We start from the raw sequence: 144,179 nt of genomic DNA on the forward strand, positions 1-144,179 counted from the left end.
TTGTTCACCACCATCTACAATAGAATTTGAGTTACTTGTTTCATTGCTCGAGGATGAGTCCTAGTGGATTCCAAGTATACCAGAAACAGTTCCTCCTTTCAAAACCTATGGGGATTGCCACCCAATTTTCTTTTGTTCTCTATGCTAGCTTCTCTGCACTCTTTGCTCATGAGAAACACATGCTAGCAGTAAAACCAACTCTGATACCACTGTAACATCCCCCCTTTTAAAATTTGTCCAATATTTTTATTCAACCTACTAGTTAATTCCAATCTACTAATTTTCTGATTGATATTTGTTTGTTTGCTTGTAAAGTTTAATGTCCAAGATGGTATTGATGCTTTTAAAATAGGAACGTGAAAAAATAGCATACCATTTAACAACTAATCTTCAAGAATGAAAAATTACAAATATGAAAATCCTTGACCTTATTGCAACAATAACATGGAAGGAGATTGCACAAAAAATATTTGAAAACTATTTAGAGCAAATGATTAATGCTTGCGTTGAACATGATGTTAGGGTTTAGGCAGATCCAGAGCAAATACAAATTAACAATTGTATGTAGATACAAACACAAAAGATGAAGAAAAATACATAACACAGATAACACAAAGATTTAATGTGGTTCACACAAGATGGGCTATATCCATAGAACACGGTCCTCCAATATTTTCTTATTATCTAGTAAATCAGTACAACACCATTACAATGCTCTTTTTCATTCCAGCTGCTTATAATAAGCAATTTTTAGGGCAACACTCAAAGTCAGTTATTTTTAGGGTTTTTTCAATGTCAGTTTTTTTTTTCAACAAAAACAGAAAAAAAAAAAATATTTGCCCGAACTTCGGCAATGATACATAACGAGTGTATAGTACTTGCATGATCAGTCGCCACATATCAACAATATCCCACTTGGAGACTGGTCCTGGATGACATTGTTGAACTTGCAACTCCCACTAGATAAAACTCCTGGACTCAGTTGTCCTTTAATTCCACGATTTTCAGTCAAGAAGGCCGAGAGAAACTAAGGAGGAAATAAGCTTCTCCCGTGGGACTACCTTTGTGAACATATCTACAAGATTGTCACTTGTGTGAATCTTCTCAAGTCGTAACTGGCCATCCTCCAAAACAGATCATATGAAGTGGTACCTGAGATGAATGTGTTTTGTCCTCGAATGCAGAGCAAAATTCTTTGCAAGATAAATGACACTCTAGCTATCAGTGTATAATGGTAGTGCTATCCTCTTGCATCTGGCCCAATTCCTCCAGAAAACGTTGAAACCAAATCATCTCCTTGCTAGCTTCAGTAGCAACTACATACTCAGATTCAGTAGTTAAAAGCGCAACAACCTTTTGCAGTCTAGAAATCCAACTAACTGCACTTCCCCTCATAGTAAAAACATACCTTGTAGTACTCCTGCTTGTATCAATATCACCTGCCAGATCAAAGTCAACAGATCCTCGTAGAGCAACATTTGATCCTTTGAAACATAATGTCTTGCTAGTAGTACCTTTCGAATACCTGAGAATCCATTTGACAACATTCCAATGTTCCATTCCTGGATTGCTAATATAACTGTTCACAACTCCCACTGCATGTGCAATATTTGGTCTTGTGCATACCATCGCATACATCAAACTACCAACAGCTGATGAATACGGGATGTTAAACATCTTATTTATCTCTTCCTGTGCCTTTGGACACATCTCCTTAGTCAATTTGAAATGACTAGCCAAAGGTGTAGCAACTGCTTTTGCATTCTGCACGTTAAATATTTTCAACACCTTTATATACTCACTTTGGGACAAAGTTAATGTTCTATTTTTCCCGTCCCATGAAATCCTCATACCAAGGATTTGCTTAGCTGCACCCAAATCCTTCATAGTAATGACTTTGCTAATTTCTATTTAAGTTCATTTATATGTTGCATGCTAGACCCAACAACAAACATGTCATCAAGATAAAGTAACGGGATAATATAACTGCCATTATCCAATTTCTTAAAATAAACACAATGATCAGAATGACATTTATGGTAACCTTGTTCAACCATGAAACTATAAAAAATACCATTGTCGGGGTGCTTGCTTTAGGCCATACAAATTCATCTTCAACCTGCACACTAACACCTCCTTACCTTGGACCTCATATCCCTGTGGTTGCTGCATATAGATTTCTTGCTCCAAATCCCCATGGAAAAAAAATTTTCTAACATCTAGCTGTTCAAGATGCAAGTCTTCTGTAGCCACAACACTTAGAACAATTCTAATTGAAGTCATTTTTACAACTGGAGAAAATATTTCATCAAAATATATACCCTTTTTTTGTGTAAAACCTTTAACCACGAATTTGGCCTTATATCTTTTTTGTTCCGCATCCTCCTTAAGCTTATAAATCCATTTATTTGGCAAGGCTCTTTTTCCTACAGGTAATGGGACTAAGTCCCAAGTCTGATTCTTCATCAAGGAATCCATTTCCTCTTTCATGCCTAGCTCCCACCGTTGTTTAACATCCACTGACATTTCTTCTTCATATCCTTCTGGTTCACCAAAATCAGTTAATAAAATAAAATGCAAAGAAAGATAAAATCTTTCAGGAGGTCTACTTAACCTCATAGAACGTCTAACACTTGCAGGAGTTTGTGAGATATTTTGTTGTTGTTGAGCATCAGGTACTGTACGCTAGAAAGAGTGGAACCTGCAAAACAAAAGTGAGCACATCAAGCATACCAATGAAACATTATGTTAGAGGATTCAATAAGAACAAAACATGTTAATCAATCAAAACTCCAAAAGCGTCTCATTGTTCTCTATCTCCAAGGATCCTTTTAATCAAGGTGGCTCTCAGTTTGGAAGAGTACTTGATCTCTAGGATGACTACTCAAAGAATGAGGAATAGTTTAATAAAAGATCTAAATCCAAGTGCAACTAAGATCTTAGTGAATGATTTTGATATGAAACTAGATAATGATATTTTGCAAGGATGATGATATTGATATGAAGCTAAATTAACATGAATATGAGATTAAGATGATATTAAGCTAGCATCAAAATGAAACTAACATGATATCTAAATCATGATAAATCTATGCTATGATGCTACTAAAATGATCTAATTATATTATCAAAGAGAGGCTAAAATGCCTGATGAAATGAGACTATAGCTTAGATGCATGAAGACTTGGATTTTGATAATGAAGGAAATGAAGTCTATTTATGGAAGAAATGGGCAATTGGAGGGTTAAGATTGAGTAATCTTAACAAGGGTTAGGATTGAATGATCTTCAATCCTTGTGATATTTTCAACCCAATCCTAGGTTGACAAGTGTCATTCTGAGGAGGCTTGAGAGGAGATGTAAGAAGTATTAAATACCCGAGAAGACATGGTGGTTACCTTAGGAGGTAAGGTTAGCGTTGGGTTATTCGATAATCCTTTTGTCCAAAGAATAATCTCTTGTGCAAGAGTTAAAGAGATAACCACGGTCAAAGCAATGAATGCTTGAAGAGATCCATGGGTTAAGATTGAGTAATCTTAACAAGGGTTAGGATTGAATGATCTTCAATCCTTGTGATATTTTCAACCCAATCCTAGGTTGACAAGTCTCATTCTGAGGAGGCTTGAGAGGAGATGTAAGAAGCATTAAATACCCGAGAAGACATGGTGGTTACCTTAGGAGGTAAGGTTAGGGTTGGGTTATTCGATAATCCTTTTGTCCAAAGAATAATCTCTTGTGCAAGAGTTAAAGAGATAACCACGGTCAAAGCAATGAATGCTTGAAGAGATCCATGGGTTAGATAAGGGTTAAGTTAGAGAGAAAGTCTCTAACCAAGGGTTGATGTTGAGTTAACCATTAATGGTTATTGAAGACTTTGGAGGTTAACTTGTTGGAGACACAAAACCTTTAATGGTTTATGAAGACTATGGGGGTTTTTGAGAAGTGACCATTTTCTTAAGGAATGTGCAAATGATTATGATGGGGATTGAGCTTAATTAGAATGGTTTAGAAGAATCTAGAAGGGGGATTAGACATGCAAGTGGATTTGTTAGGAGGATGCAAATGAAAATTTTTGCATTTAATTTGAAATAAAATGATTTATTTCAAAAAGGTGGATGCAACCTGCATTTGTGGAGAAACACAAGTGGGAGGATAATTTTTAAATAAATATTGATTTATTTATATCAGAAGATGAATGTAAATTCAATTAAATGTGGAAGGGGATTTATTCAATTAACGGAAGAAAGGTTAATTAATCAAATATTAAATTTGATTAATAGCCGAATAGAAGAAATGACACATTAATATGATTATTATACAAATAAAATTCATTTAATTAAGTGGACAGAATTAGGTGTCTACATTTTGCCCCTCTTTGAAGTGACGTGTGACCACATGTTGATTCAAAGAAAAATCGTTCAATATGTTGCCAAAATTCTCGATTTTAATGTTGTTGCCAATATTTTCGATATGGTGCCCTAGATATTGATTTGGATGTTGATATGATAATCATGCCCCCTCGGGAGATGAATAGAGGATTTATAAATTTTCGGGATATTGATAATCGATTCATTTCCTGATTAAAATACTTGATGTTGCTAATTAGCTTGATTTGATCTCCCAAGAAAATGTCAATTTCTTGATTGTGTTGATGTGTTAGCTCAAGTACATGATTGATTGAGTTTGATAGATTGGATAGATAAGATGGATTGGATTGAGATTAAGTCTGGCTTCAAGAAGGACACATCTTGTGTAAGACAAAGTTAGATGATTGTGTTTGGTTTCAGGAATGATACATCCTGTATAAGACAAAGATAGATGATCGTGTCTGGTTTCAGGAAGGATACATCTTGTATAAGACAAAATTATAGATAATCATGTCACTGATAGGATAGGTTTGATTGACCACCCAATTGATAAGAGTTTGTGATAGAAACCCCTGATTGATAGTGTGACTTCCGTTACTGATAGGATAGGTTAAGATGAACCCACCTGATTGAGAAGAGTTTGCGATAGAAACTCCTGATTGATAGCGTGACTTGCGTCACTAATAGGATAAGATGAACCCACCTGATTTGAGAAGAGTTTGTTATAGAAACTCCTAATTGATAGCATGACTTGTGTCATTGATAGGATAGGTTTAGATGAACCCACCTGATTTGAGAAGAGTTTGTTATAGAAACTCCTAATTGATAGCATGACTTGTGTCATTGATAGGATAGGTTATGATGAACCCACTTGATTTATATAAGAGTTTGTGATAGAAACTCCTGATTGATAGCGTGACTTGCATCACTAATAGGGGCTCAATGAGATTGATTAAGATCTCATATTGAATAGATAGGATATTGATTGATACATAATTGATATTTTGTTGATATCATGTTGCAAGAGGTACAGGTGGTGGTTTGGGTGCGAGGCCAGCAGAGCAGATTCGGGTGGCAGCCACTCCTAGATTGCCCCTCATTTGATGTATTTTGATCATTTTGATGTAGTCGTTGATGATATGTATACATTGAGATTTCTTTCGAGCATTTTAATATGATGCGATGTGCACATTGATGTATAGTGATGATTCAAATCTTTTTGTACATTTTATTTATGAGATGATATCTAGGGACTTTGGACATTTATTCTTTCCATTGATTCTTTCTAACATGACTCAGTGACTTTCCTTTGGATCCACATGGATTAATTTATGTATGATGATATTCTTATATGTGCTATGGATGCATTTACTTTGATGATCTAGATATTTATGTGCATGATTTTGTTTTTATGATGTAGATGATATCTATGTGATGTGTGATGATATGATTCTATGATGATGTGATCTATATGTTTTGAAGGTGATATATGCATATATGATGATTTATGTGTAGATGTATGCAAATGATGATTTATGCAATGCATATGGATATGTTATTTACATGTGATTAAATGAATGTTTTATCATGCTCATGTGATGTATGCATGTGTAGATGAGATGTATGCAGATGTGATTTTGATATGATGATGCTCTTTAACATGCTTTTGAATGTTTTGAATGATAAGAAATGATAAATGCTTTGATATTGTGCTAAAATGTACTAATGATGTGTAACTAAATGATATGATTTTAATGCCATTAATTGTTAATGACACTAAATTCAATGATATGGTTTTAAATGATACGAAATTTCAATGATATGCAAATGATAATGTCCTTATATGATATGAAAACTGCAACTTAATGCACTTTTACATGAGATGATAATGCGACTAAATGCACTTTTTAAATCATATGGTAATGCAACTAAATGCACGTTTAAATGATATGAAATGGCACCCTCTAAGATAGACATCCTTTCGATCAAATTTGCAGTGCTTCCCTTTTATCATCATTGAGCTTTTTAAATGTTGAAAGTTGATACAAGCAACATGGTATATTTGAACCATGATGACCTAAGTATAACTTACATGGATTTTAATATTGCAAAATGACACAAGCGTTGAGGTATAATTGAACCAAGACAACCTAAGTGTTGCTTGAGTAAAACAGACAAGACTTAATCTTTGTCCTATACAAATTCAAAATGTCCTCAGTGATATGTTTCATGATCACGTCTTAAGACAAATTTGCGTAGTAATAAGGTTTCACTCACAAATAGCAGACCAAAAAAATATCAAACTCCTACCTTGCATATCTAGTCTGAAAAACATCCTTGATTCGCTTAAGAGATGTGATCTCAAAAATAAAAAACTACCATAGGTAATCATGCATGATACCCTATGTCATTGTTAGATAAAACATCTTGCAAATATATCCTTGTTTTTGCTGCAAATATATCCTTGTGTCCAATTCTTGTTTGATGTTTATCATTGATAGTCATGATCTACATTTGTGTTTAGTAGATCTATTTTTGTGTGTTTGATTGTTTGTTTTCCTAGCCCAAAAGGTGAGTTGCCCCCAACCTTAAAAACTGCTTTCGCTAATGAATATGTGCACTGATCACCAAGCCATGGTTTGATATGATGCAGATAACGTTTTAGGATAATCAAAGAAAGGGACTAACGCTAAGTGTATCCAATATTGTGTTGCTTGTAAAACGTTTGGTGAATCTTTGTCGATGGCTTAGATTAGGTGGATGCAAAAGATATGATATGTGTCCTAATAGATAGAAGAATCGATCTATCACAAATAGCGCATATTGCCAGGTTTTCACTACTTGTTTTTATTGCACTTTTTTTACTTTTATAATTTTTGTTTCTTGATTTTTTGTATTTGTCCCTTATCCGTGCATTGGATAACTTATGTATAGAACCGCTTGATAAGAATGGTGCTGATAGGTTAACCAAACATGTCCTCCTTTGATGTAGACAACTGATATGCCCCTGATCCATAGGTTGATATGATAACAAAAGGACCTAACCAATTTGGTTCAAACTTGCCCTTCTTTTCCCAATCCTATTGATTGTAGGGATTTTCCTTTAGTACCAAGTCACTGATTTGAAATGCCCTTGGCTTTACTTTGTGGTTGCAACTCCTGCACATGTGTTGCTAATATGCTTTGAGGTGATAAAAATAACATTGTCGGCACTCATCTAGCAGCTCTAACTCTTGCAGTCTGTTTACTCGATATTCTTCATCCGAAATAAGTCCCTTCAGTGATACTCTTGAGTGATGGAATCTCGACTTCAATAGGTAGAATAGCCTTTGATCCATATACAAGTGAGTATGGTGTGGCTCCTGTAGGTGTGCGGATGCTAGTTTTGTAGGCCCATGATGCTGGGTTGAGCTGGACATGCCAATCACGACCAACCTTGTTTACTATTTTTCCTGAGGATTTTTAGGATGGTTTTGTTTGAGGCCTCTGCTTAGCCATTCCCTTGTGGATAATAAGGTGTGTAAAAATGATAATGGATATGGAATCGTTCACACAGTTCTTTCACATCTTGATTTTTGAATAGTCTTTCATTATCAATGATAATGGAACTAGGAATGTCATACCGACAAATGAGATAATTTAGGATAAAAGAGGATATTTGCTTGCCGGTAATAGTAGTCAATGGGACGACCTCTATCCACTTTGTAAAATACTCAATGGTTCTGATGATAAACTTTTGTCCATTTGATGAGGAAGGATGAATCTTGCCCACTAGGTCGACTCCCCATTGATAGAATGGCCATGATGTAGTGAACGGTTGCAACTCCTATGCTAGTGCATGTATGAGATTGCCATGAATTTGGCATTTTGGACATATCCTGACAAACTCGTATGATTCATTTTCCGTGGTCAGCCAATAATATCCCATCCTTAGAAGTTTCTTGGCTAGAGTAGGACCACTTAAATGTGTGCCACAAATACCCTCGTGAAGTTCTTGCAAGGCGGTTTTAGATTGGTTACGATCAAGACATCGAAGAAGAGTACCATCAAGACTTCGTCAATAAAGTGTCAATGATTAGGGTGGAGTGGGCAGCTTGACGAATAAAGTTGTGCTTTTGGTTGCAACATAGATCTTGTGGAAGGATATTGTCTTTTAGGTATGCATGGATCTTTCCATAGAGTGGTGAGTTGGAACCGACTATGTGGCATATGACTTGGGATTCAGAATTGTCATAGGCAAGGGAAAACAATTGCTTCACCAGGAACTCATAACGACTTTGTTTGTCTGGTATTTGCACGAGTGAGGCAATGGTTGTCATGGTGTTTGCAGCTTTCTTGTCTAACCTTGGAATCTGCTCAAATTTGATGTCCACAAAGTACTTCTTGGAATCATCCACCATGCGCTTCTAGGGCATCAACTTATCATCCTTTGTTAAATAGTCATTATTAACCTTATTAATGACCAATTGAGAGTCACCAAAGACTTTCAACTCTGTGATCTTCCACTCTATGACCATTTTGATGCTTGTTACTAGAGCTTTGTACTCAACTATGTTATTTGTGCAAGGAAACATCAATTTGTAAGATCTTGGAATAGTGTGTCCTTTTGGAATGATGAATAAAATACCTACCCCCGATCCATGTTGTGTGTACGATCCATCAAAATATAAAACCCATGGTTTTGTCGTTACTGCGAGAATATCTATGTCTGGAAATTAAACGTGGATTGGATGATTGTCTTGTAATGGAGCTTCCGCTTGGTTATCACCGATAGCTTGACCTTTGATAGCCTTTTTGTTTGTGTATTGGATGTCAAACTTGCTTGGAATCATCACCCATTTAGCTATCCGCGATAGCTTGACCTTTGATAGCCTTTTTATCTGTGTATAGGATGTCAAACTTGCTTAGAATCATCACCCATTTAGCTAGCCTGCCTGTAAGAGTGGCTTTGCTGAGAAGATATTTTAATGGCTCAATTTTTGTGATTAGCTTGATAGTGTGAGCTAGCATATAGTGTCGAAAATTTTGAGAAGCAAACACCACAGCTTAACAAGTTGTTTCAATGAATGTGTAGTTGAGCTCGTATCCATTCAATGTCTTGCTAAGGTAGTATATTGCCCTTTCCTTGCCTGTTGAATCCTCTTGTGCTAACAGTGCTCCTAGTGATACCTTTGTAGCTGATATGTAGAGAATGAGAGTTTGTCGGCTATTGGTGGTACCAAGATAGGTGGATTCATCAGATATTGCTTGAGTTGGTGGAATGATTCCACACATCGATCTTCCCATCTAAAAGGAACATTCTTGTGAAGTAGATGAGTGAATGGAAGGCACTTGTCAGCTAGTTGAGCAATGAATCTTCTTATAGATTGTGGCCGTCCTTGTAGAGATCTTAATTGACTGATATTTCTAAGTGGCATCTCCATGATTGCTTGTGCCTTTCCGGGGTCCACCTCGATTCCTTTTTCTAATACTATATATCCCAACAGCTTGCTCGATGTTGCACCGAAGACACTTTTTTGGGTTTAGTCGCACATTGAATTGATCTATCCTTTAAAATATTTTGTCAAGAATTTCCAGATGTCCCTTTCTTGTAAATTATTTGACTAACAGGTCATCTACATAGTCTTCCATGAATGTGTGCATCATGTCATGAAAGATCGTGGTCATTGCTCGTTGATAGGTCGCTCCTACATTCTTTAAGCTAAAAGGCATGACATTCCAACAATAAGTACCCCATGAACATGTAAATGTTCTTTTATCTTAGTCTTCTGGCGTTATTTTGATTTGATTGTAGCCTGAGAAACCGTCCATGAGTGATAACATAGCATGTCTTGTTGTTAGATCTACAATTGTGTCAGTGCTAGGTAAAGGAAAGACATCATTTAGACAAGCCTTGTTGAGGTCCTTGAAATCTGTACAAATTCTGATGCTTTTATCTGGTTTGGATGCAGGTACAATGTTAGAGATCCATTCCACATAATCTATGGGTCAGATGAATCCTACATCTAGTAGCTTCTTCAATTCCGCTTTAGCCAAGAGTGCGACATGCAGATTCTTTTTTCTCAGTTTCTGTTTGATTAGCTTAGCTCTTGGAGCTATAGATAAATGGTGCATGATCAAATCTGGATCTACCCTTGGCATATCTACATAGGACCAAGCAAAATTGATTTGTTTTTCTTTGAAGAAATTGGTGAAGTCAGGCCGTTCTTGTTCTGTTAATGACTTTGCCAGGTGTATGGTCTTTGATGCTACTTTAGTGTCGATGTTGATTAATTGAATTGGTTCGATCAAAATTTGTCGATCTCTCCTAATAATATTCAGGAAGAGTGTGAAGTATCTCATCCTTTGGCACATCAAAGAGGTTTTCACCATTGGATACGTCCTTTGTTTGTTTTTACTTTTTTTATGATCTAATACTACCATTAAATGGTTTTCACCATTAGATCGATTTTTTATTTTATTCATTTTCCGACTAAGAGACTTGGCACTCTCCTGATTGAGAACTTCGTTATGAGATTCGCTGGTGGAACATGTTTCTGGGTTTACTGAACAAAAGTAATGAACAATGGCTTCATCATCTTGAAAGATAGGGATATTGAGTGGCTTTATTTGTTCCCAATCAATGAGTTTAGGATATATTAATGGTAAGGGATCGTTTGGCAGGTTAAGGTCTATAGCTGTGAGGGTCATGATGGATACGTTGTCAAAGTTTGTAGTAGTGAAGTCAATGTCTATGATGATACCCTCTTCAGAATCTATCCCACTCTGAACTTGATCGTCCTGACTAGAGTCATCGATATGTTGTGATCGAAATTCAAATGGTCTAGCTCCTAAGCTTCGTCACTCATACGGTATTGGCGTATATCTTTGGATGATAAGGATCTCTTTCTCATCATAAGATATTTCATCAGAGGAATCCCATTCCCACTCATGTGAGTCAGTCTTAGAACTAGCTTGTATCTTGTGGATCTGTTCATATAAATTCTGAGTGGCCTCCTCCCTTTTGATAACAAGCTCTTCTTGTTGGTGTTCATATTCTTCTTCTTCTTCTTTGCGGACTGCTTCTTCTGCTGCTCGTTGTTGTATCAATTCGTGTGATGATTGTTGTTGTCATGTTAATTTTTTGTTTGGTTGATGATGTTGTTGTTGATCCTGTGGTTGATTGTGTAGTCCATAGCCTAGGCCAGATTTGTCTTTGGCCTGCTGTGAATAAGGTTGAATCAGTTTTATGATCCTTCCTGACGCTTGCCAATAGGACTTTTTCCCTTGCATCCCATCTGTTGCATGATTCTGAATCTATTGCCCCATTGTTCTGTCAGAATTGTGATATCAACAACGACTATTCTGGTTTCTTCATCTTTGTATATCCAATTCAAGACATCCTTGTCCTCTGTTTCATCTGCTAGTGTGTCTGCTTAGATAAATGCGCCATCAAACATTTTGATGGGTTGAGAAATTTTTTGTTTTGATGTTGATGGTTGCCCATGAGACCTTGCTGATATGGGTAACTGTGATAGACATAGGGATTCAAAAGAGTATTCCCCCATGCCTTTGTCTTTTAGCTGTAGCTTCTTTCCAACATCTATGGATAAATACTTGAGTTTATCCGAATTGTTTGATGATGTGGAAGCAAGAGCTTCCCTGTTATGTGGTACTAGGACATTCTAAGCTGCTTTTAAATTGTTGCAATATTGAAAGGGATTTGTGTCTACTGACACTGATATTTATTGTCCATTGTATGGAAACTTGAAAGATTGGTGATATGTTGATGGTACTGCTTGCATCTCATGAATCCAAGGACGGCCCAAGAGTATGTTATAAGACAAGTCTATATCCAAGACTTGACAAATGGTATCCTTCTGAATTGGTCCCACTTGAATGGGCAACACCACTAATCCTTTTGTTGCTCTTTCTTCATCATCATATGCTTTTATAGTTATCTTCATTTTAGGATCAATAGCTTTTTCTAAGAAGCTCAATGCACGGATAAGTTTTAGAGTACATATATTTAGATCGGCTATTCCATCTATTAGTACACGTTTTATCCAATGTTTATGGACCAACACTTCAATATGGATCACGGTGTATTGCAGATGATTAAAAGAGACATCATCATGTTTTGAGAATGAAAGGTTATGAGGTGCAGGCAAATGTCCCACCATGGCTTGGAATCGATTAATGTCCAAGTCGTTTGGAACCGTCATGTCGACAAGAGCTCTCTCTAAGATATCCTTGTGTACTGGTGAAATTTTGAGCAGTTCTAGTATCGATATCTGAGCCGGTGTTTTATGTAGTTGATCTACCAAAGTGTATTGATTTCTAGGAGGTGTTATTGTTTTGGAGCTTCTCCCTTTCAATACATATTTAGACTGGGCTCTTGTAGTTACATTTACCGGGATATGTTCTTGTTTATCTTTGATCTTGACATTCACTTGATTATCACATACTGATATGTGATTGATGGTATTGTCATAAAGATGGTTTATGCAAGGCCCCCCTTTGTTGTTTGATGCTCCTCCCTTGTCATAATTGGGGAGGGGATTCTTGAATGCTTCATGATCATTGATGGTTTTGTGGTCGTCTATCGTTATGTCACCCTTGTCTAGTAAGTCTTGGACCAAGTTTTTCAACCTTAGGCAATCATTTGTGCAATGCCCCTTGTTTCTATGATACTCGCAGTAGTGCGTGTCATTCCACCATGAGGGTTTGACTTGTGGTTCAAAATCCCTTGTGTTTGACAATCTCATGAGTTTATTTGCCAATAACTCCTGAAATGTTGATTCAAGAGATTGTCCCAAAGGTATGAACTTCCTTCGATATGGTGCAGGTTTTGTGTTATTGTTGTTCCCTTGATAGTTGGTTCCTTGATTGTTGTTTGGTGGAGTAGTACCTGATAAATTTAACACTGGTTGTTTTGATTTAACATGATTAGTGTCAACTACACCATCATTGACGACATTTTTGTTCTGTCCAAAATTTGGATTTGTCTAAGTTGTTGTAGTAGTAGTTGTTATAGTTGTTGTTTGATGAACTAGCACCTTCCTTAGAAAATTTCAAAGTTCGTTTTTTTATTAGAGCCTCTTCCATCTAGATGTCATTGTCAATCAACTTTTGAAAAATAGGTAGACATTGTAGTTTAAGTTGATAACTCATCTCGTCATTTAGATTGTCTACAAAGATTTCCATTCTCTCCTTTTCACGTACGGTCCAGGGATATCTAGAGACGAATTGTCTCCATCTCTGTAAGAACATCATGAATGGTTGATTGTTCTTTTGTTTTGTGTTGCAAAGATCAAGTATGGTGACCTCATGTTGAATGTTATAAGAGTATTGTGAAACAAACTTGTTCACCAACTCTTCAAATGATCTAATGGGAGGTGTGAGTTTTACAATCCATTCCATCGTCTAGGCTTCTTGGAAATAACCTCACCATGTAGGTGTCATTGTGGTCAAACTCCAAGCTCATTGTGCAAAATTCCCTTACATGACCTCGGGGATCACTTTTACCATTGTATTTGTCATACTTTGGTATTTCGGAGTTTGGTGGGAATGGCACCATATTTAGACTTCTATCAAATGGATAGGGACAAATATCCTCTAAGGAGTATCTTGTTGTGGTCCCCTATTGCATGTCTTGCATTTGTTGTTGAAGTGCTTTTAGTTGTTGCGTAAGTGTAGCAAGGGGATTGTTTTCATTGTTGGTATCACGATTGTTGGTGTTATTTTGATCATTAGTGTTGTCTTGGACATTGCTATTGTCATGATCGTTTGTATTGTCATGGTTAGTGGTGTTGGTGTAGGTGTATGTTCTTGATTTTGTCCTTTTTAAATGCTTGGTTTGCTTCGGCTGATCCATGTCAAAATACTCAAGGATCTTAACACCTTTGCTAGATAGAAGGAGGAAGTATTTTTGTTTGTCTGTTTCGATGAGTTTCTCAAGGAGTTTTTGTAGGCCAGGGTCTTGTTGGGCCTCTTGGATAATGTCATGCATTATATTTTCCTCATCCATATTTAGGCACTTTTTCCAAGTGTTAGTTTCTCTATGTCCCATGCTTGATTTAGGTTCTGTGTCCCACTCATTTTTACGGGATCGTGTAAAAACTGGCATTTTATTGATTTGATTTCGATAAATGATTGGATATTCGGGTAGATAAGCTAGGTTGATCTTTCCTCCTTTGTTAAGACGTTGAGAGAATGCTGACTTTTGTTCGAACGCATGTGCTTGCAAGGTTTCATCGTCAAACTCAGTTCCTTTACTGCATAAATAGATATGAAAACGGTGCAAGAAAGTGCAATGTTTTAGGAAGAGTTCACTGTTTATGTAGAGAAACTTCCTTCTCTTTAAGATTTTCTCTTGGCTAGGTTTCTTTCTCTTCAAATCAATTTTCTGACGAAGATTCTTCCTCTTTAAGTGTTGAGTGGTCATACAATTGATCGAAGTTGATGTTGTTGATAGGTTGATTTGATAATAAATACCTAATGCAGGCGCATCCTCGGTTCATAGCAATCTTGTATCAACCAAAAACATTTTCTTTCTATTTTACTTTATGTTTGCAATTTCTGCATTTATTTCAGTGTGTCCCGATTCTGGCTCATCGGATCCTGTGGAGTTGGATTGTACTTGAAGACTTGATCATCTTTCTTATTTCCAAACCGCATCGCATTTGAATCATTTTCCGGCAAGTTATCGCTATCGGTTTCTGTGACAGTTTCCTGTTACCGGTTGACAGTTCTTGTTACCGGTTGCTTGTGATGAATAATGATGAACAATAAGTACCAAACCGGTACTGAGAGGGGGGGTGAATTAGTACAGACAAAAACTTTCCCTCAACCAGTTTGACTGCAAAGACTGCACTTAACTGGTAAACCGTAACACTGATCTAAATCAAGGCACTACCGGTTACACACAGTGAGAGTATGAATAGCATAAACTGGTATACACTTAGATCTCTACACAATCTAACATCTTATTTCCACTTCACCCTTATGCATAAACAGGTAATATATCATCAAAAATATAATGACTGTCGGTTCAACATGCTTTACCACTTAACAGAAAATATTAAAGCATCACATGAAAAACATCACCCATGACACAAATTTTTCACGTGGAAACCCAACTAGGAAAAACCACGGTGGGAATGAATACCCACAAGCTGTTCTTTGAACTCTTTTGAAGTTCGCTCTATTAGGAGCCTAGTTCGGTTAAAGACTTTTACAATAGGTTCTGCTAGGAACCGATCCTGCTAGAGATCATCCAGTTAAGAGATGGTTAAATACCCGGTTAAAGGTTAGAACCCTATTAAAGGTTACTTTGCAAGAGGATTTGAAGAACTCATTGAGTTGAGTCACCCTGTTAAAGGATTTACACAAAAGCTTGTTAAAGCTACCCGGTTAAAGGATTTTCAAACTACTGAAATGGTTAGAAGTCGACAGGTAATACATTGATCTGATAACAGCACACACTGCCAAGGCAGATCCACTTTAGCTACTTTTCTTCTGCAATCACACTCTGCGGGTATCAACACACTTCTCCAGTCTGGCAAGAATCAAGTATCTCTTCCCTTGGATACACACAACATTTGCCAACAACTTCAAAATGAAAAACATCATTGACCTTATAGGAAACAGATAGGTCGGTAGCATAAACCCTAAACCCTAAACATTTAGGTTTAACAATTCAATCGGTTCAATCCTGACCGTTAATCACACTGAATTGAATACAACAGTCTTGAACAGATCTCAAGATGTTCTCCAACGTTCATTCTTTCTCGCTTCAGGAAGCTGATAAACCATCACGCGCTCTCCACCGTTTACAGAGACTTCACACATTCCCGAGGTAGATAAGATCAATCTCCATGCAAGATCCTCAAGGAAATCCTTCACGCGCACAAGGCTGACGTGGCAACGCCATCTGGTCTTCATTACAATGCTAACTCATCACAAGATGTCATCGGTTGAATCACACAAGTTTGGAATGCATCAACCGGAAACCTTGAAGCTGAGACTACCAATTGGTAGTTATGCCAAATGAAACCCCAATACAAAACTTCCATATACCGGTTCACCTTGAACAAACATACCGCTTCACTTTTCACATATACCGGTTCACAATATAATACCAGTTCTCTTGTCAGTTTGCTTACTACAACATACCGGTTCATGCTTCAAGATATTAACATCAATGACAACATACAATATCATCATGTCACCAAGTTCTGCACATATGCCAACAATCTCCTCCTTTGGCATTGATGGCAATATACACAGATATCTTTTTGCTTCGCATCTTTTCCCCAATACTGCAGATATCTTCTCCACTTCACATCTTCTCCCCCTTTGACAACAATGCCAAAGTGGAGGCACAAACAACTATGTTCCACTATGTTGCTCCCCCTAAGGAGTAACATCCTTCAACACACCAATCCTAAAAAAGATGTATCAATGCAATACCTGACTGATGTGGAGCACACACCTTTAGTTCACCTCTTGAAGGGGCAGCACCCCTAATTCACCTCTCAAATAGGTAAAGGTAGCCTTCGGTAGAGGCTTTGTGAATATGTCTGCTAACTGCTCCTTACTGGAAACATGTTCTAGTACAACCTCTTTGTTCTAAACCTTCTCCCTCAAGAAATGATACTTGAGCTCAAAGTGCTTGGTTCTAGCATGTAAAACCGGATTCTTGGAAATCTTAATTGCACTTGTGTTGTCACAAAATATACTTACTGGTTCAGATACAAGAACTTTGAAGCCACTTAATACATGCTTCATCCAAATTGTCTGGGTGCAGTTCATAAATGTTGCAACATATTCCACTTCTGCAGTATACTGAGAGATACAACTCTGCTTCTTACTCATCCATGAGACCAGTCTACCACCAAGAAAGAATGCACCACCGGTTGTGCTTTTCCAGTCGTCCACATTACCAACCCAATCAACATCTGTAAACACTTTCAGATTGAAATCATTACTGTATGGATATCATAATCCATAGTCAATAGTTCCCTTCAGATATCTCAGAATCCGCTTGACTGCTACCAAGTGGGATTCTCTTGGACTTTTCTGGAACCGTGTAGTAATGTCTACTGCATGTGCAATGTCCGATCTGCTATGTACTACATAGTGCAACTTACCAATCATCGATCGGTATTCCTTCTCATTCACCAATGCTAAGTCATCATCTTTTGCTAAGTCATCATCAAGACGTTCTCCAACGTTCATTCTTTGCCGCTTCAAGAAGCTGATAACCCATCACATGCTATCCACCGTTTACAGAGACTTCGCACATTCCTGAGGTAGATAGGATCAATCTCCATGCAAGATCCTCAAGGAAATCCTTCACGCGCACAAGGCTGACGTGGCAACACCATCTGGTCTTCATTACAATGCTAACTCATCACAAGCTTGGAATGCATCAATCGGAAACCCTGAAACTGAGACTACCAACCGGTAGTTATACCAAATGAAACCCCAATATAAAACTTCCATACACCAGTTCTCATTCCAACATACTGGTTCACCTTGAACAAACATACCGCTTCACTATTTCACATATACCAGTTTACATCATCATACCGACTCTCACATATACCGGTTCACAATCTCACACCAGTTCTCTTGCCAGTTTGCTTACTACAACATACCGGTTCATATTTTCAGCATATTGACATAAATGACAACATACAATATCATCATGTCACCAAGTTCTGCACATATGCCAATAGCCTGGACTTATTTTGGTGATCTATCAGAACCCTTCTGAAGCTTGTGGAGCCTTGGGCGTTGATTCTGATGTTCCTTGGCGTGTAATCAATTTTTATGTTATAATACAAACTGTTCTACATTGCCTCCATCATATCTTTGTGTTTTGGTTGTGTTTACTCTTGCTGACCAGTTCTGATTGATCTCTTTGAGGTTCCTCCTAACCGTTGACAGTTTCAAGTGGTATCATAACGAAGTTTCATTCCAGAGGTTGCATGTCCTAAAAAATTTCTTCTAGGGTGGCGGACTGAGGATCCAATCTGCAGCTGCAGAGGACTAGCGTAAACGATGACGCGAAGAGGAGCTAGGAATGGAGCACGTGGGAATGCAGACCTTGTTGTGATGGAGATGTTGCGCGGTATAGCAGCCCGGTTGGAAACCGTGGAGACAGCCCAGAGAAGAGGCCGACATATTGAAGATGTAAGTGAAGATGAAAGAGAAGAAGCCCAGACAAAACAAGTAAACCCATCGGCGGTTGATACGGATGAGGAAAGGTTTTTGAGCGTTTTGAGTAGGGCAAATACTAAACCTCAATTTACCCCACCAAAATATGATAGGAAGTTGGATTTCGATGAATTGATGGATTGGATCCCGAAGATGGAGAAATATTTGATTTTGACAACATTGCAGAAGAAAGGAAGGTGAAATATACCTGTACCCGGTTGAAAGGTCATGCATCTCTTTTGTGGGCGCATTTGCAAGTTGATAGACAGAGAAGAGGTAAAGAGAAGATTAAGACATGGGATCAGATGATTGCTAAGTTAAAGTCAAAATTTATGATAATTGATTATCAAGTGAATCTGTTCCGGAAGTTGCAGAATTTCAGACAAAAAGAATCTAGTGTGAAGGAATACACTGAAGCATTTTACAAGTTGAACATCAAATCCGGACATGTTGATGATGAAGTTGAACAAATTGCAAGATATTTGAATGGATTGCGGATGTCTGTACAAGATGTACTCAGTTTAATCAAATTAAAGTGTTGAAGAGGCTTACCAATATGCCCTAAAGGCAGAAGAGAAACTAAACAAAAGACATGAGCAGAGGCAGAGAGGCAGAGGTGGAAGGTTTATCGGAGGAAGATTTGAAGGAGGAAGAGGATATAACGGAGGTAGAGGAACCGGTACAGATAAGAACAAGGAGAAGGAAGTGAACAAAGAAGGTAATTTGTACTGGAAAGATGATAGAAATTTCTACCAGAGGATAGAACCGAATAGCTACCGAAATGAAAATTTTGGAAGACAAGACAAGAAAACATTCAGAGGAATTTGCTATAAGTGTGGAGGAGAAAGGCATCGTGCTTTTGAGTGTAAGAAGACAGAGAATACCAGAAGAGAAGCAATGGTGAAAGACAACCCCACCGGATCAAACAATAAACCGAAAGATGGAGAATTGTTGATGATGAGGAGAGCTTTGTGTCATACCAGAGGAGATGAAGAGCCCTTGTAGAGGAATAATTTGTTCAAGACCAGATGTAAGGTATCTGGTAAGTGTTGTAAAGTTGTTATTGATAGTGGTAGTACAGATAATCTTGTTTCAGAAGAGATGGTGAATAAGTTGAATTTGGAGATATTGAAACACCCTAAGCTTTATTAGATAGCATGGATTCAAGATGAACATAAGTTGTTAGTAAGTGAGCAATGTTTGGTAAAATTAAAAATCGAGAATTACCATGATGAAGTCTTGTGTGATATTATGCCTATGGATATTTGTCATCTTTTGTTGGGTAGACCTTGGCAGTTTGATAGATAGGTAGTACATGAGGGGAGGAAGAATACATACTCTATTGTGGCCAATGGGATGAAGCAAACCTTGTTGCCCTTGGAGAAACCTTTGAAGAATGAAGTCTGTACGAATGCTAGAATCTTTTTGGTAGATGGAAGGAAATTCCTGGATCGATTGAGACATGAGAATGTGTGTTTTGCCTTAATTCCTAAAAAGACTGAGAGTTCGGAGCATGAAGAGGAACAACCAGAAGAGATAAGAGTATTGCTGACAGATTATGAAGACATCATTTCAGATAACGTACCCAATGGATTACCACCCGTGAGAAGTATCAGTCATTGCATGGACTTGTTTCTTGGAGCTAGTTTGCCTAACAAAACTACACACGGATGACACCGACAGAGAATGAAGAACTAAATAAACAAGTGCAGGAGCTGTTGAAGAAAGGTTTGATCGGGGAGAGTCTAAGCCCTTGTGCAGTACCAATAGTATTAGCACCTAAGAAGAATGAAGTGTGGAGAATGTGTACCGATTCCAGAGCAATAAACAAGATCATAGTGAAATGCCGATTTCCTTTTCCTAGGATGGATGACATAATAGATTGTTTGAGTGCAGCAAAATACTTTACAAAGATAGATTTGAAGAGTGGATATCATCAAATCAGGATCGGAGAAGGTGATGAGTGGAAGACAACATTTAAGAAAAATGGAGGACTGTATGAATGGTTGGTGATGCCCTTTGGATTGACTAATGCACCAAGTACTTTCATGAGGCTAATGAATGAGGTATTGAAGAAATTCTTGGGTAAGTTTATTATTGTGTATTTGGATGACATTCTGGTTTTCAGTAGGAAAAAAGAGGAGCATTTGTTGCAGTTAAGAAAAGTTTTGTAAAGGTTGAGAAGAGAAGTTGTTGATCAATTTCAAAAGGTGTACTTTCATGAAGGATGGGTTATTCTATTTGGGATTTGTGATATCGGAGGATGGTTTGAAGATGGACATTGAGAAAGTGAAAGCAATTGTTGAGTGGCCTACACCGAAAGCGTTGGAGAGGTAAGATCATTTCATGGATTGGCTAGTTTTTACCGAAAGTTTATCAGAAATTTCAATTCAGTTTGTAACCCTATGGCTAAGACCACAAGAGGAGATCGGAAGAAATTCAAGTGGACCACGAGAGCAAACAAATTTTTTGAACTATTGAAGCAGAAATTGATCGAGCAGCTATTGTTGGCTTTATCGGATTTCAACAAAGTATTTCAAGTGGATTGTGATGCAAGTGGAACAACAATATGAGCAGTCTTGTGTCAGGAAGGGAGAGCAGTAGCTTATTTCAGTGAGAAATTGAATGATGCTCGAAGGAGATATTCAGTGTATGATCAGGAGTTTTATGCCATAGTTCAAGCCTTGAAGAAGTGGAGACATTACTTGTTGCCTAAGGAGTTTGTGTTGTATACAGATCATCAAGCTTTCCAGTATTTGAACAGTCACAATAAGTTGAATCAAAGACATGAGATGGGTAGAATTCTTGCAGAGTTATACCTTTGTGTTGAAGCATAGAAGTGGGAAATCTAAGAAAGTTGTTCATGCATTGAGTAGGAGAAGGAATCTGCTAACAGAAATGAGTGACAGTATTAGGATTTGAAGATTTGAAGACCTTGTATGATGATGACTAGGATTTTGCAGAACCTTGGAAAGCATGTAAATAACCGGTTATGGTAGATAGAAGCAAGTGGTTGGATTACTTCATTCAGGATGGAATGTTATTCAAAGGAGTTCAGTTGTGCATACCTAAGTGTTCTATGATGGAGAATCTGATAAAGGAGAAACACAATGGAGAACTAGCTGGACATTTTGGCATTGACAAAACAGTAGCATTGGTGAGTGAACAATACTTTTGGCCCCAAATTCATAAGGTTGTTAAGAGATATGTGCAGAGTTGTAGAGTTTGTCAAGTTGCAAAGGGTAGTAGTCAGAATGTGGGATTGCATGAACCTTTGACAATACCATTAAGATCTTGGGAGGATATAACCATAGATTTTGTACTCGGATTTCCTAAGACACCGAGAGCGAATGATTCTATATTTGTGGTAGTGGATGGATTCTCGAAGATGGCTCATTTCATACTTTGTAAGAAGACATTAGATGCATTGCATGCAACAGACCTAATTTTCAAAGAAGTGGTGAGATTGCATGGATTACCTAAGAGCATAGTTTCAGACAGAGACACTAAGTTTGTTGGCTATTTTTTAAGAACACTTTAAAAGAAGATGAAGACAGATTTGAAGTTCAGTTCTATTTTTCATCCACAAACTGATAGATAGACAGAAGTTGTTAACTGGAGTTTGGGAAACTTGTTGAGATTTTTAGTGGGAGATAAAACCGGAAAGTGGGATTTGATCCTTGCACAAACTGAGTTTGCCTACAACAATTCAGTGAATAGAAGTATCGGAAAAACACCTTTGGAGATTGTTACCGGAGTGCATCCTAGAGGTATATCAGAATTGAAGGATATTAGCAATGTAGACCGAAATAGGTCAGAAGCATAAGACTTTGCAGATCAGATGGCAACTTTGCATATTCAGGTTAAGCAACATTTGGAGGACATGAACAACAAGTATAAGGAGAAGGCAGATGAGAAGAGGAGACATAAGGAATTTGAAGTTGGTGATGAAGTGATTGTACATATGAGAAAAGAGAGATTCCCCATTGGAACTTATAACAAAGTGCAGATGAAAAAGTTTGGACCTTGCAGGATTTTGAGGAAGTTCAGTTCCGGAAATGCATATGCAGTGGAGTTACCAGATAGTTTGAGTATTTCACATGTGTTTAACATTGCAAATCTTCATGAGTATCATGAACCAGAATTTAGTGAGGACAGTATTGCAAAGTTGGAGAAACAGTTATCCTGAAAGGAACCGGATCAAATTGAAGAAATTTTGGATAGTAGGATTGGGCGTAGTACCCGGAGCAGTCAGTACAAGGAGTATCTTGCGAAGTGGAATGACAAACCAGTTGAAGATTCATCTTGGATTTCTCAAGCAGAGGTAAACCGCCTTGGTTTTCCTCTGACCTCAGCAAAGTGAGAGGCTCACTTTTTCAATAACCCCAGATGTCTGATGCATGAGCATCCCTAGTTCATAGCAATCTTGCATCAACCAAAAACATCTTATTTCCATTTTACTTTCTGTTTGCAATTTCTGCATTTCTTTTTGTTTCTCCTAGTTTTGGCTCACCGAATCCTGTGGAGTTGGATTCTACTTGAAAACTTGATCATCTTTCTTCTTTCCAAACCGCATCTCATTTGGATCATTTTTCGGCAAGTTATCGCTATCGATTTTGAATGACAATTTCCTGTTACCAGTTGACAGTTCTTGTTATCGGTTGCCTGGACCTATTTTGGTGATCTATCGGAACCCTTCTGAAGCTTGTGGAGCCTTGGGCGTTGATTTCGATATTCCTTGGCGTGTGGCCGACCTTTTCCCACGATCTACACTTCATCCTTTGGATTTTTCGGAGGAATCTCTTGGCAGAGGTCGACCTTGTTAATTTTACACGTTTGGTCTTGTTCTTCGGGTTTTGATCCCTTTTTGGGCCGACCAGATCCTTTGGATCGTATGTATAATTGTAATTGCGCATTAGAATGTAATCAATCGAAAAATCAAGTAGCTAAACTGAGCGTAGAAGATAGATTTTAAGATTCAAGGTCCTGATTGTGACCTATTCTGTACTTTGAGCATGTTCTAGCAGGCCTGTGAGCTGGTTATGTTGTAACCCAGTTGTTACCAGTTGGTTGTAATCAATTTTTATGTTATAATACAATTTGTTCTACATTGCCTCCATCATATCTTTGTATTTCCGTTGTGTTTACTCTTGCTGACCGGTCCAGATTGATCTCTTTGAGGTCCCTCCTAACCGATGACTACTTCAATACCTTGTTTGGGTACTCAAGCTTACTAAGCCGAATAGAGGGTTTGATATGCCCCCTATTGAAGTGACTAAGTGCGTCAAATGATATAACAAAGTTCACCGATTTTGGAAACTAGATTGGTTTGACTAACTTGGATACCTAGACTAAGTATCTAATGTTGATATTGGTTGAAATTGTGAAACTTGAATCACTAAATGATATTCCTCTGATTTTGTTGGAAGAACCTGATTTCTGCAATTTGTAAAATGATTCTTCACTTCGTTGATATTTTTGCAAGATATTTGTTTAATATATGATAAGAACACAACAAACACTCATAAAAACAATAGTAGTTTTAACCTTAATGTAACATGAAGTGAATGTTCTTTTGAGGATCTTTTCAAATCCCTGATGTTGTCACTGGTTTGGTACAAGAAAAACAAACCAAGAAGACTCTTTATTCAAAGGTCATAAATAATATCATAGCCCATTACTTGATACTCCTTCAGCTCAAACAACCTTGTCAGACCTTAGGGTGCGCCCATTTTTTTGTCTTTTTCCAGAAGTTGAACCAAAGAGGATTGCTCCTCAATTGCATCGTTTTCTTGGGAGATGTACAGTGAGTGTCTTGGGGGTGGATTTTACTCCACCCTTGCACTACGATATTACAAATGTCTGGTTACTGCATCGACGAAGTTTCTAATTCTAAGGCGCTTTAGTAAAGGTTTCGTTCAAGGCAGCGAAAGATAAACTCCCTCAAAAGGCTTCCCAACCTTTAAAACAAAGACTTTTCGTATCTCAAGGATACTAGAGGAAGGCTATCAATGCACATTGCCGTTGGAGAGGATTTTTACCAACTTCCACATTTGATTATAGTGGGTTGGTAAACTTGGCTTTAAACTTGTTCCCCACTTAGGTCGTTCCCCTCTCACCGGCCTTAAGGGCTTTTCAGGAAGGCATACCTGCTAAAGGTTGTAACTTGCATAAATTGAAAGAAAGCTTGAAATAGTGAGTTTGGCTTTTTGGTCACCCAATTAAGGGGAGAGCATATACCTGTCACATTTGAGACAAAGCAATCAAAGGTTCATTTTAATCCTTCATAACAATGGTTTTTTAACCTCTATTTGGAGATGTTGCTTCAATAAGCATGGTGTTCAGTTTTAATCCCATATAGCAATTTGTTTTGAACTTGAAATTAAATCCTAGTCAACAAAAGAAATCGCGTGGTCAACAAAAGTAAAATTGCTTGCTAAAACAAAATGGTGGCTTGTTCTTTTTACTTGCAAGAATAGATTTGATTGTTCTTTTTAATCTTTGCAAGAATTGAAAGATTGTTGGTTTCTTTTTAAAGCTTCAATGAAGATGATCCTAACATGCAAAAACAATTCTGAAATTTGTTGTTCTTTTTATACTTTGGAAGAAAGACAAATGTGGTTCCTTTTAGAGCCCCCAAATGAAATGTGAGCTTCTTTTTATGCACCAAAATAAAGCTAAGTTCTTTTTAAGATTTGCTAACAAGAAGGGAAGTGAGTTCTTTTTAAACCAACTTTGAAAGAAAGCAAGTAAAAAAAAAATTAACTAACTCATTGAGAACCTGCAAAACCCCGTTAGCAAAAATCACAAATCAGGGTGGGCTATACAAGCCTAGATTTTTCATTTGTGTTACAAAATTGGGTTCTCTATCTGTGTGGATAAATCTGCAGAAAAAAACAGCGTAAAAAAAACCTGTGTAAAAACCAGCGTTAAAAACCTGCAGAAAAACCAATGTGAAAAAACAACATAAAAAAAATTGCGGCTAAACCTGCGGCAAAACTTGTGAAAAAACATGCAGCTTAACTTGCGGCAAAACCTATGGAAAAACCTGCGGCTAAACCTGTGGAAAATGTTAAAATTGTGGAAAGAGCCCCACGGTGTGCGCCAAAAATGTACGCTAGAAAGAGTGGAACCTGCAAAATGAAGGTAAGCACATCAAGTATACCAATGAAACATTATGTTAGAGGATTCAATAAGAACAAAACATGTTAATCAATTAAAACTCCAAAAGCATCTCATTGTTCTCTATCTCCAAGGATCCTTCAAATCAAGGTGGCCCTCAGTTTGGAAGAGCACTTGATCTCTAGGATGACTACTCAAAGAATGAGGGATAGTTTGATAAAAGATCTAAATGCAAGTGCAACTAAGATCTTAGTGAATGATTTTGATATGAAACTAGATAATGATATGTTGCAAGGATGATGATATTGATATGAAGCTAAATTAACATGAAGATGATATTAAGCTAGCATGGAAATGAAACTAACATGATATGCAAAACATGATAAATCTATGCTATGATGCTACTAAAATGATCTAATTACTACTATCAAAGACAGGCTAAAATACTTGATGAAATGAGACTATAGCTTAGATGCATGAAGACTTGGATTCTGATAATGAAGGAAATGAAGCCTATTTATAGAAGAAATGGGCAATTGGAGGGTTAAGATTGAGTAATCTTAACAAGGGTTAGGATTGAATGATCTTCAATCCTTGTGATATTTTCAACCCAATCCTAGGCTGACAAGTGTCACTCTAAGGAGGCTTGAAAGGAGATGTAAGAGGCATTCAATGTCTGAGAAGACATGGCGGTTACCTTAGGAGGTATGGTTAGGGTTGAGTTATTGGATAATCATTTTGTCCAAAGGATAATCTCTTGTGCAAGAGTTAAAGAGATAACCATGGTCAAAGCAATGAATGCTTGAAAAGACCTATGGATTAGATAAAGGTTAAGTTAGAGAGAAAGTCTTTAACCAAGGGTTGAGATTGAGTTAACCATTAATAGTTATTGAAGACTTTGGAAGTTAACTTGTTGGAGACACAAAGCCCTTAATGGTTTATGAAGACTTCGGGGGTTTTTGAGAAGTGACCATTTTCTTAAGGAATGTGCAAATGATTATGAGGGGGATTAAGCTTACTTAGAATGGATTAGAAGAATCTAGAAGGGGGATTAGATATGCAAGTGGATTTGTTAGGAGGATGCAAGTGGGATAATTTTTGGATTTAAATTGAAATAAAATGATTTATTTCAAAAAGGTGGATGCAAATTGCATTTGTGGGGAAACACAAGTGGGAGGATAATTTATAAATAAATATTGTTTTATTTATATCAAAAGATGAATGTAAATTCAATTAAATGTGGAAGAGGATTTAATCAAATAAATAGGATTCATTCAATTAACAGAAGAAAGGTTAATTAATCAAATGTTAAATTTGATTAATAGCTGAATAGAAGAAATGAGACATTAATTAAATCTTAATTTAATTAATGGCTGGATAAATGATAATTAAACAAATAAAATTCATCTAATTAAGTGGATAGAAATAGGTGTCTACAGTTACCAATGGCAGTTTATTTTCAGGAATCTCATCCAGCACCACATATTTCTTTTTGACTTGTTCATGCTTCTTTTCCTGCATTTGTTCTTTATACATGACCTTCTCATATAATATAACATCTCTACTTCTAATTATTTTTTTATTTTCAAAATCTCATAACCAATAACCAAAGTCGTTCATTCCACATCCAATGAAAGTACATTTTTTAGATTTAGCATCAAGCTTGGTTCTGTTTTCTTTATCAATATGAACAAAAGCTTCACAACCAAAGGTTTTCATAAAAGAATAATTTACCTTTTTACCAGTCCATGTCTCCTCTGGAATACCACCATCCAAAGGATTTGAAGGTCCTTTGTTTATCAAATAAACAACAATATGTACACTGTCTGCCCAGAAATGTAGGGGCAATCCAACATGCAATCTCATGCTCGTTGCGCGCTCCATGATGGTCCTATTCATTCTCTCACTCGCACCATTTTCTTGTGGGGTTCCTAGAACCGTTTTCTGCCTTCGGATTCCATTGAAAGAACAGTAATCTTCAAATTCTTTGCTGCAATACTCACCACCATTATCAAATCTGAGTCACCTCAACTTTTTTTCTGTCTCATTCTCAACCAAAGCTTTCTATTTCTTAAAAGTTTCAAAAACATTTTGTTTTAGGAAATATACCCATGTTTTCCTGGTTGCATCATCCATAAAAATAACATAATAACGAGAGTCACCAAGAGATGATACCTAAGTCGGTCCCCATACATCTAAATGCACAAGCTCTAATTTCTCTCTTATTCTCTTTCCCAACCTTGAGAAATCTAACTCTTTTTTGTTTACCATAAACACAATTTTCACAGAATTCTAAATCAATCTGATTCAATCCTGGCAACAAATTTTTATAGTGAAGGATTTTCATCCTTTTCTCACTCATGTGCCCAAGTCTATGGTGCCACAGTTTTGAATCTGTCCTTGCAACATCTATTGTAGTTGTCCCTGCAACAACTTTTTCTGTAGCAGCTAAGGTAGAATAAGTATTACCAGTACACAAATACAATGTGCTTACCTTTGCACCTTCAGCTACTACTAATGCACTTTTAGTGACCTTCCAGACATTGTCTGTAAAGGTAACTATGCAGCATTCACTTCCCAATTGTCCTATAGAAATTAAATTTCTTCTTAAATTAGGAACATCCCTTACCTCCTGCAACAACCAATCATTTACATTCCACAACTTGATTTTTATCTTGCCTTTTCCAACAATTTGACAGGGCTCATCATCACCCAAATATACCTGTCCAAAATCACGTTGAACATAATCTAAAAAATATTTTCTATGGGGTGTAGCATGAAATGAAGCCCCTGAATCTATTACTCAAGAATCATTAACATTATTTAAACACAGAATCAAGGCATCTTGTAAAGTATTACTTGCAACATTAGCCTCCTTGTTGTCATCTTCATTTTCGTCTCCTTATTTGTTTTTCCAAGACCGACAATCTTTCTTTAAATGTACTGGCTTTCCGCAGTACTAGCAATCATTTGTCCCTCTGGATTGAGAGCGTCTTTTCTTTGACTTCCCTCGTGACTTCTCATGCCCAAGGCCTTTTCCTCTTTCCTTTGATCTTCCCCTATTCTCTACATTCAAAATAGTACCCGATGATGTTGAAGTCTCACTTGTGCTTTTCCGTCGCATTTCCTCGTTTAGGATAACACCAACAACATCATCAAATTTCAAAGCGTTTGTACCAGAGATTGAGTTACTTAAGCCATAACCAAGCCCAACTTTCCGACAAAGAACATAAAATTAAGAGAGCCCTAACCTCTTCATCAAAGTTAACTTTAACAGAAGTCAATTGGCTGGTAACTATATTAAATTCATTCAAATCATTTGCTACAAATCCTCCCTCACTCATTTTCATATTAAACAAACGCTTCATAAGAAATACCTTATTCGAAGCTGAGGGTTCCTCATACACTTTAGTCAGTGTTGACATCGAATCTGAGGTCATTGTTGCTTTTGATGTATTGAATGCTACAAAAGGTGCAAGACACAACCAAATGGTTCCTAGTGCCTTTTTGTCCGAAATATCCCAATCTTCATCTGACATTGCAGTCGATTTCTTCGTCTTTCCTTCCGATGGCTGCCACGGATTCTTTTGATACAAGTAATCATCCATCTGCATTTTTCATAACTGATAATTCTGGTCGTTGAACTTCTCGACCTTAAACTTGGTTTCTTCCATTGTTCCGAGTCAAATCAGAAAAGTCCTTGCCAATTTACAGAAATACACAGCTTTGATACCAATTGTTAGGCTTTAGGCAGATTCAAAGCAAATACAAATTAACAATTATATGCATATACAAACACAAAAGATGAAGAAAAATACATAACATAGATAACACAGAGATTTAACGTGGTTCATCCAAGATGGGCTACATCCACAAAACACGGTCGTCCAATCTTTTCTTATTATCCAGTAAATCAATACAACACCGTTACAATGCCCTTTTTCATTCCAACTGCTTATAATAAGCAATTTTTAGGGCAACACTCAAAGTCGGTTATTTTTAGGGTTTTTTCAATGTCGGTTTTTCTTTCAACAAAAATGGCAAAAAAAAAATTTCTTGCCTGAACCCCGGCAAGGATACATAACAAGTGTACAGTACTTGCATGATCAGTCACAACATATCAACAATCTCCCACTTGGAGACTGATCAGGCTCCACACAAAACAAGTGGTAAGAATTAATATTACGCGAGAAGACTCCATGCCAAAGAAAAGATATTAACACGCCAAAGAAGGAGCGACTAATGCTCAACTAAATGACTTGCACCATACACAACAATTTCACGCCAAAATAAAGGGATCGCACAAATAAGGAAGGGCATCACACGATAAACCTACACTCCCATCTCAAAGAAGAATGTTCACGCCATGGCAAGATGGTATTGCACCAAGCAAAAGGAAACCACATCACCAATTAACGTCTCACACCATGAGAAATGTAGCCATGCCAAGGGTTAAGAGCTCCCACATGCATGTGAGAAGGTTCACACCAAGAGAATAGAGAAACACACCAATCATAGTCCACGCCAAGCTTATGAAGAGAAGCGGCTAGAATATTCAACCACCACATCCAAAAATATCTTCAAAAATATAATCTTCCAAACTCCAAAATGGTGCCTCAGGCAAGGCATCCATATTAAGATCTTTTGCGAATAAACAAAACTCCCTCCAAATTTGTTTCTAAAAGACTTTACAAATTTGAGAAAATCACCTTTGAATGCATCATGAAATACTTGAATAGCAATCCCTTCGGGTTTTCATCCAAGGGTTTCAATCTCCAAGAAGCTCTTTGAAACAATAAATGAAAATAACCAAGCATATCTCAAATGAGGCCCAAACTGCTCATTTATAACCACCGAAAAAGCTTCTAGAAACTTTTAGGTTTTCCCTCTCTTTTTAATTTAAACTTAAGCTTAGGAAAATAATAAAGTGACTTTATTAAAATCTTACTTAACCATTAGAATCACTTTATAAACTTTATTAAATTAATTAAATAATATTACCCTTAAAATAAACTATTGACGAATAATATTAATTAATTATTTTACCCTCTCTTGAACAAAATCACCTCAAATGCTAAATATCTGATTCACTAAGACGATTCCAAGGTTGCTACGGTTAATTCTTGACATGGGGGTAACTCAATGGCTTGACGTGAATTGTTGTTTTCACTTGGGGACTTACACAACTGTTCTAAATTATTCAAGGTTATCATGAATGGACATGGGTTTGCCAATGGTTTCGAATGACTTATGATTTTGCAATTGAGCTCTCCAACTATTCTAACAAAGATTTTAAATAATATGCAAAAGGATGAGGGTTCATAAGTTCGAATATAATCCCATCTAACCCAGAATGCAAGAGGTAATGAATGATTAACAATTCAACACAAGCTTAGTGCAATCATCTAAGGTAAGTTTATAGATGTTCAAATTACTACCATCAACATCAATAGCATCAAGGCAATGCATAACAATGGACGAGCAATAATTGAAGTTAGGTTCGATTCAAATTCCAATTGACCACACAAAGCAAACTTACAATCAACAAGAAACTAGTTGTATGGATTAAACGAATTTCATTCAAATGCATTCAACACTTCTTTCATCCAATCTAAAATACTTAAAACAAATTCTAATATAAACTTGGAGGAAATGAGAACCACAAATGCTTCAAATCTCGACAAAATCACCAAACTTCAATGATTATATTCAAACTTGCAACATGTAGATGACAATTCTAAAAAATCTCTCTTATAAATGAGAGGAATGAAGCTTATATAGTATCAAAATGAAATGGATGGCCAAAATTCAATCTAGAATCTAGAGCCAAGATTATGCCAACACTGCCCTACTATTGCCCCAATTAGGGTTTACATCAAAAGGTGGAATAAAAAAGGAGGTCCAATGGGATGACACCTAGTCATCAAGTAGGGAATTTTCTAAAAGATTCTAACCTGCATCCTTCTCTCTAGTTACATACTCAATGAATCTAGCTTAGATTGAGTTGAGTTCCTCGATTGTAATACTGGGTAGACCTTCTTTTTGCAAATCAATCACATCCAAGGCATCTGAGCAAGCATAAAAAAATGTTCTCCCAATCCAACGTAAACCTTTGCAAGTTTTTGATGTGATTCACAAGAGAAACCAAGTCATCTAGTTGATTCTTCCTCAAAGATTCCAACTGCTTGAAGTAAATAAACCTCATTTTCTCTTTCAATTCTTTCAAGTTCAAATTGTTCGAAGCATGGACATCTAGTCCCAATATCTCTTCAATGGATCCAAGGATCTTGGATTATATCTCTTGAATAGATCCTTCCATCTCCATGCATTCTTGCTTTGCATGATCATACGCTATCTTTCACGTAGCCAAGGAACAATACCAACCATGGAAATCATAAACATTGCCCTCCTAAACAACTTCCTCTCAGATCAATGTGCACATAGGAATATGCTTCATAGATGCTTGAGTGTGAGAACAGGAGACTCAAGGAGTACATTGAAGGGATGAATTCCCTAAGGCGTGAAGATCTTGCTTTTGTCTCACCTATTGCTATTGATCATGGATCCCCTTTCAACCATGAGGCAATGAAGAATACATATCAGGAGGTTGGGAAATGGATTGAAGATGTCTCGAAGCAAGCGGATGATTTCCTAGCTCAGCGATGCTTATATTCAAGATGCAGTACTTGGAGGGAGTTTGGGAAGAAATCCAACCAATGTAAGAGAAGACTATTCCTTGCCTCAGAGTGTTGAAGCGAATTCCTCTATCCACATTGATTCAAGAGGGAGTTGTCCAGGTAGGCAATGTTTATGATTTCCATGGTTGGTATTGTTCTTTGGCCATGTGAAAGATTGTGTATGATCATGCAAAACAAGAATACAAAAAGATGGAGTGATATGTTCAAGAGATACAATACAAGATCCTTACATTCATTGAAGAGATAGTGGGACTTGATGTCCATGCTTCTAGTAGTTTGAACTTGGAAGAATTGAAAGAGAAAATGAGGTTTATTTGCTTCAAGTAGTTGGAATCTTTGACGAAGAATCAACAAGATGATTTGGTTTCTCTCGTCAATCACATCAACAATTTGCAGAAGCTTATTCTAGATTGGTAAAGTATATTTGATGCTTGCTCATATGCCTTGGATGTGATCGATTTGCAACAGGAAGGCTACCCAATGTTACGATGGAAGAACTCAAACTTAGTCTTGGCTAGATTCGTTGAATATGCAGCTAGAGAGATATGCAAGCCGAAATCTTCTAGAAGATTCCCTACTTGATGACTAGGTGTCATCCCATTGGACCTTCTTTTTTTATTCCACCTATTGATGTAAACCCTAATTAGGGCAACATTAGGGCAGTGTTGGCATGATCTTGACCTTTCATTATAGATTGAATCTTGGCTATTCATTTCATTTTGAGACTCTATATAAACCCATTTGCCTCCCATTTGTAAGAGAGATTTCTGAGAATTCTCATCAAAATGCTGAATATTTTTATACAAATCATTGAAGTTTGGTGGTTTTGTTTAGATTTTGTATGCATTTGTAATTCTCATTGCCTCCAAATTTAGATTAGAACTTAGATTAGAATTTGTTTCTAGTATTTTAGATTGGATAGAAGAAGTGTTGAATACATTTGAATGAAATTCGTTTAATCCATACCACTAGCTTCTTGTTGATTGTAAGTTTGCCTTGTCTGGTCAGCTGGAATTTGAATAAAACTTAACTTCAATTATTGCACGTCCATTGGTATGCATTGTGATGCTCTGCAAAAAGGATTGTTAGGATATTATTAAGACAAACACTAACACTTGGTTGTTGCTTGTGTGTTTGTGTTTGTGTTTGTCTTAACATATTCCTAACAATCCTAACAATATCCTAACACTTGGTTCGTTGCTTGTGTGTTTGTGTTTGTCTTAACAATATCCTAGCAATTCAGTGTTAGATAGAAGATATGGAGGACCTAGGACCAAGCCCTATGGAAGAAGATGAGTAAAATAGAGTATGCATTGTTATGACTGTATGAATGATATGCAGCTATACGGATGTATGAATGGATGGAATGCAACGGAATGCAATATATACAGATGAGATGGAATGACGATCCATAGTGCTTTATTTTTCATCATTGAACATGGTAGTATCAATCTTGGACGAGGCAATAGGAACCAAGTTTGGAGTATTGTACCTGTAAGCAAGCAGTATAGATAAAGAATATGGACCCTCCATTTTGGTTCATGTGCAGATGGTCGAGGTATACGTTGTAGTCAGTAAGCCATAGTGATCCATGACTAGATTTGTGCATATGATCACGTAGCCTAGTGAACTTCCCACGTAGACACCATTAGTACATGCCCTAGACCTTCATTGGAACAAAACGCAGACAATAAAACAAACGATACTTAAGAACCATCCCAGCTACTCTAATCACTTGTGGATATCATGGAGTAGCATACGAACCAAATATAAATGAATAGATAACTTATTGAACCGACCAAGTACTTGATAGCTTTAAACAAATTTTCTTGTCAAGGAAAATGTTATCATGTCTTTGTTTTGAAAAGGAAGGATGCATCCTTGTTAAGACAGTTTGTGTGTCGATGTTGATTGTTTTGGTTGATTTGATAAGTGATCATGGTTTCAGTAGTTCAAAATGTTTGTTTGATGTTTGTTTGTGATGTGTATGTACAAAGGATTTTATGTGTTGCCATGTTTTTGATTGATTTTTGATGTTTTATCATGTTTTTTGGATTTTGTGCGAGTGTTTTTTAATGTTTTTTATATTTTTTGAGTTGTTTTTAAATGTTTTTGGTATTTTGTGAGTCTTTTTTGAATGTTTTTGAATTTTGTGAGTGAACTTTGAATGAAGAACTCAATGAATCACAAGTATGTAGAATCCACTTCCATCAATAGGTTAAGAGCATTGCCCCTAGCTTAGATATTACTATGAAAAGCAGGATGCAGGACGCATGAAGTACTAACCTTGATTGTAGATCAATAACAAGCCATGGTTTGAATGATGGGTGAATGGATGTGATCGCAACAAGTCTGAAAGACAATGGAGTCATAGTCTTTACGAGTGGCGCCTGTTTGTCAGGTTTTCACCATCGCACTTACCCAAGGTGCCACCAAAGTGGTTGCTCACCGTTTGGATGCATGATTTTTCTTTTACTATTTTGATGTTTTTGGTATTTTCTTCAGGACATTTTTCTGAATGATTTTTGTGTTTTTCTGATATGTATGGGAGCCTGATGCAATGTACAACTTATGTATGAAACTGTTTGGGGTGCATGTTGTTGATCGGATCTGCTAGCGGTTCTCCTTCTGAAGTAGCCAATTGATATGCCCCGGACCCAAATACAGCAGTGATAACATATGTACCCAACCAATTTGATTCAAATTTTCCTTGATGTTCTCTGTTTGGTTGGTTACGAGGATTCTCTCTGAGAACAAGATCACCTACCTCAACTGTACGAGGTCTAACTCGATGATTATAGCTTCTGCTCATGCGTTGTTGATAGGCCTTGAGGTGGTTGTATGCAGCTTGTCGCCTTTCATCAAGTAGTTCCAAGTCTTGAAGACGTGAGACTCGGTATGCTTCATCATCTATCAGATTGTGCAAAGAAACCCGTAGAGATGGTATCTCAACCTCAATAGGAAGGATGGCTTATGCGCCATAGACCAGTGAGTAGGGAGTTGCGCCTGTAGGGGTTCGAATGCTAGTTCGATACGCCCATAGTGCTGGATTTAATTGAACGTGCCAATCACGGCCAACATCATTGACTGTCTTCTTGAGGATTCTCAATATGTTCTTGTTCGATGCTTCAGCCTAACCATTGCCTTGTGGGTAATAAGGAGTGGAAAAGCGGTGTTGGATGTGAAACTTCTCACAGAGCTCACGGACATCTTGATTTTTGAAAGGATGTTCGTTATCTGTGATGATGGACATGGGTACACCATACCGACAGATGATGTAATTAAGGATGAATGAGGCGATCTACTTGCCGGTAACTTGGGTAAGTGGAACAGCTTCGATCCATTGTGCGAAGTATTCAGTGGCGGTGATGATGAATTTGTGGCCGTTGGATGAAGATGGATGAATTTTACCCACAAGGTCAAGTCCCCATTGACAAAAGGGCCATGGTGTCGTGATTGGTTGCAATTCCTGTGCTGGTGCATGTATCAGGTCTCCGTGAACTTGGCATTTCTTGCATTTTCTAACAAAATAGTAGGAATCTTTTTCCATGGATGGCCAATAGTATCCTGCTCGCATGACCTTCTTTGCTAAGGAAGGACCGCTTGAGTGAGTCCCACAAATTCCTTCATGTACCTCTTCCAAGCCCTTTGTTGTCTCATCTTGTTCCAAACATCGAAGGAGAGTACCATCAACATTGCGTCGGTATAGGGTTTCAGCAATGATGGTGTATCGAGCGATTTGGCGAATGAAGGTTTTGCGTTGGTTATTCGATTGGTTAGGAGGAAGTGTGTGATCGCGTAGGTAGGTGTAAAACTCATCGTACCATGGGGATTCGGAACCGACAAGGCGACATATCATCTCGGATTCAGGGATATCATAAGCGGGAATCCAAAGTTGTTCTACCAACAACTCGTAGCGTGTTGAATTTTGTGGAAGATCTAAGAGAGATGCAATTGTAGCCATGGCGTCAGCAGCTCGATCCTGATGTCTGGGTATCTGCTCAAAGGTGATAGTTGAAAATGATGTTTTTATACTATCCACCATTTGCTTGTATGACATGAGTTTATCATCCTTGGTCTGATATTCGTCTATGACTTGTCGGATGACTAGTTGGGAGTCGTCATATACTTGTAGCTCTTTCAGTTTCCATTGTATGGCTAGTTTGAGTCCTGTGATCAAGGCCTCATATTTTGCTATGTTGTTTGTACATGGAAAAGTTAGCCTGTAAGACTTCGGGATGCTGTCACCTTGAGGTGTGATAAACAGAATGCCTGCCCCCGAGCCATGCCTAATATATGACGCATCAAAGTAGAGCTTCCATGGTTGTGTTGTTGTGATCATGAAGATCTCTTCATCTAGAAAATTAGAAACAAGAGGATGATCGCCTATGAGGGGTGCATCGGCCAACAGATCTGCAATAACTTGCCCCTTGATAGCCTTACGGTCCACATACTCAATGTTAAATTCACTCATAATCATCACCCATTTGGCCAAGCGGCCTGTCAATGTTGCTTTGCTGAGTAAGTACTTTAGTGGATCGATCTTGACAATGAGTTGTACTTTATGTGTTAATAGGTAGTGCCTCAGTTTAGTGGCTGCCAAGATTACTGGTAGGAAAGCTCGCTCAATAGGTGTGTAATTGAGTTCATAGCCGACCAGTGTGCGAGAGATGTAGTAAACAACACACTCTTTCCCTTCTGCATTGTGTTGTGTCAACAGTACTCCCAATGCCATATTGGTCGCTGAAATATAGAGCAATAGAGATCTACTTGGATTTGGTGGATTAGCAACAGTGTATTCATGAGATAGTCCTTAAGCATCTGGAATGCTTGCTGGCATCTGGCATCCCATTCAAAGCGGATGTTTTTGTGTAACAGGTGTGTAAAGGGATGACACTTATCTACCAGTTGTGCAATGAATCTTCGAATTGATTGTAGTCGCCCTTGTAGTGTCCTTAACTAACTAATGTTCTTCGGAAGTGGCATGTCCATGATTGCTTTGACTTTCGTTGGATCTACTTCAATGCCTTTGCTTGAGACAATGTATCCTAGAAGCTTCCCTGAGGTTACTCCAAAGACACATTTCTTTGGATTGAGTCGAACATGATATTGTTATAGTCTGTCAAAGATTTTATCTAATATTTCCAGATGACCTTCTCTTGTTAATGATTTTGCCAATAAGTCATCGACATAATCTTCCATTATGGTATGCATCATATCATGAAAGATGGTGGTCATAGCTCTTTGATAGGTCGCCCCTTTATTCTTTAGACCAAAAGGAATCACGTTCCAACAGTATGTTCCCCATGGACATGTGAAGGCAATTTTATGTTGATCTTCTAGAGCGATCTTTATCTGGTTGTACCCTGAAAAGCCATCCATAAGAGAAAGCATGGCATGTCCTGTTGTTAGGTCCACGATCATGTTGATGTTTGGCAGGGGGAAGTCATCCTTAGGGCATGCTTTGTTCAAATCTTTGAAGTCAGTACAGATACGGATACCCCCATTTGGTTTGGCGACAAGTACAATGTTGGAGATCCAATCGGCATAATCGATTGATCGAATGAAACCAACATCTAAGAGCTTTTTGAGTTCTGCTTTGACAAGCACAGCAATCTGCAGGTGCATCTTTCTGAGCTTTTGTTTTACAGGTTTAGCTCCTTCTGCCACGGTGAGGTGATGCGTGACCAAATCAAGATCTAGGCCAGGCATGTCCGCATATGACCATGCGAAGTTGATCTGACGCTTCTGGAAGAATTCTACAAATTTAGGTTGTTCCTCTGAAGTTAAAAGAGATGCCAGATGTATTTGGTGAGGAGTCTCAAGGGTCCCCACATTGAATTATTTTGTTTCCTCGATGAGGATCGTTGATCGTCCCTGATTTGTACTGGAGGGGAGGATGTCAAACCTTTCATCCTTCGACGCCTCAGAGAGGTTTTCACCGTTGGATACACTCTTTCTTTTTACTTTTTTGGGATCAAATAGTGCCACAGTGTGGTTTTCACTGGAAGATCGATGTTTTATTGTGATATTTTTGCAGCTGAAAGGTTTGGCATCCGCCCCAAAGTATCTTGCGCTATTAAGTTCGATTGTGAATCCATCTTTGTGATCCCCACTTGGTATGTTATCACGTAGTTCCAAAAAGTCAATGATCGCCTCATCGTTTTGGAATTGGTCAAGGCATGGGGGATTTGGTTGGTTCCATTTGATGAGTTCAGGATGGATAATGGACATTACCTCATCGATCAGGTTAAGTTCATGGGATGTGTCCGTGAGGGTTAAGACATTGTGGTGAAGGTCGTTGATGGTACTCTCCCTGTCAGGATCAGGCGTAGGATGTGACGTAGGGTCTGTGGAAGGTGTTTCCAGCTCAGGAACCCAAGAGGTTTTAATGTGTGTTTATCCGTAAACAGGGATTTATTTGCGAGGTGGAGGTGGTGATGTGTCTTCCTCATCAGAAGTATTGAGATGTACAGAATCAAATTCCCACTCGTGTGAGTCAGTCTCTGAGTCGCTTTCTAGTATCTGATTACTATACCAAACCGGGATATCTTTTGAGTTGAGCACTGTAGTTGCAATCGACTGATGTACTACTGGTGATGGAATTGCTGGTACTGCGGGTGCCACTGATGTTGCTAATGGGTCTACCAGTTCTGTCGATGTTGTTGGGGGTACAGCTACTGCGGTTGTTGTTGTTGATGCGGTTGTTGTTGTTGATGGGGTTGTTGGTTTGATTGGTGGGATGATTGGTGTTGCAAATAGGATTATCGGTGTTGTAGGTGGTATTATCGGTGCTGCTAGTGCGATAATGGGTCTTGCAGGTATTTTTAGCGGTGTGAGGAGTGATGTGGATGGTATTGATGGGATTCTCAGCCTTGTTGGGGCAGTTGGTGCGGTTCTTGGTGTCGTTGATATAATAAAGGGTGGCCTCTTTAGAGTATTAGGCTGATATAGAGGTTTGTTGGGGCAGTTGGTGCGGTTCACGTCAAGTTCACCAAATGATGCTCTACAAAAAGGATTGTTAGGATATTGTTAAGACAAACACAAACACACAAGCAACAAATCAAGTGTTAGCGTTAGAAATCACAAACCAAATATTATCCTAAGCAAGCATATCAAGAGAGACACAAAACACAAAATAGAAAGCTTAACAAATCTAAGATATGCAATAAGACATCTCCAAATGCCCTCCACCATGTTTGTAACTACTCCTCCTTTGTTCGTCTCCTCTCCAAGTTCCCAAATGTGTGTAGCTCTCAGTAGCTTTTTGCACTATTCTGGATGTCTTATGGAGGTTCAAGATTGTAGAATGAAAGCTTATGAGAATGCAAATGTGAACAAACTAAAATGAGATGTTATTTAATTATCTAATGTTAATTTTAGCCAAAAAGACAAATGTAGATTATTATGTTAAATGCTCTCTAGAATTCACTATAAATTAGATACATATAAGATTTCAGGATCTGGATTATGAAGAAATGAGCTCTATTTATAGGTAAAATGGAGCAATGGAGGGTTGAGATTGAGTAATCTCAACAAGGGCCAGGATTGATGGGTTTATGATCCATGTGAGGGCTTTCAATCCAATCCCAGGATGACAAATGTCAACAAGAGATGGGTTGAAGGGAGAAGGAAGAAGCATTAAATGTTTGACATGACTTGAAGGTTAACTTGGGAGGTAAGGTTAATGTTGAGTTGAATGAATAAAGCCATTATCCAATAAATAATGTCTTTATCCAATGGATAAACTCTTGTGCAAAAGTTACTGAGGATAGTCATGGTCAAAGCAATAAGTGCTTGAAGAGACCCATGAGTCAAATGGAGGTTGAGTTAGAGGTAAAGTCTCTAACCATGGGGGCAAGTGGATTTAACCATAAATGGTTATTGAAGAGTCATTAGTGGTTTGGAAGACTTTAGGGGTTAGCTTGTTGAACATATAAAGCATTAAATAATTTTCAAAGACTTTGAAGGCTTTGAGAAGTGACTTCAAGTTGCTTAGAAATGTGACAATAATTAGGAAATGGGATTAGGCTAATTAGGAATGATTAGAAGAGTCTAGAAGGGGATTTAGGATTGCAAGTGGGTTTGGTGGGTGAGGGAAAATAGAATTTTAAAATAAAATTAATTTATTTCAATTGTCGTTGCAATTTACATTTGTAGGAGAATGCAAGTGGGGGGTAGTTTTAGAGATATAAATAAATGTTTTAATTATTTATTTAAAAGAGGAAAGGGGATTAAATTAAATAAATAAGATTTATTCATTTAATTGATTGTGAATTTGGTTTAATGAATTAATTTAAATAAATTCAATAATTTATTTCATTAATAGGAGAAGAGTTTGAGGATGAATTAATTAAATATTAATTTAATTAACTGGTGACTGGTGGTTTATTAATCAAATAAACAATAAATATTTATTTAATTAAATGGACAGATTTATGTGACTACACATTGCATTGATGGTATTGATGTTGATGGTAATAATTTGAACATCTATAAATCTAACTTAGATGATTGCACTAAGCTTGTGTTGAATTGTTCTTTGATGGTGAAACCTTGCCTAGTTGAATTTCATTGAATCATTCATAACCTCTTGCATTCTAGGTTAGATAGTCTTAGAATAGAATTTCTAAACCTTCATCCAATTTGCCTTTTATTTGAAAATCTTTGTTAGAATAGATCGAGCTCAAATTGCAAAATCATTCGAAACCATTGGCAAACCCATGTCCATTCATGATAACTTTGAATCATTTAGAACAATTGTGTAAGTCCCCAAGTGAAAAAAAATCACATAAGCCACTGAGTTACCCACATGTCAAGAATTGACCGTAGAAACTTTGGAATCGTCTTAGTTGATCAGATATTTAGCATCTAAGGTGATTTTGTTCAAAAGAGGGTAAAATACTTTGGTATTGTATTATGTGTTCGATTGTGCCTAAAAACACCATCAACACTTCCATTTAACATCTAAGATGCCAGAAAAATGGAGTAACTTGTAGAAGAGCGTTGTGATCGGGGGTCAACAACTTCAACACTCAAGTTGTGGGGTGTTTCCTCCAATGGCGCTAGAAGGTGTGCAATTCATCACAAATAATGCAATGAATTGTGTTACGATAGGCAAACTTTTGATAGAGAAGTACACTACATTGTTTTGGAGCTCAGGTTTGACACATTGTCTTGAGTTAACGCTAGGTGAAATGGACAAATTTCCAAGTTAAATCTACAATACAGAAGAGGATATTTTTCAATAAATATATATAATCACACTATGGTGTTGAACATAATGAAATCCTTAATTGAGGAAAAAGAGTTCACGTGACACGATTTTTCATTCACTTCCTTACATTGCAAAATTTATGCACCCAAAATATGAACTTGAAACATGTGTTTGTTTCATCTAACTGGACTAATTGTAGCTTTGACAAACACGTGGATGGTATCACCATTGTATGCCTTGTATTGCATTGCTTATTTTGGATAGATGCACGTGATATTGTGCAAATTTCAAAGCCTCTAATTAGGGTGTTGAGATTGGTTGATGGGGAGAATCCCAAAGGGGTTACTTTTATAAGTCCATGGATAGAGACATTAAGGTAATATGCTCAAAATGCAAAATGATGAGAGTAGAAGCATGTCAATTTGGGGGATTCTTTATGTTAGATGAGATTGCCAAATGCATTATCACTTTTGTGTTGTAGAATATTTACTTGAATCCATCATGCTTTTGTAGTGTATTATATAAGGAAAATGAGGAGTTGTCGGAAGAGCTATTCAAGTACATTACAACATTTTTTCTTGATGCACAAGATCAACAAGCAGCCAGCGTATGGAGCTGCCACCATAGTAACAAGCAAACAGCTTCATGTCCAACAGATGTTTCATAGAGTCAAGGAAGATGGTAAGACCAAGTATTATTTAATGATTTACAATCACTTGTCATCTATAGCTTTGTTGCTTATTGAAAATTAAAATTAGTAATGGATTTATTATTGAACTTTTCTTTTGTGACTAATGCAATGTCAATGCAATGTTGTGACTACTTTGGCAAAAAAAACAAATTGCTGTCATGGATGGCAATGCATATTCTAAGCCAACCATGTAGTTCTTCTACCTGTGAGCATTCGTGGAACGTATTTAAACATATACGTTCTAAGAAACACAATTGTTGAAGCCAACAACAAAAAAATGGTTTGGTTTTCCTCCACCACAGCATTTGTCTTTAACTTAACAAAATCAAGGTTAGAAACTCTAAATACTACTAGAACTCTATGAATTTACTGATTATCTTGTCATGTCCCCTTTTAAGGACAAAGGAATTAATCAAGAATCCATAGCCTATTCTTTATTTCCCATATAGGCTAAGGGATGAAATAAAGGAAATATAATAATATTTTAAGTGGGCCAATCTCTTCGTCTTCAAATGAGCTCTTCGTCTTCAAATGAGCAGCTTAAATATTATTATAAATCCTATGTAATATTTAAAAATTAAATGTAACTTAAAAAGTGCTTTTGTAATTTAAGATATATTTTTAAATACTTGTAGTTAATAAGTAAATTCAAACAGGGCCCCCAAAAGGTAACTATAAAAGAAAGGTATTGTTCAAAGCAGATCATCTGATTTTGTCATTTTGTTATTTCTTCCAATTAGGAGATTGAAGCATTCAAGGATGAAAACCCTTGATCTAGGAGATCCAGCGGACAAAAACTCTCTTTGTTCCATTGTTGGATTTGAGGATGAAAACCCTCTTATCCATTAAAGGGGGTCACAATTGTGCTGATTTATTGAAGATGGATTAAGGGTTATTTTTGGTTGCCACAATGCCACTACAGTGTGAAAGGGTTAAATTTGCTAATAGTGTGTTTCCAGTTGCAGTTCAATGTGAAACTTATCAGTTTTTTTACATTCAATATTGTATTTTAGTATAGGGGCGCAGCCACCTTTTATAAGAAATTTGATATTTCCATATAAACATATGTAGCACTACTGAAATTCCAGTATTTACCCATTCATTATGTGTCTAATATTAATATTGTTGTCCTTATAATTTGCTACAATACACACACACATGTACATATTTCTGTACCTATAAGTGGTATTTTCCATTATAGCTGCTGCACAGCATCTACATTTTTTTCCCACCGGCCATATTAAGGTTTTCCTGAGTGGCCATACTAAGGCCCTTGTACCCTCAACAGAAAGTTTTTGTACCTGTTGACAGCAACCAAATCATTATCAAGATAATCAACGCTGTGTAGAGTGGTTTCTTACCTTGCCACTGGTCATACACAGTCCTAGATATCAGACATATACGGAGTTGCTAGCAGAAGAGTACTGAGTATTTCCTGAATATTAGATTATTGATTACAGTTACCGGCCTAGTCATCTTTGTCGTTTACCAGATTGTACTATTTTTGTTTCATTGCTGTTTATCTTCATCATTATTCAATAAAGGTAGGGTTTGATATCAGTTCATTCAATTGCATGTTATATTCACAAGCAGTGATAGAGTTTGATAGCATATCTATTTCAGTAGTAATAGCAGCAGTGCAAGGGGCGAATCAGAGTAATTGATAGTGATGTTCCCATGCAATATTAAGGGTCTTGAATAACATTGTTTCAGTTTTGATAATTGGCTGTAAATAAGTGATAATGATGTTTGCATCAGACACATCTCTGCAGCAGCGTATTGAATAAGTCAGAATTGGCATTAGGGTTTCATACAAACCCTCTTGTTATAACAGCACTTGTATCTGATTGCATATATTTATTAATTGCCGATCTTATAAGTGATTTCAGTGATTTATTGTATCATCTTGTTCCATTTATTCTGAGCTGTCATAATAATCAGATCTATGATTGAATGATGAAGTTGTACAGGGGTTTTGACTTTCTAACAGCCCATGAAAAACTCAGATTCGCTGTTAAACTTGGTAGTTTTGCATTTGAGGGTTTTCAATATCATATCAGCTTGGGGGTCTTGGTTGTGCATTTTAATTGATAAGAGATTGCAAGATTATCATATTGTTGATCACCATTTATTTCAGGAGCATTTGACATCTGCATTTGGCACTTGCTCATCATTCCAGTTTGCACACTTTGTGAGATTTGCATATTTCCTAAGATTGTTTGATTGGAGACATTAAATAACTTGGCTATCTTGAATGAGACTTTTGATGATTGTAATCATAATCATAGAGAGGAGGATAAAAATGCATGGGGCATTGACTTCCACTTAAAATTCTGTAGTTTAGATGCCTTAAAGGCTGATTGTCTTTTCAACTTTTGTTTTGTACTCTAAGACTTCAGTTGTAATGGGTACACCATACTTTGAATGAGACTTTGATATTTGTCAAGAATTTGCGAGTAATTGTCATTATGTCTTACGTTTGAAATTTGAACTTTGTTTCTCTTTCTACAAACTATATTCGACATGAAATAACATTTCTGTTTTCTTTCCCTGTGTTTTCGAGTATTTTAGTGTTTTTGAGTTTTTCCTGTTTTGAACCCATGTAATTGAATTCCATTTACATTTTCTGTCTTATGTGTCAACGCTGTATAAATGGAATGCTACTATGTTCTGCACATCAAGAGAGCGATTAGACCAAACTCATAAACTCTCTTTCTGAGAGTCTTCCTCCACAGTAAACTCAAACTTAAAAAGAAAATAAAAACTCAAAATCTTGAAATAAGAGCCCGATTCTGATCAGGTAAATTTAGGTGATTATGCTCATATAAACCCAATAGACACTACCATGCCGATGATCTAGTAAAAAGCTACTGAATTCACTCTACAGGCCTTCTTGTAGAAGATGTTCGATGTAACAGCAGTTATTTCTGTTTCATATGTTATTCTTGCAGAATTAGAATGTGCTATTATATTCTATTGCATTCATTAGATTCAAGTTACAGCTTATACTTCAAGTAATATGCTCAAACCACTACTCAAACCCTTACTCTAATCCTAATTATCCATAGATTCAATGCAATTAAGCATGTCAATATAATGAAATAAGCTCAAGTGAAAACACACACAAAAACTTATAACACAATTGTTTACCCTAGGAACCCCAATGTGATACAACTAGGATGAACTGTGGTCTCAAAGGACTCCAAGTAGGAGGTCGATAAAGGGGATATGAACGTGAACTGCAATGTGCTGGTAGAGCTCATTTCTCTTTGAACAAATAGATATGTAAGGAATAGGAAGTTGTAGTACAAAAGCTCATGATGTCTCTCTCTTCCCATTCTACATGTTTTGATATGGAAACCTTCATTTCGTATCAATTATATAAATACAATTTCTAGCATATTTTTAATGAGAAACACCTTGAGTACTAAGGTCCAAAGATGCTCACGTAAGAAACAACCAAAATGTTCCCTAAAATTATTGATCATACTTCCTTGGTGACGAGTTTTGTCCATCCTACAAAGACATGATTTAGAAGGCACAAGATACATGGAGAATACAATTATATTGTTCTTTACAACTTCCTAATGAAAAACACGCCAGTTTCCTTGTGTGTGAAAAGTGAACATTCACTGTTAATGGTCCCAACAATGATGTCCACACGACCACAAATCAGCTGCCCTATCATCAGTTGCTGAAGTCCATAAAAAAAGGATGAAGTTGTTTCATGAAAGAAACTTACACGCTACTCCATTCCTAGAGTGGTGTTTTAACTTTTGTCCTTATTGATGATGTATCCTATCTCCAAAAAAAAGCCAAGACTTTGGGTTTCTGCTCCTGTGACTTCTAGACATTAATGAAGTCTTCTTTCTGCCCAAATGCTCAAATTTCATGTTATGATGAATGAATACATGCTACAGGTACTTCTTTATGATGCTCTTTACTCTCTTGGAGTTGCTTCTAGTTTAGTGTTTTACCATATTAAAGTGACCCTTATTCCACCTTCTTTCTTAACCATTCTTCAAGCAAGAGTGTTACATCCCACTTGTGCCCTAGTTGATTTTGTGCAGTAATTACGTCCTGATACATGTTAACCCTAGTGCATTTTGATATACTTGTATGATGTATAATGTGCCTAGTTTTATGCTTTAAATGATGGATTTGTTCAAATGATTATGCAAATGTGAATAATGATAATATGTTTTCTATGCTAATTTGATGTACTTTGATTTAGCAAATTGAGGAATAGCAATTAACAATATGATATCATGTTTCACTTTTATCAAGATTTATTATTTGTTAGAACTAGACAAGATTGGATCTAACCGATTTACGTGGGCCAAGTGTGTGCAGGAGATCGTCGTCCTCCACGGAAGGAGGGAAAGTATCATCAGGTCGAGAGGTGAAAGGAAGGAAAAACTCAATGTCGTTTGGAAACCCTAGCCTAAGCCAGGTAAACCTAGGTTGATTTTGTCAGACCTTGTTAGCCAGTGCGCTAGATAACCGGGTAGGTTAGTATAGAGAATTTAGGGTTGTCACTTCTCGCGGCAATTATTAATTATTAATATTAATTAATTGTTTTATTAATTATAAATCAAGTGGTTGGACCAATGTTCTTTTATCCTATAAATATATATATATTTATATATAGGTATATATATGTTACATATATATCCTATACGAGTACCTAGGTACAGGAGTACGTATCCATGGTCGTATACGCACTACCGCAGTCAGGTATTCGTAAGGAGTATAGGCCACATCTATATAAATATAAATAAATATATGTAAAGATTAAATTAATTTATGATTATATGGCAACGTTTCTTTTTAATTAAACAAATTATCTTGTGCCAACTTTACTTGGCATCTTTATTAAAGTAAAGATTATGCGAGGGGGAGACATAAATTTACCCCTCCTAAAGTTGCTAATTGATTTACTTGGATTATTTCCTTAATATTAAAAGGAAATAAGTTTTAAGTAAAAACATTTTATTTTATTCTACTCTAAGCCATGGCATGTTTACTCATTCCATGAGTAAATTATTATGTTATATCGAGCTATTAGGAGGATTACTTATTAAAAAAAAGGGTATTGCAAAAGTAAATCTCTTTTTTAATCGCTCATCTTGATATACTCTTTATTGAGCTTTTGGGAGGAAGATGGGCTTAATAATTATCGTAAAAGCTTCATATACTCTTAATGCGTGAGGGCTGCAGTCACGAATGAGGCAGGTTTTGAATTCCGCCTGGTATTAAGGCGTGGCAAGCAGTAAAATGTTTTAGGGTTAATACATAAACAAATGAGGAGGGAAAAAGGATCATTCTCTACTTACTATCTGGACGGCAGAGAAAGGGTTTGCTCGACATTTTTCTTGTCTGTTGGCTGCGTTTTTACTTACATTTCTGGAGAATCTCCACCATTGGCCTGCGTTTAAGGAAATAAAGGTTTCAGCAGAGACATTTTGGAGAAAGATTTCTTCTAAGAAATCAGGTTATGATACCTCGTCCTAACCCTGCGAATTGGTTTTTATTTCTGCTATTCATCTTAAATTTTGAGATTAATAAAAGAAAATGCAGTTAAATCTCTGTTATATATATGCAAATACTTATGGTTAAGTGTATTACTTGGATTTCATGTGGGGATTAAAACCCTTCTGCATTATTATTGTGATACCTACGTTGTTGTTTTCTACTAGAGTAGATAATCACCAGCAGGATGAAATACCCTAAAATTTGTGTAGGGTTTTGAGTAGTTGTGCATGAAATTTGGAAGAAGGTATGATTACATATATGTTTGCATATATATATATATATACAAACATGTATGTGAAGATGTCTGCAGGTCTGGAAATTCTATTAAATTACTTTCAACTTCTTGTAAGAAAGAAAATAGATTAAGTACATATACCTCTGTTGATGAGGGTTAAATTGGTGTAAAAAAAACAATGTTCCACGGAAACGCATTTCCCTCTCCCAGGCCAAAGTCCCCCTGTCCCCGAAACTTTTTCCCTTTGTCCCCCCGTCCCTGAAGCCCATCCCCGCATCCCCCCGTCCCCAACATCCATGGAACACTGAAAAAAAAAAGAGAGAAAATACATATCTATTAAACAGTTTATTATCTGTTTGGAATACTAAAGATGGTACGAGTGATTGACATACTCCAAATGTATAATGATGAAATGCACACTTAATTGTAGATGTATAACCTTATGAGGGCAACTTAATTGGAAAAGCCAAGACATCTTTGTATGTCAGTACTGCTGTTATCTTTTCAAACAAGGGGATTTATGCTCCAACAGATTTGTTAGTAAATCTGAAACCAATCAGCAAACTGCAAGTCTATTAAATAGATTCACTTGCTTACTGCAGTTAAACCTCAGTCTAAAATAAAACTTACCCATAGAATCTATATTCATCTTTAAATTCAAGACGGTATAACACAAAGGATAAGGCCATTGTTAATTTATAACTAAAGTAAACTAAGCCGTAAACCTTAGACACCAAGAATACTCCTTGTGTCTGCAAAGGTGCGGATATAGGTGCACGTATGTACCATACTTGGGCATATACGGCAAGAATGTACCAGTGTGTTAATAACTGGTAATACTTGCTATATACGCAAAGGTAATTGTACTCACGTGTCCGTGTATACGTATCTTGGCAAACATTGGTAAGTACATTCCAACATAGTGATACAGAATTGTATCATTCCAAGGAAGAGAGTTCTTATCTGAGTCAACCTTGAGAAGATTTGACCTCTCAACCAAGCTTCCTGAACTTCTTAAACTAAGATGATAAGACAGCACTTAGATAAACTTGTTTTATTAAGAAAAACCTCTCTAGTGTTAGGAAATTTATCCGTACCCTAGCCTAGGAAGGCAGTGGGTGGAAGAGCACGATTGTACATGATGCAGTAGCATCATCATCGGGAGGTTACTCTCAAGTGGCCGGACAGCAGAGACATGTTCGGCAGGTTAAAATCCATACTTAGGATTTGAACGTACAATTGGCGACTCCTATGCCCCTATTTCCTAAGCCAGGGGTTCAGTTGAAACATGTTGAAAAAATAGTAGTTGTGCGAGGAAGAAATGGTTGATAACACTTGAAATACTTATACTATAACTATTGAACGCTAACCCCAAGATGGTCCTTAGATTTCCTTTTGAGTTCAGCTGAACTCCTTAACCCAGACTTATTGCCGAGAAGGGTGAGATCATTGACAGCGCGAAAACTCGTGCTTACAGTGTAAAACCTTGGCCAAGGTGGTGCTACGCAATGCATGCACTAGTCTGATCTTTAGCACCAGATACACCCTTAGTCAGAGCGTCATACTAGTAGGGAGTTACCCTTAGTGTATGACCGACTAAGTGTGTAGGTCCTAACACCAAGTCTCAGATGGCATTGAGTTCTCGTATTCCTTTACCTCCCTGCGAAGGGTTGGGCCAGTCCAAAAAGACATGGCACGGGGGACTAGATAGTCCGTGGTTGGGCGGAAAAGTGCCCTAATGATACTTTCCCTCCTCACCAACATCATGACAGAGTTTGAAGTTCAGAATTTGGCATCAATTGAAAAGTACTCTCTAAACCCTATCCCTTTAATTTCATGCAAGTTATTTATTTCTTAAATCTTAAATGTATGCTTAATTTCTAGTTCAATATGCTTAACATTTCAATTACCGTTATTCATAATCCTGTTTTTTTTTTAAAAAGATTCTTCTTGCCATGTTTGTGTTTCTGTTAACGGCTATATTTGCAACGGTTAGTTTATTTGAATGTAAATTTCTTTTAAAATTTTTTTAGCATGTTACAAAGAGGTGAGAGCTCATTTGCATGACTGAAATGCTTAACAAATTTCTACTTTGATATCTATGCAAATAGTCAATTCAAGAATCTATTGATGGTGTTTTGATGCACTATACAACTTAGAATAAAATACCAAAGGCACTCTAGCCTCTCTTGATAAAAAAACTCTCAAATGCTGAAGATTTGCAAAGGATCACTTGAGATGACTCCAAGGTTCTCTAATGTTAGGTCTTAACGTGTTGGATAGCTTCAATGATATTGATGTGATTTGTTGTACCTACGAGGGGACTTACGTACCTTCTTGCTTCAATCTCAATGGTTATATGTTCTTAAAATGATATTGCAATATTGCTCCTTTTCCTATGTCTACTGATTGTTGATAAAAAAAAGTTAAAAAAGATCAGGGTTTAGGAATGCTATTCTAAACTAAGAGTGCAAGACAATGACTGATTTCAAGTTAGCTCAACTAAGTTTTTCTTTCACATTTTGTGAACATCTGCACAATGTTAGTGCAATCTTCTAAGGGGTAGCTCAATAATTTCAAATCACCAACTCAAACATAGACACCTTCAAAATGAAGCATATCAATGATGAAATAGTAATTGAAGTTATGCTTTGGCTAATTAATTCTAGTTGACCACGCAAGGCAAGTTTGCAATCAACAAACCGCTAGTAGTATGGATAATGGAGTTTCACTTTCAATCATGCACATGTATCTTCACTCATCTAAAACTTAAAAGCAAATTCTATTCTGATGTTGGGACCGATGTCGATGTCCTGGTTCTGAACCATTCCATCACAATGTCGCCACTCCCGCTCCAAACGTCGAATACCCCTAATCATGCACCCCAATCGAAAGGTAGGGTACCTGCTACTCAAGCATGGATCAAGGCATGCTCCGGTGGCTGGGGGCCCTACGTCTCTGCCCGGGTTGGAGGAGGAGAGTGAGAATCAAATGATGCTAGGTCTTTTTTGAATATAAGCTCTCACAAAAGGTATGAAGAAACAAGCAAATGCTTCAAAACTCAATAAGTCACCAACACTTCAATGATTTAATTAATTTCTGAAACATCAAACATCAGGCAAAAATTCTTCAAAGTCTTCTGATTGATCTCTTAATGCTAAATTTCTACTACAAATCTAATCTTCAATCTAACTAGATACAAAATGAAATGAGTTGAGCTTATATAGAGCTCCTTTTTACAATGGATGGCCAAGATTAAACTAATATCAAGGGCCCAAATTTTGCCACCTAAACCCTAATTAGGGTTTGTTATTACAAAATACCTAACTTATTGCAAAACATTAAATGCTAGCCAATGGGAATATGACATCCATTTGGCACAAAATACAAGGAAAAATCTTCCAATAGAAAAAAATGATGCCATGTAGGATCATAACAAACTTTCTTCTAGAATCTTGTTGCCCTTACCCTTTTCTCTTTTTGCAAATTCAATGAATCTAGACGTCATAGATTCTATCTCATTTATTGGAACTGCAAGTAGATTCTCCAATTGTGCTTCCAGGTAATTGATTTCATCCAAGCTGGTAGAGAAGGTCTTATCCCAATCCGGCCCAAAGTCTTTAGTCTTGTTGGCAAGTACGGTGAATGAATGGATAGCGTCCAGCTGTCTCTCGGAAGGCATTCCATTTGGTTCAAAGAAGAGAATCTTCACTTTATCTATCAAATCTTCCACAACAATGTCAACTCCTTCATCCTTGTTCTTCTCAAGAATAATTTCAGCTACCTCCAGAATCTTATCATGTATTGTTGTGATTGCTTGATCAACTTGAGTGCATCCAAGATTGATGTCTTCGAATATGAGTTTCCTCATGCGAAGCAAGTTATACCATGGCTGGAGATTAGGCAATTGCTCATCTTTCAATATCCCCTCACTTATCAATGTTTGTCTCAGTGTAGTCTTCATTACTTGCAATATCGGGACGATGAAGTCTCTTGTGTGGACAAAATCATCATATGCTACCTTGAGTCTTTGAGTCCTCTCAAGAATCATCATAGCCTTATCAAATATCCTTGCTAATTCCTTTGCGAATGCTTTTGCCTTTTTAAATGTCTTGGTGATCCAAGCATCCAATAATTGTGTTAAGGCCTTCATCTTTTCAAAATCGTTAATTGTATCTGGAGGAGGTAGCGATGAAGTTGACAAATCGCAATGCCTTAATGGAACCTTGAGTTGTTGGAGGTAGCCTCTAAACATGTTGATCTCTTTCTCTAACTTGCTATTCTTCTAAACTTCTAGCTTGAGCATGTCATTGACAGTTTTCTGTAATGTACCTACCAGTTAGAGATCATTAACCTGCAAAATAGATTGTTAGAATACAACAAACATATATATATATATATAGAAGTAATCTAAATTGCAATCTAACTTTAAAATACTTACTTAACATAATCACAACTTTTATCTAATAAAAAGGATACGATTGCCATACGAAAGTATGTCCTTAGGCGGTTGTGAAGCTCGCTTTCCTGGAACCCATCTTGGTTCCAAGCCCTCCAAGAAGTCGAAAGTTAATTCGACTCCTGTCTTGAATGTAATTTCTTACATCCAAGCCCTCCAGGAAATCGAAGGTTAATTCGACTCCTGTCTTGAATGTAATTTCTTACATCCAAGCCCTCCAGGAAATCAAAGGTTAATTCGACTCCTGTCTTGAATGTAATTTCTTACATCCAAGCCCTCCAGGAAATCGAAGGTTAATTCGACTCTTGTCTTGAATGTAATTTCTTACATCCAAGCCCTCCAGGAAATCCAAGGTTAATTCGATTCCTATCTCGAGTGTAACCTCTTACACCCAAGCCATCCAAGGAAGACCCTATGTCAATTCCTTGCCTTGGATGATGCATCCCATCATCCAAGTCCTCAAAGGGGACCGGCCAGATCTGTCTCTTCTTGGATGAACTTAGTCAACCAAGCCATATATATGCATATAGATATTCAGTATATACTGCCCTCCAGGGATTATCATAATCCCTCCATTAGGCTAAGGGAATTTCTTCCCTATAACCTTCATCATATAATCACATTAATATTACATTTTATAATTCATTACTGTTTTCCATTCCATAATTTACGTCTTCATTTACATATTCTTTAATCTTTCTAATGATCCTAAATATACATACATATTCTACATAGATTCCTATCTTTATTGCTACATTCATATTAGTAATCATTAGAGATATATGTATTCATAAAAATGCATATGTGTGTGTGTGGCACACACGTCCACACACATATATACCTTAAGACTTCTTAACCCCTCTTACCTGTACGCAGATTGTAGCCTGCGGTTGGAGTTTGCACTGTAGATGTCGCCTGCAGATTGGGAGGCATACCATAAAGAACACAAATGTTACTTCCTGTAACTTGATAACAATTCTGATCTGATCTTATCCATGGTGATGTCACTAGATGCTTTTGATTCCTTCCCTTTAGATCTCTCAATTTGAGGGAGAGGTCACACCTCTTCATCATGTATGGCCTTTGGCAAGATACATACCCTTTCACCATTAGCACCCTTTGAAAGAGTGTAACTCTTCATTATTTCTACCATTTGAAAGGGACGCAACCTTTCATAATCAGATCTGCACTTATTATTTAAATCAAATCTGCACTTCTCATCACCAAATTATCCCCCCTCTCAAATGAGGTTTTCTTCTCCCTTTTATATATCATTTTTGAGGGAGTCACAACTTTTCCTTTCATGTCTTTTGACTTTTCATTAACTTAATTAATTTTTTATTAATCATATTTAATTATATCATTTTATATTTTAATTTTATTATTATCATTTATTATTAAATTCTATTTCAAAGTGGGGATATTAATATCATTTATTATTAAATTCTATTTCAAAGTGGGGATATTACATTTTCATTGAATCATTCATATCCTCTAATGCTTGATCGATGGTGGGAGGACCTAGATTGATGGTCTCCAAATCAAAATCTTATGCTGTAATCTCTTCCTCTAGCTTGTCTACTCTAGGAATGGCAACCTCTATGGTCTTGGATCCATCTTCATCTCTTGTCACCTTGGACATCCTGGTGGCTGCCCTCTTCTCATGTTTGTGATTTGTATCTAGGTAGCTACCTAGATCGAATGGATCTTGTTCTTCTTCTACAACCACCTTCTTTGACAATCTTTCTTTTAGCCAAGCAGGTATAACTGATCTCTCCTCTTCAACATGTATCTCTTTCACTTGTTGCTCTCGTGGATGGGATGTGACTTCATGTTCATCATCTTCATTGACTGGCTCGGGTGAAGCTACCCTGTCATAGACCACTTGTTGATTATCTACTACTCGTTCCATGATCAATGCCTATTTCAACTACTTGATTTGCATCCTCTTGATGTATAGATGAAGTACTAGAAGAAAGATGAGGTGCCTGACTTGACTTGATCTTCTTCTTTGGTTGTTCTTCCTCATTAACTTCTTTTTGCTAGGATCCCTTGGAATGAGATGATTGAACTACACTCTCATTATGACTCTCATTTTCCATTTCTTCATTAGATGACTCCTGATTTTCCATCTTTTGGAATGTGTCGCCTGAATGCCTTGATCACTCAATATATGGAGTTGCGCCTCCGCCCATCGTTTTGTGTTTGCAATGATAGGCTCCATCAGCTCCTTCAAATCTATGATCTCAATATCATTCCAATTGACCTTCACTTGCTTATTCTTTTCCTTCTCATATATCGGTAGGAGACTCTTGCCATTGTCTTGTGTTTGATCAGGAACATTGAATATCTTAATTTCTCTAATAATATCAATAGGTAGCATGGAACACATCTTCTTCCTTATTCCCAAATCATCTGTACGTTCATGAAGTGATCCTCTAGGTGTAGCTTATGTCTGTGTTTCCTTCCACTGGTCTTTCTAATGATGCTATAAGGATCAAAGTTGTCTCTAGAAACGTATGGTTGGACGAGGAAAGACTTCAATTCTTCACCTATCTTCTCTGTTGCTTGAAGAGATGAGCATACCTCTAAAGACTTTCCCAATGAAATAGGAAAATAAATCTTCATCTTTGTTTTGTTCTTCTGGACTTTGTTGTATGTCATCAACTGTCTTACTATTTCAAGCAATATTAGCTTGTCGATTGGATACCATGGTAGCATAAGCGGTGGGCAAGAACATCCTTGAACTCTTATATAAGTGAACTTCGAAAACTGAATGAACCATGCACCATATTTCTCTATCAATTCTTTTGCTTTTGGAGATAGGCTCTTGTGAATGCCACCTTGTAATGTTCTCGTCATAGTTGGACTACTCGCAGGGTACTCCGCGAGTTGTAAAAACTCGCGAGTTTTTAACCTTGGCGAGTTTTTGCCACTTTAACTCATGAGAAAAACTCGCCGAGTTTTTTAGAAAAACTCGATCGCTACAGAGATGTGTTTAATACAACTTGTTATTGTGTATTTTGTGTTACTAATTTTATAATGATATTATAATTCATCAAATATAGTTCATAGTAACATCTTTCTATGTGTCTATTGTTTTGATTACTTTTACTATGTAGTGAATCCTAATGCAAAGATGGTCTTATCTGCATCAGTTTTTTGGTATACCATTTTAGTTTTTTCATTAAGAATAGTTTATTATTAAATATTAATAACCATATTAACTAAACACTTCTTTAACATTTTTTTTTTCCATATGTTTACTCAGCGAGTTTTTAAAAAAATTGCCCTCAGAGTCTTATGTCAGCCTTGTAGTTCATCCAATTGTGAGCGCAATTGGAGCTTGTTTGAAGCAATCCACACGAAGAAGAGGAGCAAGTTAGTGCAGAAACGCCTCAATGACCTTGTCTTCGTGCAATATAATCTTCGATTGCACGTAAGGAAGGTAGAGGAAGTAGAAGGTGGTCCAATTGACTTGGATGATATAGATCCTTATAGTGATTGGACATCACAGGAGCAGCCTCCATTGTTTTCCGAGGATGACATCATTGATTTCAAGAGGCAGGCTATGGAGGAGGGGGGTGGATTTGGTTTCACGTTGGATGACATTGAGGAGGAAGAGGATGAGGATGAGGATGAGGAGTCATTGCCAGTACCACAAGCAGGTGGAGACATAGCTTCAGCCCGGATGGAGGATGAACCAGCCACACTGAGCGAGGTGGCACAGTCACGCGCCTCATGCGAGTCACGCCCACTGCAGACTTCTAGGACTAGACCCTCTAGTTCTACCTCTCCCCCAGTTTTTGCTAGAGTGGGGAAGAGGAAGTTGTAATTGTAATGATGTATTTACTTTTGGATTTACAAAAACTATTTACTATTTTGCTTCCAGGCTTCCAGCCATCAGCATTCCTCATGAGGATGCGATTTTGTAGATACTTTGCATTTAAATATATCTAGAATCAGCTTGTTTCTTTTGTGTTCTCATTTATTGACTCATTGGATGCATCTTCTCATTAAATTTTGCAAAAAAAATGCATTTTTAATTAAATTTAAGCGTGTTTTTAAGTTGCCGAATTTTTCACCGAATTTTTCGCCGAGTTTTTCCTGAGTTTTTTTTTCCAGGCCTTGGCGAGTTTTGCCAAGTGGCGAGTAGTTCAACTTTGGTTCTCATGATGTGCATAGTGAAAGCATCATTTGCCCTTCTATAGTGAAGCTTATTAAGATAAAGCAACTGTGGATAAGCCTCGCATGCTCTCAATTGTCCCGATCTTGTACCAACTGGTCCCCTGTACATCAAACCTGTATACTCATATGCCCAAGCGAGAGAGTATATGATATCTGATCCCATGTAGAATGTTTTTGTCCTCTCCATTCTTCTGAATTGCACATCAATGTTGTTCCTAATGATCCTTGCTCAATGGAATCTTTCTTTTCCTAATGACACTATGTCCATGAACTAGAACATCCAATGTTCAAACTCAAATGCTTGCAGGATCCTAAAGACTCGGCCAAGAAGCGTGATCAAATCTCCAAACTCCTCTTTGAAGTCAATTATGTGAAGTCGGCTGAGAAGCTTGGATTGACGAGCTCTACTCTTCACCATCCAATACTTGTTAATTATGTCTTGGCATCGGTCGGGATCATCCCCATATATTGCCTTGGCAGCATCCTTGCTCTTTGTTATCATATGATCCATGTGATGGTTTTCAGCCCAATCCCATGATGACAAGTGTCAACATGAGATGGCTTGAAAGGAGAGGGAAGGAGCATTTAATGCCTGAGAAGACATGGTGGTTACCCTAGGGGGTTGGGTTAGGGTTGAGTTAGTGGGCATTTCTTTTCTTTGCAATTATTTTCATATAGCTTAATCTCATTTGCATTTGTTGGAGTGGGAGGAAAAGTATAACCATCTTTGACTAATTTCCAAATTCCAGATCCTAAGGAGGTCGAATATGCTTCCATTCTTAGTGTTGTGACCTTTTCACACATCAGCCCATTGAGAATGGGGACCCTCCCTTTTTCCTGCTTTCTAGGGTTTTTGTTAGAGCCCTGTGACCAGCCTGCATCGATATTGCCAAGTTTGTTAGTTTTAAATGGTCTGAATTCTGAAAGTCACGAGTCATAAGTGTGGAGAAGCCTGCCCTACATCAACATACACTTGGTGCACAACATCAACAAAGTCCACCCTTGGTCAAAAGACTATGGTTCTTGAAAATGTTGAACTTTGCCTTAACATGATACATGGTGCCCAAACATGATGAAGTTCGCCTAACTTGATGCGGTGCCTGAAGTTTATGAAGTCCGCCCTGCCTTTAGTTGACAAGTCAAATACTTGCTAAGTGTTGAGAAGAGAATATTCTTGGATGATGTCAGCAAGATCCTTCATGAAGTTCGAACTAAGAACCAAAATAGAAATTTCTTTGAAAGAGAATATTGCAGATTTAGTTTGAATTATGAATTGAAAATCAAATTAGAAACTTGCATTTGTAAAACAAGATGAGGATTTCGAACTTGATAGAGATGACAAGTCCACTGAAGACCAAATTAGAAACATTCCTAGCAGATTCAAAAGACTGAGGAAGGATTAGAAACATATTTTGAGGAAGATATTATGTTTCTAATTACAGATTCGAACTTCATTACAAATACTCCATTCTCACATATGAAGTTCGAAGTTCTGAGCATATTAAGAGCAAGTTTGAGAGTTCTTTTGCAGCTTGAAGGTTATTTTGAAGTGCTTTTTGCAGATTGAAGGTGTTTTTGAGGAAGTTTTAAGTATAAGCCTGAGTTTTCAACCTCTTGTTCGCCAAGTTATATTTTAAAATTTCTGACTGGTTGGAAGATAAAACCCACCGATTTTCTGAGTGTAGCATCTGAAAGTTGTGTTCTTGACAGCTTCTTTTCTCATTCCTCTTCATTCTTCGAAGGTGAAAGTTCATTTTGTGGGCAGAATATCAAGGTTCTAACGTGGTTTTGTTTTGAAAAGAAAGAGTAAATTTCAGAGATTAATCTTCTTCTCTTTCTTATTTTCTGCCCTTCAAAACAAGTTGAAGTAATGTTGAATGGAGTTTCTTGGACTTAATGTTTTCAAAATCTGATTTTGAAGTGAAAATCAGACCTTAAATTTCCTAAATACCATGATTTTCAAAGGTTTTCTTAAGATTCTCAAAATAATTAAGTGTGGAAAATCCCATTTTTGTGGCCAATTGTTGAAAAGAAAGTGAAAACCACACATTACTTAGCCACCAAACTCACAAACTACGCTTAAAAGTATAGATTTTAACTTAAGTTGGTTTGATTGTTTTGCAGATTTTGGAATATCTCGCAGCCAGGATGAAGTTTCACGTGGATAAAGATTCCCCTCCAGAATCTAAGATGAAGTCCAAGTGGAAGCTAGTCGGAGACACTAACTTGGGAAATATCAACTTGAGAGAATTCAAGAAGAAAATGTATGGCCTGGACAACTTGATGCCTACAGCAACTACCAGAAAGATGATGAGAAATGGAATCGTACAAGCTGCTGGTTTACTAGCGATGCAGTGTACTGGGTTGGTGGTGGAATGCTTTAAGCACTACAATCCTATAAACCGATAGATCATAGCACCTGACGGGAGAGTCTTGGCAAACATTAGTGAGGTTGCTGTCAGGGAAGCTTTCCGCATCCCTAAATATCATAACCCTGTTTACATGACCAAGAAGGAAGCAACACAGCTGTATCAAGATAATGTTGAAGAATATGAGGCCAATATCAACCATTCGTGGATGGATAAGCCAAGGAAGTGTGCTTCTAAGTTACCCAAGGATCTTGTGAGAGCCTACTTCAAGGAGGATATTGGAGACCTAATAGTTTTGTTGAACAGAGTCATGGGTAGTCCACGAGGCGCGCCATTTGAGCCTTGGATGTACTACTTCATCAATGAAATAAGTACCGGAGTGAAGATGATTGATTGGGCAAAAATTATAAGTAATAATCTTGATGACCAATTGAAGAACTTGGAAGAGAACAAGACATTTTATATGAGTTCTTATTTGGTGTCCTCTCTTGCTCGAACTTACAGATATAGAGGACTCGTCTGTAGAGGCGAAGTGGAGAATAGGGAGAATCAGTTTGTTGTTTATGATTGCTACCCACAGCTGCACTTGGAGGGAAAACTTCACTTTAATAGAGTCAACGATGCATTCTTGATGTACATTACTAGGACACTCCAAGGTGGTCTTCATCAAAGGCTCTCTCATGAGTCTAAAGATTTGGTCCACAAATTCGGGCATTGATACTGTTGATGTGTTTTTTATGCACATGCGAACACAAAATAAAATACCATAAGTATCTTATCCTCTCTTGAACAAAATCTCTCGGATGCTGAAGATTAGCTTAAGGATCATTCGAGACGACTCCAAGGTTCTTGTATGTAGGGTCTCTACGTGTGGATAAGCTCTATTGGTATGATGTGATTATGCTGGATTCACAAAGGGACTTACGTTTGATTGCCTGAACGCTTAATTTGCCGGAACTTGAGTCCTATCTACTAGCTGGGAGATAAAGAAATGGCAAAAGATACAAGGTTTAGAGAGTGAACGGCTAGGTGGAGTCCTACTGGGCTAGGTCTCACCATCAGACTGAACAATTCGACACCAGCTCAGTGCAATCTTCTAAGGGACGTTTTGGATATGTTCAAATCATTTCCATCAAACATTGATCACCATCCAAGTTAATGCATGAACAATGGACATACAACAATTCGAAATTAAGCTCTTTAATGCCAGTTGACCACACAGGGCACACTTACAATCAATAAGAGGCTAGTGGTATGGACTAAAGGATTCCCCACAAATGCATTCAACCAATTCCTCCATTCAATCTAATTATCTACCATCTAATATGAAGATCCAACAAGAAACCATGCATATTGCAAGAAACAACACATTTCACCATAACTTCAATGAAAAATGAAGTTTATTTACAATTTTGGGCAACAATCTCTTGCCTTATCCTCCTACTCTACTCTAATTGCTATTTTATTCACTATTCTTCTGCTACTGACTATTAACTATTGATTATTAACCTTTACAAATGAAGAGCCAGAGCTTTATATAGAGAGCTCTTTCCATTTCAATGGCTTTGATTAATTTACAATGAATGGCTAGGATTTCAGGATGAAAACACTAATTAGGGTTTGTTATAACAAACTCCTTTAGCCAATGAGAAAATTACATTTAGTTTATGTGGACCAATGAATGTCGAGGGTAGGTACATCGGAGTTTGTGCCTTTGTGCATAAGTGTGGTTCATCGAATCTGGTCATTCTGATGTGGAACATTCTGATTGGAAGAATAGTGACTGGGATGCCACCTTGTCCTATACTCGTGTTCTGGGATGACCTTGGTTGATCTTCCATCGTCCTTGATGTACTTGATGAACCTTTCCTTGACTCTCTTGTGTTTGATGAAGCTTCCTCTTTGATCTTGTATAGTGGTGGTAGGAAGTCATGGTCAAGTCACTCCTTCTCTGTTAGCTCATATCGCCTCGAAATGTTTGTATGATCTCTCTTCTGACATCTTGTGATTTCTCCATGTGATAGAATGAGAACCTTGAGAATAGCTTGCTCTATTGCTTGAACACTTGAAGTCTTTCAACTTAGAAGCACTTTTGAGTCTTCTTCCACGCATTTGAAGTGTCCTTGATGATGAAGAAGCTTGAAGAGATCCTCTATGTCCTTGCCTGATCTTCCTCCAACTTGATCTTGTTGATTTGTAAAACAAACAAAAGATAGTGTTAAGTACATGATATATTCATGGCATTTCTCACTCCAAACTATCAACAAGAAAACACTTAAATCAATTTTGCTTGTAGTTGGGAGGAAAAGGCACACTTTTTGAGCAATTTGCTCCTGTACCTTTGGAAGGGACGTGAGCAATTCTTAGAAATGCATCAAGTTTAGACAGAAATTGATCAAGGCTTGCTCAATTCATATGATTTTTAGGAGACTGATGATGTTGCAAGGTTTAAATTATCCTTAAAAAGGCTTCCAAGACATTTCTCTTATCTTTATGCAAGGTACCTTCTCTCAACACAATGCGCTCTTGTACCTTTGGAAGGTACATGCCTCTAGGAAATTCGCTCCTGTCCTTTGGCAAGGTACCTGAGTGAATTGGCCTTCTTAGCTCAATTCATGCTTGAACTTGATCCTCATTGCTTTGCTCCTTGATTTTCAACCCCTCTCCTAGCCAATTTGACCTTTAAAAGGGTTTAGCTTAGGTTGCATAGCAAGGTATAGGGCTTTTCAGGAAAATTCGCTCCTGTACCTTTGGAAGGTACATGAGCGAAATCCTCATTTGCACTCAAATTTCCATCACTTCCTCAAATTTGTTGTCTCAATCTTCATGTTTGTGCATGTTCAAAGGCATGGTCAAGATGATACCTTGTTAGACAAAGCCTTATATCAAGAATTTGATCCAACCAAAGGGCAAGGCACATGCTTTAGTAAAATTTGCTCTTGTACCTTTGGAAGGTACATGAGCGAACTAGGAGATGTTCTTAGTTTTTTTTACCTCTTTAATGAAAGCGCACTTAATCCTTAAGATTTGTATGAAGTTTAGAATGTAGCAAAGCTTAGGTCACCTTTAAGGAGGCTCTCAACACAATTTCATTAGCAAAACACTCTCTTCAAGAAAATTTTGCTCCTATACCCTTGGAAGGGACATGAGCAAATTTCTTCCTTTGCTCAATTCATACTTCTTTTCCTTTCAAATCAACTTAAACTTGACTTTCAAATCCTTCTGTCACCACAATCAAGTCAATTTTTCCATTATTGCTCAAAATGAGATTAGTTTGATGGCTTAGGTGAGGAATGAAGTCCTTTTAAGAATTTACCCTTGGAAGGGACATGAGCGAATTAGGAGCATTAGGCTTGGATTTGAATCAAACACTCACTTTTCACCCTTTCTCACGTTGCTATCACCTTGAATCATGCTTAGAAGTTACCTTAGGCTTTGCTTGCATAAAATTTGGGGTCAAACATCTAGTCTTGACAAATTCACTTGTGTACCTTTGGAAGGTACATGACCCCTAGTGAAATTCGCTCCTGCCCCTCTAAGAGGTACAAGAGCGAATTTGGCAAAATTGCACAAATTCTTTACATTTTCATCATCAACTTCATTTCAACTTACTTTCAAAGGCATACATGAATCAATTCCCTTTCAATCAAGGCCTAGGAACATAATTTTGAGCCAAGTAAGAAGCAAGAAGGCAAGTCCAGGAAAATTCGCTCCTGTCCTCCTAAGAGGTACAGGAGCGAATTTGGCTCTTGTGCTCAAATTCTTAATTTCTCCTTCAAATTTTAAGTCCAAATTTGCCCAAATTCATCCCCCAAGGTGAGTTCAAGTTAGTCCTTCTCCAATCAATGCCCTAGAGTGATATTTTCATCCAAAATATGAGCAAAACGGGAGTCTAAGAAGAATTCACTCCTGTATCCTTGAGAGGGACAGGAGCGAATTTGATGTTCTAGCTCAAATTCCCATCTCTTTGTCAAATTTCCAAGTCTGATTTTCATGGTCATACTCCTCCAAAGTGGGAATGAATGAATTTTGCATCAAACAAGGCCTAGCAATGAAGTATTCCATCCAAATTGGAGCAAAGATCTCTCACTCGAAAAATTCGCTCTTGTCCTCCTGAGAGGTACAAGAGCGAATTAGGTCTTTCTATCCAAATTCTTCGTTCTCCATGATCAAAATTCATTCAAATTCATCTCAAAGGGAACACCTAGCTCGATTTCACCTTAGATGAGAGTTTAAAGCAAGAGCTTGGCTTGATCTTAACGCAAAAGAGGCTCTTTATGGGATTCGCTCCTATCATCCTGAGAGGTACAGGAGCGAATTTGATGCTTTCAATCAAATTCCTCTTCAATTCGCCAAACATTCAAGTTTAGACCTGGTCATTAGGCGCCTACAAAGAATAAATATGTCCATTTCACATCAATCGAAGCCTACAATCAAAGAACCTCATCAAACTAAGGCAAGAATTCCCTCATGTGGAGAATTCGCTCTAGTCCTTCAAAGAGGTACAGAGGCGAATCTCTCTCTCTTCTTCAAATTACCTTTTGTTACCTTAATTATATTCCTCAAGCTTAGTGATTGCAGTCAATCTTTGCTTCATCATTCATCAACCATGACAAATTCAAATCCTAAAGGGGCTCATGATGACCTCTGCTCTAAAAGCTCATTCCTTGATTCATATCCTTGACTGACTCCAATTCAAATCTCTCAGGCAAGACCTTGCTAAGACTTATCCATCTAGACTCCTGACAAGATGCCATGACTCTCTCGTATTCTCAGTCAAAGCTTAAACCTGAAACAAGTCCTAGGGTGACCAAGAGGAGGCCTTCAGAAAGGAACCCTAATGTACCTAACCTGGGCCACTCACTAACTCATCCTATCCTAATGAGCCCTTTGGCAACTCTTCAATGCAAGGATTAATTGCAAAGACCTAAACGACCAAGCTAAGAAAACTAACCCTAGAAAAAAAGGGGGGGGTCCCCATTTGCAATGGGGCCATGTGTGAGAACGTCACAACAGGTACATCCAATACCCTAGATTTACTTATCTAAGAATTCAAGGATTCTCCGGACCTCCTTACAAGTTACCCATGTATCCCACCAACAGAGTAATGTTGCTTGAAGTTATCAGGCGGCTTGAAAGTTTTATGATTGTTCAGAGAGCGAAGCAAAAGACAAGAGCGTCTTTTCCCCTCCATATTGGAAATGGATTGGAGACATATTTATCAGCACAAGCTGCCACTAGTGTCGAAAGGGAGCTTTCTTGGTACCCATTCTTTCAGTATAAGGCTAGAAGGCATTTTGACCCTTTTCATCGGATGAAAAAGGTTGATGGAGAGATGTTCAAGCATAGACATGATCTTGAAGACTATTGGGCTAATGCAGCTGATAGCTTTGAAATCAGAAGGAGATTGTGGTCCAGACTTCCCCTGAATTTGATTAGAGTATCAAAAGTATTTCGAGTAGCAGATCAGCTTGAGGATGATCCTGAGTTTGAGCAGCCTCACTTTGATAAATTGAGAAATGAGCCCCTTGCCTTGGTTGATTGGTCAGATTTTGAGAGGTCTGATTTGAGCGACCTCATGAGACCTGTGATTGAGTATCCGAAATGGCGGGCAACGGAGAAGACAAAGGGTCTTAGATTAAAAGGTGTTGATCTCACATATGATCTCATGGGAACCAATGAATCAATGTCTTCATGGTGTTTCGTCAAGTGTTGGGTCCAGGAAAAGGAAAGAACCCACTGAAAATTCTATGAGGGGTAAAGGAAAGAAAATAGTTGGAGATAAAAGTAGAAGGTATAAATCAAATGAAGGTCATTCGACCTTAAGTGTTGCATCTGCTACTCTAGTTAGGACTATAGCTAATGAACGGGAGATGAATACTGATATGGGAGATAATGAGGTAAGAGTTCCTTCTCTTTTAGTTGAAGAGATAATGGAAGAACCAACTCAAGAGCCAAATTCTGCCAAGACTGTAGAAGTTGAAGAACCTGAGCCTTCGAGAGAATTCCTTGATGGCATTGTCACTGCGCCCAAGGAAACTGAAGATAAATTTGATGAGAGTGGCATGGAGCAATCAACAATTCCAGATTGGTTGAGAGAAAGAATAAAGGCTAAGGCTCCTGAGGAAGCTCATTCAAAAGAGAACACAACAGCATTCCTGGCTAATGGTGAATAAACCAATTGAGATAAGACCGCCCAAACCAACTAAGAAGTTCTCTTTAATTCAAAGAGATAGTGCAAGATTCAAATCAGTACAGATAGCTGTACCCAAAGAAGGTAAAACTCGGGATAATATTGCTCTAGAAGATTATGAGATCACCACTGTGAACCTTGGAAAGAGTACCAAACTCCAGGAAGTTCGGGAGTGTGATGATACTTGCAATGCATTGCAGGAAAGGCTGAACAAAGAAGTAGAGAAAAGGAAAAGATTGGAAGAAGAGAACGAGTAGTGGAAGAAGTATGTGATACACTTGACGAAGCCACTCAATCAGGAAATACCAGTTGCTCCTCCTACGCCTCTTCCACAGGAATTCATGAGGGACTATGATGATATGAAGGCTACCTTTAGAGAAGCCAAGGAATAGACTTCTGAGGCCTTAAAGAGTGCAGATACACTTGTTGAAAATCTGGTATTAGCATATGAGTCTACCTCTTCTTTGTTGGTCAGAATTTAGGATTTATCTAAGAATTGGGAAGAAGTCGAAGAAATTCAAAATATGGTTCTCCCACAGTTGAAGATCATCCGGGGGCTTTCTCGGCAAGATTAGTGGATGGAGGGGTCATTCAAGTAGGAAATAGATATGACCTTAGCACTTGGTATTTTACTTTGATAACAAGGGTTGAAACCTTGAAGAAATCTGAAGCCAAGTGTTTGGAAGTCGAGAAAATTGTTAAGGATATTCAAGATAGGGTATTTCATGTGGCAGCAGAAATCTGGCAGCGAGAGGTGGTGCGAGAAAAACATCTGCGCATCGAAAATCTAAGAGCTAGAATCCAATCAAACTTTTTTAAGGTTTCAAGAACGATTCTGATAGGATTAACCTAGCCTGCTCAACACTTCCTAAGTTGATGTTGCTTAATTCCACCAACTCACCAAGCCTAGTTGCTTTCTAGGCCTCCAAGTCCCTCTCACTCTCTTTTGGGGCTTGATTCTTGTCCCTACTAGGGTGTTTGCTTCAGGTGTTTTGGTTAGGAAACCTATCAATTCACTGTGCTTCTCAGGTGCCCAATTCTGGCCTAATAGATTTTTGTGGTTTTAGGCCCTGGTCTGACCGTACAAGGTATGAACCCCAAAATGAGGGTTTGTAGGGTTTTTAAGGGCTTTAACCGGCAATGAGTAGGCAATTTGGGGTTTTGCTATTAAATGGATTCTTCAAGACTCCTCCTTGTACATACAAGTCTGCCCCAACCCCATGAACTCCTCCAAATTCAGAAATGGTGTTCTTGCATTCGCCTCTGCACTCTTCACCACTTTTTCACCTCTTCTTCTCTAGCCGGGTTGCTCCTGGACTCGCCTAGAATGAGGTGACAGTCATATCCAAACACTTCTCCAACACTTGAACCTGCATATTTACAATGTACAGGAGGTTGCCAACCATGCCCCAACTAGCCGTGATGGCATCACATGTGGGACTCATGGGGCAACCATATTTACAAGAAAATGACTATTTACAAGCCAAAACTGGCTACTTGTGAATCAAATCACTTCAACAGTAGTAAATGCTAATTACAATGCTTGAAAATGAAAAGCCTATTCTGCAACACACTACTGAATCTCAATCCATCATTGGATTTGTGGATTCAATCCATTAAACCTTCAAAGAATGCAAAAATTGACCAAAAACAAAGAAAGTACACCAACCTTGGTAAGCGTGCAAGAGAGGGTTTATATAGCTTTCCCACGTGTGGAGTCCTTCCATGGCGTTGGGAAATTCCTAAATCCACCGCTAACCAATTTCAGGACAAAAGTTGTCATGACAACTTTTTGCAACTTCATGATTTTTGCACTTTCGATCTCTCCCACCTAAGAGACCTATATCCAGTCATCACATATGACATTTCAAACATGTCTAAGGCCTATTTAACTCTCTCTAATGCTTTTTCCAACTTTTAGCACTTTTGACCAACAAAAAGGCCAGACATTTACTCAAACTCACTATTTACACAAAAATGCAAACCTAGGTAAAATGAACTCCACATAGGCCTACATTGACCAATTACACACTCTTGGACCCTCCTGGAGTCCTTATTCCCTACTGACTTGGCTAGGGTCAGTACAAGCCAAAATTTGCAAAAACAAGAAAATTAGGATCTAGGTGCTCCTGCACCAGATTCTAAGGAGATTTCTCTAGAATTTCAAGTTTTCTCCTCATTGATGAGAATTTCCTTGCACAAGTAGTTGACTGGGAATGCATACTCGCCACCTGTACTGATGATATGGACATGGTCGACTTCCAAATTAGCAACTTGCCAAGTGTCACCATGGAGGAAGTGCGACTTCCTGTGTCCAGATACATCGAATCTACAAAAAAAGAAACTGGACACTCACCTCACTGAGAATAGAAGTTGCGCCACTTGTCTCCTTCCTATTCGTTTTAACTGTTAGAGTTTGGGGAAACCCTAATTAGGGTTTTGAACTTTTAATCTGAGCCCTTGATCACTGTTCGATCTTGGCCATTCAAAATTTCTAGACTACTATATAAGGTTGCTTCCTCTCATTTGGAGAGTGTGAGGTTTTTGAAATATTGTTGCATGAAGGTCATTTTTCAAATAATATATTACCTGTGTGCTTTCTCTTAAGGCTTTGTAATCCCCATTGTTTGAGTGATTTAGCAAGGTTTTCAATTTCTTCAACACATTAGTTAGAATTTATTTTATGTTGTTAGATGAATGAAAGATCTGATAAGTATTGGTTTATGGTGTATCTTTGCTCATACTTTTGGTGAATGGATGATTTTCATTCACTATGCAAAGTTAGTCCAAGCTTTCCATTTTGTGTATGCTTAAACTTCCGATCAAAACACATCCCTTGAAGATTGCATCCACTTTGTATAGTTGTCTTAAGTGAGGCAAATCAAAGTGTGGTTTATTGAGTTCACCGACCGTCTCTGGAATTCGTAGGATTAGAGTAGATTTCTAAACCCTTATCCCTGTTGTCCTTTTTTTTTTGAAAGTCTTAAAGCCCGAAAATCCCAAAAGAAAGAAAGAGAGAGAGCTTTAATTGACGAATCCATCTAAGTCCCAAAGTTGTTGACAACTCATTCAAGCATAAGTCCCTTTGTGTATTACCAGCAAATCACAACGCCCATTGAGCTTATCCACACGTCAAGACCTGACTAAAGAAACCTTGGAATCGCCATATGATCTTCTAGCACTCTTAGCATACGCAGTGATTTTGTTCAAGAGAGGGTAAATTATCTTTGGGTACTTTATTCTAATGTTTGGTAGACGATAAAACAGACACCAACAGGACTCCACAATTATGTTCTTGGAATCCTCCTTGATGAGAGACAGCCTCACTGCTGCCATCCTGCACCTGTAAGAGTTGGCTAAGTTAGTTCCAAGTAATGATAGTTGACTGCAAATAAGTGATCGGTTACTTAAGCTAAACTAAAACCCTTAATAGTAAATCTGATCATTTTTTAACAAAAACACCCAATAAAATAAAGTGAAGACAATGAAACCCTCATAATGAAAACTAAATCATTCCTAATCATGTGGTTCGATTCTTCAGAATACAAGAAACTTGTCTCAAATCAGTTATGCTATCGCAGAGAGAATGACTGATTCGCTGATCACATTCAAACCTTCAGTATGGAGACACTGATTTCTTTGAAGCTTCGCTGATCAACTGGGCTTATGATGATTTCAATCCCTATATGTCACTGTAAAAATCAGTTTAATCTATTACTATCAGCAATAGGTAATGTCACCTCTGATTGACATTCAAAACAAAATCATTGTATGTCGCTGATATTTACCAGTGACAACTTCACTTTCAGAAATGAACAAAATCGCTTCAGAAGGGAACACTTGATCACACCCTACAAATAATGTGACAATTCTGAGTCTCAAATCAGAACTTGGAATCGTGGCCACTTGAGGTCAAATTCGCTGTATGGTGATTGCCAATCCTTCCAAAATCACTATTGAAATATGAACCTTTGATCAAAACTCAGAATCGTGGCCTTTCAAAGTTGAATTCACTGTGTGACTTGTATACTTTGAAGCCTCCTCGAACATGTATCGCTCAGTATAGTTGGCTGTTGCCAATCAGAATCCGATCGCTGTGGGGACAAGGTGAGTGCAAATTACTTGATTGATGGTGATCATGTTGCAAAATGTCAACTCGTCTTGGAATGAAATTGCTCTCTTTCTGAGATAAACTCGCTGATGGGTTTGCTGATGTCAGATGGATTCGCTCCCACACTTAATCAGAGTCCAATTGCTGATGTCCAAAGGAAAACTCGCCTATATCAAAATCAAAATCGCTACCTTAAGGTGATCAAAATTTGAATCACTGATGTATATATTCGCTGTGGGTAATTCGACCATGGGCAGACAGAGGCAAGTCAATTTCAAATTGATCAAACGTAGTGATCAATTTGAAGCTTATATGAATCGATAGACCATCACATCTTGGGCGATTTCCATTAAATGAATTTCAATCGGGATAATAAGCAAGTCATCCACCTTCATTAAATATCCATTCACCAAATTTAAATGATATTTTAAATCGCTGTGTTCTTGTATTTAATGTCATTTGATTAAATTATGATACTTTTTTAAAAATCGATCAATTGAATTTGAATCGCCGAGCATCATATATTAAATGTGATCCAATCATTTAATGTTTTTTGGTCACTCATGAATTGCATCGAACTTTGCTCTTAACTGTCCACTTGCAATTATCTACAAAGGTCAGCGTTAAATGTATTGCAATCACTTGACTTAGAAATTAAAAACATTTCAAATGCTATTTGCACTCACATCGTGATCCTCTTCGAGTTTTTTAAATTTGTCATTGAATGCATTTTAAAGTTGCATCATGGAAATTCTAAGTCATGAGACAGCATCATTGATTGTCTAGTATTGCACGTGCTTTGTTCCTCATTTGCCACGTTCATTGAATGGCACTCATCATGTTGACCAAAGCACAACCACCTTCTACTCATCAATTTGAACTTGTACTTTCCTATGAAAATCGGTCAGTAATAGCATCAAAGTCAAAGGATGAGCCTCTTGGTCAAAGGACAGAGCTCTCGTTCAAAGGACGAAGCTCATGTTCAAGGGGCGAGGCTTTCGTTCAAAGGACGGGGGATCCATTCAAAGGACAAGGCTTCCGTTCGAAGGACGGGGTTCTTAGCTAGAATGCCTCAACTTTTCCCATGCCTTAGCTAATTTTTTTTTATTTTTCAATTTTTTTCAATTTTTTTTTGAACTTTTGAAATTTTTAATTTTTTTGGATTTTTGAAATTTTTAATTTATTTTTTGAAATTTTTTGGATTTTTTGACTTAAAATGACTCTTACTCTATACTATGCTACACTATGACACTTTATTCTACATCTACTAAAGCAAAAGAGAGGGGTCCCCATTTTAATGGGGCGATGTGTGATTTGGTCACAACAGAATCAAAGGATATGCCCTTATTATTACCACATATCAATGGTCGTAAGGATACATGCAACAGATGTCCCTTCCTTCTTTATCCTTGTGTCCTTGGATGCTATTCCTCTTTTTCTCTTAACTTAAGGCTATCCTCACTTGACCTGGCCAATCTTACGGTGAAGATGTGAATGAAGTTTCCAAAACTTGCTATCCCAATGTCCACTAAATTTGTATGGCAGCAATGGTTAACAGCCTGCTCAAATTAAGTGATTTCTCACCTTCTTGGAGTGTATTTAGTAGACCTTTCTGTTCTTGCTTGATAGAAGAATAATTCCTTCTTTATCCATCTTTCATAAAGATCTTGGGACCTTTAGCTATGGTTTTCTTCTGCTTGTAAATGCTCACACCATAATTAATCTTACTACAGAATATAGAAATGATAGAGGACTTGTGTTGCAGATCCCTCTCCTTCGTACCTTAATACTTGGGCCTTTCTTGGACTACCAATTGTGAAGTTGGAATGCTATCTCCCCACTTCCTCTTTGCTTGAGGACCATATGGTGAAGTCTGGCCTTTCTTTGAAAGTGATTTTTTGCCTTCTTCAAGTAAAGCCATATCCTCCTCTCCTTCTTGAGCTTGCTGTACACTCTTTGTTGAAACAATGCAATGAATTTAGTGCTTTACAAATATTGAGTGAGCAGTGATATTACCTTCTTTGGCCTAGATTTGATATGAAAGTGGTTTGGAGTCTTTATCTTTACAAATTTGCCTTTGCTCGACTATTTGGGAGCATTCTCTAACTTCATTCTTGCTATTATCAAACCCTAGGCCAGCAAATGATGGTATTTTCACAACTTGCAGGGTGTAAGGGTTCCCTGGACATCCTTGCCAAGTCCTTTGTTCTCATATCCTATGTTCATCACAAGTTTAGAGCCAATTCCTTTAGTGTGTTTCTCAAATTCCCCAAGGGACTTGTTGTGACGTTTTCACACATCGCCCCATTGCAAATGGAGACCCCCTACTTTTTAGGCCCTTCCGGTCTTTTGGCTTTGTTTTTTGGGTCTTTTCGCAGCAGTCTTGTTAGTCTCTCTACTTTGCAAGTGTTTGCGGGTCATATTGATTAAATCTGCTTTTCGTTTGAGCGAGTTTGGTGAAGTCTAGGGCTTGTTTTGTCTTTTTTTGGGTTTATGCCTTTTGTCCTAGATTTTAGGGGTTTTTGTTAGGGTTTTGAAGAAACTAAACATACGACTGGAATTAGGACCCTTCAAGGAACCACCTAGTAAAATTTGAGCCAAAACGGAGCAACTTTCTATTTTTTGAAAGTTCCTATTTTTTAGGGATTTTACTAAGTCTCGGATTGGTCTAATTTTGCCAAAAATTGAACTTACTATTTTTAGTAAGTTCTATTTTTAGTTATTTTTAGTAAGTGCTTTTCTGACCTATTTTGCCCAAACCTTGACATTTTGAAACACTTACTATTTGGGAAAATCTATTTTTGGCAAGATCTTCACAGGAAAACACTGAAAGTTGAATATCTCTGAAGACGTTGAAGATTGAATGTTCCTAAAGACCATTTCTAAATCCGGAAGAGTCAGAAGGCAGACAAGTTGGATCAAAAAATGGTTAAGTTTGGAACTCCTATTCCAGAAGAGGAAAGCATGCAAAATCATCCAAGTCCGGAAATTCACATCAATCCACCAATGTCATCCTAATCCGAAAATGGTCTGAAATTTGACTGTCTAAAAACTTGAAAGATCTTCCAAAATCCAGAATTTGCATTATGATTCCTAGGGACCTGAAACCACTCTCAAACATCCTAACAGTATATATGAAATATAACTTAAAGTATAGGAAAAAGACATATTGAAGATGCCACTTATACTTAAATGTTATATTTCATATATATCCTGATGAAGAGAATGAGGAAAAATCATGAAAATCCTTCCCCAAGTCAATTCAACACCCAAGTTTGGCCAAGGGCGCCAAACAAAGGAGTCCATGGAGAATGTGGAGAATGTGAAAATCCTTGCCTAGGTGGTTTTAGCGCCCATACTTCACCAAGGGCGCCAAAGTGAAGTTGACATGGAAAGCATGGAAAATTGTGAATTCCACCACTTAGTAAAAATTCCGCCCTACTCCAAGGGAGGGCGCCAAAGTGGAGTGCTCAAGGAGAATGGAGAAAGTTTAAAATTCCTTGCCTTGTTGGAAATTGCGCCCTAACAAGGAGGAAGGCGCCAAACCAGGATTCCCATGGACAATTCACAAATCAATGAATTCCATGACCTATGCAAAATTCCGCCCTAGGCCATAGACAGGCACCAAAGTTGATGCATCACGGAATTCCTGCCACAGTCTGTGAATCCTCAGCCCAGGTGAAAATCCGCCCAGGAATGGGGTAGAGCGCCAAATCCACTAAGGCAAGGAGAGGTGGAAAAAGTAAAGAATTCCCCTGTGCAGAATTCCGCCCCAGCCTTGTGGAGGGCGCCAGAATGGAGGAGGCAAGGAGAAATGGATAAATTTCATGAATCCTCCACAGTGGTGAAAATCCGCCCAATTGTGGACTTGGGCGCCAGAATGGAGGAGGCAAGGAGAAATGGATAAATTTCATGAATCCTCCACAATGGTGAAAATCCGCCCAGCTGTGTACTTGGGCGCTAAATGGAGGGTCTCAAGGATTCACAAAAAGTTGCAAGAATCCTTCACATAGCCAAAATTCCGCCCAAGGAAGTGATGTAGCGCCAAAATAGACATTCCATGGAAGGCGTGGAAAATGAAAAATTCCAAGACACAGTGAATTCAACGCCCAAGCTAAAAAGTTGAAATATTGTCCAAGGCATGAAATCCAAGGGTCAAGGAGGAATGAACAGAAGCAGGAAATCTCCTCAGTGAAAATTTTGGAAAATATATTTTTAGACACCAAATCTTATCAGAATCCGGAAAGTTTTGCAGATTTGGACTCGTGAGATCATTCTCTATCTCCGGGACCCGAGTCCTAAATTTTAGGAAAATTCCTTAAAAATAGGAAATGTGGCAAATTGGTCAAAAAGCTCCTTGCAAACATGATGAATTCAAAGACCACAAAAATTCCTTCCTCGAGGAAGAATTGCGCCCAAGAAGAAGAAATTCCATGAAAGGTGAAAATTTGGCTAAGTGTCGGAAATTCCTTCCTTCAGGACAGAATTCCAGGAAAGGTGAAAAATTGATTAAGTGTTTGAAATTTCTTCCTTCAGGACATAGTTCTTGGAAATCATGAAAATTGGCTAAGGCATGAAGAATTTCCTTCCTCAGGGGTAAGGAACAAATTATTTCCAAAGGAGAATTCCTTCACAACATGAATTCCACGTCGGGATGAATTGAAGGTGGAAAAAACAATTTCTAAGGCAAGGAAGAAATCAAGGATGAATTGAACAAGAAATTTCCCCCCCAGGGAAAAATTTGAAAAATCCATTCTCGGGCATCAAGAATCATCCGAATTTGAAAATGATGGTAGATTTGGATTCGTAGGAGAATTCTCTCTCCTAGACTTGAAACCCTAATTTGTGGAAAATTCCTAAAAAATAGGAGATGTTGGAAAATCATTAAAAATCTCCTCCAAAGCAAGGAAAGTTCAAGAAACTTCAAGAAAATTCTTCATGGATCAAATTCTTCTCTCCTGAAGTTTTTTCTCTCCAAGGTTTTCTCGCCAGGTGGCAACCGAGTCAACGCATGCTGAATTAATGAAGCATCTCTTTGCATGCAGCCGTCACATTTATGGCATCATGGGCGATTTTTGCATGAAGGTACATTCATTGCATAGTGGGCACCTTTTGAATGTAATGGTTAATTAATGCTTCATGGGTGCCATTTTTGGAAGGAGTGTAATTAATTGTATATGGGCTTTATGGGGTATTTATTGCTGATTCCCACCTTGTTGCGTCTTGAGTGGGGAATCTTCTAGGGTGAAACCCTAATTAGGGTTTTGCATGTAATCGTGGTCTGAGGCCTATATAAAGGGGTGACCCCCTCATTTGTAAGAGGAGGGAGCCTTGCATGAAATTGTTGCGATAAGTTTTGAGATAATAACAGTGAAACATTGTTCTCTGATGGTGTCCACTTAAATTATTTTGTCAAAGCTTGCATGGTTTCACCTTCCTCACTTAGAGTAGAAGTAGTATAGTGCTTTGATTTCAATGGAGAATGTAATGGTGTCTGATGAATTTCCATGGTTCATACTTTTTGCATCTTGCTGATTGTAAGTTGCAGTGTAAAGTTAGTCTGAGCCCCTTAAATTCGTGCTAAGTTCGATTGTGGATAATCGTTTGGATTGTGTCGTTTTGGGTATTCAAATGTACTTTCTCGATTTGAAAATCCTCTAGCATCCCCAGAAGATTGCACCGGTTCTTGCGGAGTTGTAGTTAAACTTGGCGAAGCAGAGCTTGGTTTATTTGGAAGTTGTCCACCAGAGCACTATTCATTGTTATCACTGCCGTTAGGAGTAGATTTAGATCCTTTTAAACCCTTTCCCTTTTACTTTCAGTTCATTTTAGTCCATTCGAAGCAGCAGCATCGCAGAATTGTCATATCCGATAATGGAGTTCCAGCCACAACAAAGAAGTGAAAGAATGATGCAAACGTAAGGCCCCTTGGATTACCAGCAATCACATCAGCCAACTGAGTCACGTCCGTAGCATAAAGAAACCTTGGAGTCGATTGTCTGATCTTCCTGCAATCTTAGCACACAATCGTACTTTGATCAAGAGAGAGTGAAGTGACCATTGGGCAACTTTATTCTATGTTCGATGCTGTCATAAAAAACACGTCAACAGGACTCATTACACTTTAAAAAGGAGAATTTGTACTGTGGTGAGATGCTGAACTTGATTTCCTCACTCTTTGACGGAACTTGTCGTGTAGAAATGTTCCTCGGAGTAGAGCTATTCTACCTCTTCTTCTTCTCTTAACACTTATTGTACAGACTTGCCAAGGCTGCCTCCTTGATATCCACTTTTTAAAGCACTTCTTGCCAGAACTCGGAGATTCTTACCCCTATTTCAGCTATCTTAGTAAGTAAGCTATACTTTCAGTGTGTCAATCATTTTAATCAGATAATGTTCTATACCCTTTTCAAACTAACAAAAGTAGATTCAAGAGAAAATATTTTACCTTGGAATGCTTCATTCTCAACTTCCAGCATTGAACCAGCTTCCTTAGTTCTTTGTTCTCCTCTTGCACTTGCAAATGACAATCTTGGAGCTCTTCAAGCTTCCTCTTCAAGGGTTTGGTCATGGCTGCACTCTTCAAACCACAAATTCTCCAGATTTTGTCAAGCAATTTGCAAACAATCTTGCCATACACAAAAAATCCCAATGTATAACTAAAGCATATGCACCTTACTTCCAACAGAACTTATTGCTGCTCCCCATAAAGACATAGACCTTGCTTTGATACCAATATGATCATAAAATTAGTGGGGTTATGCTCATACAAAACTACAAGATGTTACCATGTCAAGATTTAGTGAAAAGCTACTAAATCAATGTATAAAGCCTTATTGTGGAAGATATTAGATGCAAATAGCAGTTGTTGCATATATTCTTCTTGTTTAATTAGAATGTGTACCTGTATTACATATCTTTGGCACTAATTAGATTCAATTTATAGCTTATTCAAGTGCTATGCTCAAAGTGCAACTCAGACCTTAATTATCCATACATTCAATGCAATTAACCATGGCAACATAATGAAATAAACTCACACGAAAACTAAAACAAAACCCACAACATAATTGTTTACCTTGGAAACCCCAATCTGGTGAAAACCAACATGGAATGTGGTCTGAGGACGCTTGATTATTTAACTCTCTAGTACAAGGTGGATAGAGGATAAATGAAAGTGAACTTCAATGTCGTAGTAGTTCTTATCTCTTCCTACAATTTTGTTTGAACTTCAATGTCGTAGTAGTTCTTATCTCTTCCTACAATTTTGTTTGAACTTCAATGTGGTAGTGTTGTGACGTATTCACACATCGCCCCATTGCAAATGGGGACCCCTACTTTTTGCTTTCTAAGGTTAGTTTCTTTGCTTGGTTGTCTGGTCTTGGCTATCAGCCTTTGCATTGGAGAGTTGCCAGGGGATCATTAGGATAGCAGGGTTTGCTTAAGTTGAAATTGATCAGTAGGTGGTCCAGGTTGGGGTCTCTTTGAAAGCCTTCACTAGGTCAGGCCTTTGCTCTTGTTTCTAGGTTAAGTCTTGATCGAGTTTGAGGAAGTCTTCATATCCTGCTAGGGTGGCCTTGCCTTTAAGATCTAGGGCATTTAGTCAAGGAAGTGATGAAGAATTTGAGTGAATTTCCTCAGAAACCTCTTTTGCTCCCAGTCTAGACCTCAAAGCTTGCTCATACATCTTGACTAAGTGAGGAATGACCTATTTTTGCCTTGTGAACAAGTTGGAACGAGATGGGATGAGGAAATTGAGTCTAAAAAACAAATTTCACTCCTGACCCTTCCAAAGGGTCCAAAGCGAAATTCCTAGATAGGTCTTGTCCTTCCAGGGGTACCCAGGCGAAATGGTTAAAATGCACTTTTCATCCAACTTTTGAGCCAGGAACTCCTTTAAGGTGGTTTGTTAGCATGTCTTGAGGTAAGAGCAATGTGATTGAGGGAGAAGTTTGAATGTTTGAGTGATATCTAAGGCAAATTCCTCAATTTCGCTCCTAACCCTTCCAAAGGGTCCAGAGCGAAATTTCCCAAAGGACCTAATTCTTCACCAAAGTCATTGAATGGTTGGGCAAATTTACAATAATATGGAAGGAAAAGGATCAAAGATCAAGTTTAAGACAAAACCAAGTGAAAAAGGAGGTGAATTGAGCCTAGATGAGCAATTTCACTCCTGACCCTTCCAAAGGGTCCAGAGCGAATTCCTTTATAAAGCATTCTACCTTGCTCAAACCTATGAACTAATCCTTTTCCCATGCATTTTTGAAAGCAAAGCACCTTGTTTTAATAGGGAAAGGTTGGAAATGAAGTCAATGAAGTGAATTTGAGCCTAAAACATCAATTTCGCTCTTGAACCTTCCAAAGGGTCCAGAGCGAAATTCTTAGAAAACCTTTTTTCCTCACCACTTTGATAGCAAGTTGGCTTGAATATGACAAGATAAAGGAGAAATGGAGAGGTACCTAGGCAACTTGAATAAGAATTCAGCCTGAAAATGCAATTTTCGCTCCTGACCCTTCCAAAGGGTCCAGAGCGAAATCCTTAACTAGACTCTCTATTTTGCCTAATGCACTAAGAGGACCTTGTTTTGAGCTAAATAGATGGTGAATTGACTTGATTATGGTAAGAGGAGATTTGATAAGTAAAGTTTGAGGTGAGTGGGAGGAAAAGAAGTGTGAAATGAGCCTAAGGAAGAATTTCGCTCCTAACCCTTCCAAAGGGTCCAAAGCGAAATTTCTTAAAACACCTATTTTCTCCTTGTTTAAGGTCGAATTCTTAGTTCCTAAGGCATGGTTGAGAGGAGATGGATATATTCTTGCCCTAAGAAGTGAATTGAAGTGGAGGAAATGATGGATTTAAGCCTAAAAGACAAAATTCACTCCAGACCCTTCCAAAGGGTCCAGAGCGAATTTTCCTAAGACCCTCCCTTTTGCTTCAAAAATGGACTAATTTCATGTCTTGGGACCTCAACTAGGACGTTATCATGCTTTGGAAACAATTGAAGTAAAGAAAATGATGAGAAAGTGAAGGAAAATTGAGCAAAATAGCTAATTCGCTCCTGACCCTTCCAAAGGGTCCAGAGCGAAATTTTTCAAGCTCCTAACCCTTCCAAAGGGTCCAGAGCGAAATTCCTAAAAACTCCTTTTGCTCCCAATTTTGTATCAAGCCTAGTGTTGATTGAGGTGGATTGAACTTAGAGGCATCCTTAGGCATGCATTTGAGTAAGTTGTGGTCACAAAATGTGAAGAATTTGTCCTAAAATGCAAATTTCGCTCCTGACCCTTCCAAAGGGTCCAGAGCGAAATTTCCTAAAACCTCTATTTCCTCCTTGTTCAAGCCAAGATCTTGATTTCTAAGGCATGTTTGGGAAAGAATTAATATGTACTTGCCTTTGAAAGGTGATTTAAGGCAATGAAGTGATGGAATTGAAGCTAAATCACAAATTTCGCTCCTGACCCTTCCAAAGGATCCAGAGCGAAATTCCTTATAAGTCATGTCCTTGGCCAAGGTCCAAAGCGAAATTTATTAAAACACTATTTGCTCCTTGTTTGAAGCCTAGATTTTGTCCCTATGGCGTAAAATTGATGTATTCTTGCCTTAAGAAGAGATTTGAGGCAAAGAAATTGTGAAAATTGAGCTAAAATGCAAATTTCGCTCCTAACCCTTCCAAAGGGTCCAAAGCGAAATTCCTAGGAGGTCTAATGTTTTGACTAGGTCTTTGAGCAAAACCCATTCTAAAACAATTTTGGAGGCAAATGATTTGAGCTTGGTCTAATTGAGCAACTTTGTCCAATTTCGCTCCTGACCCTTCCAAGGGGTCCAGAGCGAACTTCACTATAGGGCCTGTCCCTAGAGAGGATCTTGAGCAAATTTCATTCTAATGCCTTCTTGTTGATGATTTAAGGTGAGAAATATCATGATAGACCAAATATATCATGTATACTTAATCATCCTTTGTTTGTTTTGCAGATTAATAAAATCAAGATGGAGGAGGATCAGGCCAGGACAAGGAAGACCTATTCAAGTTCCATCATCATCAAGGACACTTCAAATGCATGGAGGAGGACTCAAGGTGCTTCTAAAGTGTTGGAAGACTTCAAGTGTTCAAGGAGTTGCAAGCTATCCTCAAGATCTTCATTCTACCACATGAAGAAACCACAAGATGACAGAGAAGAAGGATCTTAAAGCACTTCAAGGCGAAGTATGCAACCAAAGGAGGAGTGACTTGACCGTGAGTTGGCCTCATCAAACACATGGGAGTCAAGGAGGTACATCATTCATCGCATCAAAGACAGAGGAGGATCAACCAAGGCACAAACATCAGACAAGGTGGCATCCCAGTCACTATTCCTCCAATCAGATAGCTCCACCTCAGCATGTCCAGATTCAATGTACCTGACTCACCAGTGATGGCACAAACTTCGAGGCACCTACCCCTGACATCTATTGGTCCACACTCATGGAATGTAATTTTCTTATTGGCTAAAGGAGTTTGTTGTAACAAACCCTAATTAGGGTTTCTATCTTGTAATTCTAGCCATTCATTCTCAATCAATCTGAGTCGTTGAATTGTAAAGAGCTCTCTATATAAGGCTCTGGCTCTTCATTTGTAAAGGTTAATAGTCAGAGATTAGTTAATAGTTAGTAGCTAAGAGTTAGTAGCTAGAATAGTGAATAGAATAGCAATAGAGTAGATTAGGAAGAGAAGGCAAGAAATTGTTGTCTTGGTTGTAAAAAGACTCCATTTTCATTGAAGATATGGTGAAGTGTGTTGTTTCTTTGCAATATGCATGGTCTCTTGTTGAATCTTCATTCTTAGATGGTAAATAATTAGATTGAATGAAGGAGGTTATTGAATGCACTCGCATGGAATCCGCCTAGTCCAAACCACTAGCCTCTTCCTAACTGTAAGTGCGCCCTGCGTGGTCAACTGGCATAGAATGAGCTCAATCTCGAGTCGTCACACGTTTATTGTTCATGCATTATCTTGAATGGTGATCAATGTCTGATGGTGTACGATTTGAACATATTCGAAGCATCCCTTAGAAGATCGCACTGAGTTGGTGTTGAATTGTTCAGCCTAATGGTGAGACCAAGCCCATTAGGACTCCACCTAGTCATTCATCCATCTCTCGCATTCTAGGTCTTAGAGTAGACTTTTTGAGCCCTGTATCTTTTGATGTTTCTTTATCTTCCAGCCAGTAGATAGGATTCAAGTTCCAGCAGATTAAACACTCAAGCCATCAAACATAAGTCCCCTTGTGATTCCAGCATAATCACATTAGACCAAATTGAGCTTATCCACATGTAGAGAACCTACATCATTCAGGCAAATCTTCAGCATTTGAATAACTTTGTTCAAGAGAGGATAAGATACCTTGGTATTTTATTATGTGTTCGCATGTGCATGAAAAACATAGCAACAGGCAGTAGTCCTTATCTCTTCCTACAATATTGTGTAGCTTTTCCAAGATTAGATCCCCATTATACATTTATTGTATAATGCCTCCTCAGATACTTTTGCCATTGAATACCTCTCCAATGTCCTTTTTCCTCCTCTCTGGATATTTGTATAATGAATCTGATGTTTTAATACCAATGGTTGCAATGTCCCTTCCTCTTCCCATTCAACATGTTTTGCTATGGAAACTTTCATTTCTTAAGCCTATTACATAGAAATACAATGGCTAACATTGTTTTCATGAGGAATGCCTTGACACTAAGCTCCAAAGATTCTCGTATGAGAAACAATCAAAATCTTCAATAACATCTAGGTTACCGGGTTCGCCTCTGGGCCCCCCTGGTAGGGGTCCTGGTTCGACCGGGTCCATGGTACGGGTCCGGTTTGAACTAGGTTCGACCAGGGTTCGAAAAACCCAAAGGTGGTTCGACCCTGGTCGAACCCAGTCGAACCCGAGCAGACCCAGGTCGAACCTGGGCGGCTGGGCGACCCATAAAGTCCAAAAATAATGCAAATTTAATTTTTTTTTCAATTCTGCCTTGTAAAAAGTGAAAGTTATAACCTAAAAGTGACTTCTAAAACATTTTATTCACTCATTTCACCTCATTTGTGTTGCAAACAAAAGTTTTATGAGAGCAGGTTGAAGAAAGGGTGAACAAAATTTGGCTTCCAAGATCAAAGAGGAGTTGAAGACTGACTTTTGAAGCTTCAACAAGTGTTGCAGCATCATTTCCATACATTTTCAAGCTTCCATTGGCTGCAAGAGGTAGGTTTTTTAACATTTTTTTCCAACTATTTTTGTTTCACAAATTGTCAAACATGAAACTTGAATTTTTTTTCATTATTTAGTTTTTGTTTTTGAATATATTTATATTATTTCTTGCCATAGGAACTAGAATGGCATCTACATCTTCCTCCATTGGCAATGAACAAATAATTGCAAAACAAAGAAATGATCCAAATTCTCCCTTATGGAAATATGTGGACATTATAAAACAACTTCCGGGAGGTGGGGGATTCCGTTGGAAATGCCATGGATGTGATATTGAACGTAATAGTTCATATTATCGGTTGGTAGGCCATTTGTGTGGAATAAAAGGAAGAGGCATCAAAAAATGCCCTGGAAAAAATGGTAAACCTATACCAGATGAGACAGTGATGAAATATATTAGGGAGCATGAGGCGGCAAAAGAGAGGGAAGCCCGTAAATTGAACCAAACCGCATCAAAGAAAACAACGGGAATGCAAGGCCCTTCTAATCCCAATATTGTAGTAGAGGACCACCCCTTCTTTGCAACAAATGAACCTCAAAGTGAACCACCCTTGACACGTAAAAGAACAAAGGGGCCTTTAGAAACCGCATTCCAAAATGAGAGTAGAGACAATGCTGACGAAGATATAGTAAGGTGCATTTATGCAAATGGGTTGTCATTCCATGTTGTTCGCTCCCCATATTGGAAGCAAATGATAAAAAATGTTAATGAGGCTCCAAGAGGGTATAAGGGCCCCGGTTATGAGAAGGTACGTGGAACATTATTGGAGAAAGAGGTGAAGAGGGTTGAAGATGCATTGAAACCCATAAGGGATTTATGGGTTGAGACAGGTGTAACAATTGTTTCAGATGGGTGGAAAGATGCTAAAAACCGTCCCTTGATCAATGTCATAGCGGTGTCCCCTAAAGGGGCAATGTTTTTGAGAGCTGTGGATTGTGAGGGCCAAATAAAAGATGGCCAATTTATTGCAGAAATTCTCATGTCTGCCATTGAGTCTGTGGGACCCCGCAATGTTGTCCAAGTTATAACGGACAATGCAAAAAATTGTAGAGTTGCTGGTTTGTTGGTTGAGCAACGCTATGATCACATCTTTTGGACACCTTGTGCGGTACATTCACTCAATCTTATGCTAAAAAGGATTGGGCAAAAAATAAAATGGATCAGAGATGTGTATGCAGAGGCTGAGGACATCCAGATGTTCATCACAAACCACCACATGTCTCAAGGGATTTTTAGAACCTATTTGAATTTGGAGCTATTGAAGGTAAGTGAAATAGTAATTTAATTTTACATTTTCTGATTTTTTTTAATTTTCAATGTTCATAATATCATTGTGTAAGCTATATTGTGTATTCTTCTTTAAAGTTTGGCTTTATTTTTTAATCATTTGGCATTAATTTGTGTTATAGGTTGCTGAGACCCGTTTTGCATCAAACACAATCGTCTTAAGACAACTTGTGAAAGTTAGAGTGGCACTATGCAATATGGTGATCAGCACCAATTGGACTATATGGAAGCAGAGTAGCACTAAGAGGGCAAAAAAATTAGGGATAGAATATTGAATGAGAAATGGTGGGATCTTGTTACATATCTCCTAAGTATCACTAAGCCCATCATGAGCATGATTCGCTATACAGACATGGATAGGCCTTGCATAGGTGAGATTTATGATGGCATTGACTCAATGCTTGAAAAAATAAAGGTCACTATAAATGAAAAAGAGAATGATCCCCAAGAGAAATTCTTCAAAGAACTAGAAGTAATTATTGTAGAAAGGTGGAATAAGATGACCACTCCTTTGCACCTTCTTGCCTATGCCTTGACACCTAAGTACTATAGTAATTAGTTTCTTGATAAACCAGGAAGGATTCCACCATGGAGAGATCTAGAAGTATCTGATGGGTACAAGGCAGCATTTTTTAGACTATATCCCGATGATGATTTGCGAGATGTTGTTACAAATGAGTTCATAGAATTCGCAAATGGGAATGGTCTAAGTGTTGATGCACTTCGTCATAGATCCAAGAAGGATGCTCATAGCTGGTGGTACTTCCATGACACATGCTTCCAACACCTACAACCCCTCGCTATAAAAGTTTTATCACAAGTAAGTTTAATTAATTAAAATTTTAAATTTACAAGTTTTAGTTTATTTATAGTTTACTTTGTCTTCATTGGTTGCTAGTAATTTTATTTTTATTAATGTATAACTTTAATTGTTTACTTTGTCTTCATAGGTTGCTAGTTCATCTGCTTCAGAAAGAAATTGGAGCACATACTCTTTCATCCACTCAGTAAAGCGCAATAGGCTGCTATCAAAAAGAGCGGAGAATTTAGTATATGTGCATTCCAACCTACGTCTTCTTTCACACAAACAACGTGACTACACACAAGGGGAAACAAAGATGTGGGATATAGAGCCAGAGCATACTGATTTGGATGCTCCTGCTTCTCAGCTTCTTGCATTGACACTTGATGACTCGGAAATTGAGCCAACTTATAGTGCAAGTGCAAGTGGCATTGGCTCATCTAATGCCAATGTCAATGAGGAGGAGGAGGAGGAGGAGGATGAATTAGATGATCCATTTGATGATTAAACTTTAAGTTTATATTGTTGAAAGTTGAAACAATGATACTTGAATATTTTGTCATTTTGATATTAAACTTGATGTACATGATGCTATGATTACAAGTTTATGTTTGTTTTGTTGTTTATATGATGCTATGTGACATGCAAATTTTAATTCATGCTTATAGGCTTCACAAATATCAAAATATATATATATATATATATATATATATATATATATATATATATAAAAAAATAAAATAAAAAATTGACATGTTTTTGTACTAACGAACCCAAACCCCTTTTCAAAATTTTGCCGAACCGGCGTACCGGGTTCTTCGAACCCGAACCGGTAACTTAGAATAACATTACTGATCAGATTCAAACTTAAATGGACTATAAAATTGCAAAAAAGAAGTAATTCAACAGTCAAAGTCTCCACAAGTAACAGTTGACCATCAAAGTCTCAACAGTAAAACAAGCAAGAAGTATCATTTGAAATTCTAAGACCTTAAAAACTGGGATTACAAGTTTACCCAAAAAACTTAAAGAGGAATTATTTAACAAAGAAAGTCCTCACAGCTAACCCAGAGCCAGATCTGCCATATTCCAAAATGCTGCAGTAACAGCTTATCGTATGTTTAGAGATTGATGTATAACAGAGAAGAGAATTCTAACAGTATACTTGGAGTTCTTCATGCTGTGAGCCTGCAATTGCAGAAAACAGTGCCTCAAAAAACAGTGAATACTGTTCAACCAAATCAAAGCCTTTCTTGATATGTTTGTACGTTGAAATTGAGACTCGGCTGCACGGTATTGTGTCTCATGTTTTGTCAACGAATAGCGTAATGTAGACGTGCAATGAAAAATACATAACAAACTCTAAAATTTCAAAAAACAGCAACGCGCGGCTTCACGAAGTTTTTGCGCATCCAATCTTTTACAAAATAGATTTTCATATATTTAAGTTTTAAGCCATAGAAGATTTGTCCCCTTGAACTGAGCTGTGCTACTGGTTTTTATTGGGTTTTTCCTATTAAAGAAGGGTTTCTACAAAAATGTATTATTTTAAAATTGAACTGAAGCAAATTGTAATGTCAAATAACTTTTCAATACTTCAAATCTTGCAGGGTGAACATTAACGTAAATGATTTCAATTTCTCTGTTTCACAGGTCCTTCTACTACCTTTAACAAGCTTATCGAGTATGGAAGTCTCAAACATTAATAACATTTCAACAAATGGGGGCACATACCTCTATCGTCCGCCAACTAAAGGCAGGGTTGGGGTTTTTTCCACTTTGGCAGTGGGATGGCCAAGCAGAATAACATAGCCTCGTTTCTTGAACTCAAGCATGGCAGCAGCAACATCTGTTTTCGTAGAGCATAAAAGAATCTTGGAGGGAGGAGGATTGTTAAGGGCAAACCCAAAGATATCTGTGACAATGGCTTTACCAATCCAAGGGGGTTTCACAACTGACACCTCAACTGAATTATCTCCATCGATGACACTGAATCTGTTCCATTGCTCCTGAAGATTGAGAATAACAGTAGAGGCTGCATCTTCATAGGCTCTGAAAGTAGTGATGGGTTCATTATGTCCACCTTTACGCAGAAATTTTGTGATGTTAAGTGCAACGTCTCGCACGGAAAGTCCCTCCGGAACGCCACAGCTCTGTAAGTCCCAGAAAACACCCAGCCTGGCTTCGCTTGTATTAACCAAGGGAATATTACTGTATCTCCTCTTCAACACTGACAGTGATGTACCTTGCACAATGCAGGACATTCTGCACAAAAACTTAGCCCCACGATCAACACTGTGACCTATCGCCATTCAATCGCTGGTCCACTTACCCCAATTGTGTGATAAAGATGCAAATCTAAGATGGATCCCAAAGAATCGGGCCTGGCAGCCTCCTCTTCCTTGGAGTATTTGAAATCCTTCTTGATTTATTTCAAAAGCATAAATGATATTGGTTTCCTTTTTTCTAAATAAGTGAGGATTCTTCTCGTTGGTGAGAGGGTTATTACCTATTGACTTTGCTGGAATTCAGAAATTAAGAAATATATGGATCTTTGCCATTTTTTTTTGTAATTGAGAAATTAAGAAATATATGGATCTTTGCCATTTTTTTTTTTTAATTAATAATTAAATGTAAAAATAAGTGTCTAGTAGTCGGTATTTGTCTTTATGATATTTGTTGTCTAGTCCATAGATAGGTAATTTATAACAATTTATATACTTGTTTAAATATTAGTAAGTATATTTTTCATTTATGGAACTTCACGGGTTGATTCATTGTCCAACTTGCAGACAAATGTTCAATGGACAATACTTGATAATTAACTTTGATGGGGTGGCTAGCGGCAACCTTGGACCATTCAAGGTTGGATGTATACTAAAAGTTCATGATGGCAAGATTTTGGCAACTGAAGCTTAGAAATTCCCAACATAAACAAACAAGGAAGCAAAGTTGTTGGTGGTCTGCTTTGAGATTCAATTGTGTAACAGACTTGGATTTTTGAAATTGCACCTAAAAGGAGATTCTTTGATTATGATAAATGCAATTCGTTGTCATTCTAGACGAATTAGAAGTTGTATAAGCTTATCCCATGCTTTCAGCTCAAGTTGGCCATCTTCAAGGATTTTGAAATCTCCCACGTATACTGTGAGAGAAACATGGAGGTAAACAAGTTGTCAAAAGTGACAATGGACATGAAGACCAACATTAATGGATTGGATTTGGCAGACCTATCCAACGAAATGTTCGAATTGGCAAAAAGGATGCTCAATAGCATCACTTTTATGTCCAAGGAAGAGGAATATTAATTGAGGAAGGGAGAATTGATAGAATTTTAAAAGATGAATAACCTAGAATACCTAATGCAAATGAATAGAAACAAAATTGTGAATGTAAATGATACAAGATCAAAATAACAACACAGAATCAGCCTCCAAGAGAGAACTACAAATGCTAAAGAAGCAAAATAGCATTAAGAGAATGCAAGAGCAAAATCTGCAAAATGCAATTACAATGCCATAGAATGAAATACAAACACTAGCTAGGAGTGAGTATATATACGAAATGAGAGAGAGGAGGGGTGGCAAATATGGCCAATGGAAAGAGACCACCACAATAACCTAAAAAAGACAAGTGTAACTCCCATGGAAGATGTTGACACCTTGCACCCACTCACACTAATACTCCCTTTATTAATCCTAAGAAAGCTTAATTAAAAGTGTAAAAAAAACTAGGAATAGGAAAATAAATAACCAACTAGGAAATAAAAAACCTACACTAACACCCCTCCTTAAGCACATCTTATGTGGGTGAAAAGATGATGGATCCTGACAAGTGATGCTAGATTAAGTACCTATGTACAAAGAATTCCTCCGCAAAGAGAAGAAGAAGTGCCCCCCCCCTCCCAAAAATAAAGAGAAATCGTCGCCCTCCCCCCACCCCCCACTGCAAAGACTGAGAAGGGAGGGGCGGGCGATGGGGGACTAAGAAGCCCTCCCAAAGAGGACACCTACCACTCCCCCAACAAAGCTCACAAATAAAGGAAATTGCTCTTAGTGAGGGGTTTGGTGAAGATGTTTGCTACCTGATTTGACGTTAGATAGTACATGAGATCAATGATCTTCTCATGAATTAACTCCCAAATGTAGTGCATGTGGATCTCAATGTGTTTGGTCCTCTAATGATGGACCAAATTAAGAGATATTTGTATGGCACTCTAGTTGTCACAAAAAAAATTGATTGTAGACTTCTAAAAGGCAATGTCAAACTCAATGAGAATGTTCTGAAGCCAAATAGCCTCAATAGTAGCATTAAATGCTCCTTGATACTCAACCTCTATCGATGAAAGAGAAATTGCAAATTACTTCTTGCTCAACCAACAAACTGGACCAAAACCAAGAGAGAAGCAATATCCTGAAGTAGACTTGTGATCATGAGAATCGCTTGCCCAATACGAATTTGTTTATCCCACCAAGTCAAAATCCATGCTTGTTGCATAGTGAATCTCATTACTATGAGTACCTTGAATGTAGTGAAAAATCCTCTTAGCTACTTTCCAATGTAGCTCATGGGGCCCCTGCATGAATCGAGAGACCATGCCTACAACATATGAAATGTCAAGTCTCATGTGAGTCAAGTATACGAGACTACTGACAAGTTGTTGATACAAAATGTCATCCACCAAAGGTGAAGAACACTTAGCCTCAAGTTTGACCCCAATAGAAATAGAGTTGGAGCAGGCTTATAGTCAGCCATGTGAAATCTAGAGAGCATATAAAAAGCATACTTAAGTTGTGCAAGGAATATCCCTAAAGAAGACTAAGTGATTTTAATCCCTAAGAAGTAGTTTTAAAATCCCAAGTCTGACATCAATAAATGATCATGAAGGGCAATTTTCACTACTTGAATGGTGGATGAGTGACTCCCTATGATCAACAAGTCATCAACGTAGAGAACCAAAAAGGTGAGAGTATCATCCTTCTACAAAAAATAGACATTTAGATTAGAATGGCAATGTATGTCTTAGCATACCAAGCTCGAGGGGCTTGTTTGAGGCCATGGAGAGACTTCTGAAGATGAAAAACAAGTGAAGGGTCCTAAATGAACCCCCATGGCTGCTCCATATATATCTCATCTTGAAGGTTATCATGAAGAAAAGAAATCTTTACATCCATTTTATGAACTTCCCATTTATGAGTTGCAACAATAGCAAGGACAAGTCAAATGGAATTCAATTTGGCGTCTGGTGAAAAAGAATTATAGTCAATCCCAAGAACCTAAGAGAATCCTGTAGCAACTACCTATCTGATGAAAATTTTGTATGATAGATCCACTTCTATCAAACAAGTTTTATTCTTTTAGGAAGAGGGACTAGATCCCAAGTGTGGCTCCTCTCCAAGTAACTAAACTCTTCTTGCATAGCTACATCCCACTCAGAGATACCTAAAGCTTCCCAAAAAGATTGTGAGTCAAAATCTAAAGCAATAAAGAGATTTGGAGCCTGTTGAAAGTGTGACCTTGTTCTTCTAGTATCTGAAGGATCACCAACCCAATCACCTACTGATTCTAGTGTCTTATGAGACCAAAGAGGTCCCGAGACTAGATAATTTAGAGGAGAATTAACATTCTTTAAAGGATGATTATGGGAGGAATGTGAATCCTCATCATCACTATTTCCATCTTAAGTGGAGAAAGAAGAATCCTCATCAAAGTTGTCATCTTAGTGGAGAAAAAAGACTCCTCATCAAAAGTAGAAAGATTAAGATCCTTTGAAGATCTATCATTATGATGTAATATCTCCAATGTGATAGTGGATGGAGAAGTGGTAGAAGAAGAGCTAGCATGACTCTCCTCATAATGAACACTCTTCTTAATGAACAACTCCCGAGTGGTATGACCAAGAAACATGTAGCCTTTGACATCATCTAGATATCCAACAAATATGCAAGGCTTATTCTATAAATCCATGACCCTGCATTTTTTTGTGAGAATATGGGCCTATACTCAAGAACCAAACACGCAAAAGTGCTTAACTAAGGATTTCTAACTAGTCCAAGCTTCAAAGGCATTCACCCCCTCTACAACTTTGTGAGGGACTTGGTTTTGGATACAACACGCACAGTTAATGGCTTCTACCCAATATAGTGGTGCCAAAGATTTAGAGTGTATCATATAATTGGTCATTTCTTTTAAGGACTATTTTTTCTTTCTGCAACTCCATTTTTTTTAGGACAATAGGGAACTATATGTGATACAGGGACTTGTGGAGGTCATAATTTTTGAGTTGGTTGTCTATTTGGGCTGAAATTTTGCATGGAGAAGCATCTCAAAGAGTTTTAAAAGATGCTAATAGAATCTATTTGATTGGACCAAATCTTGACACATTTTTGGGGCAAAATCCCTTCCATGGGGGCTTCACTTAGTGAACTTGGGTTATATCACATGTGTTCATAGCTTGCTAAAGAATCTCCCTATTTTCAAAAAGATTTCCCTAAATTCCTTTTTTATCACCCCCTCCCAATACATATCCTAAATTAAAACCCCCTTATTTTCACCAAATATTGTATTTTTTCATAGCCCAAGTTAAAAATCCCCCTAATTTCACCAGATAGGCAATATATTGTTTTTTGATTTTTTGGAAATTAAACCCCCCAATCTGAATGCACATGATATAATATTGTCTAGCCAATGAAGCCCTCATGATTCCTTCATCCAAGGCCTCAAATTGGGCTTTTAGTGTTTTTTGGGGATTTTCTAGAATTTAATTTTCAATTATATTTTATTTTATGCATGTAATTACTGTAGCAAGTTGATAGATAGTGTCAATTGAATTATATTTTAATAATCAATAACATTCAGAGTCATCTAGATAGATTTGAAAATTACCAAAAGTGACAAATTTTTTATCTTGTAAAATATGCCAAAAAAGGGAAATTTTTGGATTGTAGTTAACATAGGCTTATTTTTCATTGTAGTGCAGAATGGTTAGAGAATAATGAAGAATAGTTAATCTAATTTTTGAGTTTCTTATGTGTCTCTTTTTCTTTAGTTTAATGCTAATGCTTAGTTGTAAGTTGGTTTTGTCATTTGATATCAGAGTGGGAAGATGATTGGGAGAGGAAGAGGAAGAGGTCTTGCCTAGATGCATAGAGATATGCAAACCCTCCAAAGGTAAATAGAAAATCTTACGAATATGATGAAAAACCAGAGAATTAGACAAAGAGGAGATGACTTTGACCAAGAATTAGACCAAGGAGATATAGGTTGACACAAAGAACTTGAAGAAGAACAATTAGATCACATGAATTTTGAAGAGATGATTCTTAGAGCATTAGAAGGAAAGAATGAAGGAATGAAATGTTGGATATTGTTGGCCATTGTTTCTGCTAGGATATGTTGTTGTCATTGATGTCAACATATTCTTGTGATTTGATCTGGTGATTGCAGATTGGGAACATTTTATGATCCGGTTTTGCAGTTTGTTTATTTGATAAGTGTATTGCAGAGTTCAGTATTCCCTCCAGTATATTCTGGTGTGATCAGATCGAGTGTTGATTTTTTGGGATATTGTTTGGGATGGTCTTGTGCATCTTCATTTCAGATGGATCGTGATTTGGTGCTTCGCAAGTTATCTTTCTTCATGACAATTGTTGATTGGTTGTGTTCTTGAGTTTCAGATGTTGATCGATGAAGATTTGATAAGTGGTGTTGGTGCAGTTGTTTCTGATGATTCTAACATGCTTTTTGGTGTTTTCTAATTGTGTCCTATTTGTTTTTATGATCCGCATTGATCATTGTGCAAGTATTTGGTGATTTTGCTGAATCGATAATGCTTTTCATGTTATGCAGTATTTTTGGTGGTGTAGCGTGTTGCGGTTACTCTTGGCGTGATTTCCAGTGGAGTTAAGCATTTGAGAATTTGATTTAGGTCCATGTTATGTCATGTATATGATTATATTGGTCCGATGGTCAATCTTTGTACCATGTGATGTAATTTTATAATTGTGAGTTGAGGGTTTAGTCGACCTTGTTATCAAGGTTGATGAATTGTATAAATAGGTGATATATTCATGTAATTTAGGTGTCGAGGTTGTGTTTGCATTATCTAAGAGTGGTGTATGTGTGATCAAATGACTCATCTTTTAGGGTTGTGATTTAGGAGAGATTGGTGTTGTTGAGTAGACAATTGTGCTTAACCGGAATTGTAATCAGGCATTTGGAGATGATATTCTTTCAGTTCATTTCTTCTGGATTGTATTTTGAATCTTGCTATAAGTCAACGAGACTTCCCTGAGGGTTGTATCCTTCTGGGTCATTGTATTTGAGCAGTGAGTTCTAGGCAGTGTGCCTGAATGCATGTGCATTCCCGATTGTAATATTTCACATACTACTGTAGAGTATCATCTTACTATGGGCAGGTTCCCACCGTGGTTTTTCCCTTAACCAGGCTTTCCACATCAAAATCTTGGTGTTGTGTGTTGTGTTATTAATTTGATTATCTTTCTTATTGCTGCAGTTTATCAGATCTGTGTTTGTGGTTAAGTTTGTTAATCTGGTGAAGACTGATTCACCCCCCCCCTCTTAGTCTTCCTTCATTGATGCTGCCAACATCAAAATTAAAGTTTCAAAGTATGCAAGTAATTTAATAGTAGAGGAGCTAATCGATTGGTTGATTGATATGGGGAAATTATTTGAATGGAAGTTAAATTTGCATGCATCATGTTTAAGGGTCATGCAATGATCTTGTGGGATCATTTACAAAAAACAATGAGCTAGGAAGGGAAAGGATAATATTGAGACCCGAAACAAGATGGAGAAGAAGTTGAGAGAAAAATTTATGCCCATAGATTATGCCAAACCCTCTTTTGTAGGTTTCAAAATGTAAAACAAAACTTATCTGCTATACAAGATTATACAAATGAATTTTGCAAGTTGTTTATCCATGTTGAACATCAAGAAACAGATGAACAAATGGCTACTAGGTATGTAAATGGATTATTTTTTTAATTCAAGATGAACTAAGCATGCATTAAGTTAGTAGTATGGAAGAGGCCTACCAGTTGGCTCTAAAGGGATAAGAAAAATAGAGTAGGCAATATCTCCTTCATGAGGTGACTTGAACTATATTAAGAGAGAGCTATTCCAAAGGGTATAAAAGCTAGTATATACTCAGAAAGTATTGAATTTTACAATACAAGCACTTGCAAGATAAAACGCCAAACAAAACACCTTCCACAAACGAGGGTTGCACAAATGAATGTTAAGTTACTCAAAAGAAAAGAACACAAAATGATTTACAATTGTACAATGAGGTGCTTGTTAAGAAAGCACAAAGATTCCCTAAGCTAAAAATAGGAGAGATAAAGTGCAAGCATGGGGAGCTAAAAAATCTCAATTCTAGCTAAACTAGATGCACAACTAAAGCAATTAGAAGCAAGCACTTCTAAATGAACTTAAGAAAAATAAATAAAAGAAAAGCATAACTAGTTATAAAAAAGCAATTGATAGCTAAAACAATCTAACAACCTCCCTTAAGTAAAACTTAGGGTGAGTTAAAAAACTCTAAATGCATGAATGAAAAAATGGGTCTTGGAAACGAAAGGCCTAATTAGGTACCCATGTACAAACCAATGAAGTCTCTCTAAGCAAAGAAAAGGACAAAAACCACGTGGAGAAAAACCTCTATCCAAAATCGAGAGATGTAATGCATGAAAAGAACATGAACTACTAAAAAGGAAGGCCTCAAAAAGATCCCCAAGGACAACTTTCTTCACACTAAGCATTGAATATAACTGAAGATAATGTGGGGACACCATGGTCTTAGTAAATATGTTTGCAACTTGATCCTCTGTAGGTATGTAATCCAAGCAGAGAAGACCATCTTGAATCAATTTTTGAATGAAGTGCACGTGGATCTCATTGTGTTTAGTCTGTTAATTCTCCACTAGAGGTTTCAAGATATATGAATAGCACTCCAATTGTCACACTATAGAATAGTGGGACCATCAAGAGGAAAATCAAACTCTATCAACAACTGACAAAGCCATAAAACCTCTTGGCCAACAAGAACTATTGCTCAATACTCAACCTCAGTAGATGATAATGCAATAGTAGATTTCTTCTTTCAAGACCATCCAATAGGGTCAGAACCAAGACAAAAAACAAAACTAGAAGTAGACTTTCGATTATTAACATCACTGACCCAATCTAAGTCAATGAAACCAACAATCTTGAAGTCTCCTGATGTATAATGAATGTCAAAGTGCAATGTGCATTGAATGTACCACAAGATACATTTTGAAACCTTCTAGTGACTCTCATGTGGATTGTGAGAGAACCGAGAGACTAGACCAACCATAAAGGAAATATCAGGACAAATGTATGTCAGGTACAAAAGACTACTAACCAACTACTTGTATAATAAAACAGCAACTAAAGGAGTAGAACAATTGGAAGACAACACAACAACTAGTTGAAATGGTGTAGGGGAAGTATTGTAATCAATCATTCTAAATCTCTTAAGCATATTAAGAGCATACTTTTGCTAATAAATGGAAATCCCATCTGAAAACTAAGTAACCTAAAGACCAAGGAAGTAATGCAGAAGACCAAGATTTGTCATGTCAAACTACTCCATCAACACTCTATAAACACTATGAAGCATGGAAGAAGAACTACATGTAAGAATCAAATTATCCACGTACAAGACTAAGATCAAAATATCTCCCTCCTGACAGTAAGTGTAAACCGTGGGATCAGAATGGCAACGTGTGAAACTAGTAGAAAGTAGGAATGTGTCCATCTTCCCAAACCAAGCTTGAGGAGCCTACTTGAGACCATAAAATGAATGTTGAAACATGTAAACAAGTGAAGAGTAGTGCACAGAACCCCTGTGGCTATTCCATATATATCTCGTCATGAAGTTCAACATGCAAGAAGACATTCTTCACATCCATATGATATATTGACCATCCTTGTGAAGTTGTAAGAGAAAGTATAAGGCAAATAGAATTCATCTTGGCAACAAGAAAAAAAGTCTCAGAATAATCAATGCATTCAACCTGTGAAAACCATTTGGCAAAAAGATGAGCCTTATACTTATCAATGAAAATATCTGCAACATACTTGGTACAATACACCCACTTGCACCGTACCAACTTTCTTCCCTGAGAAGAGGAACTAGATCCTAAATGTGATTCTTCATCAGTGACGAATAATCCTCTACCATAACCATATCCTACTCTAGAATACTCGCCAAATCTAAAAAAATTTGACAGTAAGACAAAATAGATTGACTCATAAGAGAGACCCCTAAACTCAATGAACAAGTGTGATGAGAATTTGAAGGATAACCTGCCCAATCTCTAGTTGCATCAATAGTACTATGGGCTCACTTAGGAAGTGGTGGAGAATGTGGTAGGGGCTAAAATGAAATATCATCCTCATCCTTAGAAGGTAATGAATCCTTAAGAGGCGAAGAAGGAGTAGGAAGTGATGAAGAAGCTAGTGATGGAGAGTCCACCAAAGGATAGTGCTCATCAAACTGGACATCTTGTCGAAACAAGATCTCTCTAGAAATAGGATCAAATAAATTGTATGCCTTGGAATCTTCATAGTATCCAATAAAGCTTAATGGTTGGATCTTCCTCTCCATGGCTTTCCTTTGTGCATTTGGAATGAATGCCCAAGCTACACTCCTAAAAACTTTGAATGAAGACACGTCATGATAGACATGTGACGAAGCCTCCTTAGGAGTCAACTATTGCAATGCCTTGTGAGACATCCAATTTTGAATGTAATTAGCACAATTCACTACCTCAACCCAATAACTTGCATCCATATCCCGAGACTCGATCATGCAATTAGTCATCTACTGAAATGTTCTATTATTACTCTTGGCAACACCATTATGCTGAGTGATATAAGGAACTATGAGCTGATGAAGGATGCCCTGCTTAATGCAAAAGTCTGAGAATGCTTGATTAACATAATCTCCCCATTATCTATGCGTATTTGCCTAATAGAAAGACCAAAAAATTTCTCCCCAAATGCCTTGTACCTATTGAAGAAATCAAAGACATCACTATTGTACTTAAGAAAGTACACCCATGTACACCCATAGAAGTCATCAATGAATGTGATAACATAGTTGGACCCCAAAAAAGATGGAGTCAGAAAGGACATAAGGTTACTATGAACTAAATCCAAGGGTGCCTTAGCACAGTGGGATCTCCCAGAGGAAAATAATCCTTGTGATGCTTTCCAAGCACACAACCTTGGCAAACATCATCAGTGCAAGAAATTTGAGGTAGGCCAAGCATCAAAGACTTAGTGCTCATCGGTTGTTGATACCTGTGGTTGACATGACTAAAATGTCCATGGCAAATATTCTCACCAAATCTGCATGAGCTATTAAGGAAGAACCAACATGAGTTGGACTCTCAAAACCATCAAAGTGGTATAACCAAGATGTAGGATCAACACTCCTAGTAGCCAAAATAACATCAGGATCATGGAGGTCTTTATTAATCGCATCATGTGGTGTCAACTCAATTGTTTTGCCCATCTCAGAATGACAAATATGGTACATTGAGAGAAGCTTGTTGGAGATGTTAATCACAACAAGCACATCCTAAACAAAATCATCCTCAAGTTGAATAAATCCTAATCCAAAAATTGAAAGATGAGTAGAATCCACCACTACAATCTATGTAGTTCTATAATATGAAAAAGAATCAACAAGACCCTAAGAGTGTGTCATATGGTGAGAAGCACTAAAATTAAGTATCTAAATAGCTATTGAAGGAAAGGCCTATGTTGAAAGTGCTTGACCTTTGCTCGTGTGTGAGGAAGAAGATTTAGGGGCTGAAATGTGATGAACTACATGGCCTCCTCTAAAGCCTCTGGTCTCTTCCAACATCCAGTGACAGGATGTCCCTCCTTACCACAAAAAATACAAGGTTCACTAGACTTATTCTTTGTCTTGGAGGAAGACTCACCAGATAGAGAAAAATTAGTAGGTGGTAGAGTGGATTTGGACTTTTAATTTGACTGCTAAGGGAGCTTGGAGGAACTCTCATTGTTTGATGAAGAAGTTTTCTTAGGCTTCAACTTATTCTTTTGTTTTCCCTTAGAGGGATGTGCAACCATGGCTTGGGAAAAGGAATGAAAAATTGAATCTTGATGAGATAACAAAGCTTTCTATTGTGTCAACTGCTCACAAAAGACCTCAAAAGAGGGAAAAGTGGAGGTTGTACCCATAATATCCATGAAAGAATAACATGTAGAAGCAAAGACCTATAAAGACCCTCAAAGCTTAGCCAAAATCAAGTAGACACACTCTTGGTCAAATTTATTCTTTCCACAACCTTTCAACAAAGATCTGAGTGATTTTAACTTCTCTAGAAAGTCCTCAATAGTAGGAAAAGAATTAGGTACCAATGTAGTCAACTCGAGATCTAGTTTCATTTTATTGAACTCATTAACTATCCCAAAAATATCCTTGAACTTAGTCCACATGGATTGAGGAGTAGTGCAAGACTCAAGGTGAAAAAAGAGACTCTAAAAAATGTATGGTAATCAATCTCATAGCCTCATCCATGTTGTTTCTCTATTGAAAATCCTCAAATAGATGCTCAAAGGTGGGTTCGGTCTCATCCAAAGTAGACCACAAACCTTTGGATATGAGCAATCTAGTCAATTGTTCCTTCCACGTTTGATAGTTATAGGGTGTGAGATGAACAATAGAGTTTTCCATAGGGTTGAGATGTGATCTAAAACAGATAAATTGACCTCCACCCCCACAACAAAAAAACACACCTTAGTACAATCAGAATGAAGATAAAGCTTGAAATCATGAAATCAATTCATTTGAAAATACTAATAACCTCATAAAAAATCTTTAAAATATTGTAGCATATCTCAATAGAGGACTCTGAGAGCTTTCCAATGATATGTAGAAGTTGAAAAACACAGTCCGTCTACCCAAGTTATGGCCCTAAAAATGTGAAAAACAAGTTAGACTTTGGAAGCCTTTAATAGTCACCATGAGTAGAATCTAACAAAATTACCACCACAAGAAGATCAACATCAAAACCAACTTTGTGATAATATGCAAAAGTCAAAAATCGAAGCTCATATGATGAAGTTATGGGCAAAAAACCAACTGCAAGTATTTGGGGCTTATAGATGTCAAACTAGTCAAAGGTTGACCAACTATGTTGATATGGTAGGTTGATTGGGTTGTTGATGTGGTATTGATTGGGATGTTGATGTGACAAAAATCTTAGGCTCCATGTACAAAACAAAAATTGCCAAAATATTCTCTTGGTCCTTGGTATATTCTCTCAAGTCCTATTAAATATCTAGGTGAGTGTACCAAAAATAGAGGAGGGAGTTTGTTTAGAGGGGACACAAAAAATTAACTCAAAAAAAAGCTGACATTAGCACTATATAGACCTGTCCTTGCCTGTACCAAAGGGCTGCAAAAATTTGTATCGTGTCCTTTGTGATTTGAGAGTGGGTTGTTTGACTTTTGGAACATTCTTTTTGATTTATTTTCCCTTCCTTAATGGACACACACCCACACATAAATAAGTAATGAATTTTTTATTGAAAGAATAAGAATAGACATGATATTTTGAAAATGACACCACCCAGGGGTACGTATGTACAGATCTGCATGGTATAGTACAATTTTTTGTCCCCCCATATTTTTTTTGATTTTTCAATTACTCTAATTTTGCCATTTGAACAAGCAGTTTTAAGGTTCTTGGCCGCTCTGGATGTGATGGCAAGTTCCTTTTTTCTCTTAGATGCCCATATTTTTTAGCTATCCCCTAATTTTGTCTCAAAAAAATTTCCCTTAGCCAATTTGACCTCAAATTTCAACTGCTTAGATTTTCACGAAACGACAGTCGATCTTAGCATTTTTCAACACTGCTAATGCAATGGTAAGGTTCATTTTTCTCCAAAGTTGATAAAAAAAATTGGCCACCTCCAAATCCACCAAAAAAGAAAATTTGTGCTTCTGAGTAAAGAAACCCTCAAAGCTTGAGAAACGATTTGTTGAACCTAGTTGTGATACCATATTGAATTTTGCAACACAAGCACTTGCAAGATCAAATGACAAACAAAACACCTTCCGCAAATAAGAACTGCACAAATAAATGCTATATTACTCAAAAGAAAATAATACAAAATAGAACTAAGGTGCAAGCATGTGGAACTGAAAAAAGTTCAAATCTAGCTAAACTATATGCACAACTAAAGCAACTAGAAGAAAGAACTCCTAAGTGAACTTAAGGAAAAAAAACAAAAACAATATAACTAGTTGTAAAAAAGCAACTAATAGCTAAAATGCTCTAAATAAAAGAACCTCAAAATCAATGAAGAGAAAAGGGATTTTAGAGGGGTGGAGGTTATGGTAGCGATAAAGGATGAGAAAGACAAAGAAGGCCTTTCACTTGTTTTAGGTGTGGAGAAGAAGGCCACAAATAATTTGAATGTTCAAATTATAACATGCAATAAATAAATCAAGGAGAAACACCCAAGTTGAACCTGGCTCAAACTGAGAATAAAGGAGTAGAACTAGAGGTTTCATCAAATGTAGGAGAAAGCCTCGTGATGAGAACAACAATGGTAATCCCAAATAAGGAGAAAACAAGACTAAGGTTTTCGATGATTCTTAGTTTTGAACCAAGATATTTCACACTAAATGCACTTCAGAAGGAAAGGAATGTCAAGTAATTGTTGATGGAGGTAGTTGTGAGAATATGGTTTCTAGAGAAATGGTAGATAAACTAAACTTGCAATGTGAAAAACATCCCCATCCCTAGCATATTCCATGGTTCAAAAAGGGGAATGAAGTCACAATTGATAAGAGACGTCTAATTAAATCTTTCAGAGGAAAGATCTACAAGGATCAAAATATGGTGTGATTTCATTCCAATGGATGCATGTCATGTATTATTGGGGAGGCCATGGCAGTATGCTAGAAAAGTTATTCATGATGGAGACAAATGTTAGGCCCAATATGGAAAGCTAATGTACTGAGAGGGGAGGGGTGAATCAGTACTTCAAATCCTTTCTTCAACAATAACTTTACTGTTATGCATAAACCAAAAACTGCTATAACATAACATAAAGCTAAAACAAATAAATAACAATCATACATGATTCACTGCATAACACATATATTCTGGTTACGCAGAAACTCTTGATTAGAGAGAAAAACTGCGGTGGGGATGGCACCCACAACTTCACTACTACAATAATAAAGGTTGCTCGGTTAGAGCTACATGTTTAGCTATTTCTGATAGCTTACCCTGTTAGGAGTATCAAAATCGTTAGATCTACCTTGCTAAAGGATTTTACAACACTTATTCTAAATGATGCACCTGGTTAAAGGCTTTACAATTTATAGACTTTGTTAGAGTCTTTTACCCTATTAAAGGTTTCTCTTACAACTCAAAATATTACAATAAAATCTTTACAAATATCTGCAACTTTACATTTGAAATGTTATAGCAGATTCTATGTGCTCAAAATGAGATTACCTTGCTTATAGCATACCTCGGTAACCAATTAAGTAACTCGATAAACCCTTCTGTTTACTCTGTTCCTTGACTATTCTCTGAAATCCTTCTCGGTGACCTCTATGTCTCTGACAGTCACAATGCTCAGTGCTTCCTTATCTATTACACATGTTTTGCTTCATACATCTGTTTCTTCACACTCATACACACATGCACATTTGATCCTTAATTCATGTTGTATAAATAGATCTCTTATGTTAGTGATTTGGTTCATTGCTTCGATCTTACAAACATGATTTATCGAATGAATAACCATACAAAATATTTCATTGGATAGATGACCTCCAAATCATACAAAATCTTTAAGTGCAATTTCCAATGAGATAACGGTTCTTTGTTCCTCGATCTTGTAACACGTTTCCACACATGTGTCTAGGTTCAATGAATCTGGTAACACATTTCACTTGGTGTGTGTTAGCTCGGTATATCATTTTTGTTGCTCGGAAGACATAGAGTGTTACTCGGTAGACAGCTCGGTGTATACTAGGTTCTGTGACTACTTTCTTCTATAACCGACTGCTCTGTGCTTACCGACTGAATATTTTGGTAGTAGTAACCAACTAAAGTATATAGAATGACTTTGGATATAAAACTAATGGCAAATTAGTAAGTAGTAACAATCTCCCCTTTTGACATTAGTTGAGATGTTTGACAAAACTACTTTCAAAGTCATAACTCAAAAATCTATATACTTGCAAAATTTGACTAAACTGACAGTATATACATTTGTCAATGAAATAGTATATTCAGATATACTCCCCTTATCAATATACTATACAAAACTCTGATTTTTCATGCTTTGTGATCAATATTTTGTATTAACTGCTCGGTTGTCACTACTCTGTTCACTACCGGTTCACTGTCAAATTAACTATGCATTTGGATACTCTGTTCTGCTTGGTATACTCCCCCTGTATACTACACTCCCCCTTTGATACTTTGATACTATACTCACTCCCCCTTCTTGACAAACATCAAAACTTAGTTACCATTCGGTGGAGGCAACTAGTCAAAAATGGATTTGTACTTTGTCCTTGCATCGGTAAGAGCGGCAGAGAGGGCATCCTTGATACTTTCCATGTGTGAATTCTGAGCTGTAATGTTAGCTAACGGTGAAATTAGTCCATCTAAAGTGCTTCCCTCTTGTTGAGTGGATAGGGAGGTAGCCTTGTTGATCTGCTCTTGGACGGATGAAAGATGAGGAATGAATAATGTCTGAAGAGTCATTATATCCATCCCGATCTTGTGCTCTTCATTCCTAAGTTCCAATTATTGAGCCATGAGCTTTTGTAACTTTGAATAGAAATGTTGAATAGAGTTTGGCTCAGTGGTCAACTTATTTGAGAGATTGGTGATCTCTTTCTCAATCACTTCTATTTTATTTTTGATATCTTTAATGAATAAAGAAAATGTACAGTTTCTGAAATAAATAAAGAATGTGCTTGAATTGAGGGGACAACTCAACAATAAATTTGACTAGTTTTACTTTGCCAATAGCAATAGCTTTCTATACCTCTTCAATTATTTTAGCAGTGAGCTCTTTGTCCTTCAATTTGCTCAAATATTCAGATGCGTCTACTCCAGATGTCTCTATTTTAGTTAGGAGTTCATCCAGTTGAATATGGATGGCTACATCTTTTGACACTGTAGCTTCAGGTAGCATATCTATTAAGAGTGCTTTCACCTTCTGAAGTACTTTGTTTTTCTTTTGAATAGCCATTTGTTTTTCTTCTTCTGCTTTGGCTTTGCATAGTTCACCGAATTCAATGAGTGCTTGCCCTTTTAATTTGGATATGTCTACATTCGGCAACACTATTGGTTTTGACAGATCTAATTTAAAACTATGCTTTTTCATCTTCTTTTCTTTACCTTTCACCGGTTGAACTAACACAATGGCTTGGGAGGCTTGTTGACCCTTGATAGGTTGCTCAGTAGAGGCAACACTCTTGTCAATTTATTGAACCTCTGATGTAGCCTTCATTGTGTCCTTCGATGCTTTTGTGCTTGGGGTCTCGGTTGTAACATTTTCTGTGTTTGCAGGTGCTTGAGAAGTCTGTTCCCCGGTGGCCTGAGAAGTAGCTTCTCCTTCTCTAGACTTATGACCCTCTGTACCTTGTTCAGTATCCTGAGGGCCTCGGTTGAAACAGGCTGAGTGACCGGAGGGTAGGGCTAAACTTGTTCCAAAATGGACTCACTGGATACCAGTTTGGCATATGCATTCCCTTCTATCATTTCCTGTTCTTGTGCCTCGGTGTCCATGATATCCTCATCAATTTGTATAGTGTTAGTAGGGTCTTTCTCGGTGATATCAGGATCTTGCTCGGTGACATCAACTATTTCAACTTCAACTTGCTCACCAACATTCTTGATTCGAAAGATTTCCTGCCATTTTTCTTTGGTCTCATTCTCTACATCCAAGTAAAGGCCATTCATCAATTTCAAGGCTTTGCTTGACTAGGAAGTTTGTGTGGCAGTTTTTCAGATGTTCATTGATCTCATCTACCGAAATGTCTGGAAAGAGATGTACCAAACTTCTTGCTCTCATTTGTTTCTCTAAGTCCATGGCATACTTCCACCTGTTATCAATATGCAAATATAATTCATTTGGAAGAGATTTAGATACTTCCAATGGGACTAATCGGAATTTTAGAAGTGTGCAGATTACGACTTCTTCAATTTGTCTCTTTTCATCATCAGATCTGGATTCATACTTAACATATCTAAATGCTCCAAATCCACCATATTGCTTCAAATTAGCACAAAAATCATCAACACTATGTACATCTACCTTTTTACTCTTGACAATCTGAAATTTGTTTTTGTCTTCAGATTCGGTGTCATTGGACGCTTTAGTCAAAATGAGTCTCCGAGTAGATTTCTTGTAAGTTTTTGTTACCTTTGGTGTGACAACATTCTTTGGTTTCTTACTCGGTGACACTGCAGATGATCTTGTGTTTGGGCGCTTTACTGAAGGAGTCGGTGATACCTTTGATGTATCTTGTTTCTTCCTTTTTTAAACTTTCCCTTTAGGCAACTCGGTGCTCAGTGTAATAGCTGCCTCTTGGGCTTCAGATTCCTCCTCAGTGATTACTAGAGTGCCTTTGACAGGTGTGGAGGAAGAACCTTCTCTAAATTTCTCCATTAATGCCTTGATCATTTCTGTTGCTTTCCTTGTAGCCTTGGGTACTACAATGCTCATCTTAACTTTCTCTTTAACTTCTTCATATGCATCGTATCTTAGCTCGGTAGCATGCCTTGGTAATGTAAGAAAAGCATCTATCTGCTATTGTGTTATGTCAAAATCAATCTCATAACCCATAGGTGGCAAAGATTGAGTTCTTGGTTCCACAACATTAACATAGCAGTAGTCGGTGTCTACTTCAAAGCATATGCCATCCTTGTATTTCTCTACTAACTAGGGTGGAATTCTATACCTGTTATGCATCTTCTCTTGAAACTTGCTAAAGTAATCATCCATAATATCATTAAAGTTATCACCTAGCCATTTGATGAAGTCATTGATTTGATGGGTGATTGGTCGGTGTAGCTCCCAAACTACATTACCGACTGATAGAAAGAATTTCTCAAAATAGAAAAACATGGATACCAAAAGTGATCCAAACTTCAGTGTGTTAGTCGAGTTGTTCTTCTTCGGCTTCCTTATGGTGTTTAGATTCTCAAACAGGTTTTTCAACAATACTTCACAAAGATCAATTTTCATTCCTTTCTTCACAATTTTATATGCTAAATCGACTGCTGCACAGGGTACACTGTTTTCCCTTGCTAATTGGAAGAAACAATAACCTATTACTCTAATGGAAAACTTCAGCTTTGCATCTGTCACATTGTTCAATTTCAGTCCTCTGTAATCAGATTCAACTCCGGTTAGAGTGATCAATTCTTTTTGTGATATCATTTTCTGAGCTCGGGCATGATCAAAAATAGGGTAACCGGTGATCAAATGAATGATTTCCTTGGTGATTTTGAATGGTTGTTCCGCTAACCACATGAAATCATCACGAACTCTGCTCATAACAAACTTGACCCACTGGGGTTTGAAGACACGGGGATAGGTTAGGGCTTCAGTCAATCCCTTGATTTTGATGTGTTCATACTTGCTACCCAATTTCCATCGGTACACAATTTATCATATGTGTCCTTGATTTCAACATGACCTAGTTCCTCAACACGACACTTAGTGAAGAATCTAACATCCTCAACTAGTAAAACTCTATCTGGAATGAGTGAAAATGCAGTTTTATCATCCGGTTCAGATGCTACTTTGGGAGTTAGAGAGTATTTCAGTGAGGACTTTTCAATGTTTTCAACAACAACGGGCTTGTGGATCTTAGGTGCCATTGCAAATTTCGGATAAATACTAACAAAAGATTCTTAGGGTTTTAAGACTTTTAAACGGCAAACGCTTCCCACTTAGCAAATATAAAACATATAATCACACTGATATTTCCCGGTAGCTAGCTTTTAGAAATGCTTGAGATCGATGTGTAAATACCTTGAATTTTGCTTCGTAGGAGGTTTGATCACCTTTGAATCGCTTTGTTCTGCTCTCTTGAAAAATTGGTAAGTGTAAAATGACCGCGCAAAAGCTTTAAGTACACAATATACCTTATCGGGCTCCGTGCAGTTAGGTCAAAAACATTAAATGCACTTGGTACCACTTCCTTTTTATGCTTTTACCGAATAGCCAGACTTCCTGTATTTACCGACTAGACAGGCTTCTTGTATTTACCGACTTGATAGGCTTCCTGAAGACTAGATAAAATTTCAAATTTACTAATGCATCTTTAGTTATGCGGATTTTGAATTAAGTACATGATAAAATAAGAATTGTTAAGATTTAACCTTTGAAAGAATGCAGTCCCTTCATACCTTTACCGATTAATTTGGAATAGGTGCACCTAACTCGGTAGGTAAGGTGCTTTCTTCATTTGACACAAATTCCTTCTTTCTCCAAATCATCTGTAATTTGCTTCTTATTTCCTCAGTGTCTCTTTTAGGTTGATCTCTGCAATCTCTAGCCAAGTGTCCAACTTTGTGACAATGAAAACATGCCATACCAGGATTTCTCCATGATCTTCAGTTGTTCATTCCAAACCTTATAAAGTAGTTGGCACTTATGTGTCCATATCTTCCATAGCATTCACACCATATCCTTGTATTGTAATCCCATGGTACTACAGAATACTGTCGGTTAGGATCTGTGTGAGTTCGGTAGCCTCTAGTATTTGCTCGATGTGCAGACCACATATTGTTCTTTTGCTTAAACCAACACTTCTCGGTACTATGTCCATATCTATTGTAGTTTTTACAAAATCCTTTGAATTTTACCTTTTGATAATTGCTAGCAGACTTTGTCCTACATTGGTTAGATGTGTGACCATATTTATTACAATTGTAACAATAACCATTAGACTTTGTGACATTCGGTTGCTTACCTTTTCTGATTTGGCACATGTTAGCAGCGTGTCCTTGTTTTCCACAGTAGTTGCAAATAGGCTTCTTTCCTTTGAAGTTCTTTTTGTTTCCAGCTTGCTTTGATGATTCTCCTCTCTCGGTAGTGTGGATTCCCTTCTCAGTAGAGTCTTTTCATTTGTAACCGAGTCCTGCAACTTTGTTGGGTCTTCTTGTATTCAGTTGCTCATCCAACATCTTTGATGCTTCATAACTCTTTTTTAGTGTTTCTTTGGATTTCTTCTATGTTTCAAGTTCATCGGTCAACCTTGATAGTTCAAGTTTCAATGCTTGATTCTCATCATCTTTCAGATTTGCTTCATGATGTGCATAACCCAATTGATTTGACAGATTACTTTGAATTCCAGTCATCCTGATTTCATCATTCTTTTCAGATACTAATGCTTCAAGCTGTTGTTTTTCTCTTTCTAGATCTCTTACTTTATCCTCGGTTGTCCTCAATGCATCAATATTTTCAGTCATCTGTGTGCTGAAATGTTTGTGTCCTCTTTTCATTGCTTTTAGCTGATCAATCAGTGCTTTGTTCTTTCTTTTTAGTTCTTCAATCATCTCTTCAGTCTCTTCAGATATATTGTTCTTAGATGATGTCTCAATTTGTTCCACTAACTCTTGAGAGTCCTGCAAATCATCAGATAATCTTCTTCCAACTTTCAGAGATTTTTGCATTTGTCTTTGCATGTCTGCAATCACTTGATTAGCATGATCCAACTCTTCTTGCAGATACACAATTCTCCGAGATTGTTTATAGCCTTCCATTGATAAGATCTTTTTCTTTAGGCTGTTAAACCCTTTTCCAAGATTCAAGCTTTGATACCAATTGTTAGGCCCAATATGGAAAGCTAATGTACTGAGAGGGGAGGGGTGAACGAGTACTTCAAATCCTTTCTTCAACAATAACTTTACTGTTATGCATAAACCAAAAATTGTTGTAACATAACATAAAGCTAAAACAAATAAATAACAATCATACATGATTCACTCCGTAACACATATATTTTGGTTACGCAGAAACTCTTCGTTAGAGAGAAAAACTATGGTGGGGATGGCACCCACAACTTCACTACTACAATAATAAAGGTTGCTCAGTTAGAGCTACATGTTTAGCTATTTCTGATAGCTTACCCTGTTAGGAGTATCAAGATCGTTGGATCTACCTTGCTAAAGGATTTTACAACACTTATTCTAAATGCTGCACCTGGTTAAAGGCTTTACAATTTCTAGACTTTGTTAGAGTCTTTTAACCTGTTAAAGGTTTCTCTTACAACTCAAAATATTACAATAAAATCTTTACAAATATCTACAACTTTACATCTGAAATGTTATAGCAGATTCTATGTGCTCAAAATGAGATTACCTTGCTTATAGCATACCTCGGTAACCCATAAAGTAACTCGGTAAACCCTTTTGTTTACTCTGTTCCTTGACTGTTCTCTGAAATCCTTCTCGGTGACCTCTGTGTCTCTGACAGTCACAATACTCAGTGCTTCCTTATCTATTACACATGTTTTGCTTCATACATCTGTTTCTTCACACTCATACACACATGCACATTTGATCCTTAATTCATGTTGTATAAATAGATCTCTTATGTCGGTGATCTAGTTCATTGCTTCGATCTTACAAACATGATTTATCGAATGAATAACCATACAAAATATTTCATTGGATAGATGACATCAAAATCTTTAAGTGCAATTTCCAATGAGATAACGGTTCTTTGTTCCTCGATCTTGTAACACGTTTCCACACATGTGTCTAGGTTCAATGAATCTGGTAACATGTTTCACTCGGTGTGTGTTAGCTCGATATATCATTTTTGTTGCTCGGTAGACATAGAGTGTTACTCGATAGACAGCTCGGTGTATACTAGGCTCTGTGACTACTTTCTTCTATAACCGACTGCTCTGTGCTTACCGACTGAATATTTTGGTATTAGTAACCGACTAAAGTATATAGAATGACTTTGGATATAAAACTAATGGCAGCTTAGTAAGTAGTAACAACAAAAACACATACAACTTTTAGAAGGATGGATATAAAGCAATTTTGTTGCCTCTTAAGGATGAAGGAAAGGGTGAGAATATGTTTTTTGAAAGAGAACTTGTCAAAGAAATGAAGGTAGCAAGGTGTTGTTATGCATTGGTAGTGCAAAAAGGAGAAGATGGTTGCATGTTAAAACCATCAGAAGCAACTGAGATGTTATTTTAGAAGAGTTGCCTAATGGTCTACTACTAAAGAGAAATATACAACATATATTGATCTTATTTTGGGAGTAACTCTTCCTAATCAAGTAGCTTGCAAAATGATCCCAACACAACATACAAAATTGAATAAACAAGTGATAGAACTTATAAGGAAAGATGTGGTGAGAGACAACATGAGCCCATGTGTTGTACCAACATGTTGATTCCAAAGAAGGATGGCACATGGAAGATGTTCACATATAATAGAGAAAACAATAGGATTGTCATCAAGTATCAATTCCCTATACCTCATCTAGATGACATGATGGATGTGCTTGCAGGGGCCACATATTTTAGCAAGATTGATCTACAAATTGGATATCACCAGATCCAAATTTGAGAAGGTGGTGAGTGGAAATTGCCTTCAAAACTAGAGATGGCTTATATGAGTGGATGGTTACGCCATTCAAATTATCAAATCTTCCTGGTACCTTTATGAGGATAATGAATAGTATGTTGGGATAGATTACATTAGTGTATCATTTTAAATTGTACACCTTTAATTGAGGTGTCCAATTTCTCACTCTCCTAGCTCCCATTTTAGTATTACCCATTCCTCTATGCATTATAGTCTCCTTTGTTGATTTAAATTAATACTTAATTCATCTCCATGGAGTCTTATTTTGTGAGAAGTGAGAACTAAGCCAAGATCTGATGTCGCTCATAGATCATATGTGACTCCAAGCAATGACTGATTTAAGATCAAAACAATTGAATGAAGAAAAATCTGAAATGAGAGAAAAATAAAGACAAAGAAATAGAATTTTGAGAAGACTCTCAATACTCTCACCAAGCTATCTTTGAACTAGTGAAGATGAGAGTAGAGTGCTAATTATATAGAAAAATAATAGTATATAAATCCAAGCGGTGTATTAACTCCTACTCACCATAAAAGTGGGAGGTTTTACATACCTAGTAAAATTCCAAAACATGTGGCATAACCTCCTTACATGAAGACAAGAGAGGAGTTATGAAAGGTGGCACATAAGGCCAAAAGAGGGTGAGAAACCCAACTATCCCATAACCTGCTTAGGAAATGAGAAAATAGTGGCTATGTGGGGTGGTACAACAAACCAAAATAAGTTATGTAACTCAACTACCCATGTGAGGGAGAGAGTTACACATGTATCTGAATTATTTTGTCACGTGTCCTCATATTAACCACTCCTAATAACCTAAGGAAGCTTAAATCATATGTGTAGGAAAAATAAATATCCCCTAACACAAGGAAAAATAAAAACCTACACTAACACCCCCCTTAAGCATAGCTTAGGTGGGTGAAAATATGGGTCTCAACAAATCAGGCCATGTTGCGTACCCATGTACATAGAGATTCCTCCAAAAGAAGAAGCCCCTTGATGCAGAGAGTCTTGGAGCTAATCCTATTCACCTTCTTGGTTTCTTGTCTTACTCAACACTCCAACTACTCAAGCCCATCCAATGGAACTTAGTAGGGGTTTTTCTATGTAGACCTCCAGGATCTGATCCACTTTGGCTTGCCTCCAAGGTATAGCCACTGAGCTTTGACACCTAACTGCCTATTGAGGATTCCACCTCAATCTCCAACTCCACTCCTAAGGCTTCAATCACCTCTGCAAAGGATCACAATACACTAATTAGTTCTTTGTGTGCAAAATGCATTTACATTATGTCTTTGATGTCTTTAAGGGGTTTGGGCATCTTAAAACCCATCGCCAAGGTTTCTTAACCCCTCTTGGTCTCTACTGGCTCCAAAATAGGCCTAATTCAATTAGCCCTCCTATGTCAGTTTTCAGGGATTAGTTAGAAAACTCTCCACACAAGGCCACAAAAAAATTGCAGATTTGAGTACCCTTTTCAGAGTTAGATACAATATTGAAAAATTGCATCTGGGTTATCTGTACACATATGGGAACCAAAACTATCCTATTTTCAAGGGTTTAAGCCTACCCGAGTGACTTGGAAAGATGGCTTGGGAAAGCTTCACTAGTCAAATAACCTGCACAAAACAATTAAGGATTATTTAAGTAAATTCATAGGGCTATCCAACCATGTCTCATTTTTGGCTCCACCAATCCATATGTGCTCTTAAAACGTACATCTCCTGCTGTCCTAACTCACCAACTCCTAACAGTGAGCCTAGGGCTTCATTGCACAATCACCACAAAGGCCAGCAAAACAACAAAACCTATTCTAAACTTATTTATAGACCCTAACCTAGCATTCCACATGATTACAACTGGAACCATCAATGGATGCTCAGGTTAGAGCCATTTTGCTCTTAAACCCTACTTTGCAAGGGTTTTGCACCCAATCACAGAGAATTAACTAGTTTCTTGCAACCAAACACAAACAAACTTACTAATCTACCTTGTCGGAAGGAACATTCAATAAACTCTCATACCCTGCAATGAGATTCCTCTGACAAGTCTGTATTGGACCGTACAATAGAATGAAAACAAGGAAAAAACTATAAAAAATGGTGAAAAGACAAGATTTCTTTAAAACTCAAAACTTGCTCTTGCCTTCCAGATTCTCCAACCCGTACAATGAAGTTAATTTTGGCTTATATTTTCATGATTTAGTTAGTTGAACCAACTTTGCAATGCCAATTAAAAAAAATGTATCTTTTGAAAAATGTTGCAAATTGTTGCTCAACAACTTTTACATCTTTTTGACACTTGAGATGCAACTTTGCATTCAAGTGAATTCCAAGGCTTCTGAAGGCCCTCAAGCATCCTAGAAGACCTAAACACAAAACAATGGACCCCTATTACATGATGACAAAGATCTAGAGTACTACTCATGTGATCAACAGTAGCATTGCAACCTCCTAGGCTGATAGCATCCTGAACACAAATGACACAACCAAAAGATTGGACAACACAACCATGGCTCTACTGAGTCCCAAATGGTTAGTCCATTATTACATCATGAAAGACAACACAAAAACTTAGGAAAAATCAAAATTGCATGGAGTGAGTGATAGGTGCCCTGCACCACCCCTCTAGAAGAGGAATAGCCCCTCTAAATAAAGAGAGGAAATGAAGGACTAAGAGGTCCCTCCTAAAGTAGACACCTATCGCATCCCAAACAAAGTTCACAAATGAGGGAACCTACCTTCGATGAAGGGTTTGGTGGATGTCCACAATTTACTTTGATGTAGAACAATACTTAAGATCAATGATGCATTATTGAATCAACTCTTGGATGTAGTGCATATGTATCTCAATGTGTTTTGTCCTTTGGTAATGAACTAGATTTCTTGAGATTTGTATAACATTCTAATTATCATAAAAGATGACAGTAGGATTTTTGACTAGAATAACATCAATGTGAATATTTTGAAGTCAAATAGACCCAGGGTAAAAGCACAAACCTGTGCCACACTTTTATAAAGGAACCGACCAACACAACTAAAATTGTTTAACTTCGACCGCATAAAAGTGATATTTTTAAATTGAATTTTGAAATGATGTAAATTGTTCAAATGTAAAAATATTAATGAAATTTATGTCTATTATTTTTAAAATTTTTTTGGAAAAAAAATTAATATATTTTTTAATAAATTTAAAGACAGATTTTTCATTGTTGAAAAATGCTAAAAATCAGGGGTTCTAGTCAACGTCACCAAAAAAAAAGAAAATGGACTTGTTTTTTTCTGATTATTTTTGTCCAAATAGAGAACATATATATGCATTGTTAAAAAAATTAATTAATTAATTTTGATGTATATTTTTCTCGTTATAATACTTTGAAGTCCAACATAGCTAAATTTGATAGTTTTCATTCGACATCACCTTTTGACTACTAAATTTATCATTAACCAAAAAAAAAAACCCTTTTCGAGAAGATTCTCTCATCTAGTGATTTTTTTTTTAATATCATTTAATTTTTTTTTAAATTTCTAATCAGTCTCTTTTTTAACTAGAAAAATTTACTCGCAATGTTTAATTAATAAAAAATATTAAAAATAATCAAAATACTAAAAAAATTATATGTTAAGATTCATGACTTCGAGCTCTACAAAAGGGTAATTTTTATTTTTGTAAAAAAATATTCTACTTGAAGAAAAATTGAGCAAAAGTGAAAGTTTCAAAAATACAGACAAAATAGGTGATTTGGCTGCCACGTCACCTGCCACATAGGTGAGTCCGGTTGGACTCAGTCCAGCTGGACTATTTTGATTTTTTTTGAAAAATACTAAAGTCAAGTGTACACAAATTATGATAATCATGCCAATAGTCCGACCCAATTGAGTTCGGTCGAACTCAGTCTGGTCGAACTCCCGACGCCATTTAGGCGCCATGCCAGCGACATGAAGTGCCACGTGGTCAGGTTGTAGTCCGGTCGGACTACCCCAAGTTAGCCCAAAGTGCAACACATCTTCATGATTTTGCCCCTCAATGGTAGCATTAACTACCCCTTAATACTCAACCTCTATTGGTGAAAGAGAAATTGCAACCTACTTCTTGCTCTACAAACAAACTAGACTAGAACCAAGTGAAAGCAATATCCTGAGGTAGACTTGTGATCCTAAGAACCACTTGCCCAAATTGAATCTGTATATCCCACCAAGTTAATATCCATGCCTGTTGTATTTTGAATTCCATAATTGTGAGTACCTTGAATGTAGTAGAGGATCCACTTAGCTGCTTTCTAATGCAACTCATGTGGCTCTTGCATGAATCAAGATACCATACCCACAATGAATGAAATGCCAAGTCTTATATGAGTCATGTAGATGAGACTCCCAACAAGCTGTCAATATAAAATGCCATCAACCAAGGGTGAAGAGAAATTAGCCTCAATTTTGACCCATGACAAAAATAGAGTTGGTGCAAGCTTATAGTAAACTATGCAAAATATGGAGATCATATCAAGTGCATACTTGGGTTGTCCAAGGAAGGTACTTGAAGATGACTGAGTAATCTCAATCCTCAAGAAGTAATGCAAAAGACCCAAGTTTGACATCATCAATCTATCATGTATAGAAGTTTTCACTATCTTGATGGTGGATGAGTGACTCTCTATGATCAAGAAGTCATCAACATTAAGAACTAGAAATGTTAGATTTTCATATTGTTGTAGAATGTATATGATTAGATTATAATGGCATTGAGTGAAACCAACTATCAAAAAAAATGAGGCCATCTTGGAATACCAAGCTTGAGGAGCTTGTTTAAGGAAAAAGAGAGACTTTAGAAGTTGACACATAAGTGAGGGATCTAGAACAAATCCTTGTGGCTGCTCCATGTAGATTTCCTCCTAAGATCACCATGAAGAAAGGCACTCTTCACATCCTTGTGATGAACTCCCCATCAATAGGCTGCAACTATAGCAAGGAAAAGTTGAATGAAATTCATCTTAGCAACTATTGCAATAGTATTAGAGTAGTCAATCCTGAGAACCTAGTAGAATCTTTTTTCTACCTAGTGAGCCTTATGCTTATCAACCAACTCATTTGTTGCAAATTTGGTTTGATCTATCCACTTGCATCAAACAAGTTTCTTTCCTTTTGGAAGAGGGACTAAATCACATGTGTCATTCCTTTCTAAGGAATTGAACTCTTCCTACATTGCAACATCCCATTCAGGAATACTTGAAGCTTCTTGAAAAGACCATGGATTGGAAGCTAAAACAATAAAGAGACGTGGAGCATACTGAAATTGTGACCTCAATATTCTAGTATCTGATGGATCATCAAGCTAATCACCTGTTGACTCAAATGCCTAACAAGCCCAAAGAGGCATTGACGTTGGAGAGATTGGGGGAGAATTATCAACCTTTAAATGATGACTAGGAGAGGAATGTGAATCCTCATCATCACTATTGCCACCTCAAGTGGAGGAAGAAAACTCCTCATCAAAATTAAGAGGATTAAGATCCTGTAAAGAACTATCATCATGATGTAATGTCTCTAATGTGGTAGTGGATGGAGAAGAGGTATGAGAAACACTAGAAGAACTCATCTCAAAATGAACACTCATCTCAATGAACAACTCATGAGTGGAGGGATGGAGAAGTCTATACCATTTGACATGATCTGGATACCAAAAATATATGCAAGGCTTGCTTTGTAGATTTATAGCCTTGCACTTCTTAGTTAGAATGTGGACTCATGCAAGTGAAAAAAATACTCTGAAGTGCCTAATTATGCATTTCTTGCTAGTCTAAGCTTGAAAGAGAATTAGCCCCTTTACAACTTTATGAGGAAATTAGTTCTAGATGTAACACACATAGTGTAGTGTAATAAAATTGTAACCCTCGCAATTTGTGACCACATTAGGGTCTTCACGTTGGCCATTTGAATCCCCAAGACTGATCAGAGACCCAAGACTTTCTCATCCCCAGAATGTGTACTTTTTCTGCCCTCTGCACTTCCTGTCCTGAGACAAGGGCAGGATAGGGCTGTGGCACCCTTGTCCTTTCCCTATTCTAGGGCCCCCTCTGTTCTATCTTTGCATTGGACTTTGCATAAAGTGGGAAAACTTTCCCTATTTCTGCCTATGACGAAAAATTAGTCAATTAACACTAATTGATGAGTATTTAAGTCACATTCACCCTCCCATTTAAGTTGGATAAGTGGGAATACATGAGATCACACATTCAAGCATTCAATAGCATTCAAGCATTCCTTTCCAGCATTGAGAATTCTCAAGTCTCCCTTCAAGGCTAGGTGTTGCATTCAAGTCAAGGATTCAACCATTGAAGAGGAGATCCCTTTCAACATTCAATTCAATATAAGCAAATCTACCTACATTCTATCTACAACCTCCCTTGAGGTGAATTACATTTCAATCTTTCATTTACATTTGCTTGCAAGTACTTTCTTTCATCATTTGGTTAATTCCAAAACTGGGGTTTGACCTGAAGGCAAACCCCCAATCCCAACCCCTTCTCCTCTTTTTTTATGTGTAGGTTGCACATGCGTAGCTGTGTTTGCAGATTCAGACTCCATTTGCAGAGGTAGAAAAACCCTTTTCATTTTGCGGATTTTTCGATGGACCGTGTGCACTTTCAGCATGGTCCTGACAACTTTTCCTCAAATTTGCAAGGCAGCTTCGTCTTGACATATTATAGCCAGATCCAGGTGCACAGCTTCATCTCATGCTTCTATCTCGAGTTATAATCAGTTCTTTTCTACTTTTACACTTAGTCTTACAACACATAATTCAATCATTTTCCATTCTAAAAGAGGGGTTACCTTGTCATTTCTATCTCATTATCAGTTCATTTAGTATTCAATCTCTTCCCTAGGAGATTGGATCTATTGAATTTCCCCCCTCTTTTAATGTAATGTGGATAAAATGTTTGAAGAGAAATCCGTAGTGAAACTTTCATCTCTCCTCGGAGGGAAGAAAAGCTTTTCTCTTGATCTCTCCATCATTCACCTTTTTCACCATTACACATAGTTGATGGCCTCTACCTAGTATCAAGGTTCCAAATGTTAGAGTATTCGGGTATTTACTTGATTAATTAAACAATATTTGTTTAATTATTTAAGTTCCCTTTATCTCTTTTACACTTAAGCTAACTTTAGGTGCATAATAATTAATTCTTTTATTAATTATTATGTGCAAGCCTAGGGTTTTCCCTTTTAGGGTTTCTTGACCTATTAAAGGTTGAGTTCTTTCTTTTCATTGTAAGAATCACATTACATGTTTTTGTGAATATTGAGCTCTCTTTTTGAGCATATTCTCTATGTATTTGTTTTTCTGTATTTGCTTCCTTGCTTCTCCTTGTAATAGGTTTTTCAGCTTGCAAAGATCATTTGGGCTCCTGTGGTATTGTATTTTCTCAACTCCAATATGGTATTAGAGCTTCAGATCTGCAACTACCTGTTCTTGTTTTGAGAATTTTGCATTGGAAGCAGATTTGGGGTTTCAGGAATTTTTTATGTACCTAGGGTTTGACCTTTTTTTTGAGTACTTTGGGCCTAAACGGTCCTCACCATCATGCTTAGAAGGCCCAAAAACCCCTATGTTCATATAAAATTCGACCTATTTTGGTTCCTGAGCCTCTGAGAATATTTTTTTCTCAGATCCAGGCCGTACGACCCTGACACGCAAATTGAAAAAAAAATTCAAAAAATTCAAAAAAATTTGCCTTTTTACAGCATGCAGGCCGGATTTTGATATTTTTGAAAAAAAATTGAAAAAAAAAGATCAAAAAGGCAAACAACACAATTTTTTTTTTTTTTTTTTGGGTTTCTGCATTACGCAGGGTACTGGGCTGACAGTCCGGCCGCCGTACGATGACCAGACCTATCAGTCTGGCCCCCTGCCGGCCTCGGCTTTTGCTCCTGTCGGCCGCCAACAGCTCCCTGCCGCCGATCGTCGCCTGCAGCACAGCCCCCGCTAGCTGCTCCGCCCGGGACCACTCGTCACCGCTCGCCTGCATCGCCCGTAGCCGCCCGCCTGCACAGTCATTTGCAGCCCTGCTCCGCCTCGCCGTCGCCGACCTCCTTGCAGCCCGCAGCCGCCGGCCTCCCTGTGGCTCTCGCCTGACTAGGCCTCCTCCGCCGCTCGACCACCTCGTCGTCGGAATCCACCGCTCAGCCAGACGACCGCTCAGGCTCCACCGAAAACAGTAGCCCGCCCCTCGGCAAACCACCTGGCCACCACCGGAGTGCCACCCACTGGCCACCGGAGCACTGCCCAGCCACCAGGCTCTCTTTTTTGCCTCTTTCAGGGGGGGTTTGGTTTTTTGGCCATATCTTGGGCATATGGAGTCATTTTTTTGAAAACAAATAGGCGTCGGAAATCTGGTTCCAAGCCCAACCTCATGGTGTTGGTAATTTGTTCCAATTTTTCTATTTGACTATGTTTTTTTTTCAGTCAAAGTGAGGTCTAGTTTTTGCACTCCGGGAGCCATAGAATGAGCATCCGAACTCCATTTTTTGAAAACTTTATATTTTCAGAAAGCGTGTGCTATGTAATTTCCAGCCATCTAAGTTTTATTTCCAGATTATGCTCCATATATATTTTATTTAGTTTTTTTCTTTTCAGCACTTTGGTGGATATCGTGGTTGTTTCAAGTCCTGGGATCTCTTCTTTGAGTAGGATGTCTCTATTTTGGTTCACGTTTCTATTTCCAGTATTCTTATCATTGTAGCTTGTATTTATGCAAATGCACTGAGATAAAGTACCATCATGTATTGTTTACTTGAAATCTTGCACATCTTGTGTCTTGTTGTACATGCACTATTGATAAAGTGCCATGAGGGGGTTGATTGCCTGTTGTTTGCCATCTTCCTTTGTCTAGTGAGTGTTCCTTCCATGACATTCGCCTCATGATGTGTGTCAAGTGAGTGTTCCTTCCACGACACCATGTACTTTTCTCAGCACCTTTGATGTTCCTGGTTCTTCGTCATGCAGTTTTTCTTGGCTGTTCTTTTCAGTGTTCCTATCCCTCTCCCTTGTCAGCATTATGGGGAGGTTTGTCCTATTGGTTCCAATGCTTTCGTGGTTCAAAATATCAGCTCTTCAGGCTTTGGTGTTTTCATGCCATCTGTATCTTCGATTTTAGTTGTTTGCCTTATTTGCCTTATGATTCGAGTAGTGTCATTTGAGGGCACTCATACAGATTATAGTCTTCTCTACCTGGTCATGTTCTATTTCAGTGGAGGTTCTTCAGATCAACAGTTATTCTTTGACAGAGTTTGCAGGTTCTTCATACTTCAGTGGTGTTCTTTTCCATCTCTAGAGTTTTGTTCCCATGTGGTTTTCTCTATTTCTCTAGTTCATAGAGATTTCATTGTATTTGGGTACCTGATCAGGCCTTGTTGCCAGGACCCATCTTTATTGCTAGGACCCATCTTTATTGCTTTTAGTAGTTGTTCTAGGTTTTAGCTTCTCCCTAAGTCTAGCTTAAGGGGGGGTGTTAGAGTATTCGGGTATTTACTTGATTAATTAAACAATATTTGTTTAATTATTTAAGTTCCCTTTATCTCTTTTACACTTAAGCTAACTTTAGATGCATAATAATTAATTCTTTTATTAATTATTATGTGCAAGCCTAGGGTTTTCCCTTTTAGGGTTTCTTGACCTATTAAAGGTTGAGTTCTTTCTTTTCATTGTAAGAATCACATTACATATTTTTGTGAATATTGAGCTCTCTCTTTTTGAGCATATTCTCTGTGTATTTGTTTTTCTGTATTTGCTTCCTTGCTTCTCCTTGTAACAGGTTTTTCAGCTTGCAGAGATCATTTGGGCTCCTGTGGTGTTGTATTTTCTCAACTCCAATACCAAAGAATTGGAGTGACTCATACAATTGTCTATCTCCTTCAAGGACCTATTCTTTCCTTTCTTCCCCTGCGGGATGGAGGGATGAGAATTTTTGAAAATTTTATTATTTCATTTTCGCCCCACTTTTTTCTCATGGGCCCCAGCACATTATAAGTTTTTCTCATTTGAATTGAGGGCTACCACCATTGCAAAATTTTATATCTAAATCATTTTTTAAAATGATTTAAATAGCTCTTTTTCCTTTAACTTTGACCAAATGTAACTTTATGACAAAATATGATTTGGTCAATTTCTACTTGCACCAATCTTGAAAATTCCATAGATTTAAGCATCGAGCACATTATGATTTATTTTAAAATCATTTGAATGGAAAAAATTTCTTGAAGTGAACTTTAAAATTTGACCTCATAATACCAAAGTGTAAGTTGGGTCCCCTTGTGGGCTTGGCTTAAATTTTTTTCGTTTCTGAACAACTGGACCTCAAACTGTTTTTGAAACCACATTTTCGAGCAAAAAAATTGACCGGGTTGTCATTCAAATTTGACATTCGACATCTCTAAATTGTGACCAACACAACCCAAACAGCCTCTAAAACCACCCTAAAAAACTAACCAAACAATACCCTTGGGTCTCAAAAGTTGACACACAAGATAAATGTAGTTGTGAGAATTAGAATATCAAGTGGATTTGCTTGACGATGCTTGAGGTGAAATATTTTAATGCCCAAAGTTTCTTACTCGAGCATTTTCTGAAAATGCACATGCTAAACCCTTTTGAACCCTGTCAAATCACTGCTTTAAAAAAATACCAAATCTTACTCTAGGAAGCCTCCATTGGTAAAATTGATTCATTAAGGTACAAAGAGGACATGTGCCAAGGGGTTTTTCTTTAATCTATCGGATGTGCAAAATATTAATAGTCAAAGTTGACTTATTTGAAACTTTCTTGAAATGCTAATATCGAAGCTCTACAAAGTCAGTTTGGTTTTGACCTTGAAAAAATATCAAACTGAGAGATGAGGTGCCACAACTAGGTGAGGGAGCATATGGATATACAAATAATCATGAAGACTAATCCTTTTAACATGCATGTCATTAGGTTGAATGAAATAAAAATCAAGATGCAGGGTCACTTTGGCAGTTTTAACACTATTGTGATAACAAATCTAAATAAACCGCATTAGGTTTTGACCTAGGAAAAATATCAAGTAAAGTCTTGGGGCTATGAAAACTGACACAGGGAGACATTGTGATGTGGAGAATCATTACCATCAATCATTTTTCCATGAAAATAAATTGATAATGGAATATGAACTTCTAAAAATGGCTACTCTGGCAAGCTTAGCAGTGTGCAAACAACAAACTACCTCAAGATCCCAAAATAGGTACTTCAAAAACTCATCAAATCTGATCCTGTGAAGTTATAGAAGGACATGAGAAATCTCAAATAAGAGGTAAAATATATTTCAATGTGACTCTTTATGAAAATCAATGGGTGTCAAATTATTCATCTCCAAAGTGGGCTACTTGGGAAGATTTTATAGGGTTGCTTGAGAATGTTGCCATTAGTTTTCTCAACTTAGGTCCTTCAAAATTTTCCAAATTTTGGAGGTCCCAACACTTCACAAAAAATTTCAAACTCATTTGAAGTAAATTTACCTCCTTTATCATAGCTTAGACATTTGATCTTAGCATCTATCTCATTCTCTACCATAGATTTGAAAGCTTTAAACTTATCTAGAGATTTAGACTTTTCTCTTAAAAGTGCAACCCATGTCATTTTAGAATAATCATCAAAAAACAAAATAAATTATCGTTCACCATTGATTCCTTTTGATTTGGTTGGTCCACATAAATCAATATGTATCAACTTCAAAGTTTTTGTAGGAAGTACTCCTTGTTCTTGAACCTTGTCTTTGTCCGCTTTCCGATTTGACATTTCTTGCATAAAGTGTTTGTAGGATTGATGATATTTTACATACCTCTTACTACATGAGTATAATTGTTCTTCACCATATTGTCAAAGTTGATGTGACCCATCCTCTTATGTCATTACCAACATTCATTGGATTGTGCCATCGAACAACTACTTCCTTTAGCTTTCTTTAGATGATAAACATTTTCATTGGTCCTTGTTCCTTTTGTAACGAGTCTCCCTGAGTTTACTCTTCTAATTTCATAACCTTTGTCATGAAAATTGATTTTGTATCCTTTGGTGCACATCTAACCAACACTAGGAAGATTATGCTTCAATCCGTTAATAGAAATAACATCATCTGTCTTGTTCTTTCCAATAATTGTTATTGTACACTTTCCAAACATTTAAGCAGAGCTTTCATCACCAAACTTCACTGATCCTCTATTCCATTTCTCAAGGCTGACGAACTTCTTCCTATCACTAGTCATATAATTAGAACAACCACCTATAGAATCTACCACTTCAATTACCTAGAGCATGCAACCAACAGTGTCTTCATCTTCTAACATCCTTAAATTCTTAAATTTTCAATTGAAGTTTTGCATCTTGATCCAACTCACTTTATCATCTCCTTCATAAATTTTGCTAAGCTTCTCCCAAACATCTTTACCAGGATTGCAATGCATTTCCTTCACAAGTTTTGAATCTGCTAATCCACTTATGATTGTGATGCTGATAGAAATGGGTACAATGCACAAAATCACAAGTTCAAGGTTAGTATGTTAGTTTCAACCATAAACCCAAAACAAAGAACTAAAAATCATTCCAAAAACACATCAAATGAGATTTAAAATCATAAATGAAGCTTAAACAAAACAAAATAAAGGAGAAGAGTCTCCCTAAGATGTTTCCATGATGCCTTTGTTGCTCATCCTTTGTTTCCCTCCTCTCCAAGTTCTAAATGAATGTAGCTCTGAGCTTTTAGCATTAACCATGGATGCCAAATGGAGATTTGGTGCAGGAGCACCTATGCACCAGGAGGTTATAGGATGTTAAAAGTTATAACATGAGCAATTTAATTTCATTTGAGTCATTCATTATGTATTAAAGTCATTTATGTCCAATTGAATCCAAATGTAAGCCTATGGAAAGCCAAATTGTAAAAGTTGTTCAACTAGGTCCTCATAAGGTCAATATTGGTAAATAGGGTCAAAGTATGAAAAAGTGCCCAAGGAAGGGTAAATTGAATGTAATATATCATATTTGGTCCATATTGAAGTATTGAAAGTGTCCATGTAAGGGTTAGAGTCATTTATGTCAAAAATGCAAAAATTGACAACAAGTTACAAAGTGCAACATTGCAAAAATTGATGTAAAAGGTTTCCATTCGGTTCTAAAGGGGTAGTTAATCAGTTATAGGGGGAAAGATCTTATATATTTCATGTAATGGTCAAATTTGAGTCATGGTGACAAGGTTGGAGGAAGGCATTGTAAGTGGAGTAAGTTTATACCTCTGCCTATCACCCAATCTGCAGGTTGAAGGTGACAGTCATGGTGTCTGGCACCAATTTGAATGTAATTTATTAGGGATGTATGAAATGGTGTACAATGGAGGAAGTATACACCATGAAGATCAAATATTTGTAATGTTTTTGGAAGAAGTAATGAATATGTATTATGTTTTGTGTAACCTTTAACTGTTATTTTGCTGACACTCACATGGATTCCCTATTTTAATGGAGTATTAAACCTATTTGGAATGATATGAAATTGGATTAACTTTGTTTTGAATGAAATCAGAGCATTGGTCATGGATTATAATGGAAGATTGAATGGTTTTTCTCCAAACTATCTTCAAACCTTGTTGACAATGTTGCAGGAAAGGGTTTGTTAATATCTCACAATGTAATCGTTCAAAAGTTGCAACATTATGGATTTTAGTATTGGATTGAATTTAATGTAACATGGTTTTTGTTTGAGATCAAATAGTTTGGTATTCTATGAGAAATTTGATGCCCTAGCAGGCTAATCAATGAAATTTTCTAAGTTGTTTATGACAGTAAAGCTGGGTCTTAGTACGTGAGCATAAATCCCAAATGAACCGTTGGATCTAGATAGATTTTGGATATGTTTTGTTAAACCTAGTTTTATACATCTCCACCGGAGAGATTTTCCAAATATTCATTGGAATGGAAGTTGTCAATAACAGAGTGTAGTGTTGTCAAAACTGTTATAATAATGATACTCAAGTATTTGGAAGTTATTGCTTGTCATTTTTGGACTCATAAAGAACTTGATGGATTGGAGATAGGTTATAGGGATGTGTTAAATTTATAAATGGAAGATATTGATGTTTACAATGGTTTGATTTTCCATGTGTAACTCGCTGATCTGATTACGTGAAAAAAAAAGTCTATGAGCATGTGTGATGTTGCAGGATTATGGAGTTGTTATGATTGGGCAGATTGGATCATGAATTGATGGAGTAAGAGGAATTTTGGAAGTGATTTGGAATGTGGATGGGAATCATGATAGGTATGATGAAGTTAATTTGGATTGAGAAGATATTCTCAAGGTATGGTTGTAATAAGTTGATGAGATATTGGGTATGTTGAAACTTGTGGATCTTGACATTGTTAATGTTCATGTTGGAGTTAATGGATCTTGTGTTAAGTGGATGGTTGAATGTGGATTGGTTAATGGTTGGTAAGTTGGATTGATTTAATGTTGTTAGATGCCTCAAACCTATCAAGGTTGCAGATTGATGATTGTTTTGGGTCATTGAGCACCCTAGGATAGGGACTCCAGGGTTGATTTGGGGTTCTTGGTTGTTTTTTCATGATGCTTTGCATCAAGATTCAAGATGGTTGAAAATGAAAAAATATGCTATGCAAATGCAAAGAGTGATGCTATGAGAAATCTTTAAGTATCTATGCAATATTTTAGTATAATAACAATTCTCTAATGCTTCCTCCTTTGCTTTAGGAGAAGGGTTCTCTTTATAGGCAACATAGAAGATTGGATGGTCAAGATTGATCTGGTTTGTGGAGGGCCAAGATTGCATGATTCATGATCCATGTGATGGTTTTCAACCCAATCCCATGATGACTTCAGAGGAGAGGGAAGGCACATTTAATGTTTGAGAAGTCATGGTGGTTACCCTAGGGGGTTGGGTTAGGGTTGAGTTAGTGGGCATTTCTTTTCTTTGGCATTATTTTCATACAACTTAATCTCATTTGCATTTGTTGGAGGAGTGGGAGGAAAAGTATAACCATCTTTGACTAATTTCCAAATTCCAAATCCTAAGGAGGTCAAATATGCTTCCATTCTTAGTGTTGTGACCTTTTCACACATCACCCCATTGAGAATGGGGACCCTCCCTTTTTCTTTCTTTCTAGGGTTTTTGTTAAAGCCCAGTGACCTTCCTGCATTAGTATTGTGATGCAGGAGCATACCCAGTTCACAACAATCTTGCATCAACAAAAAAAAAACATTTTCTTTTCTATTTTGTTTTATGTTAGTAGTTTTAGTTTTCCTTTCTGTGTGTCCCAATTTTGGCTCACCGGATCCTGTGGAGTTGGATTCTACTTAAAGACTTTATCATCTTTCTTTCTTTCAAACCACATCTCATTTGGATCACTTTCCGGCAAGATATCGCTATCGGTTTCCATTTTACCGATTGCTTGAGACTTATTCTACCAGTTGTTCCTTTGTTACCGATTGCTTGAGACTTATTCTGGTGATCTACCAAAACCCATTTCGAAGCTTGTGAAGCCTTGGACATTGATCTCAATATTTCATGGCATGTGGCTGATCTTCTACGTTTTATCCTTTGGATTTTCCAGAGGAATCTATTGGTGAAGGCCAACCTTGTTCTTTTTGCATGTTAGGTCTTGTTCTTCGGGTTTTGATCCTTTTTGGGCTGACCGGATCCTTTGGATCGATATATATTTGTAATCATGCTTTAAAATATAATAAAAATAAAGAATTAAGAAGTATTAGATAGATAGACTATGCCTAGAAGAAAGATCTTTCGATTCAAGGTCGCAATGTGACCTAATCTACCAGGCCTGTGTGTCGGTATGTTGTAACTCGGTTGTTACCGGTTGGATGTAATTAACTTTTATGAAATAAAACTATCTGTTCTGCATTGCCTCCATCATATCTGTGTGTTTCTATTGTGTTTGATCTTACTGATTGGTTTGGACTTATCTCCTTGAGGTCCCTCCTCACCAATGACTGCTTCAAGTGGTATCAGAGCGAAGTTTCATACTAGAGGTTACGCGTCCTGAATTTTGTTGTAGGGTGGAAGATTGTTGATCCGACCTGCAATTGCAGAGGACAACGTTAATCAATGGCGTGAAGAGGAACTAGGAATGGTGGAGTGCATGGGAATGAAGACCCTATTGTGATGGAGATGTTGCACGGAATAGAAGCTCGATTAGAAGCCATGGAGACAACCCAAAGAAGAGATTGACATATTGAGGATGTGAGTGAAGATGAAGGAGAAGAAGCCCCAACAGAACAAGTGAACCTACCAATAGTTGATCTCTATGAAGAAATATTTTTAAGGGTTTTGAGTAGGGCGAACACTAAACCTCATTTTACCCACTAGAATATGATGGGAAGTTAGATTCAGATGAATTGATGGATTGGATCTTGGAGATGGAGAAGTATTTTGATTTTGAAAATACTGCGGAAGAGAGGAAGGTGAAATATGCCTGTACTCGGTTGAAAGGTCATGCATCTCTTTGGTGGGAGCATTTGCAAGTGGATAGACAAAGAAGAGGTAAAGAAAAGATTAAGACATGAGATAGGATGATTGCTAAGTTGAAATCAAAGTTTGTCTCGGTGAATTATCAAGTGTATTTATTCTGAAAGTTGCAGAATCTGAGACATAAGGAATCTATTGTGAAGGAATACACCGAAGCATTTTACAAGTTGAATATCAGATCCAGACATGTTGGGGATGAAGTTGAATAGATTGCAAGATATTTGAAGGGATTGCGGATGTCTATACAAGATAAAATCAGTATGATCAAATTGGAGAGTGTTGAAGAGGCTTACCAATATGCAATAAAGGCTGAAGAGAAATTGAACAAAAGACATGAGCGTAGAAAAAGAGGTAGAGGTAGAAGGTTTACTGGAGGAATATTTCAAGGAGGAAGAGGATATACCAGAGGAAGAGGAACCAATACAGATCAGAACAAGGACAAGGAAGTGAGAAAAGAAGGTAATTCATATCAGAAGGATGATAGAAATTTCTATCGGAGGAGAGAACTAGATGGTTACCAGAATGAGAACTTTGGAAGACAAGACAAGAGGACATTTAGAGGAACCTAATTTAAGTATGGAGGAGAAGGACATAATGGATTTGAATGTAAGAAGACAAAGGCTACTGGAAGAGCAATAGTGGTGGAAGAAAACCCCACTGGATCAGACAATAAACCGAAAGATGGAGAACTGTTGATGATGAGGAGAGCTTTGTGTCATACTGGAGGATATGAAGAACCCTTGCAGAGGAAGAACCTATTCAAGACCAGATGTAAGGTATCTGGTAAGTGTTATAAAGTTGTTATTGATAGTTGTAGTTTAGATAATCTTGTTTCAGAAGAGACAGTGAATAAGTTGAAATTGGAGAGATTGAAACACCCTAAGCATTATCAGATAGCATGGATTCAGGATGAACATAAGTTGTTAGTAAGTGAATAGTGTTTAGTAAAATTGAAAATTGGGAATTATCATGATGAATTTTTGTGTGATATTATGCCTATGGATATTTGTCATCTTTTGTTGGGAAGGCCTTGGCAGTTTGATAGATAGGCAATACATGATAGGAGGAAGAATACATACACTATTGTGGCCAATGGGATGGAGCAAACCTTGTTACCTTTGGAGGAACTTTTGGAGAATGAACTCTGTACGAATGCCAGAATCTATTTAGTAGATGGAAGGAAATTCATGGATGGACTGAGACATGAGAATGTGTGTTTTGCCTTAATTCCTAAGAAGACTGAGAGATTGGAACCAGAAGGAGACCACCCAGTAGAGATAAGAGATTTGCTGACAGAATACGAGGACATCATTTCAGATAATGTACCTAATGGATTGCCACTTGTTAGAAGTATTAGTCATTGCATGGACTTGGTTCCCGAAGCTAGTTTGCCTAACAAAGCTGCACACCAGTTGACACCGACAGAGATTGAAGAACTGAATAGACAAGTGCAGGAGCTATTGAAGAAAGGTTTGATTAGGGAGAGTCTAAGCCCTTGTGTAGTACCAACAATATTAGCACCTAAGAAGAATGGAGAATGGAGGATGTGTACCGATTCAAGAGAAATGAACAAGATCACAGTGAAATACCGGTTTCCTTTGCCTAGGATGGATGACATAATGGACTGTTTGAGTGGACCAAAATACTTTACAAATATAGATTTGAAGAGTGGATATAATCAAATCAGGATCAGAGAAGGTGATGAGTGGAAGATAACATTTAAGACAAATAAAGGACTATATGAATGGTTAGTGATGCCTTTTGGATTAACTAATGCACCGAGCACTTTCATGAGGCTGATGAATGAGGTATTAAACAAATTCTTGGGTAAGCTTATTATTGTGTATTTGAATGACATTCTGATATTTAGTAGGACAAAAGAGGATCATTTGTTGCAGTTAAGACAAGTTTTACTGAGGTTGAGAGAAGAAAAGTTGTTGATCAATATCAAGAAGTGCACTTTCATGAAGGATGAGTTAGTCTATTTGGGCTTTATGATATCTGAGGATGGTTTGAAGATGGACCCTGAGAAAGTGAAAGCCATTGTCGAGTGGCCTACACCGGAAAACATTGGAGAGGTAAGATCATTTCATGGATTGGCTAGTTTTTATGAGAAGTTTAGTAGAAATTTTAGTTCAGTTTGTAACCCTATGACTGAGACCATGAGAGGAGATCGAAAGGAATTCAAGTGGACCACCAGAGCAAACAAATTTTTTGAATTGTTGATGTAGACACCTAAAATTGTCTTGTCTAATTAAATAAATATCTTATTTATTTAATTATTTAAGCCTAATTCTTCTATTAATTAAACAAGTCTTTATTTATTTAATTAATTCATTTACCCTCTTCTAGCCTTATTTCTCATTTAAATAAATACATTTATTTATTTAAATTATCCTCTCCCTAAATTAAATAAATATTTCATTTATTTAATTGATCCCATTTCCTCTATTAATTAAATAAATCTTTATTTATTTAATTAATTCATTAGCCTTTTCCACCTATGACACATGCCATTCATCTCTTAATCCCTACACTACCTACCCTCCCATTATTTCCTTATTTTCTCTACCTACCCTCTAATCCTAGCCGACCATTTATCTTTTACACCTCTTAATCTTATCCCTCCATTTCTCATAGTGTCTTTTATATAAGAGGATACTCTCTTTCATTTTCAACAACTAAGCACTCCCAAACTATGCTTTTGAACTTTCATATGCGATCTAGCTATCAACCACATTTCTGTTCTTTGTTGAGCTCTTGTGCACAAAAAAAATCTGAGAGAAAATATATCAAGCAAGATCAATGGAGATAGGAAGAATGGACATCCAAACCCTATTAGACATGTGATGGTATAATCTTTGAGATTTCATTTGATTTGCATTGTCTTAGGTAATCTTCATATGTTATGGTGGATCTTTGTTGTTGTTAGGCTAGGGTTTTGTGGTTGCAATCATTTAGTCTTTCAATGTTGTTGTTTCCATTTTTACCATAAACATTTTGGCATGCCCGGTGGGACTCTTGTCCCTTTTGCATTTAATATCTTTTGTTGCAGATTTTGTGTCTTTAAAGTTACAGATCTGACATTTCCGACAACATTTTGACATTTCCATGTCTGCGCATTCTGGAATCACGTTTTTGATTTTCTGTCACGTCTGTGATCTTCGTAATCGCGTTTGCATTTGACACTATTTTATTTTATTTTGTAGATCGCAGGGTGTGTCTCTGTTTCCAAATCGCGTCTGTGCACCTTTCAGACGCTTCTGTGTTTGGGAATCGCGTCTGCATTATCCAGGCACATCTGCGAAGAATTTAAGCACGTTTGTGATTTTCAGCCGCATCTGCGTTAGGTGAAATTGTGTTTGTGTTTCAGATTTGCATTTTTTGGTTTTTTATCTAGTTTTGAGGCTTTATTTCGTCATTTGTATTTCAGACTGGTTTATTTTGGGCTAACACCTTGCGATCTAGCTAACAAAATTGGTGCAGCTTGTTTTTGAAGCAAATACGTCTTGTAGAAGGCCCGTATTTCACAAAGTCTTTTGGATTTAAAATTTACCTAACTTGTGTGATTGCAGGAAGGGGTAATCATTTGAAACAATCCAAACTACTAACAAATCTTTGTTGCAGGATCTTGACAAGGGTTTTCTTTTGATCTTTATTGTGTACCTTGTTTTCATATATTACTAAACACTTCAATTGGTGCACTAAAATTGAACCAATGTCTTTTGTGTCTTGAGCAATAGGCTCTTTTTGTTTAAACGCTAGAGGGCCTGTCTCCCCGTGTGGTCATTAGGACTACTAGTGAGGAGAGAACAACCCAAGTGGTAGCAAGGAAAACCCACCTCTTCTGAACCACTATAAATAACTGTATCCATGGTGAAAGCCATGGGTAACGTGTGCTGATTAGTTCATATCGACACTATGTCTCCCCATAAACCCATTTGATCAAATTTATTTGATCAGTTGTAGGGCGTAACCCCTACCGGTTGGGAGCCTTTTGTATTTACAGAGCTGAAAGTGCCGCATGTATGGACACACAAGTAGATGCCCTTACTAGCACCCTTTTGTTTTATAAAGAAAAAATCCTTCTAGTTGTTGGGGTAGGAGGTCAGACCTCTAGAGCGGCCCACACACATACGATTCTTAGTAGAGATACAAAGTTTGCCACAGGGAGTTTTCGTGGGGACTAGTGCTTGGCTGCCCCAGAGAAGTGAGTGTCGAGGGTGGAGCCAGTGAGGTCAAGCATCTAAGTATCCACTTTGAATAGTGTAGCCTTGGGGGAAACCCCATGTGAGATCAACAACTATTGTCCTAGCCAACCATAGGAATTGTGCTTGCCTTCTTTTAAACATTCGAACATTCAAGATCAAACATCAAAACATTATGTCTTTTGTGTCTTCAAGTGTATGTAAAACATTTTTACATCAAACAACACACTTTCTTTTGAGTCATTTTGAGTCTAAACACTTGCAAAATATTGAGTCCTCATCAACATTATGTCCTCTTGTCATGAAAAAATAGTCAAAAATTCAGATTTGGTCACAACAACAACTTCACAAAACTGGAAAAAGTGCACTTAGTTTCTGGAAACGTGTATGTGTCTGATAGAGCCATGCCTATGTCATTTAGTCACGTTTGTGAAGGGCAAAAACACGTCTGTGTTCTTTTAAGCAACATTACATTTACAAAATATCAGAAATGCGCCCATGCAGTGTTAAACAACGTCTGTGTCATTTAACCGTGTCTGTAAAGTATACAGGCACGTATGTTTTTAGAATTGAAAAAAATTATAGTCCAGCAAACAAGAGCAATCAGTTTCAGACTTATTGAGCTTCCTAGGCTATTTCTCTAGGTTTTCATCTAGCATTCAACCTATCTTTGGGTCTCACAAAGTACATCATTGCTTTACATCTTGCATTACATTCACATTTGTCTAAACTTGAGTCAAAAGGTCACTTGCTTGTCCTCATCTTGCTTTGTCAACACACTACATACAACAATATTTTGCTAAGTGGTCCCTCATCAAGGTCTATCACCTTTGGGTCTCATTTGGTCTTACTTAGAGTCAAGGTCAACTTACCTCATCAAGAGAAACTATCATCTCTTTGGAAGCCACACCTACTCTACTACATACATACTTGGTCTTACACTTTGGACATTGCAAGTACACCTCAGATTCATTTACATTCCATCCAACTCTTGGTCTTCCATACTCTTTCCATTTTCAACTAGTCTCACACATCTTGGTCAAGACCTAGTTCATGGTTGAAACTCGCTCCCAAAAATCTAGGAGAGAAACTAAAGAGGCTCAAGAGTCCGCAAACATGAGTGCCTATGAGTATGACAATGATGTCTTTTTCAATTCTAACCATACCACATTACCTGACATGGATGCCTATAGAAACATTCCAAATGTTGAGAACATGGACACTACAAATAACAATGATACACACAATGACAATATGGACAACTTTTTCGTACATTCAGCAGAAGTGGAAGACTCCATTATGTATCCCCATTTTAATAGATTGGTTGAGGAAATAATGAGGAGAGATAGACAATATTTTATACAAGTAATGGCACAAAGTGGAGCGAAGATCCCTCATGATTTTGACATGTCTCAAATAATGAAAAATCGACCTTTGCAAGAACCTCAACTCAACATGGATCAAAGGAGGCCTAATAGTGGAGGCAATAGAGGACCACATCTTGTGTCTGAATCATCATCATCTTTGTTTCAAAAACCTGAGGTCCCACATACACATGGTCAAGCATATGATACTCACCTTCGCAGACCATTATGGAAGTCTTATGCAAAAAAATATACTCAATCACATACCAATGCTAAGGACCAACCACCAAAGCAATTGGATATCCAAAGGCATGTTCAAAATTTGGACACAAGGAAACCCCACATCAAATTTGGGGGCAACACATTAGAACAAACTCATGACATGCCTGTAGAGTATGGTATACATGGACAAAACAGATTTTTCATTCCTCATCATGACTCCATACCAAGTGGTCCTTATAAGTAGCATCATTATAGATCTCCTCCATATGAACATGTGTATGATCAATACCATCCATATATGCAACATGCTCCTCCTCCACCCGGTGGCTCGGGCATGGGATATGGTCCAAGAAGTCGGTCACCTAAGAACAATTTGGAACAACAAATAAAGGACTTACAAAAGAAAATGGAGGACATAAATACACCAAAGCCAACTTACACAATGAGAGACATATGTCCCTATCCATTTGACAAAAGCATTCCAATGCCTCCTTTTCCTACACATTTCGTGACACCTAGGTTTGATAAGTATAGAGGTAAAGGAGACCCTAAGGCACATATAAGACAATTCTTCACAACTTGCATTGAGGTAGCAGCAGAAGAAACATAATTGATGAGATTATTCCCACAAAGCTTAGGTGATCAAGCTATGGAATGGTTCTCCCAACTTCCACCTGGAATTAAGTCTTGGGGTGATCTAGCAAAGGCTTTTATCCAACATTTCTCATACAACATAGAGACAGATATCAGTCACCACTTTGTGCAACACGAAGCAAAAGGATGGAGAATCTTTTTCATCATTTTTACAAAGATGGAGAAATCTAGCCAGCAGATGCTCTTGTGAAATTCCACAAAAACAAATGGTAGATATGTTCACCCAGAATGTCCATAGAGAAATTGGTTATGATCTAAGAAAAGCTTGTTTCTTCACCTTCAAGGATGTCATTGAAAAGGCTTAGAAATAGAGAAGGTCCTAATTGAACAAGGAGTAATTAAGATATTCAAAGAAAACAAAGAGGACTTTAAAGGAAAAGACAAGTCACGATTTTGGAACAAGAATAAGAACACAGTCAATGATGGTGTTGTTGATGCTAACACAGTAAGACCCAAAATAATTCTTTCTGGATCAAGTTCTACAAATAACCAAGTGAATACTCAGACAGCTGCAAAACCATGAAGGAAATACACCCCATTGGGAGAACCACTTGAATCAACTTCCAGGAAGCTAGTGGAAAACAAGATCATAACAATTCCGGATAATCCTCCATATGAACCAAAGGTCAAACCAAATTGGTGGAATGATGATGAGTATTGTGAATTTCACAAGAGAAAAGGACATAAAATAGGAAATTGTCATCATTTGAAGAGTATCATACAAGATCTTATTGATAGAGGTGACATTGAGATCGAAGGACATTCATCCAATCAAGAACATGAGATGTTTAAGGAACTATTCCCTAAACACAACAAGGGAAAAGCCAAATCCACAGATGACTAGACCAGCTATACCAGAGCATCCTATAACTATGATTCAATTGTTAATCACATTTCGATGGACAATTATGTCTCTACCATTATCATAAAGGACAAAACACCTAAAAATTCTACCCAAAGACCCAAAGTTGTCCTACAAGGCATTGGACCTTCTTCTGAATCTACCTATGAATGTAATGTCACAACTCAATGAGGTAAGGTTACTTTGCAAGGTACTCTAGCTAAAACCACTGCTTCCTTAGCAACCAAACATGAGTATGATATGGTAGAACAGTTGGGGAGAACACCCGCACTTATCTCCATCCTTGAGCTTTTACGCATATCCCCCACACATAAAGCCATTCTTGATAAAAGTTTGAGAGACACTACTGTCCCCACTAATCTGAATGTGGATCAGTTCCAAGCCATGGTGGGATACCTTTATGTTCCACATTCTCTTACATTCATAGAAGCTGATGATGCCTTCGTGAGCCGACCACATAATGCACCTTTGCACATTGAAGCCTTCCTACACAAACATCGAATAAAATGAGTCCTGATAAATGGAGGAACTGGTCTGAATATATGTACTTTGAACACAATAATACAATTGGGATATTCTTATAAAGCTATGAATGCTGCAAACAAAATTACCATCAAGGCATATGATGATGAAGAGCGTTCATCCAAAGGCACATTCACCTTGTCTCTTAGAGTTGGGCTGGTTGCAAAGGATGTGGTTTGTCAAGTCCTAGACTTGGATCTCACATACAACATTTTGCTAGGACGTCCATGGATTCATGAGATGAGAGAAGTCCCATCTACATATCACCAATGTATTAAGTTTCCTCACAATGGAGTTGAAGTAACAGTTAACGGTGATCCTAATCCATTTATATACTGCAATAACTTGAGACCAAAAGTTGAGACAATCATTCCAATTAATAGAGAAGCTATCCCTTCTTCTGCATGCATTGACCCTGAATCATTAAAACCTTCAACATCAAAGCAAGGTGAGTTTAAAGGGAAATATCAGGACAAAGCCATGGGTGAATACACTTTCAATCAAAGCATGTGCTTACAGCAGGTCATGAGTTCACTAAAAGAATATGGATGACCACATCCTTCTAAAGAGGTATCTATCATTACACTAAAATGGGATCCTACTATCTTCCAAAAGTGGGGTGAAATGGAAGAAGAAGACTTACACAAAATTCTTTACAAAGACCCTGAAGATGGTACACAAGATCACATCAAGATACAATTTGAAAAATATGGCAAAGGATTCAAGATCCTACAAAAGTTTGGGTATGATGGTAAAAGTCCTCTTGGCTTAAGAAAAGAAGGTATCACTCAACCTTTACAACCAGATTTAACATTTAAAAATCAGCGCTCGAAAGGGCTTGGTTTCATCTCTTCCATGGTAAACACTCACAAATTAGAAGAAGCATTACAAATCGTGATGTCCAATGATCAACAAGAGAACCGATATTCCACTGACTCTAATGAATGGGAATGGGGTTCAGACGAATCCTCCAGTAACTATGAACTCATCGAGACATTTAGAGAACTAGGTGAACCCACAAAAGAAGAGGAATTCCATATAAAATTCAAAATTGGTCAAGAAACAACCCCCAAGGATCCCACACAGTCTTTGTCTCTAGGTTCTAGGTCAAAATCATGAAGGATGAGGACACCAGTTCCGGAATGCGCTTTTAGTAATGACAATTTGGACTCGTTCACGATCGAGACAAATGAGGAGAGTGCCAAGGATGATCTTGACAACTACCTTGACATACCTGAATATAATTGTATTTGCACCCTAACACCCACTGACTTCGAAAACATTGAAGGCCTTCCCCTTGTTCACCACCAACTTATTGACTGGGACCATGAAGGACCTGTACAGTTTGACACATTCCAAAATGATGAAGCCTTTATTGACTATCTATGCATATGAGATGATCTTCCACTTGGGGACCATAAGGCAGGATACACTATAGAACTCAACAACATGGCATATTTTGGCAAGGGTGCTGGGTCTTCCAGTTGCAAAAATAAAAACAAATCAGGGGTTATAGGGTGAAAACCACATTGTGGCACTGTCTGACCCCAAAAAAGTAAAAAGAAAGAATGTATCTGGGGGTGAAAACCTCTCTGAGGTGCCCGAAGATGGAAGGCTCGACACTCTCCCAACATCATATGAATAAAAAACATCTATGTTAGTAAAGGAGACCATCAAAACAAACATTGGTACATAAAAGATTCCACATAACATATTCCTGGTACAATCTCTGACAGAGGGAGAAAGATCAAAGTTGATAAGTTTCTTCACAAAGTGACAAATCAATTTTGCATGGTCATATGTTGATATGCTTGGACTGGATCCGGATTTAGTAATGCATCATTTGACAGTCAAACCAGGGGCAAAACCAATAAAACAGAAGTTAAGAAAAATGTATCCACAAGTGGCATTATTAGTCAAGGTAGAGCTTGAAAAATTATTGGATGTCGGATTCATACGCCCAATTGATTATCTAGAATGGATCTCCAACTTGTACCAATCAGTAAGCCGGATCGAAGCATCAAAATATGCACAGATTTCAAAGACATTAACAAAGCTTGTCCTAAGGATGACTTTCCATTGCCAAACATCGACCTGATTGTAGATCTCACAATAGGTCATGCGATGTTATCTTTGACGGACGGATTCTCTGGCTATAATCAAATCAAAATTGCATCCGAGGATCAGCACAAAACAACATTTACTTGTCCTTGGGGAACTTTCTGTTGGAATGTCATGCCCTTCAGGCTAAAGAATGTAGGCACTACATACCAACGAGCCATGATTACTATCTTTCATGATCTCATGCACTTAACTATAGAAGGTTATGCTGATGACCTGTTGGGAAAATCAATAGACAGAGACACATATTTGGACATCCTTTCAGTCATTTTTGATCGGTTGGAAAAATACAAAGTAAGACTAAACCCCAAGAAATGTGTCTTTGGAGTAACCTCCGGGAAGCTCCTGGGATTCATTGTTCCAAAAAGAGGAATTGAAGCTGATCAAACAAAAGTCAAAGCGATCCTAGAAATGCCCCCACCAAGAAATATCAGTCAACTTCGATCTTTACAAGGAAGACTCCAGTCCATAGGAAGATTCATAACACAACTTACGGATAAATGTCATCCTTTTCAGCACTTGCTACATAAAAAACATCAAATTCAAATGGGATGATAACTGTCAACAGGCCTTTTAGATACTCAAAGATTATCTTCTGAATCCACTAGTCTTGATGACACTGGTCCCAGAACAACCCTTATTACTCTACATATCAGCTACATCAACAACACTGGGGGCACTCTTAGCACAACAAGATGCTGAGGGCAAAGAAAAGGCAGTCTACTACATCAGCTGTACGTTGGTCGGTTATGAGTTAAACTACACACCAATTGAGCGTGCGTGTCTCGCTATAGTTTTTTCTTCATAGAGATTACGACATTAGATGCTAACTCATAAAACTAAGTTGGTCGCAAGGATCGATCCATTAAAATACCTTCTTAATAAGGCAACGCTTACTAGCAGGCTAGCCAAATGGGTGATGCTCTTGAGTGAATTAGACATTGAGTATGTGGACAAAAAAGCAATCGTAGATCAGTTAGTAGATGCACCCATGATAGATGATGCTCCTCTAATTTCAGAATTTCCAGATGAATCCATCTTGACGGTATCACACACAAAGCCTTGGCAACTATACTTTGACGACTCATACACACAACATGGTGCAGGAGCTTGGATCCTCTTTATCACACCTCAAGGGTATTCCATTCCAAAATCATATCGATTGTCATTTCCTTGCACTAATAACATAGTAGAATACAAGGCATTAACAACTGGATTACGGATTGCAGTTCAGTGGAAGATCCAAGAACTTCATGTTTTTGGGGACTCTCAACTGGTAATTCGTCAAGAAATCGATGACTACCAAACAAAGGATGAAAATTAATGCCTTACAAGAAAATGGTAGAGGACTTCAAGCAACATTTCATGAAGTTAACCTTTGAACATATACCAAGACAGCAGAATCAAGCCGCAGATGCCATGGATACTATTGCTTCACTGATCGATCTACCGCAAAATGAAACCCGCTATGAGTTCTTGGTGGATAACCTTTTGGTTCCCTCGTATGAGATCACTGCTACTGAGATGATATGTGTTGTTGGTCCTGATTCCCACTTACACGGTTCTATTTTCACATACCTTCATAACAACACCCTTCCTCCTGACTTATCCAACAACCAACGTCGCACTTTCATTCGCCAATCTTCCTGATACGTCATTTTATCCTATATCTTATACCGTTGAGGACTAGATGGCACTCTCCTTAGATGTTTAGAAAGGGACGAAGCTCAAATTGCCTTACACAAAGTTCATGAAGGAATATGTGGTCCACATTCTAGTGGTCCTACCTTAGCCAAGAAAATCATCAGGACTGGATACTACTGGCCCAACATGGAAAAATATTCATATTAGTTTGTCAAGAAATATAAGCAATGTCAAATTCATGGAGACCTTATTCATGCACCAATACAAGAACTTCAACCGATTGCGACTCCTTAGCCCTTTTGTCAGTGGGGACTCGATCTCATAGGCAAGATTCACCCTCCTTCTTCCAATGGCCACAAATTCATTATCATTTCCACAGAGTATTTCACCAAATGGATTGAATTTGCGCCTCTTACACAAGTCACTAGAAAACAGATTGCTACATTCATTCTCAACTATATCATTTTCCGGAACGATATTCCTCTTTCCATCATCACTGACAATGAATGTCCCTTCAAAAACCATGATGTTCGTAAACTTTGTGATCACTTCCATATTACTCATCATTTCTCCACTCCCTATTACCCCCAAGGTAATGGTCAAGCTGAGGCATCTAATAAAACTATCCTTAAAATCCTCAAAAAGACAGTTGATGACGCTGGCTGAAATTGACACACCCAACTTAATCCCGCACTTTGGGCTTATCGCACAAGTGTCTGCACACCTACAGGAGCCACACCTTATTCACTTGTATATGGCACTGAAGCTATCTTGCCTATTGAGGTTGAGTTACCATCTTTACGAGTCTCTTTGCATAGCATTATTAGTGATGAAGACTACAGGGTCTCTCACTTACAAGAACTAGAACTATTGGATGAACGAAGACAAACTGCTTTTAATCATCTCAAGGCTTATGAACAATGAATGAGTCACAATTAAAATCACAAGGTAAAGCCTTGCACATTTGAGGTAGGTGACTTAGTTCTCAAAGAAAATCCCAAAAATTAGCAAGACAGAGAGAAGAAGGGCAATTTCAAACCAAATTGGCTTGGTCTTTACATCATTACAACAACCTATGGATCTGGTGCATATCAGCTCTCAACCATAGAGGGCGAACCTTGTGAGGATCCTATCAATAGCATGCACCTTCATAGGTTTTACACATAGCTCTTCAGAGTATCCTAATTCAAAAATACAAAAAAAAAACAAAAAAAAACAAAAACAAAAAAATCATAAAAATAAAAAAATTGTTACTTGGTGAAAACCTAGCAAACAGGTGCCTTGTGACACAAAAAAATTGAAAAATAAAAAAAAGTAAAGAGAAATAAATTTGTCCAACGGTGAAAACCACTTCGATGGTGCCCTGAGCAAGTATCATGGTAAAAACCTTGTCACCGGCGCCATGTGTAGAGACATTGCTCCTCCCTTCTTTAGGATTCACTTTCATCCTTCACTTTGCACACACTCACAAACTATCCATCCATAATAAACTTACCCATTCTCATCATGGCTTGTTATTGATCTACCTAAGATTGGTTTAGCCATTCATAAGAATCCCTCCTTTTTCACCCCTTTCCATCCATAATAAATCAGCTCCTATCTGTGGCTAAGGAAAATCCTACGTCTAGTAATGGTGTGGAACTACGAACATTACATGTTCCAAGGAGTACAGTTTCTTCCAGTTTTCTTCAGTCTATCCACGCACAATCCACAATAAAGCAACACTTGCATCGCCAATACCCAATAACCTTTCATATTCTCTGCAATAAAGTATCAGTTTCATGGATTCAGTCAGTTTTAGATGAGACACAACAACAACAATGGGCTTGAACAAATCAAATCTTTCAACAGACTCAGACAACATTATGGTTCAGTGCTATCTATCCTTTTGTGAATTAAAAACATTGTGACCACAATCAAATAAGACTTATACAAGTGACAAGAGACACTAAACTTGAGGACTACAGTGGATGTTGGTGTCGAGTCTTGGTTTTCTTTTGATTTTATCTTTTGGTGACATGTCTTTTATCTTTTCCGGGATGTCTTTGACTAGAGATTCTATCTCCAAGATGTCTTTGACTAGAAAGGAAAGGATGGGGTATCATCACCTATTTTTCTTTGTTGTCTGTGGATTGTCTTTTAGTAATGTTATGACTTGTCCAAGGATATGAGGATACTATGAGTCTAGTATGAACTGGGGCATTCCTTGTTTGCAACTATCTAATCTCCATGCAAATAGGTACAATGACTTTCTGGGTCGAACATATATCTAGATTGTCATAACCTATTTGCCATAATAAAGCTCAATGATGATAATAGCACAAGAAGCTCTTTCACTTCCATATCTTCTATCTTCCATCCCCCTTTCTTGACTGACCTCCATGGTCCTTCTTGAGTCCGTGTAGCCCTCTATCACATGACTGAGTATAATGACACCAAAAACATTTGCATCTCATGTAGTTTGCACCTGCACTACCACATGTTAGAATTTCATACATACATATAGATATCACAATTACATCACATCCTACACACAACACATGTTAGCACATTTTACATTCTCATCATGTAAATAGTTATTTGCATTATCATATTCATCTACATTTGATACATTCACATTCGCATTTGCATAAACATATAAAATGTAAAAGAACAAAAATATCGTATTTCATCATGTACATATTTGCATCCATATCATAAGCATCACATAGATACATGCATCACATAGAAACATCACATAGGTACACATGCATATAGCTGCCGCAAGGATGAATCATCTCATATATATATATATATATATATATATATATATATATATATATATATATCTCAAAATCATAAGTGTCATGATACAATGATGTCAAAATCATATGGCTACAATCACTCGAAGGTGTCTACATCATCATACAAAATCAACTAATACATAGGGAGCCCTCTAATGCTATGATGAACTCCCTCCCTTGGAGTCGGCTGGCCTTGATGGAGTCTGAGCCCTAGAAGGACCCACCCCAGGATCATCTCTCTTGCCCCCTCTATCTTGTGGTGGTGGAGGACCCATGATCCTACCACTAGATGCATGTCTCTTGTCTCTCCCTCCAGTGGTCGTCGCAGTCTGCGATGGTCTCCGGAAGCTCCTAGCCCGCTGATCTGGTGGTACCACTCCATAGTACAGGTCTCGCCAGTAGGCTATCTCCTCCCTTGCCCACAAAACATAGGCATAACCATCCCTTGTGTCCTCTGCTACCTGCCTCCCTACCCTCAGTGCTATCTCAACCTCCGTATATCGCTGATTAGCCTGATCCCTCTCTCACTCAATGTCCCTCAACTGTCTCCTGAGTCTAGCTGTATCCCTCTCCAGATTCAGGATCTTATCTGCCTGTCCCTGGTAGATCTCCCTCAAGGATAGTAGCTCATCCTCCTCCCCTCCCTCCTCAGCCTGTCCCTTTGGCTGCTCCTATGGCTACTCTGTCCCTGTCCTTGTCCCCGTCCCTATCTAGGAGCCTGTACGTATTTGGGAACCTGTGCTACTGGCACCTGTAACGACAATCCACCTCTGCCCCTCACAACATGAGTCTGTTGAACCCATCTCTCCTCTCCGCCCTCTCTCCTTAGAGCCACTCTCCTCTTTACCACTACGGCCCACCTCTACCATCAGCTCCTACCTCCGCCATCTCCACTATCATCTCCATCATCTCCACCGTCTCTGTCTATCGACTCCCCTGGATCCGTCAGCCATGGAAATGAATGCTCTGCCCAATATGCAGTGTACTCTGCATCCATCCCTACATCCTCCACATCCGCCCATATGTCATAAGGCATGGAAACCATCTCCTGTAGCTGTGTCACAACCTGATCATACGACAATAATAGACCCAAATGCACATGATCCCTCATTGTTCATGCATACATCCCTGACCCTTGTGGCATCTGTTGTATCCTGTTGAACTGCCTGCATACCCTATCAATCAACTACTGCTCAATAACATATGGTGTCCGACCAATCAAATACCTGCTCCTGAACACATATGAAAGCTCCACTGCATCATCCTCCTACTCCTCACAGTCCCGGTACAACCTCTATACCACACTATCTATCTTGTCAATCACTCGATGCCAAAAATCCAGTCTCCCAATCCGTGGCTGTGACATAATCATATCATATAAATGTACATAGCTACACCCATGTCCTCTACCTTTGAAGTGAATTGGTCATGTAACTGATACATGCTCATATGCCCATACCTGCAGTAGTGTCACTCTGCATCCTAATCCTACTTATCTATGATACACAAACTGATGCATCTCATAGTACAAGTGTGCCAACAGACATGACCCCCATGCAAATCTGGTGTGCTCAGTCACCAATGTCTCTAGAGTCCTCCCCCATCTCACACCCAACCCCCGTGTCACCCTGTCCGGACAGAGGAACCCACTGATCACTCTTGCTAGCACCACCGGTAGCACCAATCTTGTCAGTGTCATGGTATCCCAAGCCACATGTCCAGCCCTCATCTCTAGTCCTGGATCCTTAAACACTCATCTCAGCACATCCCTATCTCCCTCTCAATTGTAAGGAACCAACTCCCCTTCGATCGGTATCCACAGTATCCTATATACATCCTCCAAGCTGACTATCATCTCACCCATCGACAAATGAAATGTGCACGTTGCTGAGTGTCATCTCTCAGCTAAAGCAGTCAGCAATCCCATGTTCGCCCGAAAATCAAGCACATACAGAATATATCGTAGTCCCATGACCTCAATTGTTGCTCTATCCTTGAAGGTCAGCTCGGGTTGTAAACTCTTAGTCGAAGGGAATCTCTCTCATGACTCCAGCATCGGTAGGTCCTCTTGCAGTCAAGAAAATCAACTGTGTCAATCCTAGTGGCATTCCCTGTTCATCACAAAATGCTACTTTTTTTTTATCTTAGTGCTTATATCTATCATATGGCACCCTGTTCATCACAAAGTGCTGCTGTTTATCTTAGTGGTACTCCCTGTTCATTACAAAGTGTTGCTTTTTATCCTAGTGGTACTCCTTGTTCATCACAAAGTGCTGCTTTGATCTTGTCTTTTAGGGCACCTGCTTGAGTGTATCCTCTCAGCAGCTTATCCAATCGACAACGTATGTTTATCACAAAACTGCCGATTTGACCTAGAAGACATAAACGCGCATTCACGACACAAATGCGCTTGAATACTTCACAGACATGCTTACCCTGCACAGACGTGCTTGAATCATGCAGATGCGCCTGTCCTACACAAACATGCTTGCATATGACATAGACGCTTTTTCAATCATAGATGTGCCTAGCACCAATGCTGATGTGCCTATCCTACCCAAACGCGCTTGGCACCAACACAGATGCACCTTAACATTTCCCCCCCCCGCTTGACATTTCTCTAGAACTAACTAGAGAGCATTTATTACCCTACGTAACATGCATTTATGACAACAATTAATGCAACAAATCACAAGGAGGTTTTGTGGTACTTACCGACTCTCCTGCATCTGCTGGCCTCTGATATCGGTGAACACGATCGAATCTATGCACCAATGCCATCGCTGCTGACTGCTCTCTACTCTCTCGGCACTCTGATCTCTTACGTGTGTGGATGACAATGAGGATGTTTTCCCTTGTAGTCTATCTTATAGACTACCCTAGCCCTAGTCTCTCGTGTCAGTCTTCTTTATCACATGACTCTGTCACTCTATCTTGTCAGTCCATTCTAGCCTTTCTTTCTCATCGAGAGATTGTCTATGATCTTTTCAAACATTTTCATCCAATCTCTCGAGGGGGCATATCATTCCCATCTTGGGGCAACTTTGTATCAGTTTATCTTATCTTCTTTGAAACAACGCGACAAGCTGCATTGTCTCAAAGAGGGGCAAAATGTAGACACCTAAAATTGTCCTGTCTAATTAAATAAATATTTAAGCCTAATTCTTCTATTAATTAAATAAGTCTTTATTTATTTAATTAATTCATTTAGCCTCTTCTAGCTCTATTTCTCATTTAAATAAATACATTTATTTATTTAAATTATCCTCTCCCTAAATTAAATAAATATTTCATTTATTTAATTGATCCCATTTCCTCTATTAATTAAATAAATCTTTATTTATTTAATTAATTCATCAGCCTTTTCCACCTATGACACATGTCATTCATCTCTTAATCCCTACACTACCTACCCTCCCATTATTTCCTTATTTTCTCTACCTACCCTCTAATCCTAGCCGACCATTTATCTTTTACACCTCTTAATCTTATCCCTCCATTTCTTATAGTGTCTTCTATATAAGAGGATAGTCTCTTTCATTTTCAATGACTAAGCACTCCCAAACTACGCTTTTGAACTTTCATATGTGATCTAGCTATCAACCACATTTCCGTTCTTTGTTGAGCTCTTGTGCACACATAAAATCTGAGAGCAAATATATCAAGCAAGATCAATGCAGATAGGAAGAATGCAGATCCAAACCCTATTGGACATGTGATGGTATAATCTTTGTGATTTCATTTGATTTGCATTGTCTTAGGTAATATTCATATGTTATGGTGGATCTTTGTTGTTGTTAGGCTAGGGTTTTGTGGTTGAATTCATTTAGTCTTTCAATGTTGTTGTTTCCATTTTTATCATAAACAATTGAAGCAGAAAGTGACTGAGCAGCCTGTGTTGGCTTTACCGGATTTCAATAAGGTATTTCAAGTGGATTGTGATGCAAGTGGAACATCAATAGGAGCAGTTTTGAGTCAAGAAGTGAGAGCAGTAGTATATTTCAATGAGAAATTGAATGATTCCCGGAGGAGATATTCAGTGTATGATCAAGAATTTTATGTCATAGTTCAAGCCTTGAAGAAATGGAGACACTACTTGTTGCCTAAGGAGTTTGTGTTGTATACATATCATCAAGCTTTGCAATATTTGAACAGTCAGAGTAAGTTGAATCAGAGACATATGAGATGGGTAGAGTTCTTCCAGAGTTACACCTTTGTGTTGAAGCATAGAAGTGGGAAATCTAACAAAGTTGATGATGCATTGAGTAGGAGAAGGAATTTGCTGATAGAGATGAGAGTGACAGTATTAGGTTTTGAAGATTTGAAGACCTTGTATGATGAAGACCCAGACTTTGCAGAACCTTGGAAAACATGTAGAGGATCAGTTATGGTTGATAGAAGAAAATGGCTGGGTTATTTCATTCAAGATGGGATGTTATTCAGGGGAGTTCAGTTATGCATACCTAAGAGTTCCATGAGAGAGAACTTGATAAAAGAGAAGCATAGTGGAGGTTTAGATGGACATTTTGGCATTGATAAAATAGTTGCATTGGTGAGTGAGAAGCAATTTTGTCCCCATATTCATAAGAATGTTAAGAGATATGTGCATAGTTGTAGAGTTTGTCAAGTTGCAAAAGGTAGTATTTAGAATGTGGGATTGTATAAACCTTTGACAGTACCGGTAAGGCCTTGGGATGATATAAGCATGAATTTTGAAATTGGATTTCCTAAGACGCCGAGAGGGAATGATAATATATTTGTGGTAGTGGATAGATTTTCAAAGATGGCTCATTTAATACCTTGTAAGAAGACATCAGATGCATTGCATGTAGCAGACC

At 37.6% G+C, this 144,179-nt stretch overlaps 1 protein-coding gene across 3 annotated transcripts; it reads right to left on the reverse strand.

Moving 5' to 3' along the window:
- Positions 1 to 25,321: 25,321 nt before the first annotated feature.
- LOC131029779 (uncharacterized) lies at positions 25,322 to 86,204 on the reverse strand. 3 transcript variants are annotated; one of them, XM_057960426.2, is made up of 2 exons: positions 85,445 to 86,203; positions 25,322 to 25,704 (listed from the first exon to the last, which is right to left on the reverse strand). In XM_057960426.2, the coding sequence occupies exon 1, from the start codon at positions 86,020 to 86,022 to the stop codon at positions 85,447 to 85,449; it is 576 nt and encodes a 191-aa protein (XP_057816409.1). In that variant the 5' UTR covers positions 86,023 to 86,203; the 3' UTR covers positions 25,322 to 25,704; positions 85,445 to 85,446. The 3 variants fall into 3 exon arrangements, with proteins under 3 accessions (XP_057816409.1, XP_057816418.1, XP_057816413.1); XM_057960435.2 differs by lacking the exon at positions 25,322 to 25,704 and adding an exon at positions 43,501 to 43,600 and having other exon boundaries at positions 85,445 to 86,204; XM_057960430.2 differs by lacking the exon at positions 25,322 to 25,704 and adding an exon at positions 84,647 to 84,898 and having other exon boundaries at positions 85,445 to 86,204.
- Between the last annotated feature and the right edge of the window lie 57,975 nt (positions 86,205 to 144,179).

The sequence above is a fragment of the Cryptomeria japonica genome, chromosome 10, assembly GCF_030272615.1.
Source record: "Cryptomeria japonica chromosome 10, Sugi_1.0, whole genome shotgun sequence".
NCBI lineage: Eukaryota > Viridiplantae > Streptophyta > Pinopsida > Cupressales > Cupressaceae > Cryptomeria > Cryptomeria japonica.

Coding starts and splice junctions, on each gene's coding strand:
- LOC131029779 (XM_057960426.2), bottom strand. CDS start 86,022: ATGGCGATAGGTCACAGTGTTGATCGTGGGGCTAAGTTTTTGTGCAGA.